Source organism: Rhinatrema bivittatum, chromosome 4 (genome assembly GCF_901001135.1).
Source record: "Rhinatrema bivittatum chromosome 4, aRhiBiv1.1, whole genome shotgun sequence".
Classification (NCBI taxonomy): domain Eukaryota; kingdom Metazoa; phylum Chordata; class Amphibia; order Gymnophiona; family Rhinatrematidae; genus Rhinatrema; species Rhinatrema bivittatum.
Window position 1 is genome coordinate 435826774 of NC_042618.1, and position 144179 is coordinate 435970952.

At 44.1% G+C, this 144179-nt stretch overlaps 1 protein-coding gene across 5 annotated transcripts; it reads left to right on the forward strand.

The window, feature by feature from the left end:
- The first annotated feature begins 13135 nt into the window (after nt 1-13135).
- C4H12orf75 (chromosome 4 C12orf75 homolog) lies at nt 13136-88619 on the forward strand. 5 transcript variants are annotated; one of them, XM_029601538.1, is made up of 6 exons: nt 13250-13405; nt 22692-22716; nt 61563-61598; nt 70390-70469; nt 79736-79776; nt 87243-87374. In XM_029601538.1, the coding sequence occupies exons 1-5, from the start codon at nt 13294-13296 to the stop codon at nt 79738-79740; spliced, it is 258 nt and encodes an 85-aa protein (XP_029457398.1). In that variant the 5' UTR covers nt 13250-13293; the 3' UTR covers nt 79741-79776; nt 87243-87374. The 5 variants fall into 5 exon arrangements, with proteins under 5 accessions (XP_029457397.1, XP_029457398.1, XP_029457395.1 ...); XM_029601537.1 differs by lacking the exons at nt 13250-13405; nt 79736-79776 and adding an exon at nt 13136-13231 and having other exon boundaries at nt 87243-88619; XM_029601534.1 differs by lacking the exon at nt 79736-79776 and having other exon boundaries at nt 13274-13405; nt 87243-88619.
- The last annotated feature ends 55560 nt before the right edge of the window (nt 88620-144179 follow it).

The window sequence follows — 144179 nt, forward strand, 5'->3', positions numbered from 1 at the left end:
TGGCCACAGGGTCTGTCCGTGCATGAGGAAAGCAGGAAGATCAATACCGAATGTTTTAAAATTTTCAGTTATTTCTACTGTGTAGTCAGCTTGAAGTGAGGAGGAGGGGGGAGATTTGGAAAGGGGAAAATGGACCCCTCCCCCCACTACCACTGAAATCCAGCCCTGGACACAGATTGGGGGCAGGCGGATAGATGACAGAATTAAGACATTAAGACCTGAGGTGACAAAAGAGGGCAAACAGGAAGACTGAAGATTTGGGTTGAGCACACAAACATGTGATTCTGTGCGCATAAAGTTCCAAAGACAAATGGAACAAATGCATATTTCATAATAAATGAGGGAAATTCTCATTTGAAACAAACGTGAATCAAACAAAAATATTTTTTATGCATGTCCCTACTGGCTAGTGAGACATGCAGTGCAGGGACTGGGTTTCCAACACCCACCCCTTCCTCCAGCTCCTTCACCGTCCCCTCCCATTCCCCCTCCTCATTCCAACAGCCTTTCTACACCCTTCAGTCCCCCTCTACCCGTTGTCTTACCCCATCTCTCACTCCCTGCTCATGCTCCCCTCAATCAATGAAATCTTTCCCTCTCACCAATCCCCAGGTCCCTGGTAATTCTCATGCCAAGGAAAAAGCAAAGGGGGAGGGGAGGGAAGAAAAAGGAAAAAAATGGCTGAGGTAAGAAGTGAGGGTCAGAAGGGGAAAAGGGAGAGAGGAAGAGGGAAAAGAAAGGAGTAGAGAAAAGAAAATGAAAGGGCAGAGAAGGAAAGGGGTAGGAGAGAAGATGGGAAGAAGGAGAGGGAAGAATAGAAAAGAGGAAGGAGAGAAAGATGGAAAAAGGGGAAGGTGAAAGGAAAAGGGAACAAGAGAAAAGAGGGAGGAAAGCAGAGAGTGACAAGGAGAGGGAAGAAGAAAGGGCATGGAAGGACAGGAAAGGAGGGTGGTGAAGAGGGAGAAATTGAAACTGGAGAAAGGTGAAGAGAGAATAAGGCTTGGACAAAGGAGGGCAGGTATGGAAGGAAGGGAGGTATGAAGGGCAGGGGAGAAAGGGAAAGAGTGAGAGATGGAAAGGAAGAGAAGAGTGAGTTACTGGGAGGAAGGGCAGGAGAGAGGTGGGAGGAGCCTTGTTGCACTGAGTTCTGTACTAGAATCCTCTCACCTTTGTTCTCTTCCTTGTCATTCAGTTCCAGAAGGCTCAGGCCTTTCAGCCTTCTGAGAGCCAGAGCCCCAGGCAGCAGAGACACTCACTGCTTGCTGCTCTCCTCTGAAATGATAGCGATACCTGGGCAACCTTGCCTTTTATAAGTCACCTCCTGTGGTCATGCCATCATAAGAGAGTGGGAGAGACCATCTGAGGCAGAGGGAGAGGGGTGAGCAGAGGAGGAGAAACTGAGCTCAGTTTAGTAGAAATGAATTAAAGCAGTGAAATAAATAATGCCTGAAAATCCATTTCCAGCCCCCTGCTCCTCTCTGTATAGTGATTTTGTCTTTTTTTCTCTCTCTGTTTGAACTCATCCTTACCCTGACTTGTAACTCCAAGTTTGTATAGCCCAGGCTCTCTGCTCATCTCACAATGCGGTGATGGTGTCATTGAAAGCAAACCAGAAATTTGATCTTGTTTACTAGGACCTGAATTCTCTGGTTATTAGAGGCAAATGTCATCTTTTGCTCATTTGAATTCTGTCCTGAAGAAGAGAGTATTAGTTTTTGAAAGCGAGTCAAGAAATGTATTAAGTTAGTCCAATAAAGATATCAACATAGATTTTTTAATTTATAATTCCACCTTTCAGGTGCTTTAAAGCAGATTACATTTAGAAACGTCCCTGTCCCCAGAGGCAATGGAGGATGAAGTGGCCCGCCCAAGATCCCAAGAGGTGAACCCTAGCTTTCTGGTCTATATAGCCTGCTGCACTAACTACTAGGCTACTCCGCCAACTGCAACACCCTTTGTCTTTATTTGTTAACCTCTATTTCTGTGATTAACAGTGGCACAGAAAGACATTAAACTGAGGGGCATCTTAGTTAACTGTTGTTTTTGGATGCTGATCCTACTACTATTAGTACTTATCATTTCTATAGCACTACTAGATGTCCAGTTTAGCCCCTGAACTTTGTCGTTAGATTAAAGAAAACGATCTGTGGAACAGCAGAGGCTCACTGGCCTAGAGGACTGCTTTACTTTCAAATTAAAAATGTATTAAATGAAATACCTATAAATAAAGCTTCTGGAGCTTCTCCAAGTCTCTGCATCATAAAGCTTTATTCTCTTGTGGGTGATTTCCCTGAACATTTCTGTACAGCTTCAGCATGGATGTAATTTTGTTCTGTGATTTGTTTTCCCTTATCTCTTTCGGCCCTCAGGTTCCTCTCATGTAAGAATTGCTAACAGGGTCAGACCCAAGGTCTATCAATTTGTCTCTGACAATAGGAAGGAACAGGTGCTTTTAAAGCAGGCTTGGGCCAACATATAGTCCATGGGCCAAAATGCAGCCCACAAAATGTTTCAAAATTCATGGCTGGCACTTCCTGACTGCTGATCTGCAGTTCAAGGTCAAGCTCTAATTCAGTGGCCAGCCAGCTAGCTAACCAGGGGTGAGTGAGACTGAAAGCGGGTGCATGAGGTTGAGAGTGAAAGAAAGTGTCCTATACATCACATCTCCCATAATTCTTCCTGTTGCAGCAATCACATCTTTGCCATCTGTAACCCCCACTGCATCCCAGCACCTGCACATCCACCGAACAAAAAATGTATTTTGAAATATAATGGCAGAAAAAGACCATACAGTCCGTCTTGTCTGCCCATCCAGTACAATTCCTACCCCTCAATTGTGCTTGAACCATGTATTTTTTAAATTCAGATACTGTCCTTGTCTCCACCACCTCCACTGGGAAGCAGGTCCATGCATCCATCACTCTTTCTATAAAGAAATACGTCCTTGGATTACTTTTCAGTTTATCCCCTTTCACCCTCACCCCATGACTCCTCATTCTAGAGCCTCTTTGCCTTTGAAAGAATCCCTCCTTCTCTGCATAGAAACCTTAGAGGTATTCAAACGTCTCTATCATTTCTCCCCTACCTCACCTGTCCTCTAAGGTATACATTTTTAGATCTTTAAGTCTGTCCACCCCATTGATGTCCAGGAAGAAAATCTACCAGTCCTGACTCCGGCACAAACTGTCATCTGCCGGGTACTTGTGGATCAGACTGGCCACTATTGGAGACAGGAAGCTGGGCATGATTGACCTTCATCCAACCCAGCATGGCATTTCTAATGCTCTAAGATTGTGGAATAAACATTGTGCAGATGGGGAAAAAAGTATATATTTTTTTCTCTTGCACGACTGCATTTCTCTTGCACGACTGCATGTTCTGTAGCTTGCTGTTGACTTGTTTTCTGACTGCCGTGAGCAGGGATTTTTTTTCAGTGCGGGAATGATGGGCTTTTCCTGTGGAGCCACAGCAAATAAGTGATTCAGGGATTATGCATATGAGGAGGCTTCAAGCTAGAAGTGTGGGCAGGCGTTTTGGGCCAATTACTCTTAGGTTGTACCAACTTCATAACCCAAGCATTTGCCTAGTGTGGATGCCCTGCCTTTTTCTGTAGGGACCAGCATCACCAGAGCAAATTTGCATATCTAGTAAGGAAGCTCATGCATAAGGAAATGAGAGCTAATGCATTCCATGGCCTGAAACGCTTCATTAAACAGCCATTTTTGTCCTTTTTGGCCTCTCACGCAGCATCTACTCCAGATTTCAATAGCAAATATTGGTATTTTCAGCTTGCCTGAATTGCTATTTTCTTCAACCTCCTTTTCTTTCACAGAATGCGTGAATTAACCCTTCAATCGTTATACAGATATCTTTAAATGAAAAATATGACATTTAAATAATACCTCATGCCTGTTATCATAGATAGTGCTGGAACCACCTCCAGATCTGCAGGCAGATTATTCAAGCTGTAATTTAGCTCAGAGAATTTCTATTGGAGTTAATATCCAGCTGGGGTTAATGATCCAAAGCAAATCTCTTCCATGTCCAGGACAAAAATGAATCTCCTCTACATTCCGAATCTCAGTTGTATTTCTTAAATAGCCACTATTACACCGGTGCGAAGGAAACAAAATCTGATATTTAACTAGAGCCTATTATTCTTTTCCTGTCATTCCTTGCTGATCATTAAAGATGGGTAAGTACAGCAGCCTTTCTCTCTCCTCCTTGGTTCCTCAAGTGATGACACAGTCCAGTGATTGTAATATCACAGTCATTTCCATGGTAATCAATTGTGGTGTTATTAGAGGCACTAGACTGGGAGAGCAGTGGAAGAATGAGGCACAGAGGGAAGACTTGACTATGAAGGTGATAGCGTATTGTAAATGAAAGTCTTAATTAACCGAAAATGATAAGGAAAAAAAGTCAAAGACTAAGCATATGCATTTTAAGCTTGCCAGGATGTCTTGATTGCTCTTGCTCTGGGAAAGATATGATAATCATGGGGAGGGTTCCTTCTTGCAAATGTTGCAAAGTGTAGTGTCTCATTAATATGAAATTCTTGGGCACTGCTTCATTTTGTTATCTTGGTGAGATCATGCAAGTTCCTGGGAAATGTGGTTACAGGAGAACTCCATTCTTTTCTAGCCATGTACAGCATGGAAAGCAAGAGCAGCATAACTATGCAAGATGTTTTCCAGTTTTTCAAGATTTCGCATTAGGCCTGAATGCACGTTCGACTGCCATGGACAGACCTAAGTGACCGCATACTCTACAAACAGAAGTCAGCAAGAGACAGCAGCCTTTTACTTTTTATTATGCTGCGTGGCTGCTGCTTGTGTGCAACCAAAGTGAAGAACAATGCAGAATGTGAAAATAGCCTCTTGTAGGTTTCCTGCCAGTATTGCTTCTTCTGTCTATACTTGTCCTCTATCCTGATGGAGCAGTGCCATAAGGAAAGAGGAAGCTGGTACTGGACGCTGCAAACTAGGGCCAGCCATGACTCTGATTAATGGTAGGTGGAGGTTTTGGCTGTTGTGTGTTTGTCGTCTATAAATGTTAATTTCCAGCTGGCGTTATGGGTTATTTTATGCAATGTTGGACTTCACAGTAAAATGAAAAAGTCTTTCAACTGATGTATTTGTTGAAAAGGATAGCTCGGTATAAAACGCCCCAAGCATTTTTTCCATGGAAAGGAAGTTACAGAACAAGGGGGTAGACTCAGGAGTAACATAAGGAAATATTTGGTCACACAAAGGGTGGTGGTAGCTTCCCAGTCAAGGTTGTGGGAGCCATAAGTAAATAATATCCAAATATGTATTGTAGTCCTAAAGGCTAGATAGTTACCTGCCTTTATACTACCATTCAGTAACCATTGTGTGTGTACCTCACCTTGAGCTATCTCTGAAAAGGGATGAGCAAAATAAAAATAAATAACAGCATTGAAATTCAAGTGGAGAAGTGGCCTAGTGGTTAAAACAACAGGCTGAACACCTATTTCTCCCAGTGACGCTCTTTGTGTCTTTGGGCAAATCACTTCACCCTCCATTGCCTCAGGTAAAAACTTAGGGCTTAATTTACTAAACCTTTTTCCTCATTCTGTGGGGCGGATTTTAAGAGCCCTGCTCGCCGGTGCGCCTATGTTCAATAGGCCTACCGGCGCGCGCAGACCCCGGGACTCGCGTAAGTCCCGGGTTTTGGCGAGGAGGGGCGTGTCGGGGGGGCGGGCCCGAGCCGCGCTGCGTTTAGGGGGCGTGTCGGCAGCGTTTTGGGGGCGGGCCCAGGGGCGTGGTTACGGCCTGGGGCGGTCCGGGGCATGGCTGCGCCCTCCGGACCCGCCCCCAGGTTGCGTCCCGGCGCGCTAGCGGCCCGCTGGCGCGCGGGGATTTACGTCTCCCTCCGGGAAGCGTAAATCCCCCGACAAAGGTAAGGAGGGGGTTTAGACAGGGCCGGGCGGGTGGGTTAGGTAGAGGAAGGGAGGGGGAAGGTGAGGGGAGGGCGTTAGAGGATTCCCTCGAGGCCGCTCCGATTTCGGAGCGGCCTCGGAGGGAAAGGGGGTAGGCTGCGCGGCTCGGCGCACACCGGCTATACAGAATCGATAGCCTTGCGTGCGCCGATCCAGGATTTTAGCGGCTACGCGCGTATCTACTAAAATCCCGCGTACTTTTGCTAGCGCCTGATGCGCCAGCAAAAGTACGCCTATTCGCGCGGTCTGAAAATCTACCCCTATGTGTATGGGAAAAAAAAAGCTTAGTAAATCAGACCCTTAGATTGTAAGCCCTCTGGGGCAGGGAACTACATACTGAACTTGTTTGTAACTTGCCTATAAAATCATGAGTGGGGCAGACTGGGTAAACAAGGAATGGTTATTTATTCTTTCCAATAGTACTAGGACTAGGGGCTACTCCATGAAGCTAACAGGTAGTACATTTAAAACAAATTGGAGAAAGTGTTTTTTCCATTCAGCACACAATTAAACTGTGGAATTTGTTGCCAGAGGATGTAGTGAAAGCAGTTAGCAAAGCTGAATTTAAAAAGGGATTTGACAAGTTCCTGGAAGAAAAGTCCATAAACCATTATTAGCCATGTAGACTAGGGAAAGCCACTGGTGATGCATAAGGATCGGATCTATTCTTTGGAATCCTGCCAAGTACTTGTGACCTGAGAAGGTCATTATTGGAGACAGGATGCTGGATTTGTTGGACCCATGATCTGTCTGTGGCAGTTTCTCCAAATGGGTTTGTTTTGTGCATACTTTATAACAGGAATGAACCACATTTGTAAAACAGGGTATGTTGGGAATGATCTAGTCTCTCAGATTTATTGCTAATGCCCTTTTTACTACTCGTATTGTGCCAAAAAGAGCCTCCTTCTGGAGTTCATAGGGTGTAATTTTTATAGATAACAGAACCATAGCCAGGAAATCTGGCACATATGGCCAAGTAAAAAGTGCATTCTCACCCTGCACAACACATGATACCACAAGCTAAGAGACCATTTTTTTAAAAGTTAAAAACACTATTAATCATAATCTATAATTAAACAAGAGTGTGACCTTGGTCACAAAAATGTGACTCTTAGGTCTGTATGGATGTGATCCATAACTCCTGCTTAATTAATTACTAATTTCTACTTGTTAAGGGGTAGGAGCTGAACCTGTGCCTAGCTCAGAATGGAGGTAGGGGGAATTAACTGGCTCTTTTGGGAACTGTTATGAAGTTTTGGGATATGGATACCTCTCTGGTTTAATAAGATAAGTCCTGTTATAAAAATTAACATAAGTTATTTTGAATAAGTAATTTTTTAATGTTACAAAAGCATTTAATTTTAAAGAACACTAATAGAAATATATGAACATTGTAAAAGCCATTTTAAAAGTCAGTCAGTGTTTTCTGGTAAGGGATGATTAAAATGGCCATAGACACACAACGGCTCTGACAGGTATCATATCAAGGTATGTGTGGAAATTCTTCTTACAGGCCAGTGGCACTCAATATAATGAAGAAATTACTTACCTGATAATTTTGTTTTCCTTAGTGTAGACAGCTGGACTCAGGACCAGTGGGTTTATGCTCCTCTGCCAGCAGATGGAGACGGCGCAAGTTGATGTCACAGTATATATATTCCTGCAGTGACCCCCAGCCTGCCAGTATTCTCTTCAAAAGCATCTGTGGTCAGACTAGCAAAACTCTTGATTAAAAACATGATTAAAAACAGAACTGTACTCAACCATCCATAAACACTGAATTCACATAAGATTCTTGGTATCCCAAGCTAGGGACTGGATAAACCAGTAATCCTTTGGGACACAGAGCCTCACAGGAGGACTATTAACACACTCATGTGGCAGCCAAGGGCGGGAAGCTGAGTCCATCTGTCTACATTAGGAAAACAAAATTATCAGGTAATAAATAAAAAAAATTAATTTCTCCATTTCCTAGCATGTAGACCAGTGGGATGTACCAAAGCTACTCCCCAGCAGGGTGGGAGGCTGCCCGTGGACCAGTCAGCACAAACACATGCAAAGGCTGCATCCTCCTGGGCCTGCACATCCAGATGATAAAACCTGGAAAAAGTGTGTAAGGAGGAACACATTGCAGCTCGGCAGATATTGACGGGAGACAACAGACACATCTCCGCCCATGACACTGCTGAGCCCTAGTGGAAAGGGCCCCAACCTGAGAAGGCAACAGCTTTCCAGCATCCACATACGCGACTGTGACCACCTCCTTAATCCAATGAGCTGTGGTAGTCTGTGAAGCCAGAGCGCCCTGCTTACTCCCGCCATGAGAACAAACAGGTGATCCATCTTTCGAAAAGACTCAGAGACCTCCAGATATTGCATGACAAGACACTTAACATACAAGGAGCACAAAAGTCGAAACTCCTCCGCATCCTTGACCTTATCCAGGGATGACAAGGAGATGGACTGATTCAAATGAAAGTCTGAGACTACCTTGGGCAAGAAGGATGGAACAGTAAGCAGCTGTAACGACCCCGGAGTCACCCGAAGGAACGACTCCAAGCAAGACAAGGCCTGCAGCTCAGAAATCCGATGTTCAAACATATAGCCACCAGGAACAGAGTATTCAAAGTCAACAACCATAAGGAAGGCTACAATGGAACCAGTAACCTCAAGGGAGGCCTAAGGTGCTTCACTTCCTTCAAAAAATGGGCCACATCAGGATGCGACGACAAGGAAACACCATTATCCCAGGACAAGCAGGATGATAGTCCTCACATATGGGTGACGTCACTGGATAGAGCCCTATTACAGAAAACTTTCTGTCAAAGTTTCTAGAAACTTTTGACTGGCACATGAGCCCACTGAGTATGCCCAGCATGCCATGATCCCTCAAGCCACAGGGGTCTCCCTTCAGTCTTCTTTTTTTCTGCACTGCAGTTAGCCTCGTGGTGAAGGAGCCCTGTGTGATTGTATCACATACTAATTTTCCTCAGGAAAAAAGTTTAAAAATTTTCAAATTTCATTCCCTTCATAGGGGTCTCCCTTTCTCCACCGATTGGTGAGTACTCATTTTTTTCTCCGGTTGACGCCGTTTCACACCTTTTTCTAGTCAGAAGGCCGTCGACGGCTGTCCAGCCTTCAAAATGGCAACGGGTTTTAAAAAATGCCCGAATTGCCCTCACATCATGTCTATCACTGACCCGCATGTCGAGTGTGTTCTCTGGGCGAGAAACATAATGTATTTACGTGTCCACAATGTGCCAAAATGATGGCCAAAGGCAGACGGGCCCGTCTGGAGAAGATGGAACATCTCTTCCAAATTCAATTATTTCCATCGACGTCGACATTAACACAGTCGTCTCCGGCTGGAACGGCCAAAAAGTTAGTTATCAAAACAAAACGTCGTCCTGATGGAAGCGGTGACCAATCATCTCAGATTCCATCTCGGTCATCAATAAAATCAACAGCAGTGCTCGAGAAAAAAAGCACCGAGCATCGTGAAAAACATCGCCACCACCATCGATGGACTTCAACTCCCGATGTCGGATCGATTCCCGGAATGCCCTCGATACCCGTTGAGCTGTCACCGAAAAGGTCTCGATGCCTCTCACTCCAAAGCGATCCCCACCGATACCGACGCCGGGTACCGCGCCACCACAGGGATCTGTGGAAGAGCCGGTTCCGCCTTCTCTGCCACCCCCTATACCTGCTCTGACCTCAACAGCTATACGGGAGGAACTGGACGGGTTCATCCGCCAAGCAGTAAAAGACGCTCTGCGAGACCTGCACCAATACCATCACCTGCACCGATACCATCACAGGCACCGATGCCTACACTGATGCCTACACCAATGCTGACGCCAGACCTCTCACTATTCGCACCGATACTCACTAAGCTCGATGCCTTTATCGGTGCCCTCCCGAAGCAACCATTGCCATCAGGAACGAAGACTCCGATTCCCAATCCCAGGGAAGATGATGCCTCGGGGATCCTCACCGATGCCTGAACCAATACCAGGGCCTTTGGGGATTTCACATCCAAGGTTCCCGATTTCTCCATCGGTTCCATTACTTCCACCATCAATGCCGCTGCTGAAACCATCAATGCCTTCGATGCCACTTTTCATTCCTCACTCCATTCCTCCAAGGTGTCCTTTATCAGATACTTAGGATGAGGGAGACATCGATTCTTCATCTGAGGATATATTATCGGACCAATCCCCACTGGAAGAAAGGAGAAAGTCACCAGAGGACCTCTCATTTTCAAATTTGTAAAAGAGATGGCAGATACAGTTCCTTTCCAGCTGGTGGCAGAAGAGGACACGAGACAGAAAACCCTAGAGGTTTTACAATTTGTAGATCCTCCTAAGGAAGTTCTTGCAATACTTGTGCATGAAGTCCTCGTTGATCTTCAGCATAGACTATGGGAGCACCCTTGTTCAATACCACCAGTGAACAAGTGGACTGATGGCACATACCTGGTTCAGCATATACCAGGTTTTCAAAAACCTCAATTCCCGCACCAGTCTGTAGTGGTGGAGTCTGCCCAAAAGAAGTCAAAGAGAATCCGCCCTCACTCGTCTACGCCTCCTGGCAAGGAACAGAAATTCCTAGATGCTCTTGGCTGGAAAATGTTCCAAGGTTCCATGCTTGTCTCCAGAATTGCGTCCTATCAACTATATATGACTCAATACCAGCGCAATTTATGGAAACAAATACAAGAATTGACTGAGTCACTACCTCAGCAACACCAGGATTCCTTTAATAACATTATCTTTAAGGGTCTAGAGGCAGGCAAACACGAAGTACGTGCAGCTTATGACAGCTTTGAAACATCTACCAGAATGGCTGCAACTGGGATTAGTGCCCGCAGATGGGCCTGGCTAAAGGCTTCTGACCTCAGGCCTGAGATTCAAGAAAAGTTGGCAGATTTGCCTTGTACTGGTGACAAACTTTTTGGGGAGAAAGTACAAGATGCTGTGACGCAGCTAAAGGAGCATTCTGAAACTCTGCGCCAACTATCCGCTGTTCCAACAGAGACACCCTCTTCTGCACATCGTAGAGCCAGGAAAGACACTAGGAAACCCTATTACAGACCACAGAGATACTATCCTCCAGCACCCCGTGGTAGAACATCAAGACCATCCCAGAGAGGTCAAACCAGACAACCAAGGGCATCTAGATCTCAGCCTCCTCTTCAGACAGGCCCAGCATCGGGATTTTGAAAACCTGCCAGAGGACAGCAGCCACTCCACCAACCCAATCCCGGATATACCAGTGGGAGGTTGGATCTCCTTCTTTCTACCCTATTGGTCAAACATCACAACAGATCAATGGGTGCTATCCATTATAACACAAGGTTACCATCTGGATTTTCTTACAGTACCCAATCATTCTCCACCAAGTTCGCTTTGGGTACACAAAGACTATTCCACTTTTCTACAAACAGAATTATCCACCTTCCTGAGAGCCAGGGCCATGGAACCAGTTCCTTGGCCTCAGCAAGGCAGAGGATTCTACTCCCGCTATTTTCTCATTCCAAAGAAAACAGGAGGCCTACGTCCCATTTTACACCTCTGAAAGCTGTAAGTTTCGCTTAGAACACCTAATACTCTTGCATCAGCCCTGGCTGCACTGGCTCCATGTGGGAAAACAGGATTCCATCGGGAGCCCAGTCTCGGCCAGGGCTTAATTTTTTTCTTTTTTTAAATCTCAGGAGAAACAACAGTAGCAGGTAGGCAGGACAGAGTCTGGGGAACTATGAAAGCAGAAGACTCTATATAGCACACAGGTAATGGGAATACCCTGGAGTAGCAGTGCTGGTGGTGATGGGACAAGGAGAAGCAGAGGCAAGCTGCAGTCACAGAAAGTGAGGGATGAGCCAGGAGGAAGTGCCTGTGCAGTGTTGGGGAGGCTTCTGCCTGAGGTGACTGGGCTGAGCTCAGCTGGGCTGAACTCTTAAGACGGGACAGCTGGCTGTGGAATCGTGAACCTCCTGGAAAGTGGGGGTGCCAAGAAGATTGGAATGGGAAAGGGCTGGCAGCAAGTAAAAACTTTACATGACATGGCAGCACTGGAGTTGGTCACTCACTGAGCACATGAGCAGCAGCACAACAATGGAGTGTGCATGTCAGAGAGAGTAGGTCTGTGTCAAAGAGAACCCCCCCCCACACACACACGCATTGTGTGTGTGTATGTATCTGTGTCTTTTTCTCTGACACAAAGTATGGGTGGGGGTGTTTTTCTGACACACACTCACACTCTCATTTTCTGTGACACAAAGTCACACCCACACATTGAGAGTAAGAATGCATGTGTGTTCTTTGGGTCAAATAGACACGCATAGACATGCACTCTCAAATACAAAGTGGGTGTTTCTGTCTGAGAAACTTTGTGTATGTGTCTCTGACACAGGCTAGCAGACTCAGTAGTTAGCAACTAATTCAAGAGCTAATTCATTGGCAAGAGACTTTAACACCAGGGCAGGAACCTAGGAGATATATGAGTATATTTATATGAGAGATGAAACCAAACTTGTGGGGGTAGAACCGTAACTGCAGCTGTTTGCTCATCCCTGGTCTAGGGTGTGCTGTACTACTTAGTTATTTAGGAGAAATGTGAAATTTATGTTGGAGATTTTTTGTCTCAGTTTTGCCAAGCTCTAGGTCACATGATTATATACCTCTGAAAGATGTTTGGCTTGCTTCTGAAAGGTGTGGAAATATGCACTGCAGGGAAAGTGCATGAGAGAATCAGTCACAAACTCTGTGGGCTGATTTTGAAAAAAATCCCCTGGGCTGATATTTTCCTTTAATCTGTCCCTGAGCCTGGTGTTGCATGGCCATACCTGGGAACTCTCTGGATTTAGCCCAGAGACTCCAGAAATGTAGACAAATTTCCGGGTAGGACACTAAAATCTAGAGAGGGAGAAAAAAAACTAATAAAGGTAATCATGATGACTATATATACACCACAGCAAGAGCACACTTGCCAACTCAGGGTGGGCAGGGTTTCATTGATCTGCCTGATGAATTGATGATTAATATTAAATATTGATACTGATTATATTGATTGAATAATGGTGAATTGAATAATAGTGATGAATTGGTGATTAAAACAATGATTATGAATATATGAATGATAATTAATGATGGTGATAAATGGCCCCTTCACCAGGCCTCAAAAATAGTCCCCGCCCCTGCTAATCCTGAGAAATCTCAGTGAGCTGGATTCAAAAGTTCCCAGATATGTGCATGGCAAGACGAGCAGGTGCGTAGCCCTCATCCGTGGGAAGCTGAAGAGACAGGTGGAGGAACAACAGTGTCAGGCCTATGCTGAAAATAAAACAAGGGCAGAGTGGGCTGATGCTACTGGAGGAGGAAGTGGAGTGTATGTTCTGTGGGCTGGGGGAAAGAGGAGGCTCCTGTGCTAATGAGAATAGAGGTGAGAAGAGACAAGGAGAGTGCATGTGTGTATGGAAGAGAGAGAGAGAGAGAAGTACATGTGTGTATGCATCTATGGGTGTGTGTGGAAAAGGGAGCTTGGGGGGGTTGCCATACCATACGTACCGTGCCTTGCCTCAGACAGCAGATTGCCTTGAGCCCTCCGTGCTACTGTTGGAAAAGGATGCTGAGCTTCTTTGACCCAGTACGGCAACTTATGTTCTTATGATCACATTTTTGTATTTATTTTGTCACAAATTATACTGTAAATGAGCATTCAATTTTCTTAAGCTTGGAAATGTTTATAAATTAAACCCGAATGCGCCGAGCCCTCCGTCTCTCTTATGTTTTGTGACAATTCGTAGAAAAATGTTTCTTTCAGATCCTAACTCCGGATAGAGGAAAGTGCTAGACTCAGCTCGCCGGGAGTCCCCGTGTATTGTACGCATGCTCAAGTAGTTTAGCGTTCAAAGGAAAGCCGAGGTGCAGATTTGGGTGATAGCAAAATCAGTGTAATAAGAAGCAGGAAAACACGTTGGCTTATTTTTTTTCTGACACATTTGCTGGAACTACCAACAACAACAAAAACAGAGCACGCGGATTATGCAGCCAAAGCACGTTACTGTAGCAGTGCTCCCTCTACCCTCGGTGCCTCCGCTATTGCCATTTTTAAATTGCCGCCGCTTGGGGGGAGCCAACGGGCAGCCGAGGAGATCCCTGGGGGCGGGCCGCTGGGGCCGGGTTTCCATGGTGACGAGGGGAGCGGGTCGGCGTTCGGGCGGGAGGCTCCCGTCTGGCGCGGGTGGCCGCCACTCGCTGGTAAGCCGCGGTCGCCAAATCTCGTGTCCTTGCCGCGCCCCGCTGGAAGCGCTTCCGCCTCCGGGGGAGATGGGCTGCGGCTGCTCCACGGCCGCCACCGGCGCGTCCAGGGGAGGTAAGCGGCGGGGATCGCCGGCTCGCTCGCGTCCCGACCGGGCAGGGTGGCTCTCTGCGACCCTAGGAGGGAATTCCTAGCGGCTCCGCCTTTTTTTTCCTTTCTTTTCTCTTACCCTTCCACCGTTGCCACTTCTTGCGCCGAGCCGGTCGACGTGGGCTCTTTCTCGGCGATGCCCAGCCCGTTCGTGGGCTCCCTCTTGTTATCCAGCCCAAGCAAATGTGCTAACCCGATCCGATGCAGCCAGCGCGGGAGCGGATTCGCCTGTGCACGGTGCAAGCTGAGGCGTTTAGAGACTGGGGGGCGGGGGGCGGTGGATCAAGGAAAATACTGAAAAGCCGATTCTGGCCATTTATTGGGTGGGGGTACTGCTTTAGCTCTCGTTATTTCAAGCCTTCAAATGAGGAGAATTGGAGGGAGGTTTAGGAACTGTTGTAAGCGGATAGAACTTTACCAGCAGCGATGCTCCCTTCAGTTACCGAGTTTATAATCGGAATAGCATAGCCAGGGTCAATATCAGGAAATATAACCAAATCCCCCCCCCCTCCTTTAAAAAAAATAAATAAAAGAGCACGATCATGGTCACTTTTTTTTTTATTTCCTTCTTTTGCCAGTGAGTTAATTTTCAGAGAGGCTACGATCTCTCTAAAACTTGTAGTTTGCATGTTCCTCCTTGCCCTTATGTAGGTAAATGCGGAAATGTCTTTTTGCATGGCTTTCTAGAGGAACAGCACAAGTTTTCCCGGACTCCTCCTGTGCTCTTCAGCAAGCAGGCTTGCACTCTTCCGAAGTACTGTAAGAGCAAAAATAACTCCAGTCAGGGAGACGATATTTCTTTCCTCCTTCCTTGACCGTGGAAATGTTCTAAGAAACAGATTACAGTTCTTCAGTAACACTGCAGTATGCATACAAATGCGATTGGCAACCAAAATACAGTGGGCTTCATTAAGATGCATGGCGATAGGTTTAAAGGAGAGCAAAAATGCAAGATTTGTGGCGATGCAGTACAATGTTTAGTACTCTCTTTTATAGAGGAGATGTTAAGTTAATGGCACAGCATTGACATTTCAGGAGATCGTCTTGAGTAATTAAGTGGATGAACCCGAAAGGCTGCAGTTCACAGTATTTTACCACCGATTTTTCTCCATTTTGGCCCATAACGAATTATGAAAGATCGCTGATGGACAACATTAACAATAATAACGTTTTCAGTTATTTGTGCCTGCCATTTGGAAGTCCTGTTTCATATGCAGCTCTTATATTCTTAAAATCAAAAGGGGCAATTCTATCCAGTAGACTTTACTAGATCAATTCAAAATTTAGAGATTCATTAATTTTATGTGGTACTGCCTATGTATTTTATTTCAGCATGAGGGAGGGCCAGTGTCAAGTGCCCTGGGGGAGAACCAAAGTGAGGGTCTCAGGTGTACAGCTCCGTATTCTAGGCACTACTAGGCTTTCCAGAAAATCCCATAAAAAGGGATTTTCTATCTGCACAAAGCCTGACTCCTTGTGTCATGAAAAGTCGTGACCCCTATCATAAGGCGCCTTTTGGATAACTGTTGTTCAGTGCTGTGTTCTGAATGGCTAATGGTGCTGCTTTTGTGATGTCAGACCAGATTTATACAGAGGCATGGGGACCCATTTTCGTTAGCCTGTGTAGCTGCAAAGTCCGCAGGGACTTTTTACTGGCAGACCTTGAGAATGGACTTTGAATCCGCGGACATTCCCCCTGTGGGCAGAAAATGGCCACCAAATAATATCTATAGACTTGAAAACCCAGCCTAGGTGTGGTGTTTGCCTTTCCTGCACTCTCCCTGCCCCCCCCCCCCCCCCAAATGTGCTAAAAGTCTGCCCGGTGTGGAAGAATGTGGGTATCTGTATGAAGGCAAGTAACAAAAAAAAGGCAATTTAGCTAGCGAATACCTATTGAGCCAGGTAAATGGCTTTGAATATTGTCATCTAAGGGGGCAATTTTGAATAGCTTGCCTAGTTTCAAGGTATGCAGGCAATCTTGCATGTGTGAATCTTACAGTTAATTTTCAAAATTTGAAAATTAGGTGCTGCAAAGCCCATGTGTCCACAAGGTGCACATACTATGCATCTATTTGTGTGAGGCAGGGCCGGTGCTTCCATTAGGAAAACTAGAGGATTGCCTAGAGCACCAAAATAGGGGTGCAAACTCCTGCCAGCAAGGGGACAGAGCATATTCTGCCAAAGAGCGCACTGTGCTGTAGGCATTGCCATCTGTAGGAGGGGGGCGCACTGTGCTGACCCTGCCGCCAATAGGTAAATTGAGGTGGGGGTGAATGACCAAAGGTTTGCTTGGGGCAAACCATCAACCATGCAAGCATATGCATGCTTCTTAGCCAAGCCAATTGCTGATTTCCCTGGGTAGAAGCCTTTGAAAGTTGGCCTCTAGGGCTATGAAATCACAAGTTATTGAAATCCAAAGAAATTTCCCTAGAAGTTCCTGCATTGTGATATCATGAAGGAAGAAGGGACTCTTGTGGTTCTGGAAAGTCCAGTACTGCATCCTTTGTGGGGTTTTTTTGTCAGTCCATCGAAAGGTATCGCAACATACAAAGACTGCAGAAGGCAGGCTATGCAATTACTTTCCTGACTGACAGAATCAGGTTTCTGAGCGAGATGGTCTTGGGCATGTTTTAATGGCGGGTGAAAGCACTTCTTGTCCAGCTATGCAATGTTGCATTATGCTCTTCTTTTAACTGTGGCTCAGTTTTATAGTTTGGGATGTTGCCAACTATTTACTGTTTTAAACTTCAGATTGTTTCCACTTTAATAGTTCTAAGCTTGTCCTTGTCCTCTTTAGAAACCTTAAATACAATTGCCCTACCCTGGCTTGTGACACGATTGATAACTAAGAGACCTCTGAAATGTATTTAGCGCTCCTATGGAAAAGAATGCTAGGGGAGCTTTACTTCTCTCACTGCAGCTACTAACTTCCCCCCTTTTCTTCCCTTTCTTGTAATATTTCTTTGCTCCATTTAACATCAGTAAGGAGAGCAAATGAACAGTCAGTGGAAGCTGCTAATTAGGCCAGACGTAGCTATTTCTTTTTCCTCAGAGGGGAACCCCATATACTGTAATAAACCCATACTATAATTTTTTTGGTGTAAAAGAAAGCTGAAGTTACTTATATAGCATTTGCAGGATTTTAAAGCCTTTTATACATATTATGATCCGTTGGTTACCTATGAAAATAGACTGCTGTTTTTAGAATATGACTACAGTAAATGATTGATTCCTATTTATAGGGAGTTCCCATGTTGATCTCATTAATTTTCCATAGCAAGGTTCCTACAGAAGTCTCTGGATGCTTTAGTTTGTATTGCTGATTCCAGGAAAGCGGACATGAATCTTTCATAAGAAGTGACTGTCTTTCTCTGTGTGATCAGTGCTGTGCCAAGTATCTCCCCCCGATTTCTAGCTATGCCAACCAGTCTATGGTGCAGGCTTGTTCCAAGTCTCTTTTGTCTGTCTTTCTGATGACTCAAGCGACGGAGCTGACATGCACCAAGATTTACCTGCCTGCAGCACAACTTCTCTTTCCCACAAGAGATTCAGTGTCGCAGTACAGCTTTAAAGCCCATGAGCCAGACTCAGCAAGAACACACTGCCAGAGAGATTTGTCATGAATCAAGCCTGACATTAGATAATTCTGCAGAACAAAACCTTGGCATGGTTTCAAGTAGAAGAGCTTGGATATGTGGACATGGTATTTTTTTTTGTCTTTGTTTTGCATGTATCCAAACAAAACTTTACTAATCCAGTCTTGCACGTTTTATAAAACACAGAAATACGCTGGCCTATTTTCAGGAAAAAGTTGGGTGAGCCAGGAAATCCACTCCACATCAGAAGAGTGTGCGATCTCCATGACCCCTGGTGGGGAGAGGAAGCCTCAGCCTTCGCACAACGGTGGCACCTTATAGCCTGGCTGCGGGTGCATGCACACGTGACTTTGGAAGGGGCCCTGCTCTGTCCCTGGGCCAGTGGCACTTGCTGCAGTGGCAAGGCTGGGTGGGAACTCCAAACAGATGTCAACGAAGGCCATTTTTTGACTGAGATGCAAACTCAAAGGAGGCCAAAAAGAACAAAAAAAAAACAAAAACAAAAAAAAAAGGAATGTTATTTCCACCCCTTTCTCCCAATATGTTTCAGAAGCATGAGAAAAACATAAGTGCAAGCTGTATGAAGGCAAGGGCAAACCTAGAAGTTTGTCTTGTTGCACTATAAGTGGAAACCCCACAGCATTATTTGTTAGAAATAGAAATGAGACGGCAATAGGAGTTGATTAAAAAAAAAAAAGGATTAAGGGAAGCAGGAAGGCAAAGAAACTCCAGTGACAAAACAAGTGCTAATATTGAGTTTCAGAGCTGGATAGCCAAGTCTTTGGCTGTGAGCACGTGTCCGAGCTTTTCACCTCCCATTGGAAGTACAAATCTGCAGTTTGGGAGTGATTGAAAAAACATTACTGTTGGCCTCCGTGACATGAAGTGGTGCGTCTTAAGTCATCCTCTAGTGTTTTGTTTTTTTTTGCTTCGGAAAACCTAGCGGTGCCGCGACTCAGATGTTTCGGGAAAGGTTGGACTAGAAGGGAAATCATCTTTCAGCCAAACTATTGCAACTATTTTTAAGTTGTCACCTAGTTTGCCAGTCTTGGCCGGGGACTCATGAATTCCCCATCCTGTCGTGCTGCTGCCCTGGGGCTTCCTCCATGCAGCAGCCGGACACCACGGATTTGTGGGCAGGAAGCTCTCGCTCACGCGTGCTGCAGGGATTCATTTTACCATAGAATCTTGCAGTTTACATTTTCACCTTTTGAAGTGGTCCCTCCAGAGCACGTTGATGGGGTGGTGTCTGAAACTCACAGTAGTGCTGCCTGCTAGTTTTTAGATACATGGAGGATATTCCTTTTCAGTGGTGGCATTTGGAACTTTTCATGGACAGTAAATTGTATGGTGGGGGAGGGGCGTTCCCCCCCCCCCCCCCTTAATGATTACAATGCAACAGACAGACCTCAGATTCAAAATAAAATGTAATAGGCCTTTATTTAAAAAATAAAAGCCCACAGCTAGTCTAGTTTTCAGGATATCCACAATAAATAGGCATGATAGATAGATTTGAAAATGCTGGGCTCCAGTATATGTGAACTTATTTCATGCATATTCATTGTGGGCATTCTGAAAACCCAACTGGCTACTGGTTGCCAGGACGTATATGGGAAGCCCTGTTGTCTATGGGACACTCGGTCACCAAACAGGGCATACCACTTCTTAGTGTTTGGGTAATTGCCAGGTTCTTGTGGCCTGGTTTGGCCACTGTTGGAAACAGGATGCTGGGCTTGATGGACCCTTGGTCTGACCCAGCATGGCAATTTCTTATGTTCACAATGCACTGCTTGACTGCCCTTGAGGCTGCAAAGAGGTCAGATTTTCAGGCTCTCCCTAATGAATATGCATGAGAGCTTGATTTATTTAAAATTGCTTATTCTCCTTATTATAGTTTCATTATATTAAGCTGATTCTAAATCACATACATAATCATAATTGAGGTAGTGTGCATGTATATCTCTTAAGCATTTATTCATCAGGAATATCCTGAAAACTCAGCCCATTTGTGGTCGAGGACCATAGGTGAATGCCACAGATTACAGGTCGGATTGATGCTACTCTTCAGTTCTGCATTGATATTTCTAGCCTTGGTGCTTCTAGGTGTGGTGTTTGCTATAGCAGAATGGCTCAGTGCTGGCCACAAAGTCTGTCTGTGCCTAACAGTTTCAGCATTAGCGCTAAGAGAAGGTAGAGTGTGATCAAGCATGGTATGGGCATTTAGTTTTTATCACAGAGTTGAGTTGTTTGCATTTTAGCACTTTTCAGCTCTGGGCTAGAAAGCATGAATTCGGTGGTTAAATCCTTTCATCCATTTTCCATCCATCCAGAGAGATGGAAACTCTGCTGCCAGTTAAGAGATCAGTGAAAGTTAGGGTGGGGGGGAAAGGTTGAACAAAGGCCTTGTCTTTTGCCTATTGAAAATGATCTTTAATCTGATAATGGTGAGATCATGTTTAATATGACAGAAGTTGAAAAGTGCTCCAGATCCTTACATGGCATGGCTTTCTCTCCTTGTTATAACTGCTTACTGGTTTAACAGTATATATTGGGGAGGGGTGAGCCATATCTGGCTCTTTCATGTGCAGAATGTGGCTCCTGCCCTTCTAGCCACATGGCAACTGAGTAGCACTGCAGAGGAGAGGAGGAGCTGAATCAAGAAGCACCCCGTTCTGCTCCAGCCTCCTCCTGATCTCACAGAGCTGCCAGTTGCCGTAGAGAAAGAAGGCAGAGTTTGAGCAGGGATGGGAGGGTTTTCTCTGCTTCTCCCAGATCTACTTCTCTTCCCCCCCCCCCCCCCAATCTGCAATAGGTGGCAGAGGAGGGGATGAGCCTGGAACTGATAAGACAAAGAAAGAAGGGTCTGTTAGCTCCTTGCTCCCCACTCCCCACGCCACCTTCTGCCTGGAGTAGAGAGTTCCTGTCTGGTCGGCTGTTTGGGGCAGGGGAAGGGCTACAGTGTACACGGCACCAAGCTCAGTAGCTCACTGTGCTCCCAAGACTTGGGATTCAGCTGATAACAGAGGGGAGGAGGGAGTCAGAATAATTTGTGGCAAGAGAAAAGGCGGTGATTGTTGAAAGGGTGTGAGGGGAGAAGGGGGTTAACGTAGCTGAATACTTGAGGGCACAGTGCATGAAATGGCTGTTGGAGAGGCGAGGAGTATGAATGATTGAAAGAGATGCGGTGTAAGAGGAGGCAAATGCTTCTGGGGGCAGTGTCATGACCAGGGATTAATGCTGTAAGAGTGTGTGTGGACAGCAGGAAGATGGAAGGGGTGGATATTATTTTCCTCCCCATCTCCCTGAAGTTAGCAGTGTCAATTGGATTGTCTGGCACCTCAAGGTCAATGCTGCCACCTCTTCTGCAACAGGTGTGATGGGACCAGTCCTGGTCCTTGGGTGAGGGGGAGAGAGAGAGAGAGTCATCTGGGAGGGTGTGAGTGCAAGCAAGTCAGCCGTGATGATTGGGGGGGAAGGATGAAAAGATAGACATGGTATCGGGATTGAGCAGAGGTGGTGAGGAAGAGGGGTGTTTGAGAGCCAGAAGGGATGAACGGGCAGGGAAGATAAGGCTGGGTGACAGTCATAGGTAGTAAAGGTGGGAGGGTAAGGGGTGGGGGGGGGGGGGGGGGGGAGAGAGGGAAGGTAACAGAGCCAGAAGGGGTGAGAGAGCCAGAGATGTTGATTGGAGGGGGAAGGATTTAAGAGAGAGACACATGGTGGGGATGAGAGGGGAGTGCCTTGAAAAGGGGTTAATGATTGTGTGAGAGCCAGAGAGGGTAATGGAGGGAATATGCAAGAGAACCAGAGAGGGCACTGGAAGGGAGGGGTCAGAGAGATAGCAGGAGGGGTGGGGCAGAGGTGAGAGAGAGAGGGGGTAAGGGTAGAGTAGCACAAATGGTGCAGAGGGAAGTGGAGCCACAGAGGCCCTGTCATTGTTCTTGAGGGCTTTAAGAAATGTTCTGCTAGGGTTGCCAAGAGACGCTGGTAGGGTCAGGGTGGGGGATTGAGAGGTACTGTTGGAGGAGAAGAGAGAGAGAAAGACAGACATTGGGTAGAACATGAGGGGGGGGGAGAGAGAGATGGAGATGCTGGTCAGAGACAGGGTAGCAGGCCTGAGAGAGATGCTGGTGGGGGGAGGCTGAGAGAACTGAAAGTGAGGAAACTGAGAGAGAGGCTGGTGGGAGAATTGAGAGATTAGAGGGAAAGGATAATACTGAGAGAGACTCTGTGGGTACAGAGTGAGTGAAGTGAGGTTGAGAATGGTGGGGGAGGACTGAAAGACTTGAGGAGAGAGGGTGGAGGGATTGAGAGAGTCCAGTGGGAATAGGATGGGATTGAGACTGGTGGGGACAGGTTGGGGGATTGTCAGAGACTGCTGGGAACAGAATCGGGTTGAGAGAGAAACCAGTAGGGACAGAGTGGACGCATTGTGAAAGGGAATACGTCCCTCTGACAACCCCCAATACCTCGTCTGTTGAAAACATGAGCCTCTTTGATACCGTGCAGTCCAATATCTTGGCTCTTGGTGAGTGAAAGTTTGGCCACCCCTGCTATATGTCACTTGTTACCTTGGCAGGAGAGTCCTTGCATAACCATGCTCTTTATCAGCTTAGTTCATTAAAGATGGGATCTTTTAGAAGCTGTGGACCTGTTCCTATGAATGGCATTTTATTTTCATCTCAAAACTTTGTAAAACTGTGCTGTCTTTTTCATTGTAGGTTCTACAGGGACAGCTAAAGGTGGGTAAGTAATTTACATAAAGCATAAATATTCAGTTTCTCATTGTCAAAGTACTGTATTTGAACTTACCTTTCCTAATTACTTTAGCAGCTTAGAAAACATAAAAATATGCCCATTTCAGGTTGAATATCTGCACTCTTCTGAATGTGTTCTTCTTCTGAAACACAAAAACATAACAGCAGCAAAAGACCTTATAGACCATCAAGCCTGCCCATCCAAATCAACTACTCAGCTCTGCGATCCCCTGTCCATGAGCCCTGCTTTCTTGAATTCAGATACTGTCCTTGTCTCCACCACCTCCTTTCTGTACAGAAATTCTTCCATAGATTATACCTCTCTACTCCTTTTCAGCCTCATCCCTTGACCCTTCATTCCAGAGCCTCTTTTCTGTTGAAACAGGTCCACCTTCTGTGCATGGTTGATGCCTTGATGATATTTCAATCTCCCTACCTTATCTCTCCTATCCTGCCTTTCCTCTGGGATATATATGTTGAGCTCTTTAGGTCTCTTTACAAGGAAGACCAATGACTGTTTTAGTAACCATCCTTTGGACCCACTCCAACCCTTTTTATATCCTTTTGATGCTGTGGTCTCCAGAATTGCGCGCAGTTTTCCAAATGAGGTCCAACCAGGGACTTATACAGGGCAATATCACCTCCTCTTTTTCTGCTGACTATTCCTCTCCTTATACAGCCAAACATTTTTCTGACTCTTGCCACTGCTTTATATATTTTTGGCCACTTTGCAATCATCGGATTTGATCACCACCCCAGATCCTGCCATGTTTTGTGCATAGAATTTCACCTCCTTTATTCCATTCCCTTGGATTTTTGCAGCACAGATGCATGAGAACGCTGCTTTTTTTTTTAACCATTAAATCTTAGCTGTCAGACTCTAGACCATTCCTCAAGCTTTGCTAGAGCCTTCATGCTTTCCATTCTTCCTCAGTGTCTATCCTGTTGCAAGTCTTATCTGCAAAAAGGCAAACTTTTCCCCAATAGTCCATCTGCAATGTTGACCAGAACCAGTCTAAGGACAGATCCCTGCAGTACACCACTAATGCCCTCCTCCTCTGAGCAAGCTCCATTTACCACTATCCTTTGTCATTTCCCAGTTAATCAGTTTCTAACGGTCACTTTAGGGCGCTCACTTGTAAGCTACCTCTGTGGAACCGTGTTAAAAGCCTTACTTAAATCCAAGTACGCTACATCTAACACTCTCTCCCCTGATTCAGATCTGATCACCCGAGCAGATTCATCTGACAAGATCTACGTCTGATAAATCTGTTGGATTCCAGAAACTGCACTATGCTCAGTTTTAGCTCACCACAGAGGTCAGACCATTCAGCATGTAGTTCCCTGCCTGCTCCTTACTTCCACATCTGCTGTTTCCAGTCTTCCTCCGGAGCTACTCCTGACTCCAAAGAAGCACTGAAAAGGTCAGGTAGCGGAGCTCCCACAACTTCTCTCTAACAGCTCGATCCAGTAAAGTGTGCTCCGTCGGAGCGCACTGTCACCCTGCTCTGGACGCGTGTTTTCCCTTACCCCTTATTCAGTAAGGGGAGGAAAACACGCGGCCCACCCGCGGCACCTAATAGCGCCCTCAACATGCAAAATTGAGCGTCCGGTTTTCGGCCCGACAGCCTGCGGCTGTCGGGCCGAAAACCGGACGCTCAATTTTGCCGGCGTCCGGTTTCTGAGCCCGTGGCTGTCAGCGGGCTCGAGAACCGACGCCGGCAAAATTGAGCGTCGGCTGTCAAACCCGCTGACAGCCGCCGCTCCAGGCCAAAAGGAGGCGCTAGGGACGCGCTAGTGTCCCTAGCGCCTCTTTTTCCTCGTTTGCACCGCGTCGCCTAATTTAAATACTGGATCGCGCGCACCGGCGAGGGGCCGGTGCGCGCGCCGGGAGAGCGGGCGTTAGTCCGCTCTCCCACGGACTTTACTGGATCGAGCTGTAAGTCCCATTAAAACCCTCGGATGTATCCCATCCAGCCCCATCTTTTTATCTACTTTCAGTTTAACCAGTGCCTCGTGAGCACAATCTTCTGAAAATCGTTTGAGGTTTACCTCGCTTCCTACTTGTCAGTCTTCTGTGGTCCTACTCCTGGTCCTTCCTCATTCAACACCGAACAGAAATATTTGTTAAGCAATTATTTTCTGCACTCTTACGGTTTATGAACACTTAACGTTTTTTGTTTTTTCCTTTATTTTTAGCTAATAAATCTTCTTCTCTAACAAGCAGGCCGATACAGTAAAGTGTGGCTGCGGTTACCCTGCTTCTAACCCACTTTCTACTCACAATTTGGCCACGTTAGTCCAACCCGCGATTCACTATCCCTTTTAACTCATCCTTACCGCTTCTTTAAATCAACGGGAAACCCTTTCCGCCCGCGGCATGTATATGAGATGCAAACGATCGGATTAGCTATTCCCTCCCATACAGTAACGTGCTCCCCGATTATCGCTTTTTTAACCTGCAGTTTTGCCGCGTGTTTAACCTGCTAACTCACCGCCTACCCTTACCCCTTCGTTAGTGTGGAGCGTCAGGTCAGAGAGACGAAATTTCACGGGCAAACGACCCCCTCACCCCTCAGGACAAGAGCCAGGATCGAGCAAACTTTCCCCCAGCCCCCGCTCGCGGCCATGGTGCCGGTCTCCCGTGCGGGCGCGCTGACAGCTCCGGAGCAGGAAGGACGGACCTGTTGTTTCCAAGCATAACCTAAACTCTTGCCTGCCCAACTTAAAATCCAACGCGCCGGGAAAGCCACTCTTCAGATCGCGACTAATCCCAGCCCCCGCTCACCTGCCCTGGCCGCGTCCATGGGTGCCGGTCTCCGGGGCAGCCCCAGTCCTCTCTCCCATCCTCCCGGGGGCAGCCGGCGGCGAGAGCGAGAGCAGCCCGGGGCGGATCGCGAGGCGGCTTCCAGCAGCCCCCGCCGGCGAGGGTGCATGAACGCACGCCATGACCTGAGCGCCCGGCTGGACGTCAGAGGTCACGGCGTGCGCCCATTCACCCTCGCCGGCGAGGGCTGCTGGAAGCCGCCTCGCGATCCGCCCCGGGCTGCTCTCGCTCTCGCCGCCGGCTGCCCCCGGGAGGATGGGAGAGAGGACTAGGGCTGCCCCGGAGACCGGCACCCATGGACGTGGCCAGGGCAGGTGAGCAGGGGCTGGGGGATGGGATTAGTCGCGATCTGAAGAGTGGCTTTCCCGGCCCATTGGTTTTTAGGTTTTCGTTTGCTTAAAGTTGGGATCCACTTCCTGGTACCTGTCATTTGACATGACAGGTACCAGCGCACCCAGGATACTGTATAGGCGCTGTATAGCGCCTATGCAGTAGAATGGATTGCACTTCATGGATGCGCATTGGACGCAGCTTGCATTTGCATGCCATTTAAATACAGTATTGAGCAGTATGTGATCCAGACTGTGCGTGCGGCAAACACGGGTGCGCCCGGCACTAACGCACCTCTTTCTACCGCACCTTACTGTATTGGCCTGAAGATTAGTTGCCTTTTCAGTTTTGCCCTGTGGATTTTTACTATCCAGCTAATGACTCCTCAAGGAGTCATTAGCTGGATAGTAAAGTCTGAAGTCTAGAACCCTCGCCTTGGAATGAACTATTGCTGCCTGCACTCTAATACTGAACCCTGCCATCTAGGTGATCGTCCCCTATAACATCAGAAACACTGCCCCTTTAAGTACCGGGTCCAGTATCTCCTTCTCTTGTGTGGGTTCCGTTACCGGTTGACTGAACAGTTCTCCCTGCAGCTGCAATGTCCCTGTCAACATCTGGTAAACTGAAATTACTTAATAGCAGCCATCTCTCCTTTCATGGCTCTTTTGTGAATAACCAACATTACATCTCTCTCCATTTCTTCTTCCTGCATAGAAGGTCTGAATATCGCAGAAGTATAAATGGATATTCCATTTCCTCTTAACCCGCAATACCTATGCCTTATCTCCTAAACTCTTCAGTTATGTTGCTTTAATATTATTTTTTTATATATAGTATTACTCTTCCTCCCTTTCTTCCTACTCTGTAGCCGGGAATAATGACATCCCAGTCACTGTTTTCCATGCACCACATTTCTGTGACAGCCACTACATCCAAGTCGGTCTCTTCCATGACTTTATTTCCCATAGGCATTGGTATATGTAGCTTTCCAGATGTTGCCCTATTTTCCTTTCTCTTTACTGATGTTTAATGTTTTTACTTACCTAGGAGCTCCATGATGATCCTAGTTTAGCTTATTTCACTTAATATTTCCAAATGTGTTTTTTGGTTGAGGTAGGAAGATAAATTAGATTTTTGGTGTACAAAAAAACAATTTGTAGAGGCTAGCTATGCTGAAAGCCAAGAATGAGTCATTCAAATGAAATAGTAGTCTAGACAAAGATACTTTTTCACTATAATCTTGAATAGACATTTTTGTAGAGCATTTTTTTTTTGTTTTGTTTTGATGCAAGGTTCACCAGGTTTATTTTCACCTGCAGAAAACTGTTTTGCTCTACAACAGCTTTGAGCATATTAGCTGCAGAGTATTGTCCAAAGCTTATTACAGCAGAAACTCATTTAAGCAGCTGTTTTGATAGGAACACCCTGGAATTCGTGTGCTTTTATTAGCCAAAGCATCTTGTAAATTGGATGCTAATGGCAGACGCACTGCAGCTTGCATTTCATGTGAACTCTCTGATATAGTGCACGCACTCCGTTGCTGGGTTCTGGTGAATAGGAATAGCTCGTTTTAATATAACACCTGGGATGAAGTGCCTCAAGAGCCGGGAGAACTTGTAGGGATGTGAGTTCCAATCCACCCCCCCCAATTGTGCACATCACTTTGAACAAGTCGCATTTCTCTTCTTGCACTTCAGTTCACCCCAAATAAATCGTTGACAGCATGATTTATTTTCTCCTCCTCTTCTTTGAAGCCTTCCGCACAGTCTGGATGTCTGAAAAGTATTGCTGGTCTTGCTCCAGAGGTGGCTTCTCCGGGATATAAAAATGTTTAAAACCTATTGCCATCCTGTTTGGATGATGAAAGAGATTGCACTTCCAAATTATTACAGAGGTTTTATTTTATTTTTTTTATTTTGCATTTAAGTGCAAATGTTAGCGTTTAAAAAGATAAAACGATTTAAAGGAAATTGCGTAGAAGTGCATGAAAATAGATAAATGGAGTAATAGCAAGGGGAAATAAAGCTGCTGGTAATTTTCACCAGTGCTGCTTAAGCATTTAACTTTTTCTTGTAAATTTTCTGCCATACAAGTGTGGTTTTTTTTTTTTTTTCCCCCCACAAGGGGCAAGAGAGGGTAAATCAGATTTACCCTTCTGAGGCCTTGGTTTGGACCTTTTGTGTGGTATATCACGGGGACAAGGGAAATGGATGGTAAAATCTCTCAAGCTAGAGCGATGCTACTCCGCTGTTGCCGGTCAGAACCAGGGAACTACCTCATGTGCCTTTTGAGCCCCCAAGTCTCTCTTGGCAGGCAGCAGAAATGTTGAAGTTAAACTGAGATCAAGGTGAATATGGGCACTGTAGCGGCAGCAGGTTCAGCCCGCTTCTGATTCTTTACGAGACTGTGTTTTGGTATTGGGTCGATGGAGGAACGGCCAAGTTCAATGGTTGGCGTTTCTCTGGATTTAGAAGGAAATGCGTGGCCAGTAGGCCACAGAGATGGCATTGACTTAGCTGCTGTTGGAGCCCCTTCTGGTGAATTGAAGATGGGTGAGTGGAGTAATGTTATAAAACGTCAGCCTAATGCTTTGGAAGCTATTTGGGAAGCAATGTTAAAACTGGAAATTGTTAATGAAAGTCGAGAATATTAATACTTCTCCTCAGAATCTGAAATCCAAATTTTCTGCTCAGGTCTAAACTGCTGAAGATCAAGAAAAAAATATTTCAGGTCTAATAGGGAAAGCCTTGATCCTCCAATATATAACTAGCGTTATTAAAGATAATTGATTCTTTACCATAAGGTTGGAAAATTGTTATGAATATGAGAAATCTCCAGCTCTTATATTAACTTTTGCAAAATTTGTCTCCCTCAGAACTGTTTAAATGTTACTTTTTGGGAAGTTTTTCAGTTCCTAAAGAAACAATTCTGCCCCAGGCATAGGCAATATATAAACCCTTTGCAGGTGGAAGTTCCAGCTCCAGACCGGGTTTCTTTGAATAAAGTACTTAAGTTAGAATTGGATCCGACTCCCCAGCTGGAACAGACCAAAGATAAGGTGATGGGGGGAACATTATTTGTCTTTTTCTTCTTTAGCTTGAACTGGATTCAGAAACTTTATTTTTCCATATAAAAGACTTTATTTTTAGGTCAAAAGATGTGCGGCCCATGAAATATTGAGCAACATAAATCAAATGTAAAAGTATTCTTTCTGGGCATCAAAATACTATGCAGTTGGGTGCTGAATTTGTTTTAACCTGGCATTTACATGAATATTTTAACGGGGTAGAGCACTATAGAGGGTCATTTTGAAAGTGCCCACATAAATTTGATGACGTATGCGAATAAAATTTATGTGCTTTTGAAAACTGGTATATGTTCATTGTGAAAACTATGCCACAAAACTACTTGCACACAGTTAAACCTGCAGTTTACATAAGAAATTGCGTCAGACTGAGGGTCCATCAAGCCCAGCATCTTATCTCCAGCAGTGGCCAATGTAGGATACAAGTACCTGTCAAGTACCCAAACATTAAATAGGTCCCATGCTGGTAATAAGTCAACTTGACTAATAGCAGTTTATGGACTTCTCTTCTAGGAACTTGTCCAAACCTTTTTTTAAACCCAGCTAAGCTAACTGCCTTAACCACATCATTTGGCAATGAATTCCAGAGCTTAATTGTGCACTGAGTGAGAGAACTTTCTTCAATGTGTTTTAAATGTGCTACTTGCTAACTTCACAGAGTGCTACTTCCTTACTTTACAGAGTGCTCCCTATTATCTGAAAGAATAAACATTCACATTTGTCCTTTCATGATTTTGAGGCCCTCCATCATATCCTTCCTCAACCTTCTCTTCAAGCTGAAAAGGCCTAACCTCTTAACCTTTCCTCACAGGGCAGCCATTCCATGCCCCTTATTTTGTTTGCCCTTCTTTGTACCTTGTTCAATGCATCTATATCTTTTTTGAGATGCAGGAACCAGAAAAGACCACAATACTCAAGGTGCGGTCTCACCATGGAATGACAGAGGCATTATGTTCTCAGTTTTATTCACCATTCCCTTCTGCTTTGTGTTTTTTTTTTTTACCACCACAGCACACTGAGCTGTTGGTTTCAATGTATTGTTCACTATGATGCCTAGATTTTTTTCCTGGGTGGTAGCTCCTAATATGGAACCTAATATCATGTAACTACAGCAAGGTTATTTTTCCCTATATGCAACCCCTTGCACTTGTCCACATTAATTTCATCTGCCATTTGGACGCCCAATCTTCCACTCTCGCATGGTGGTCCTGCAATTTATCACGGTCTGCTTGTGATTTAACTACTCTGAATAATTTTGTATCATCTGGGAAGAGGAACGAGTGAAGTGATCAGATCATTTATAAATATATTAAAAAGCACCGGTCGAAGTACAGATCCCTGAGGCACTCCACTGTTTACCTCTCTCCACTGAGAAAACAGACCATTTAATCCTACTCTCTGTTTCCTGTCTTTTAATCAGTTTGCAGTCAACAGAACTACTTTGCCTCCTTTCCCAAGACTTTTTTTAACTTTCTGAGAAGCCTCTCATGGTGGACTTTAACACCTTCTGAAAATCCATATACACTACATTACTGGCTCACCTTTATCCATATGTGTTTTAATCCATTCAAAAAAAAAAGTAGCAGATTTGTGAGGCAAGATTTCCCTTGGGTAAGTTCATGCTGGCTGTTTCTCATTAAACCATGTCTATATTGTCCATATATATGTTCTGTGATTTTTATTGTTTAGAATAGTTTCCATGATTTTTCCAGCACTGGAGTCAGGCTCACCAGTCTCTAGTTTCCCGGATCACCCCTGGAGCCCGTTTTGAATATTACTGTTACATTGTCCATGTTCCAGTCTTCAGGTATTTTGTATAAAAAATGTTATTCAGGGAAACTTTTTTATACGCATTTGTTTTGAAAATGTAAAAGTATTCACCTAAGTGCCAAGTCTCCACCTCACGCCACCACCAGGAATGCCTCTGCTCTCTGCAAGTAAACTTACGTGCACGCAGGCCCCACCCTCCCAAGATTCCTCGCATGTCGGGCAGGTGACTTTGGCCATTTCTGCAGGTCACGTGTTTTTTGTTTTTTTTTATCCCCATCAAAATGCCTTTCAAAATTACTTTCTGTATATTTTTCAATCTTAATCAACTTCATATTTTCCTAACGGATGAAAAAAAAAAAGGTAAAAGCTTCTCAGCAAGGCCATTCAACCTTTTTCCTTTACTAAAGTTTTTACAATACGTTTTTTTTTTTTTTGAAAAGTTCTTGTTTGTTTTTTTTCTTTAATTTCATTAGGAATAAGCTGTCTTATCTTTTTTAGAGATTTCTTGAATTTGTTACTTAAGTTTTTCTTCATTTATTCAGAATGATTCCCCCTTTTTTTTGGACTGTAATGCAGATATAGAAATATGGATTTTTTTTTTTAATATTGTGCACTGTGCCATTACCTTTTAAGCTTGTTTTGAATATAAATTTAACATTTTAATTTTGACCTTTTTAAGATTAAGAGGATATTGAAAGTCCATGAAAGTGAAGAAGGTTCCTGGTGAAAATTTCCATTTGTAGTGTGTTCACTTCAGCAGAAAGATATCGATGAAGAGAAAGCCAGGCCATTTACGGGGAAGGAGAGACTGGATTACAGCGAGTCGGGTTAAAAAAAAAAAAAAAGCTGAAATCCTAACTACTGCAAATTTTCTAAGCGTAATCCCTGTAAAGCTGCGGATGTTACTGTTCCATTTGACAAAGAAAGTTGTTCACTTTAACAATGAGACTGAAGCATTTAAAGCCATAATTCTTTATTTCCATCAATATCCTCTTATCGGTTCCTTACCTTTTCCTTTCTTTCATTGTATTGCACATCTTCCCCGGGACTAGCTGGAGGATCCTTTGCTTGGGAAAGAGGGAGAGGTAAAATAGGTGGAAGTGATAAATGGAGAAGTTAGTAAAACAGAATGTTTATTTTTTTGTTGGGAGACTCCTATAAAACAAAAGCTAAAGTCCCAGAGCCAAGGAGCCCAGGTCAGGTATTGGGAGCACTAGTGTGCCAAGAGCACTAAGAACTGATTATGCAGCCTATCAAAACTTGTGCATGAGAAATATGCAGAGGACGAAATTAAATGCCTTTTTAAAAGAGAGAAAGTACTATAATAAAGTTGGTTCTAAGAGAACAGGCAAATCAGTTTCATATGTTTCCAGAAAGTCTTTGAAGTCTATTCATTTTTTTTTTTAATGCATTCTGCTCTTATCTGATGGATTCAGTTACGCCAGTGAACAGATTCTTGGTAGTCAGCCACTTGGTAGCAGCATACAAAGTTTGAAGGGTTGGTAGAGAATTTTCAAGAGGAAGCTGTCACATTTCTGTTTAGAGAGCGTTTCAAGCACTCCAGTATTTTGAATATATGCATGTCCTGTAAAATGCGGCTTGTTTGTGGCACTATCTGGTAAAATCGGGGGAAATCAAGTTTTTTTTTGTTTTGTTTTTTTAAGTGGATAAATAAGTGATTGCCCGAGCTGAAATGAGATTTGAGCATTGCCTTCATGAATTTGATTAAAAGTACACATGCTAGATGAGTCTGCATACTTTTACCTGCGCCGAGAGTGGGCGGTGCTGGGTGACAGGGTTGGAGCGGAGGACAAAGCACATAGGGGGGTTTAGTTTTGAAATCTGTGTGTACTTTTTGGCACGTGCTTTGCACCTGAATTTCCTATCATGTAGACAGATGTACTCAGGACCAGTGGGTTTATGCTCCCCTGCCAGCAGATGGAGACTGAGCAAGCTGCCATCACAGTTTATATAACCCTGCAGAACCCAGTATTCTCAGTCTCCAGCAGACGGTGGGCATGCATCTCTCTATGGGGATTGCTTTGAGCTTTTGAAAGGAGAAATTTGAAATTCTAAATTCAGGAAAAGAGAGCCCTGCTCTCCTGCGGTGATACCTAAAGGTCCCTCCCCCAGCTGAGAATTCCTGAGGTGATTTCCATGGTCCCTCAGAAGGGTGCCTGGTCCGGTAGCTGGGTTTCCCAGCGTGGACTTGGCTGCTAATTCAGCTGAAAGGCAGTGGTGCGGGAGGCTGAGCATGGCGATGGTGGCAGATGCCCTCTCCCCTCTAACTCAGAGACCATTGCTGAGCTCAAGTAAGGTTTAAAAAAAAAAAAAAAAAGAGGGATTTCAGGACTCTTGGTGCACAGGTTGTGCATGCTCCTTGTTGCACTTTTTTCTAGGTGTTTATTTTTATGGGTGCATTTCATTTTTGAGCATGAGCTGTTCTGATGCATGTTTACTGTGGCGATGGCGCAGGAAAGCAAGAAGCCTCAGCATCTTGTTTGTGTTGCCTGTCATATTAGGGCTTTACAGCCTATCCTGCCTTCTTTTTTTTGTAATTAGTTTTTTTTTATTATTCCAAACAGTTCAAGTGGTAAATCATACATGGTACGACTATTGATATATAACAGAAGAAACACAGTACAATATCAGCCGTCATAATTGGATAGCCTATCCTGGCTTCTAACCTCTGTCAGCGCTGCTCAGACAGAGTTGTCTTCCTCAGATTTTGCTAAGCCTGGCTCTTTCCCATTCTGGTGATGGGTTGGTCATGGCCTTGACTGGGGAGACGCCAGATCTTGGTTCTCACTTGACTGGCTCCTCTGCTGGCGAGGGCAGTTCTGTGGGACCAGCTGCGGCTCCTTCTGCACTTAATCTGGACCCAGCTGCTTTTTCTTGAGAGGAATTTTTTCAAGGCTTACACGCCTTTTCTTCAGGCACAGTCCTCCGCTTCCCCCATTTCTGTTCAGTTGGACCCTCTTCCAGTCCTATGCTTTAAGTGCCGGGGCTCGCCTCGCTCCCTGTGGGTGTTCCTACCAGGGATCTGGATGGCACTGATGATGATTGGGATTCTCTGGAATATGAGGAAATTCCTCTGGGGCTGAAACCATGTTGTGGTTCCTGCAAAGAGATGAACGGCCAGCCCTGATTTCCCAGACCTTGAAACAGCTGGGTGTTACTGGTTCAGATGCTATGTCAGAGCCGAGGAAGAATCCCATTTTGCTTTCCTTACATAGCCTTTTGGATTTTTTTTCTGGTGATGGATGCCATCCAGGAATTTATTGATCTGGAATGGGATGCCCCAGAGGCAAATTTTAAAGTGGGTCTGACATTGGAAGGCCTGCACCCCCTAGATCCGGCTGTGAGAGAGTTTGTGTTTTCCCAAAATGGATGCTCTGGTATGTGCCAAGTCTAAGCGGACGACTATCCCCGTAGAGGGAGGAGCGGTTTTGATTGATTTACATGATAGGATTGAGGCTATTCTTAAGCAAGCCTTTGAGGCAGTGGCGTTGAATTTACAGATTGCCTCCTGTTGCGCCCTAGTGGCAAGATTTTTTTTCTGCTTCTCTCTCAGGAAGTTGATGAATCTGGAGGTAATTCCAGAACAGTTATGGAGTCCGCTGCCCCATTTTAAGCAGATGCAGGCTGTGATTTGGTCTGGACCTTGGCCAGAGGAGGGACTTTGGTGATAGTGGCTAGCCATCATCTCTGATTGCAAAATTGGCCATCTGACATCTTCCAAAACCAATCTTACCAAGATGCCCTTTAAAGGCTTGCTGTTTGGGAGAGAGTTGGAGAAACTGGCCAGTAAGTGGGGTGAGTCTCTGGGGTCTCAGTTGCTGGAGGATAAGAAACAGTTCTAGTGCTCTTTTGGTATGAGAGGTTGTTTCCAGGGTTCCAGACATTTTCGTTCCTGCAGAGGGACAACTTTTCAGTGCACTTAAGCTTTTGGTAGGTCTCAGTCCTTTCGTCCCTGGACTCGGGTGGTGGACCTTCCTGAGCTTCCCCATAAAGGTTTGGAACCCACCTTGCGGAACAGGAAATAGGGGGATGTCTCTCTTATCGGACCAGTGGGTCCTGGAGGTCATACGCAAAGGGTATGCACTGGAAGTTTACAGTATTCCTCAGGACGTGTTCATGGTGTCCCCTTGCCTCTCCCCACAGAAGCAGGCAGTAGAGTTCACGCTTCAGAGTCTCCTCAAGACTGAGGGCTGTGGTTCAGGGGCCCATGTCTGAAGAAAGTATGCGGTGATATTCCATTTATTTTGTTGTGCCCAAGAAGGAGGGTTCCTTTTGTCCCATCTTGGATCTCAAGAGGGTCAACCATCATTTGCATGTGACTCATTTTCGTATGGCAACCTTGCACTTGGTGATGGTGGTGCAGTTGGGACCTCCTTGGATCTGTCACAGGCTTACCTTCATATTCCCATCTGATTGGAAAACCAACATTTTTTATGCTTTGTGGTGTTGGGGCACCATTATCGGTTTTGAGCACTGCCTTTTGGTCTAGCTACTGCTCCCAGAACATTTTCCAAGATCATGGTGGTGATAGCAGCAGCCTTGCGAAAAGAAGAAATCCTGGTGCACCTGTATTTGGATGGATGACTGACTGATTCGAACCAAGTCTCAGGAAGAGAGCCACCTGGTGACACATAAGGTAATCTCCTTATTACAGGAGCTTTGTTGGGCAGTGAACCTGACAAAGAGCAATCTTCAACCATCCTAGTTGTTGGCATATCTTTGGGTCCATTTCAACATAGGACAGGACAGAGTGTTCCTACCAGAAGTTCGGATCCAGGGATTGATATCAAGTGCGTCAGTTTATGAACACCATAGGCCCAACGGGGTGGTCCTAACTACAGGTATTGCTTGATGGCAACTACCCTGGAAGTGGTGCCATGGGCAAGGGCGCATATGCGTCCTCTTCAGCGCTCTCATCTATCTCTCTCTCTAAAAAAAAAAATCTCATTGGAACTCAGTCTCAAGATTATGCTGTTCAGCTCCACTTGCCGATGGAAATCTGCTGCCGCCTCCAGTGCTGGTTGCAGGAGGATCATCTGAGAAAGTGAGTCCCCTTGTCCTCCCCGGCCTGGTTGGTACTCATGATAGATGCGAGTCTGCATGGTTGGGGGGCTTGCTGACTGGAGTTAATGGCCCAGGGGGTGCTGGAATGCCAAAGAATCTCACTGGAACATCAATCACCTGGAGGCCCAGGCGGTATGGCTGGCATGCTTGTAGTTCAGCCACAGGCTGTGGAATCAAGCAGTTCGCATGATGTTGGACAATGTGACGACAGTGGCCTATATCAATCGCCAGGGAGGAACCAAGAGCCAGCAAGTGTCTCAGGAAATAGACCAGCTGATGGAATGGGCAGAAGTCATCTGCAGATGATCTCGGCCTCTCACATTACAGGAAAAGACAATGTAAGAGTGGACTTTCTTAGCAGGGAGAGTCTGGACCCAGTAAAGTGGGTGTTGTCAGCTGAGGCGTTTTAGCTGATTGTGAATCACTGGGGCCTTCCGTTCCTAGACCTGCTGGTGACTTCTCGAAATACAAAGGTTCCTCATCTCTACAGTCTCAGGAGAGATCCATGGTCCCTGGGAATAGATGCTCTCAAACAGTTCTGGCCGGAAGACAGATTGCTTTATGCTTTTCCTCTGAGGCCCTTGCTGGGCAGGATAATTTAGCAAGATTGAAGGCCACAGGGAGTTAGTACTCCTGGTGGCACTGGACTGGCCCAGGCGTCCGTGGTATGCGGATTTGCGATGAATCGTGGTGGAGGCCCCCCTTTGTCTTCCGTGGCACATGGATCTGCTTCAGCAGGGACTGGTTCTTCACAAGGATCAGACTCTCTATTCTATCTTACGGTTTGGCCCTTGAGAAGGCTTGCCTGTTAAAGCGTGGTTATTCCTCTGCATTGATTGCCGCTTTACTCCGTGCTTGCAAGTTCTCCACTTCCTTGGCTTATGTGCAGATTTGGAGAGTTTTTGAAGCCTGGTGTGAGGATCAGGGTGTTCTTCCTCGTTCAGTTAAGATCCCTCTTGTTCTGGATTTTTTGCAGGATGGATTGAATAAAGGCTTGGGCCCTTAATTCCTTGAAGGTGCAGGTTGCAGCTCTTGCCTGTTTCACAGGCCTGGTGAATGGTGTTTCCTTGTCTGTCTCATCCTGATGTGACTTTTTTTTTTTTTGAAGTGAGTGAAGCACCTTAGGGGCCTCCCTTGAGGTTACCGGTTCCATTGTGGAGTCTTAATTTGCTGCTGGACCTTTTGGCAGGCCCTATGTTCCGAACACTGCATAGCCTTTCCTTATGGTTGTTGACTTTAGAGACTGTTCTTGGTGGCTATATGTTCTGCGTGTTGGATTTTTGAGTTACAGGCCTTGTCTTGCTGGGATCCATTCCTTCGAGTGACTCCGGGGGCAATTCAGCTGCATACTGTTCAATCCTTCTTGCCCAAGGTAGTCTCGGACTTTCATTTCAATCAGTCCATCTCCTTGCCATCCTTAGATTAGGTCAGGGATGTGGAGGAGTTTCGCCTTCTGCGCTCCTTGGATGTTAAGCATCTTGTGTGGTATCTGAAGTTCTCTGAGTCTTTTCGAAAGATTGATCACCTGTTCTCATGGCGGGAGTAAGAGGGTGCTCCGGCTTCGCTGGCTACCATAGCTCGTTGGATTAAGGTGGTGGATACGGCTGCGTATGTGGATACTGAAAAGCCGTTGCCTACTCAGGTTAGGACTCAGACAATGTCATGTACAGAAGTTAGTCTGTTTCCCATCTAACTGCCGAGCTGTGATGTCTTCCTCCTTGCACACTATTTTCCAGGGTTTTATTGTCTGGATGTGCCTGCCAAAGAGGATGTAGCTTTGCACATCCATTGTTGGTTTGACTGCGGGCAGCCTCCCACCCTGTTCAGGAGTAACTTAGGTTAATTCATGACCAGTGGGATGTACCAGTCTGAATACTGAGAAATGAGAAATTCTATTTACCTGAATTTCCTTTTCTCTAGTGAAGAATGATTAATCCACCTTTTCACCTTTGGCTGCCAGTTTGTGGTTCTATGGTCCTCCTGAGTGGCTGCGTGTTACCCTCTTTGTCTGAGCTCAGTGTTTCCTGTTGACCATGTAGTTGCTATTAAAAGTTATAATCAAGTGTTATTAGTTTGTCCACAGATGGCTTTTGCAAAGAATACTGGCGGGCTGATGTCTGTGCAAGGGTATATATACCGTGACATCAGCTTTGCTCCGTCTCCATCTGCTGGTAGAGGTATATAACTACTGGTCATAGATTAACCTGGATTCACTAGAGAAAAGGAAACTATCAAGTAAATAGTAATTTCTCATTTGCATGCATTGCAATTTCTGCAAAATGTTTGCAGGACATTTGATTACAAGAGCTCCAATCGGAGAGCATATGACCTCACTTTTAAAGCAGTTACATTAGTTGCCAAAATCAAAATCTTAATTTTAATATTCAAAGCAGTTTAAAAGGATTCCCCAAAATATCTTTCTGAACTCTTCAGAACATATGTCCCCTTCCGAGGACTATGTTCTGTGGATTCAAAATTACTTGACTTACCTAACTTCAGAGGGGTTTTGTTTGCAGGTGACTCGGATGTGAGTTCTATCAATTGTTAGAGCTTCGCTGTGAAATACCATTCCGGAGGAAATAAGGCATCTGCAAGATTTTAAAGCATTTAGGAAGAACATGAAAAGTTTTCTGTTTGGCTTTTCCCACCTAATCTCTGCAATGCCTATCTTTTTTTTTTTTTTTTTTTTTTTTTTTTTTTTAAATTTACTTTTGATGAAGTGTATGGTTTATATTTTATGGTTTTAATAGATGTTTGGGTTATTGTAATTCACCTAGCATGTCATCATTACTATAGGTGAAATGTGAATATTTTAAATACATAAATACTTCATGTACTCGGTGGCAATTTATACTTATTTAGATCCATTCCAGAAAGAGGATATACAAAAAGCCTACTACCAAATCCCAAGATGACCACTGGGAAAAATATTTGTGCGGGTTCTAATCTCCGCTAGACGTCTTGGGAGCTTTCCTTATTCCATTTAGAGGGAAGCGAGATCTATAAACCCAGGGAAAATAGTGCAGTTTCTGCCCATCTAAGTAACTTTCTTGAGTTCTGGCTCAGAATTCTCTAGGCCAGAATAGAAAGACTCATTAAAGCTTTAAGGAGCTGATTACTTCACCCCCTTTTGAGGGGATTGTGAGTTGGGGCCCCCAAGGGACCAGTCCCTGAATCCCAGGTCCTCCTTTAATTGGGATGAAGAAACAATGGAGTCACATAAGCTTTATATACAAGCTTACCTTTTTCAGTATTTGCCCTGTGTGGTGGTTCCATAACACTAAACAGAAATATCTCAGCTCGTTCTAGGACTTGTGAGCTGCTTTAGGAGTTGTTAGCTATTTAGTTCTTAGTAGGAGGTGTCTTGGTATTGTCCGGACTCACTTTGTGATGGCTTCTGCTCCCAGCACTTCCTGTTGCATGTTGTGATCTTCTTGGTTTGAGCTCATGTGGTTATAGTGGGTGGAGTTTAGCCTTCCATGGGTATCTGGCTCATGATTGGTTAGTACCTGGTACTGAACATTTCTCATTGGTTAACAAGTTTATATGCACCAGTCTTTCAGATACTGTATTTGTATATATGATTGGGTTCCAATGATCAGGAGGATGCCCTACTATGTCAATTTATTGTTGTCTGACTGTAATTGGCTTGAATTAATTTCAAGTCTGGTTGGATGGCAGAGAGATCCTGCCCATGGAGTAAGTTCAATATCAGGCCTTATGTTATATGGCTAGAGTTCGGACTCATTTAGAAAAGGTCAACAATACTTGACTTTTTAGTTTTTCAGACTTCATCCTGTGCTGTGCTAAGTTTTGTCCAGGTCGGGCTTGCAATCACCTCATGATGGTGACTGGTGTCTCTCTTGTGACAGTCTCTCTTGAGAAAGTTATGGCCAATTCAAGCAGTTGAATTCAGATCTGTCCCCCTCCTATCATGTATTTCTGGCCTCAACTGCTAAGCTTATATGTGTGTGTCCCTGTAAACTTATCTGCAGCATCTGGGCAAAAATTGCTAACTAAGAATTTCTAGCCCTTCAGCTTCAATATACAAAGCAAAAATATAGTTATGTAATACAATAAAGTAAATTAATATAAAATTACTCCAACATGTACCTTCAGGTGCACCTAGACCACCAGATGTCTCTTGTAGGATCCGTAACAATAGTAGCAGATAGGTATAACTTTTTTTTTTCAATTTAAACTTTATTAGTGACTGGTAATACAAAGAACAGAGGCTAATTTCTACAATAACTCATAACTATCAAATTTCTTTTGTTCATATTCACTTCCCTCCCTCCCTTCATATACATATCAGTATCTGGAATAAGTTTGGCTGCTGAGAGATATCTAAACTAGAAAACACTCAGGTTATAATCACCAATATACATATTAATGTTACAAATCTTTAGTCTATAGTAATAGATATTCAATGACAGTGTGTGATCACCCTCTCCATCATTCCCCTTTACCCTTGATTGATCTGCTAAACCCATATAGCAGATCACCCCACCTATGGGGGGGGGGGGGGGGAGGGGTACAGCAAACATCCAATAGATCACTAATGGAAAAACAAGTCCGTCACCCCTAATGCAGCTTTGACAACTTAAACAACCTCCCCAAAAACCTGTCAAAACCAGTAGATAAGATAACACTCGCAGCTTAGATTAGTCTGTAACTCAGAGTTCTAATATCAAAAACATGACTGCAATTTGTCTGACAACTAAAATGATCCTCCGTCAAAGGGTTTGAGAAAGATAGGCTAGTCTCTTGATCTGCAGCTTCTCAGCTTTGGTCAGACAGGTTAGAGCTGTGATCTCCAGACTGTCAGCATAACCTGCACCTCCCGTTTGTTACTCAATGCCATCTTGGATTCTTATCCCTTTTAGAGAGAGGGTCTGCCGTTTTTGGCACGTTGAAAGAAATGGACAATCCTGCATTTTTTTAAATGCTTTTGATGCTTCCATTAATGTATTCACTCTGTAAGAGACCCCTTGGAATGAGAAAAGAAGTCCAAACAGGAATATCCAGCGATTATTTTATTTGCTCCTAGTACAATGCACAGGTTGCCGCCTATAGTTCATATCACTTATGTAGTGTTATAGGTGCCAAATCTTGGAAAATGGCTATTGTGTGGCCTTCCCATTGCCACTCCACTTGCCTTCGGGATGCCTCATAAATACGAGATTTTTTTGGTAGTTATGTAAACACAGCATGATACCTCTGGGTTTGTTCTCAAGCCTTGAGCCTATCGCCCTGTGTGCTCGTTCAATTTCCATGGCGGGAGATCCTTCCTTGGAGTTTACATTAGTTGCTGTTGATTTACTTAAGAAAAAGGAGCAGATCTTTGCAGCGACTTTGCTTGCATTTTTATAAGCATCTACTTCTGGAACTATTCTCGAGGTCCTCGAGTTTTTCAGCAAGACTTTGGGTCTTATTTTGCAGGAGTTGCTGTTGGCTTGATAGAATACCCAGGGAATTCGCGTGATCTTCCACCAGGTTATCTAATTCATCTACCCGGGTCCCCATGGCTGTTAGGTCCCCTCGCACTTCTGCGATAGATGCCAGCAGGTCAGACTTATATTGCTTTAAGTCCACTCTGAGTTCTTATCTCATTTCTGCTGGGAAAATCAGCCAACTGGGGCTCCGGGGACGAGGCCCGTGCTGCGTCACTGCTCACTGACTCACCAGCAGCTTCTTTGGCTTGTGCACCGTCTGGCAAAGGTACTTTGGACTGTTTCCCGAAGTCATAATGCTTTAAATCGATTCTTTATCACTGGGAAGTCAAGTTAGTGACTCTAAATTGCAGTGCGGAAGCTTTTAAAAGCTGGAGGTGAAATCTGTGCGGCTCGGGGTGAGGAGCTCGGTTCTCATGCGTCCATCTTGGTGGCTCGCGGTGTAGCGCTCCTCCCCCCCCCCCTTTAACTCTATTTTTAAAGAGTTTTTTTGATTGTGTGAGATGGTGAATGCTAGTCCTTGATGAGTCATGTTGCATTCTTTAGTGTTGGGCACAAATATCTGATTTCTCAAAATGGGATGGGTTTATATGGTTGCTTTTTGTCATTTATATGCTGTTTTGTTGTAATTTATGTCAAATTATATATTGATATTTGACACTCATGTAAGAGCCCTTATTTCCTGCTGTTAGGTGACTTTGTAATATTTTGTAAAAGTAGGATATGAGAATGAATGCATAAATTAAAACGTAAGCATAGAACTTTGCCCTAGTTAAAGCATTTCCTCAGTATTTCTCAAGTCATTTAGATGGTCGCTGGAGGAGAGTGTCATCAGTATCCCCTTCATAAGACCAAGGACATCACCTTGGTAATAAAGATCTGCTTTCATTAGAAAAGAAAAGGAAAATGCAACAACTTCCCTATTTGATTTGAAAATGAAATGGAAAAACAAGTTTTGTTCTGTTTTAAAAAAAAAAAAAATAAATAAATAAATAACCTGGGCCACTATTTTCTCACCCCTGTCTTTCAATTATGGCACGAGAGATCCCCTGTTCCTCTCTGCTGCTATTTTTCAAAATGGCTCTGGCTGCCTGAGGCCAGCACCATCTTATTTGGTTAGCATGTCCTCTGCTTGCTGGTGCCATTTTTTAAAAAATAGTTGTGGGGCAGGATCGGCGGAGGATCACTCCTGCCCCATTTAGGAGCCTGGGGAGAGGGGAACGGAGGAGTTGGGGGGCGAGAGGGGCCTGGGATTAAAAAAAAAAAAAAATTTACTCTGCACTCAGGCAGGCTAATCCCCACAAGTGGGTTATGCACCTCTACCAGCAGATGGAGTCTGAGTAACGAATATATAGTTCTGCCCCAACATCAGCCCGCCTGTATTCTCATTCTCCAGCAGAATGTGGACATGCATTTCCCTATTGGGGATTGCCTGTAGATTAAAAAAAAAAAAAAAGAGAGAAAATGGAAGAGTAGCCTAGTGGTTAGAGCAGCAGGCTACAAACCAGGGTTCACATCCCACAGTTGCTTTTTGTGACTTTGGGCAAGTCACTTTACCTTCCATTACCTCAGGTACAAAATCAGACTGTAAGCTCTCTGGAGATAGGGAAATACCAAAACAGCAAAAAAACCCCTCCACTATAGTAATTATGAAGAATTAATTGTCTACCTACCTAGATGTTTATAAAAATGGAGGGAAAAGACCTCAGGACCTCATGTTAGTTTTATTAGAAAATACAACATTTGTGAGGTAATTTGCAATCACTGGTCTTTCAAAAAAACCCTCCAACCTTCCTATCATCCGACTTTCAATATATTATCTGTTTTATGTAAGGGCCTTGCCCAATGGTTTTGTGTTCACTGTAAACCGATGCGATGTGCGAACGGTCATCGGTATAAAAGAAACGTTAAATAAATAAATAAATTATTAAAGATGAATTTTTTATATATTTTTTTTCTTGTTTTCTTTAAAACTACTGTTCAAACTCTTATGTTTTAACAAAAAACCGCTGTTCAAAGACTATGAAGAAAGGACTTATTAAGCCCCATTTTTCTCTTTCAAACTATTAATGTGTACACTGTTCTTCTTTCACATGTTTCTCTCTTTATTCAACAGTAGGAAAACAGTCCAATTGTTCTTCTCTACACAACAAAAAAGAAATCAGGGGGAAAAAGCACAACATTCAAAACTTATCTGTGCTGGTATTCAGAATTTGTCCGTTTGTTCTTCTTCACCAATAGTCTTTGTTCCTTAAAGCCTATTTTTTTTTCTTGTTTCCTTTAAAACTATTGTTTAAACTTTCATGTTTTAAATCATCATTAGCGGTTGAGTCCGCAGTGAAGGCGATGATCAGATGTTGGACGCTGTATTGCATAAGTAACGCCTCAAGACAGCTTTACGCGAAACATTGGCTAATGTCGGCTTTAAGGAACTGATAGATGAGGGAGGCTTGGCAGTGAAGGCTTTCGCCCCTCCCCCCCATAGCTGGATACCCAATCTTACACTCGGCCAGGACCAGCTGAGCTCAGGTAAAAAGAAAGTGAAAATAAATGAAGGCGAACAGAAAGCAGAGAGGGTTTATTCCGCTATTCCTTTCTTATTGGGTCTTCCCACCTCTGCGTGAGTGGTTGGCATCCTTTCCTTCCTCCCTTTCACTATCTGGGGTATGTGGTGATGGATTAAGCAGCCTCTGCTCCCAGGCTTGATTTTTCGAGCTGCATGGTAGGCTGCAGCAGTGCTTTTGCGCGCTTGTTCATTCACATGATTGCTGCGCGGCGGTGTGATGTAGACGAGCACATGTGCATCTACTGGTGCACACAAGGTCGCGGTATATAGGTTGCGAATATATATTTCGGTGCGCCGACTTGAGCATGCGCTGAGCGCGTACTGTGCATGTACTAAGCGCCTACCTAGGTGTGCGCCGAATGCCTACCTGAGCACGCTGAGCTCCTGCTTGAGTGCTTACTGGGTGCCTGCTTGAGCGTGAGCATGCTGCGGGTATCCTTGTACGCGTTTTTTTTTATTGGGGTGCGCAAGTGAAGCGAGGCACTAAGGCGCCAGTGACAAGTGTAAGTGCCTAGTGAGCTGTGCTGTTTGCCATATAAGGGCAATACAGCCAAGGATCTCTGAGTTTATATTAGCACTGCCTGGCTGCTGGGCCATCCCCTCGGTCAGGGGGGACTGGAGCTGATGGTGATTAATTGTGGATGGTCCCCTTTTTCAGTAGACCCTAGGACAGAAATGTGTTCAGGAGATGTTTGATCCGAGATGTCAGCTGAGATCCCTAGGGCCTGGTATAAGCCCATCCTCCCTTTTCCTGAGTGGAATTTTCCAGGGACTATGGTCATTCCTGCAGAGATGGCGATTATTTTCATAAAGTGGAGCCACGTACCCAGTGGCTGTTACCACAGGCAAGCGCCATGATACAGGAGACCCTGATGATATACAGGAGGATGTGGATACAGATTATCCTGGAGAAGATTTGGGTTTCTCCCCTCTGGCTGAAGGGGAACTCCCTCCGGATTTGGAACCACACAGAGCTCTGCTCCATTTCTTTTGTGCGGATGAGTTACCAAGTCTGTTATCTCAGACTCTGAAACTGCTGGGGGTGACTCTATGGGTGCACCCAGATGGATCTCCTTTTGGTTACCCTTCACAAGCATCTTGTTTCTTTTCTCTCCTGGATGCAATTCAAGAGCTGATTGCGCTTGTATGGGACGCTCCGGAAGCAAACCTTAAAGGGGGATGAGCTTTGGCAGACTGTACCCCTTGGAACCAGTACTGAGGTGAACAGTTGCGTTTTCCGAAAGTGGAAGTGCTGGTGTGTTCTGTGTCTAAGCAGATCACCCTAAAAGATGCTCAGGATAGGACAATTGAAGCTATCCTTAAGCAGGCCTTGAGACCATGGCAATTAATTTGCAAACCGCCTCTGCCCTGATGTTTTTTTTGCCTTGGTTTGCTCTTTAGGTGCGGACATTGCAGGGTGGTTCTACTATTTGTTGGAGGACTGGTAAGTGTTTTACCCGGTCCCTCAGTTTAGTGAACATTTAATTCTTTGATCTACACTTGGTGTTCTCTGTGGATTGGAAGCATGAGTGATTGTTAATAATCGTTTACAAGTATAATCAGATTCTCTTTTCAGAGAATACTGGTGGGCTGATATTGGGGCAGAGCTATATATCCGTGATGTCAGCTTTTACTCCATCTGCTGGTAGAGGTGCATAACCCACTTGTGGGGATTGGTCTGCCTTCCTTTAGAGGAAAGGAAATTATCGGGTAAGTAGTAATTTCTCCATATATTTGTTGGCAGAGGAAAGAAGTGGAATTCCAGACCTGACTCCCATTTTTTTTCTCTTGCATCTTATTTATGCTACACTTATGGATCGCTGTTTACAAATAGGGTCATAATTGGTTCAATTAAAACAATAGAAAGTACATTAAATGAAATTTAAAAAAAAATGTACAGTGCACGCCCCATGTAATGAATGAATGGCTGCTGCACTTGGAGGTAGCTTCTGACATTGCCTCGTCCTTGGCAGGATGGATTTCCTGTCAGGCTGGTATTTTTATACTCTTAAAACTGCTGTTTTTTCCAAAACAACAGATGGGTGCTCTAGCTTGGAGCAATGAAGAGTAAACAACATGGTTATACTTTGACAGAGTGAAAATGTGTTTGCTTCTCATTCTGCTCTTCTGAACACATTTGTTATGCCTCACCTAGTGCTGAGCAGAAAAAGATTCTTGTGCGCCTGTGTGAACAGAGTAGAGAGGTCTGAGGGCTAGCTGTGTATCACGTGCAGTACCGATAGATAGTATTTTTGGTGGTGTGGTGTGGGCAGGGATTTTATTTAAAAAAAAATATATATATATATATTTTTGTAGCAAAAGAATACTTTTTGTAAAATTGCCATGTTCTGGCCATCTAGAGTGAAAACACGGGTGAATTTTCAAAATGTTACATGTGTAACAATGAGAATTTATGTATGTAAGTAGCATGAACAGGCATAATCCATATTTTATAAACATCAAAAGTGTATGTGTGGTCTGTGGCAAGGCAGACCGCTGCATGCCTAGGTTGGTATTTTAAAGGAGACTCGCGTGTGTCAGTTTAGCAACTTGTATAATGTTACCCCTCATCTTGCATGTTAAAAGTGTTTTATTATGGAGTATTGACTGGGTGGGAGGTGTGGGTGAATGGGGGGGGATTTCAGGCTGAAGACTGGACAAGCTAGGAATTTCATTTACACGTGCATGTTTTAAAATATGGTGACTTATGCACGTAAATCAGGTTTTATGCGAGCAAGTCCTACTTTAGTTTTGCTTGTGTAATATATGCTCTTTTTTTTTTTTTAAAGTAGGAAAAGGTTGTGTATTCAGTGCATTGCATGCATTTGCAGGGTGGAGATGTGTATATGAAATGTTATAAAATACTATTATAGAACAGCCATACATGCCGCTGTATGCAGTTGTTTTGAAAGTTATGCTCAGAGTGTCTTGTGCATGGAACTGCACTTAAAATTAATAAAATCTGCGGTAAGGGGGGGGGGGCATGATGAGATCCAACATTTTTAGGAGAAATTTTCAGACTCTGCATTATAATGAAGTCCACAGGTACTTTGTGTCCACAGACTTTCTGCTGATATTTTTTTTTTTTTCCCCAGAGAGAAAGTATGCTTGTATTTTTTGCTTTGGAATGTACCATGAGTAGAAATACATTTGCACCTGCTTTTTCCTGTGGGTATTTTTCTTCATGGAAAATAACATGTGTGAATTTGAAAAGGCAAGCGATACATTTTATTCCTCTCCCATCCTAAACACGCTTCCGGGTCTGCTGTCTCCAAAGGTGGCTAAAAGTACACGTGTCCTGCAAGACCACTTTCAGATGCTCATTGTTTACCTATATAAATGGCTTTGAAAATTAATATTTATGGTTTTGATACAGATTCTTCACATATGGGGGGAGGGGGAGAGAAGTGGCTTAAGCATAGGTTCCCATGTCTGATCTGTTTGCCCAGTACAGTGGAAGAACAAAGGCTGGTGATGATGATGTTAAGTACTCAAGCTTCTCTGACTGCCAGCTGGGAAATCAAACAATCCTTTACTCAGGGGTCACTTCCTCTTTTGAAGTTCAAAGCCTAGCAGTGAGAACTGAAATAGCTGGGCAGACTTGAGGGCCTGCTGGGCGTATCTGGCGGCATGGTCTGTTACCTTGCTTCACTTACTGGAAACAGTACATAGATCATATATTGATGACACCTTCAAGCCTGCAGGAGAGGGTCTAGCCATGGGTGCCGGGTCGGAGGGTGTCTGGCCCAGAAGTCCCAAGTCTGTACTTCTGGACCAAAAACGCTTCAGATTTTTAACTTCAATGGTTCGAGGTTTTGAGTTACATTTTAATATCAGCTCTATGTTTACTGTTAACATGTAACGCTGAATTTTTAGCACGCTTAAACTTTACTACCATTTTGGAACCCACTTTTAGGCACATTTCTAACTCCCTGTGCAATGCAAGGTTCCACATAAGGCATCACCACTCAGGAAAAGGATCTAGGTATCAACGTTGATAATAACTTGAAATCTTCTGCTCGGTGTGCAGCAGCAGCCAAGAAAGCAAATAGAATGGTAGGGATTATTAGGAAAGGAGTGGAGAATAAAGCAGAGAATATCATAATGCCTCTGTATCGCTTCATGGTATGACCTCATCTTGAGTACTGTGTGCAGCTCTGGTCACTACATCTCAAGAAAGATATATGCAGAATTAGAAAAGGTACAGAGAGAGGCAACTAAAATGATAAAAGGGGATGGAAAAATTCCCCTATGAAGAAAGGCTAAAGAGGTTAGGACCCTTCAGCTTGGAGAAGAGATGGCTGAGGGGGGATATGATAGAGGTCTTTAAGATCATGAGAGGTCTTGAACAAGTAGATGTGAATCAATTGTTTACTCTTTTGAAAAGTACAAAGACCAAGGGACACACAATGAAGTTACTGGGTAATACATTTAAAACTAATAAGAGAAAATATTTCTTTACTCAATGCATAATTAAGGTCTGAAATTTGTTGCCAGAGGATGTGGTGAAAGCTATTAGTGTAGCTGCATTTAAAAAAAATGGTTTGGACAAGTTCCTGGAGGAAAAATTCATAAACCATTATTAAGGTGGAGTTGCAAAAATCCACTGCTTATCCCTGGTTATCTGCTAAGCAGCTTGGAATCTATCTACCCCTTAGGATCCTGCCAGGAACTTGTGATTGGCCACTGTTGGAAACAGGATACTGGGCTTGATGGACACTTGGTCTGACCCAGTAGGCAAGCCTTGTATTCTTAAGCATATCATTAGCTTCCTGCATTGGTAGTAAAGCTAATTTTTAACATAGTAATTTAAAAACAAACGAACTAATTTTTAGCACAGATTTTATTATAGTGGCCCAGCAGCATAGCAAGAAATCCTTTTTGATTAAAGTTCTGAGTCCTCAGACCAGTGATTTTCAATCTCACCCTTAAGTGCATCCTAGCAAGCCTGTGTTTTGTTTTCCATAATGAATATGCATGACTCGTACATTACGTGAGCTACAAATGCCAGCTCCATGGGTGCCTCTGAGTGCCTTATCACCCCAATATCAGATCTGCCTCCTGTGCCCTCTCTTCACTCTTTCTTCTCCTCCCAGCTGCTGTGGGCCCAGGGGATTTAAGAGCAAATGTAGGAGGTAGATCTGTTGTTTTCCTGGTTCATAGTCCCATTGTATGCAAATATTTCATACATATTAATTACAGACAGCCTGAAATAAGACCCACTGGATTGTGAGCCATTGAGCTAGGCAATGTTGCCTGTTTTTCATGCTTCATTACCAGCTTTAAAGAGATAGGGAAAGAAAATTGTTTGAAGAACATTTTCAGTGGAACAGTTTTGGTATTTGGGGATGGGAAGAATGAATGGACCAGTTTGTGATCTTGAGCAAATGACTTGATCCTACCTGGTTCAAACATGTAACCTTGTTGGGAGAGAGACCTTGTGACCGTGTGATTCTCTCTTAAAGGAAACTTCTCAGAAGCCAGGTTCCCAAGGAAAAGGCCTATTTGAAAATTGTGTGTATGGGGATGGACCTGCTTCCACAGTGCACCTAATTTTGCACAAATTTTCCTGAGGCAGGGTGGGTTAGGGAAGGCAGCAATGTGCATGTGGCTTTTTTTTTTTTTTTTTTGCATTTTCAAAACTACGCACATTGTTCTGGTTTGAAAACATCTGCAGAAAAAGCAGGTGCAATTCTTTTAAAGGGAAAGTATGCGTGTACTTGTTTGAAAATTTGGTGCAAAATCCGCAGGTAAAAAGTACCTATGGACATTTTTCACCTGCCCACGCAGTCTTGAACATTTAAGGATCAAAATGATCTTAACTTGCCTATTCTTTTGCAGTCTTCTCCCAACCTCAAATTTTAAGATGATGCTAAAAATTGTCCACCAATTCCACCCTTTTTCTGAAATCTTTGCTATATTAATAAAGTTACTTAGCAGTGTAGTTCCGTTTTGCTTGTTGTAGTGTTCTTGTGCCTGGCTTTGCCTACCAGAGCTCCCTCTCGCACATATCTGAAGCCTTTATTGTACATGATTTATGAAAAATTGATGAAGTGGAAATTTGTAGTGTTTTCTCCTGTTTACTTTACATAGTGAAATGGTAATTAATTTCATTGTCCACCCCGGCCCCTAAAACATTCCACTGCATCTTATTGTGCGTGTTTCACTTTACCGAAGATTATATGGCTTGTGGGTTCATGCTGTGGGGGTTTGTTGTGTTTGTAAGATTCGGGAGACTCTAGGAATTGTATTGATGATTTGCATTTTTATGAAATAGGTTAACTTTTAATCTAAATACAATCTTGGATACTATTGGAGAAGATGGGCTAAAAATCACTTGAAAAAAAATCTTTTATCAAAGACAAAAAATTCCCATGAGCTCAATTTATAACAAAATAGGATCTTGATTGTTGTTTATCTTTCCCTCCCTGGGTATGTGGCCTTCATTAAAATCAATGTAATTAATCTTAGCATGGAATTAATTGAAATATACATAATTAAATAGTCCTAGAGCCACCTGGGCACGCATGAGATTGTTTAGGGAGGGGCAGAGGGTAGGGATGGGGAGCTGGCGTTGGGTTAAGTATGAATTTATTGTGGCAGTTTTTAAAAGTACCTGCATATGTTCAAAGTCCACAGGTATTTCTACCCGCCAGCTTTGCACCATTTTTCAAGGGGAAAGCATGAGCACCGTTCCCTTTTGAATATTGTCCTGGGGAAAAAAAAAAACTGCCCACGGATACTTTTGCAAATGCTTTTTGTTTCGAGTGGGTTTTTTCCCCGAGGAATACATTTTGTGTAACTTTGGAAATGCAAAACTATACAGGGTTTGACCCTAGGGAAGGTGGAGGGACAGGACGGGTTGGGGGCCGAATTTTTATAGAATATTGAAATTTCCCCTTCTCCCAACCCTGACCTTTTACAACAATCTTTCTACTACGAAATTGCTAGCCCCTAGTATGAATCAATCGACTATTGTGGTGCTGCCGAAAAAGGGTAAGGACCCACTGGACGTGACAGCATACCGCCTCATATCCCTTATAAATGTGGACATAAAATTTTTTCCCGCGGTCCTGGTGGCTAGACTGAACTCCATCCTCCCTGGCATGGTACACTCGGACCAAACGGGTTTTGTCAAAGGCCGGCAGGGGGTGCACAATGTTCGCCGCCTTATAGCAGCGTTAAGTTACAGATCCTCAGCGGAAGCGATGATTCTCAGCCTAGACGCTGAAAAATCTTTTGACTCCCTGTCCCGGGAATATCTGTTCTGGGTCCTACAGCAGTATGGGTTCAATGGTTCGTTCATGGCATGGATGGAGGCGTGTTATAGTACCCCCAGAACATGTATACTCCTTAATGGAGTGCTTACCGACCCGTTTTCTCTCCACTGGGAGGTGCGCCAGGGGTTCCTCTTTCCCCATTATTGTTTGTCTTGGCTACTGAACCCGTGGCGACCTGCCTGCCTAGGGACCCCAATTTCTGGGGCCTTAGCATTGGGGGGGGGGGGCACCCGTTGAAGTTATGTTTGCAGATGATATTTTATTGTTCGTGGGCCGCCCTTGTACTAGCATCCCCGCCAATATACAGCTGTTCAATCAATTTCGAGACCTTGCGGGACTTAAGCTGATTTTGAAAAATTAATAAGTGCTAGCTATAGACTTGCAGCTACAGTGCACTTGGGGGGGGGGGGGGGGGGGGATACCTTTCCTTTTTCTTGGGCTTCTGAGAAACTTAAATATCTCGGGGTATGGATCCCCAGGGACTTGAGGTTTATATGCTTTAAATATTAAGGAGATCCTTGTCACTCTACAATCACAGTTGGCAGCCTGGCGATCCCTCCCACTGTCTCTTTTTGGCCGCAGCACTTTAGTGAAAATGGCGATTGTCCCTAAATTACTCTATAAATTACATATGTTACCCTGCTGGCTTACGCCAAAATGTTTCCATCAGCCATTAACCAGTTTATCTGGGCCGGTAAAAGAGCACGGGTAAAATACACCACTTTGACAAGCTCTAAGGAGCAGGGAGGTTTGGGCCTACCAGATTTTTGCCAGTATAATAGCGCCTGCCAACTGAGATTTGTGGGGGGATGGCTTATTGACTCTTTTATGCTTATTGTGACCCGAGCTTGCTAACCAACATGTTGGTTACCCCTGGTCGCCACTGTTTCTCCTACAGGCCAGCCCAACTCTGCTGCGAACTTTGGAGTTTCCCCGGATATTACTTTACCCCTGCATATGGGCTAGGTGGTGGCTCCACGCTGCGCGAGGACTGACGGGCACAACATCCCTCTTGCTCCCCTTTATGGGCAACGCCACTTTTCCTCTCGGACAAAACTGACCTTATTTTCCAACAATTGACTCGGAAAGGCATTGCCTCTATTTTTCACTTGTATGAGGGAGAGACGTCTACGGTACAGTCATTTCAATCATTGCTAAACACTTTTCAGATATCCCCTCGACACTTCTTCGCCTATCTGCAGGCCCAGCACTATCTACAGACGTTTCATTGGTCGGCTGACGTTTTCAACACAGAATACTCCTTTGTAAACTCCATCTTCGATACCGCTTGTGTTTAAAAAAAAAGCCATCACTGGCTGGAATCTACCCGGCAAGAGTTTTTGTCGACACCCTCACCTGGAACTATTGGCTAAGTATTGGACTGATTTGTTGGGTGACCCTTGGACTTCAACATCCATACTCGGCTGTTTTAAGACGCTGTACACTCATATCCCATATCATGGACTGAGAGAACTACAGTTTTGAATATTGCATCATGCCACCTGTGACTATGTTCGGTTTTGTATGCAACGTTTTCCCTCCCCAAAATGTATAAAGTGTGGGAGTGAGGATGGTACTCTTATCCATCGCCTACCTCTTTGTGAGACCCTGACCAGGTTCTGGTCTACAGTTCTTGAGGCTGTCGGCAAATACACGGGAGTACCGGTAGTGAAAGCTGGGGGGGATCCTTTTGAGCGGCTCTCACCTGCAACGGGCTTCCCTTGACCGTTTTGGGTGCTGTGCAGTGTTATTGGCTTGTCGCACTATTGTCTCAGTGTGGGTGGAACCTGTAGCCCAACCATCTATTACCGCTTGGTACCAGAGGATGGCATTGAATATGCAGATGGAGAGGCTGGACTTTACTGTGGGACATCGCAAACCTGGCAAAGTTTATTGCAACTGTTGGGTCGCTTTCTTTGATCTCCTGCCGATGGATATGCAAAATAGCTTATGTGCTGTTGGCTATAAAGCGATATGGTTCTAACCTCAGCTTTCGCTGTATACCCTGATATTGTTCCCTGGTCCTGTAAGACTTGAGCTTGGTCTCTGTGGGTGGGTTGGCTCTGGTGTGTGAGGTGTGTGGTTGAGTGTATGGTGGTTGGCTGTATGGAGTTCTGTTTGAAATCAGGGGTGTGCAACCTATGGCGATTCACCATAATGGTTACCTTGATTGTTACATGCTTTGTTATGAAACAGTATGTTAAGATGTATTGATGATGTTGTAATGGTGGAGGACCTCTGGAATATGTCCAAATTATTTTGGAAAAAAAAGAAAATGCAAAACTACATACATTGCTGCCTACCCTGCGCGGCCCTCTCCCCACCCCCCAGAACGCCTCTACATTGGAGGGTGGGCGATTTTCAAAACTGGTAAATGGCTTTTGAAAATTGCCCTCTCTGTGTTCCTCTAGCTAAAGGGAAGAATTACAGCTGGGCAGACCGGAAGGGACCAGTTTGATCCTTTTATTTATCCCTTGCTCTCATTTACAGTGTTAATAATCATGGCTGACACTTGTCTCCCCTTCTGTAGGCAGAGAAGTTTCTGGTCTGTGGGTACCTAACAGTCCTGGTGCATTATTCTTTCAACTTTATTTAAATCTGTTTTGATTTAGGCTGCTAGGCTTTCAGGATTGGCGCAAGGAAGTCATGCTGGGATGGGTATTGGGATTGCCTGTACGGAGGATCTTCTTGCACTCAACACTCATAAGGTTTTATACCGTAAAATCTCTCTGGCATGGTTTTCTGCAGATGAAGCTGAGGTTATTCCTTGCATCTTATTAGCTTTGTCCTATGTTAGCTGTATGTTTTTTTTATCGAATGTTACAGTGCTGGGCTGCATCCAGGTCTGTCTCAGAGCCTCATGTGACGGCAGCGGTCTGCGGCTGCCTGTAATAATGAAATCTGGCCAGCTGCACTTAATACAAATATTTTTGCTTGATATAACCATTACTAATTGGATACATAATAGCTGCATTTCTCAGTTCATACTGAAAAAACCAGCACACTCTTATCTTCCCCCCCCCCCACCCCCCAAAAAATGAAAAAAATAGAATCTGTTGATCATTTTGCAAGTGAAATATTCTAAAACTTCAAATTCCATGAGGGAGCTTGGCAAGGAAAGATTCTATCAGTGTGACTGCTGCCTTTTTTGCGTGAGGAGACCCAACCGGTGTTGCTGGCTCTCGGTTAACATTTAGTTTTAGAATCAAAATGTTAGCATTATAGAAATGCGTAGAAAAAAGAAGTGCATGTAGTTGGAAGGTGCAGGGATCTCACAGTGCCACTATAACAAATATATATTTTTCTCTGAGCACTTAAAAAGAAAGTTAAGTAAATGAATGTTATTCACCAGTTGTCCAATGATTGGTCCCTTAATAGAACTGTTTGGAATATAGTATAAAGGAAAAAATAAAACTGTTTGAATGTTTTTTGGGTGAGCTTGATTTTAACACTTTATGGACCTATTTTGGTTGGAGATTTCAAGACTATGGACCAGATTCATTAAAGCTTGTCTCCCCTTCTGTATCTATGTGAAAAGACCTTGATGAATCAGGCCTTAGGCTTTTATTATATTAGATTCTATCTGTGATACTCTAGGAGGCTTCCTATTGGTCAAACCAGTTCTGGCTCTGTAATATGGAGAATGTGCAATATTCTTAAGTGGCTTCAGCTGAAGACGATAGAGCTAGTGGCCCAATCAGCAGGACTGTTGAGGGTCCCCAGACCCTGCCAGAGACAGAGAGCAAAGGAGCTGGTAGGATTCAGAGGAATGAGGAGGAGCTGAGGAGCCCTTCTGTGGGATTAGCAGGGTTCCTAAGCCATGCCAGTTGGAGAGAGTGGAGGAGCTGGCAGCCTGTTCAGTGGGGCAGGCCTCACCAGCCAAAAGAGATAGCAGAGAAACCAATAGCCTGATCATTGCAACTAATGGGGGTCCTCAGGTTCTGCCAGCAAAAGAAATGGGGGTAGAGCTGGCAGCCCAGTCAGCATCTTTGGCACCCATCGAGACTCTGGAATATCAGAGCCCTGGTGGAGGGAAAAATGTATCTTTGGCTCAGTCAGGGTGTGAGAGGCTGTAGAAGGTGGTGGGGGGGGGGGGGGGGGTGAGGAAGAAGAAAGGGAAGAAGAGTGGGGGTGAGAGAGAGGAGAAAATACCACATCTTGGGTTAGGAGGGGGAAAGAGGAGTGCACATGACTCAAAAGTGGAGGAGAGTGAGAGGACTGAGGGAATGGGGATGGAGGCAGAGAATTAGGGAAAGGTTAAGCAAACCTGCAGGATAGTGAAGGTAGGGAGAAGGCTGAGCGCCATCCCTTTCAGCAGCGATGCCAGGGCATGCATTGGTCCTCTGGTGGGCTGGAGTGGCATCGAGTGCAGGTAGGAGGAATGCATTTGGCTGCAGCCAGAATCCTCTTGCCAGTACAGCAACTCAGTTCAGCCATAGCAGCAACTGCAGCATGCCCGGTGCTGGCTCTCAGCAGTGACTCTGGCGACAGCAGTAGACAAGTTGGCCAGTGATGTAGAAAAAGAGAGCCTCTGGCTGCTGGAGCCGGGGAAACTAGCGTTGTATTGGGCCACTTCGGAGGAGTTTACCCTTGGTCAGCCCCCTTCTGCCAGGACACCAAATTGAAGGGGTTGCTGGAGCCGGGTAAGATGGCAGAAGGCCCAAGCGTCAGGCCATGGTTTCCGCCACATTGAGAGGGGTAGGCTTGAGTGACATGATAGGCGTGCTCAGCTGGGGAGCCCCGACAAATCCTTTACATTTTTGACAGGCAGTTCATTTGGTTTAAGAATGAGTTTCCTGAGGGAATGTGGATATGGCAGTTCTCATCTTTTTGCCAAGCTGGTGCTTTTCTGAAGGTGATCCAGCCTTGTGAAGGACAGTCTGTCCAGTCAGACATGACTAATATCCGAGTCAGTCTCTTCCAGGCTGGAGGGCAACATCACAAAAGCATAGTAATGGTTATTTACACTAAAACAGCTAGAAACAGCAGTATGTGAAGTTTAAACAAAATGCCATTTGTATTTTTGTCTCAGGTAGACTGCATAGGAGCAGATTTATCAGTTTTGCCCTAGATTTTTACTTTTGGAAATGGGATTTTTTTTCATCAAAAAATCTACAATAGTTGAAGACCTGGCTAAATCTGTCTCATGATGATCAGCTATTAACAGGCAAGGTTTTAGCCTGCCTGCTCCCTTGTAAAGGGAGGGTTTCGCATAATCGACTCATGAGATGGAAACCTTATCTGCACAGTAAGCCAGAATAAAATGCCGCCTGTGGAACTGATTCTGTATTTGGATAACTGTATGACTTCTAATCAAAAACCACTGCTGGTGCTCATTTTGACTTTCTTCTCCAGTCCATCCAAAGGTGTAGGCAGGACCTGCACAAGTCTTTTAACTCATCCCAGAAGAACCTTCAGGTGTGTGCAGAACTTGCTAGCCCCCATGCTGCTAGGGAAACAAATTGCCGACACTCCTGGCTTACGAACAGCATCCAGTCTGCTAAATCAGGACAGGACGACTGTGGTACACTCTTCAGCCTGTAGTGTACAACACAGTGAAGTGCATTTTAAGCCAGAAGCTGAGAAAATCAGTGTAAACATGCATTAAATTTCGTTAGTCATCTGGTACTTCTACTGAGTCATAATTTGACATCAAAATAATTTAGCATGACCTGCCATCAAGTACTTCTAGTGCTGGAACCAAATGGGATTTAACTAATTTTCTCTAGGACAATCAGGATGGTAGTCCTCACATGTGGGTGACATAGATGGAGCCTGGCATGCTGCTATCTGCGTGTCCATGCAGGGTCCCTCTTCAGTCTTTTTCTCCCCCCCCCCCCCAAGAAGTGTTTGCTTCATGGTAGTGGAGCTCTGTTCTTCATCCTTTTCAAAGTATTTTCTCCGGTAGACATTTGGTCTTTTTTTTTTTTTGCATCTGTTCCTTCCTGAGGTGTGGTTGGTAAATTTCTCCCTTGTTGTAGTCTATTCCTGAGGTGTTGCTCTTCAGTGGCAGCTGGTCATCAAACAATTTCTGGCTGGTTTTTTTGTTTGTTTTTTAATGGCGGCGTCCAGTTTTTGACGATGCCCCCAGTACCCGCAGACCATGTTCAACACCAAGCCACATGAGGCTTGTATCCGCTGCCTGGGGACGTCGCACGACATCCGGAGGTGGGCTTTTTGCGATCAGTTGACACTCCCCCCCCCCCCAAAAAAAAAGGCTGTCATGCCCAGCTGGATAAGATGGAGAAGCTTTTTGGATCCAAAATGTCTGACCCATCCACTCCGGCATCAGGGGTGTCAACACCGAGAAGCTGCGGGGAGCAGTTAGATATGCCGTCCTCTTCCACTCCTCTGTCGGGACCCTCTCCAGAGAGGGGCAGGGGTTAGGCCATTTCCTGTGTCATTGCATTCCAAAACATCAGGATCTTCACCTTCCTCGGTGCGGGAAAGGACTGGGCTGAGCACAGATGGAAGTCCTGCAAGCATCGTCCCCAGCTGTCATCTCTACACAGTTCTGGGACAGGTGCGGCACTGGTAGGCGCCGTGCCAGCACCGAAGTGACCCTGTGGAGAGGAGGCCTTGACCTCAATCAGTCCCAGGAGTCTCGGATGTTCCCCCACCAATGTTGGTCCCAGGCACTGAGCCGCCTCTGGGCCCCGAGAAGGCTCTGGTAATGCCGCATCCTCCTCCATGGATTTTCAGGAGGAGTTGGATCATAGGGTTCAGCTAGCGGTGCTACGAGCCCTGAGGGGTATCGAGCCACCATCGGCACCGGTCCCTATGCCGCTGCCAGGACCTGCGCCAGCTCTCTTGGTGCCCCTGCTTGAGCATCTCAACGTCCTTTTAGGCATACTATCAATGCAACTGGTGCCTGGGGTTCCAGCCATGCCCCAGCAGCCACCAATGCCCTCCTCTGGAGCGATTCCCATTCTTGGGCCTTCCAAGGGGAAGAGTTGATGCGGCCAGTGTCCTCGGGGCCAATAGTTCCGCAGCCGTGATTCCCTAATCCAGAATCTGGGCCACTGTGGATCATGTTGCCATCGGTGCCTAAACAGAGAGGCATGGGCAGGGACCTTCCATGTCTGTCCCCAGGGAACCTTAGCAAGGAAGATGCCCCCTATGATCCCTGGGAAGATGATACCTCAAAGTCGTTCTCTGACTCAGGTGACCTTCTCTCGGAGCCATCGTTGCTGGATGAGAGGCGTAGGTCCCCTCTGGAAGACCTGTCCTTTATGGGCTTTGTCCAGGTGATGGCAGAGGCGATCCCGTTTCAGCTCCTCACTGAGGAGGATGCCCGGCACAAAATGCTGGAGGTCCTCCAGTTCGTAGATGCCCCTAAGGAAGTATTAGCGGTCCCAGTCCATTACATTTGCAAGGAGCTACTGCTCAGGATCTGGAAACATCCCGTAACCATATCTCCAGTCAACCGGAAGGCGGATGCGATTTATTTAGTGCAACAAGCATTGGGGTTTGAGGCGCCATCTCCTGCATTGATTTGTTATGGTGGTGTCTGCCCTCAAGAAAGCCAAGCACTCCTACAACCACACCTCTGCTCCTTTGGGTCGAGAATATAGAGCATTGGATGCCTTGGGTAGGAAGGTCTACCGGGGCACTATGCTTATCGCCCATATTGTCTCCTATCAGTTGTATATGATCCAGTACAACTGGAACTTATGGAAACAAGTCCAGGAACTGTCAAGAGTGCCTGCCTCAACAGCAGCAGGATGCCTTCTCGGCGATGGTACAGCTGGGTCTGGAGGCGGGTAAATACGAGGTGAGATCCACCTACAATGTGTTTGAGATTGGTGCCCACAGGATGGCCTGGCTCCATGCCTCAGACCTTCGCCCAGCGGTCCAAGAGAAACTGGCAGACTTGCCCTGCACGAGGGAGAATCTCTTTGGAGATAAGGTCAGGGATGCGGTGGCCCAGTTGAAGGATCGCCATGAGACCCTTCAGCACCTTTCGGCCAATACTTCTGACACGCGCAACCACCAGAGGTTGCCCCAAGCAGCAGCATGCCCCAAGGACTCAACCAGCCCCCCCCCCCCCCCAGCAGATCCCCACTACGGGGTTTTGACTGGAGGCAAGGAAGCATAAGCCAGGCTGCCTCACCCTTGGTGCCCTGCCCTCCACATGGGGGCAGGCTGCATCTTTTTGCAAACCACTGGACCCAAATTACCTCGGACCAGTGGGTTATCTCCATCATTCGCCAAGGGTACAGGCTGAACTTCAGGGAATGTCCCAGTGGACTGTCCCCATGTCCATCGTGGGCTTTTGTCCACCTATCAGGAAATAGTGTGGACAGAGCTCTCCGCCTTTTTAATGGCTGGAGTGGTCGAGCCTGTCCCTCTGTGCCAGAGGGGACAGGAGTTCTAATCTCAGTATTTCCTGATACCAAAGAGAACAGGGGGTGCCTCCGCCCTATTCTTGACTTAAGAGCCTTGAACAAGTTTCTTTAAAGAGGAAAGTTCAAGATGGTCTCTTTGGGCACCCTGATCCCACGCCTGCAAAGAGGAGACTGGCTCTGCTCCCTTGTCTTAAAAAGACGCCCTTGCCCACATCAAGTTCTTCCCTGGTCACAGGAAATATCTGATTCGTTGTGGGCAGGGAACATTTTCAATACAGAGTATTGCTGTTCAGCCTTGCATCAGCCCCTTGGGTTTTCACCAAGAGCTTGGCAGCTGTGCCCGTTGGCATCCAGTCAGGTGCTGTTGTGGGTGAGTACCAGCCTGTAGCTTGGTACTCACCCACATGTTTGAGGACTACCATCCTGCTTGTCCTAGGATAAAGCAGAGTTGCTTACCTGTAACAGGGGTTCTCCTAGGACAGCAGGATGTTAGTCCTCAGGAAACCCGCCCGCCACCCCGTGGAGTTGGGTTCTCCTGCATTTTGTTTTATTTTTTCGCTTGTGAATTCTATGTTACGAGAGTGAAGAGGGATCCCGCGTGGATAGTGGCATGCTGGGCATGCTCAGTATGCTAGTCAGAGTTTCTAGAAAAGTTTTCCGTGTCACCCACATGTGAGGACTAACATCCTGCTGTCCTAGGAGAACCCCTGTTACAGGTAAGCAACTCTGCTTTCCATTTTAGTTTTTTTTTTTTTTTTAAATAAAGCTTATGCAGCCTGGGTTTTTAATCTCTTTGGGGCCGATGTACTAACTTGCAAGTGGGGCTTTGTGCAGGGAACATGCAAATAAACCCCCTGAATATCCAAAAATCTGACATTTTTCAGGGGCCTCGCAGTTAGCCATCTTGCAGTTAATAAACAATTGGGCATAGTCTGATGTGCAAAAGTTTCTTTAAATTTTATTAATGAGCTGCTGTGATACAAAATCATTAATGACTCTGTGTGTGAAAATGTCTTTGCATGCTGGCTTTTGCTGAAAAGACGTTGAGTCCAGTCTTGGGGCTGAGGTGCACATGGAAGTTTTCCGCACAGTTCCTTCGCATGCATAGAACTCTTATATGCAAACAAGACCGCTAACTTGCGGGTTAGTACATCAGTCTCTTTCAGGCCGATACAGTACAGTGCGCTCTACTGTATTCAGTATTCAGCTCTACCCCTTATTCAGTAAGGGGTAATAGCGCGTCAAACGCGCATCCAACCCCCCCCCCCCCCCCCCCCGAAACTAGTAGCACCCGCAACATGCAAATGCATGTTGATGGCCCTATTAGTTATTCCCGCGCGATTCAGTAAGTAAAATGTGCAGCCAAGCTGCATATTTTAATTTCTGCCGGCACCAGGGAAGTGTACAGAAAAGCAGTAAAAACTGCTTTTCTGTGCACCCTCCAACTTAATATCATGGCGATATTAAGTCTGAGGTCCTAAAAGTTTAAAAAAAAAAAAAAAAAAAAATTTAAAACCGGAAGCTCAGTTTTGCCGGTGTATGGTTTTCGAACCTGTGGCTGTCTGCTGGTTTGAGAACAGACGCTGCAAAATTGAGCGTTGGCTGTCAAACCCGCTGACAGCTGCCGCTCCTGTCAAAAAAAGAGGCGCTTTTTACCACGGGCTCTAATTTGCATGTTTGTCCCCCCTGAATCGCGCGCACGAGAGAGCGGGTGCTCGCCCGCTCTCCCACGACCTTTACTGTATTGGCCCGTTTGTCAGTTAAGTTGTAAAATAACATAAAAATGAGGAGATAGAAATAAATAAATAAACAGGGTTGGGCAGGTGGATCAGTGTCCTTGATGTGAGCTGCTAAATGGAAAGTCCTTTGTTCAGTCTCTCGTTAAGTCTTCCATTCCCCGGGCCAGCTGGGGCCCAGCATGCAACGGAGGGGGTGGGGGTGGGGGGTGGAGAAGGAGAATCATGGTCATTGCTTGATGGCTGGATTTGGGGCTCATGATCGCAGGATTCCCCGCCCCCCCCCCACCGGTCTATAAAGAAAGAAGAGAAGCCAATTGTAATATATTATCCTGTGTTTTCTGTGTGGCAGGACAGAAGAATCCACAGCTGAAGATGACAAAAGAAGGTATTTTTATTTTCTGTATCACATTCTTGTTTTTAAAATTTGAAATGGTGTAAAATTGTGTAGGTTAATGATGGCCTTCTGCAATGTGAAACTGAGGATGCATAGTAAAATCTCTTCAGGCAGCGCCAAGCTACAGAAACTAGCCAGCTAGCCCATATAGCAGCTACGGTGAAAGTCCAAAACCAAGCAGCTCCCTATTCCAGGCTTTATGACTATTTCATGTGAAAGTTTGATGTTTATGAAAAAGGTGCAACAACCGGAAATGCGCTCTAGAATTCTTTAGGCCTTATGCAGGACTTTAATTTTTTTCCCGATGTGCCAATGTGAACATTTTGGGGAGGGGTTGGACTCGCCACGTTCTTCCTGCTCCTTTGCATTGCCAGGAGTGGAATCGGACTCCATGACCCTTGATATTATACGTTCTGGGGATCCCTCCCCATTTTTATATCCCCAGCCCCCCGTAACTGTACCCATACTGGTTATTGAGGCAATTTGGATTTTAGATGTAATTACTCTCCTTTCCAAAGCCAAGTTCAAGGTGAGTAAAAAAAAAACCCCAAAAAACAAATCAGATACAGTAGGTGGTGTGTGTGTGTGTGTGGTTTTTTTAGAGTTTTTTTTTTTGTTTGTTTTTGTCCTGGGCTCCTTCCAGAGCCCTGCAGTTATGGCTCCTGAATCTGGCCATCACGTGTGGAAACTCCCCACACATACCCCCAAGAGACTGAGGTTTGAGGGAGCTACAGGAGAGAAGAGAACAGAACAATACAACTATGTAACCTGAGCCACAAGCTCAGGAGAGTGAAAAGGTTGCCAGAGGTCCTGCTGTGAGGATACTTAGCTGACCATTGAATGGATTAGGTAGGCAATTTGCATGTCACAGTCCCCTGGACCTCTGGGTAATTTTGTAGGAAATATCAGTAACAAAAAATTCAGAGGACTTAAACTTCCAAATTACAGAACTATGACTGGGGGAGGGATTTGTGAGAGAAATGTGCTGGGAGACAAATTTTCACCCCGAATCACAGGAGTATTCAGACACACTAGGTTTGAAGTTCCCAGACAGGAAAAAAGAAAAAGAGGCAGGATAGAGAAGTGTGTATGTGGTACTGCTCTGTTGTCCTGCCTGATTCTCAGCTGCTTTGGTTGAGAGGTGACCCATACAGGTCAGACAACAGCTAAATCAAAAACCTGGCTGGGGAAAAAAGTTCTGTTGAGAAAGGAGAACCCACCAGCTGTCAGTGTACCTTTGACTGCTTTTATTGTGTGGGCATTCCTGGGGACTGAGTTTCTATGGTGCCATGGGATTTCTCTCCCTTCACCCCGGAAAATAAATAGGACTGTGAACAAGGTGGCAGTATGTACAAATAAATATAGGTTTATTAGACTACAGCATGTACAAGTCCACGGTAAAGGATTTGAGCATCAGAGAAGCACAAATATTGAAAAATACCTTCCAAGGACCTCTGTTTTTTTCAGAAACACTTTTTTTCCTCCAGTCTTTGCCTATGGCAAGGGGGACAGTTTCTAGGAATTGACAGAAAATGCTACTCCTGTTAGTGCAACCTGAACAATACCTGTGTAATATGCTGTACTGAGTAGTGATTACCTTTTAGTGTTTGTTTTATTTGCCTAAGCATTTCAATCTGCGAGTCAGAGCATGGTGACATCCAAAGCCCAGTTATAATTAGGCAATTGGACATAGCAGGTCATACGTTTGTGAGGTGATGGTGCATGCGTTGGGGAAACGTCTGGAGGCCTAAAATTCTTCCACATTCCCGTAGTGCTTTGTGCTATTATGATACTGTTCAAATGGAAGCAAGCACATTAAAATTAAACTGTGTTTACAGTGTCTTCTGGACATACTGATTACTGTGAACCAGTGCTCAACTTGTGCTCGGCCTAAATTTTATGCAAATACGTTGTTTTGTGCGGTGATGCTGATTGAGATGGTCTTGCAGGGACTGGTTTAGAAGGCAATATTGTGAATATAAACTCGCCACTTACTGCCCCCTCCTCCTTCCTCGTTCCTGCTCCGTTACTACTTCAACACCACTGTACCTTGTTGGTAACTGTTTGATTCAAATTCCCTGCCCTCCCCTGTCATTGATGCAGAGAGTAATGTTGGAGTTGAATCAAAGGTGAGCATAAGGCTTAATGGTTAAGGGTAGTAACCGCTGCATCAAGCAAGTTACCCCAATGCTTATTTACCCTGACTACACTGATCAATGCCTTGTTGGATGTAGTCTGAATGTAAATCCTGTTTTCCACATTGTCCCCTGCCGTTGAAGTAGAGCAATGCCATATATGCATTCAAAATGATGTATCAGGCTTAATTGGTTTAGGGTAATAACCGACGTAATAAGCAAGCTACCCCCACACTTCTTTGTTTAACCAGATTGTGAAGTTCAGTCCTTGTTGGTAGTTATCTGAATGCAAATCCTCTTTTCCCATTTCCCCTTGCTGTTGAAGCAGAGAGCAATGTTGGAGTTGCATTAACCGTGTGAAGGCTTATTGAGTAAGGGTAGTAATCACTAGGTACTAGCCTCCACTCCAGAATCCAACCCCATGGCGCTTCTCTTCGTTCCCATCCTCTAGCCTTTATGGATCCACAGTGTTTATCCCATGCTCCCTTGAAATCCTTCACAGTTTGTCTTCACTACTTCCTCCGGAAGGGCACTCCAGGCATCCACCACCCTCTCCATGAAGAAATTCTTCCTGACATTGGTTCTGAGTCTTCCTCCCTGGAGCTTCAAATCGTGGCCCCTAGTTCTGCTGATTTTTTTTTTTTCACAAATTTTAAAAGGTTTGTCGTTGTCTTTGGATCATTAAAACCTTTCAAGTATCTGAAAGTCTGTATCATATCACCCCTGCTCCTCCTCTCCTCCAGGGTGCACATATTTAGGTTCTTCAATCTCTTCTCATAAGTCATTTTATGTAGACCCATCCACCTTTTTGGTTGCCCTTCTCTGGACCGCCTCCATCCTATCTCTGTCCCTTTGGAGATGCGGCCTCCAGAACTGAACACAGTACTCCAGGTGCACAAGGGGATCATCTCTTCCTTTCTCTTACTAGATATTCCTCTCTCTGTGCAGCCCACATTCTTCTGGCTTTAGCTATCGCCTTGTCACATTGTTTCGCCGACTTTAGATCGTTAGACACTATCACCCCAAGGTCTCTCTTGCTCCGTGTATATCAGCCCTTCACCCCCCATCGAATACAGTTCTTTCGGATTTCCACACCCCATATGCATGACTCTGCACTTCTTGGTATTGAATTTCAGCTGCCATATCTTCGACCACTCTTCCAGCTTTCTTAAATCCCGTCTCATTCTCTCCACTCCTTCCAGCATATCCTCTCTGTTGCAGATCTTAGTGTCATCTGCAAAAAGACAAACCTTACCTTCTATCCCATCCACAATGTCTCTCACATATTGAACAGGACCGGTCCCAACACCGATCCTTGCGGCACTCCGCTTAACACCGCTCTCTCTTCAGAGTAAGTTCCATTTACCATCACACATTGTCTTCTGTCCGTCAACCAGTTTGCAATCCAGGCCACCATCTCGGCACTCACTCCTAAGCTTCTCATTTTATTCACAAGCCTCCTGTGCAGGACCATATCAAAAGCTTTGCTGAAATCCAAGTAGATGACATTGAGTGCTCTTCCTCAATCTAATTCCCTAGTCACTCTGTTTTGACTATCAGATTTGTCTGACAGGACCTTCCCCTGGTGAATCCATGTTGCCTCTGGTCCAGCAATTCTTCTGACTGTAGATAGTTCACTATTCTTTCTTTCAGCAGCGACTCCAATACTTTTCCCACCACAGAGGTGAGGCTAACCGGCCTGTAGTTTCCAGCCTCCTCTCTGCTCCCACTCTTGTGAAGCAGGACCACCACTGCTCTTCTCCAATCATTCGGCACCACTCCCGTTTCTAGGGATATATTGAACAGGTCATGCAGCGGACCCGCCAGCACATCTCTGAGCTCCCTCAGTATCCTGGGATGAACCTCATCAGGCCCTATGGCTTTGTCCACTTTCAGTTTCCCCAGCTCATCCCATACATTCTCTACTGTAAACGGAGTTACATCTACTCCAGTTTCTTGTTAACTAGCGATGGTCCTTCTCCAGGGTCCTCTTTAGTGAACATCGAACTGAAGTATTCATTTAATATTTCTGCCATTTCTTCGTCTCTTTCCACACATTGATCCTTTTCACCTTTCAATTTCACTATACCACTTTGAACTTTTCTCTTTTCTCTTATGGCAATGATCAACATTTTGGTATTTGTGTGGAGGTTGTCTATTTGTGTAGCCCCTGTCCCGATCCGGTCATGAGCTCAGGGGCTTATGGGGAGACTCATGGCCTAGAGCAGTGTTTCCCAGCTCTCTCCTGGAGGCACACTTAGCCAGTCAGGTTTTCAGGATTGCCACTATTTATTTCTTTATTTAAAATATAGGCAGTTTACAAACGAATATGTTTGAGAGAAATTTGCATACCTTGGGTCTTCGGTGTATGCAAAATCAGTCTAATGCATAGACATTGTGGCTATCCTGGAAACCTGACTGGTTAGGTGTGCCTCCAGGAAAAGCTTGGGAAGCATTGGCCTAGAGAAGGCCCCGTGGTTTCCCGGGGGTAGCTGCATGGGAGAGTTCTTCTTTTCATAGCCAATAAGTTCAAAACAATACAAAGAAACTCCATCTTCAGGTAGGTCTCTCTTCATTTTAGGGCAGGGACCTTCCTCCCCTGGGTCTTCCCCAGTACTTGTTTGATAAAGTCTGGTTATCCACCTTTCTTTCAACAGCTATTTGTGCTCTGATGAGCTTCTGAACAATCTCCTGTTTTAGACATTTTCTTGTTAGGTAGCTTTATTTTTCCAAGAATTCCCACTTGGGACCAGTTCTTCAAGAATCTCCTCGCATGGATGAGGTATCTACACCTCTCCATCTAAGATGACTACTTGACTGTACACACCAGTCTCCCTGGCGATCACACCTTTGAACTTGGAGCCTCCTTCTTCCCAGTAAGACCTAACCTGTCTCGTCCTTGGGCTCCAGCAGGCCAGCTCGGTTACCCCTCTGTGGAGAGATGGGAATCCTAGATTGCAGGTTGCAGACTGGCTGTTCCTTACTCAGATTTCCCCAGACTTCTCCTGTATCTTTTGGGTGCAGGAGGTTTATCCAGCTCTGACCCTTCCCATTTGGGGCATGTCAAACCACCTAACACCCACTCACCTACACTAGTGGCATGCCAGAACTATTGAGACCACTGTGGCCATTACCGTTAAGGGCAACACTACTAGTAAGTGGCAAATTTAGGGGTCTCCTTAGATTTGATTTGTATTTTATGGGATGAGAAATACTAGAAGATATATTCCATCATAAGATATCAGTTTCAGCACGTGCTTATTTCACATTATTTTTAATGCCTGAAAATTGGGCTGCCTCGGCAGCTCATTTAATAAGTGCAGTGCACTGCCATGTGGCAGGTCCATGATTTGATCCCTCGAGTCTGGTTTTCTTTTCTCCAGGATGCCTGGGGATGTTGCAGAAGGAGCGTGAATGTTTTCTTGGGGAAGGGAGGAATCATGGCATTGCTTTAAGGGTGGAATTTGGTGACCAGATCCAGAGCTTTGGATTGTAGACGTCTGGCAGGAGCCCTGGCCTATTGACCCTTTCGCAGGTCAGTCACTGCAATGACCAGATTTGGTCCATTGCGGGGCAGAGGGCTGGGGATACAGGAGAAAAAAGTCCCTAAGTAGTTGGAGATGAAGATTCATGTTGCTGGATCCTAACCTTGGTTCTGATTGAGCTGGAAAAAGAAAGGAGCAGGAGGTAACTGCTGGATCAAAAAAGCCTCAAAACTGTCAATTTAAGTGCTCTAATTTTAGAATAGTGCGGAGGAATAAATCCCCTTGCTTCAGTATCTGCAGAAAATGCCATGGTACAGAATGCACAACAAACTTGGACAAGATCAGGGGTGTTCTCAGCAAAAGAAAAGTTAATCTGTTTTTTTTTCTTTTTTCCAACAAACCCATTTCCTCCTGCTCTGTTGGGCTTCCATTTCAGTTGGAACCAGGGCTGGGATCTGGCTTTGTGAGGTTTCTGGAAATTTCCCTCCTATTTTATATCGCCTGTGCCCCAGTGTAGCTAGTTGGGTTGTTGGCAGTGATAGAGCTGGGCTGGTGCTCACCTGCAATCGTGGGCTCTGGATCTGACCACTAGGGGTCTCCCTTAAGCAATGATCCTGACTCCCTCTCACTTGCGGGGCTGGGAATGCCGTTGCCTCCTGCATATCCCCAGCTGACCCAGCATGAGGAAGGTTAATGCACAGCATTTTCTACCCGAGCCACTGTACCCACTCTAAGTTTTCTAATATCTTATAAGCCATGTGGGAAAACTTTCTCTGTGAGACAGAGATCCTTTCATACTGGATGGAGAAAGCCAATAGGAGAATGTCGCTTAGATTAGGAGATGCATGACTTACAGCACTTGTTAGCTTCTACAACGTTTATTTTATTTCTGCAGCTTCAGTGAGGCTTATTGAAAAATCTGTTACTTGCCGGGATCAAGGCGTAGTGAGGGTCTCTGGTGCCCGGGGGCCAATGCATCTGTGCCCCTCCCCCATTCCTCACCTCTGGCTTTCATATGCATACACGCACACAGGCTCTCATCCACATGCATACATGGCGCACTCACTCTCTGGCTTTCATCCCCAGCAATCTTATTCCTATCCCCCTACGTCCCTCCCATAACTCCCACTCCAGCAGTCTTGTTCTCCCTCCGTACCTTCTCACTAAGTCACTATTCATGTTCCCCTCGCCCACCGCAGGTGGCTATCACATTCCGACGCCGCCGTGACCCCCGCCTCTCGCACGTTCTCCATGCTTCACTCACCCCTGCGGCAGTATTGTGATTCCCTTATGGGTGAAGAGGAGTGAGAAGAGGGCGAATGCCTACTGGGGGTTTGTAAGGGAAGGCCCAGAATGCTTGCTAGGGTCTTGAGAGGAAGGCAACAGTGCTTGACGGAGTCTTGAAGGGAAGAGGTGTGGTTTGTTTTTGTTTTGTTTTTTATATAAATTAAAATTAGTTCATATAATTTAAAATGATGGTTTTAGGGGATGCCCGCACTCTGGGCTGCTGGAGAGCAGCAGCGGGCCGGGGTCAGGCAGGGTATCTGGTCCCCCCTCCTTCCTGCTCCTGCTTTGGCTAATTCACTCTGGGTATCACTCCTCCCCCCACTTTTGTCAGCCTTGGGTATTTATTTGGCATGGTTAAGCTGAGGAATGATTTTATTTTGTGCCAGGGGCAGAGGAAAGCTCAGCTATGTGTAACATGAGGTTTTGGGGGACATTTTGCATAGCCTGCATTGCTGAAAGTAACCCCCCCCCCTGTGAGCTGCAGTCGGGTGTGGTGAACATATGCAGGAGAGGCCCATGTGCTTTGCATCCACTTCTTGGGAAGGTGTAAACAAGGGTGTGTGTATATCCAAAAAATCAAATACCTCAGCATGATATTTTACTCCTGACCTACACGCGCCAAGTGGAATTCCCACTCCCCGGGCCTAAAAGTGTGCATACTCCTTCCAGCTAGGCCAGTGCACCTGAGCAAACTGCTGGGTGCCCACATAAGTGGCTTTGAAGATTTGCCATCCCCAGGGTTCAAATCCCTCGGAGTTTTAAGTCAAGCCAGCTTCCATGTTTCATGGTATTAGGAGGGATTCCAAATGCAGGGCTCTTTGACTAGCGTACACTTGGCAGGTAGCCATGGCAACAATCTTAAACACTTTTTGCTGAAGGAAAATGGGTTTTGAATTCAAGTATAAGCAATGTAAGTAGTGCAAGAAAGGTTAACTTGCTAAAGAATAGAAGGTGATACCTTTTTTTTATTGGACTAACTTAATGCCTATTTAGGTAGTCAAATATATTAGTCTAATAAAAAGGTATCACCTTGTATTATTTTAAACTTTTATTTATGTGCAGTCCAGCAGACTAATGTGCTATTTTATCCAAATATGAGAGAACGTCTGCACCATTTTGGTTGCCTTTCTCTGGATTGCCTCCGTTCTTACTTCCTCCACATCCGCTTTTCCAAGAAATGTTCTCACCGGTCCATGGCAGAGATTTCTGGGTGGAATGAATTCAGGTTGCGCATCATGAAATTTTCAAGTGGAATTTATTTCACTTAAACGGCAGGGAAGGTAAAATGCAGAATAAACACAGAAATTACTTTAAACATTTTCCCTAGCAGATTTTTTTTTTTTTTTTTTAATATTTGTAGAGATGAACGGACAGGGATTCTTTTCAATCTGCAGGAATGGTAAGGCGTAGACTGCCAATACCAGAAACACAAAAGCGATCCCAGCGTGCCTCAAAAGCCTGCTTCAGCTGACACCCCCATGCAGGGACGTGCCACCTTTTTACCTTGCCTTCTCTCTTGGGATAATTACTGACATTTTGAAGAAAAGCAATGGAGCTCTGGTGCATTTCATGTTTAAAGCATAATTGTAGATGCTTCTCTGTTTGCTGGTGTCTGTGTGTTTTTTGGGTTGAAGTGTATTTTAACAATTGATTCTTGACTGTACCTGCCAGTTTGCAGAATTCCAGTCAAATATATGCAAAAGATTTCCTAATCAGAGTTTTTTAAACTTTTTTTTTTTCCCATTATATTTCTCAGTATTTTTTTTTTTTGAATTTACCAGCAGAATGCTGAACATTTTATAATGCAAGGAAAGTAACCATCTCTGTAGCTAATATAGATATAAACAAACACTAAACCTTGCCATTTTCTTGAAGGAACTACGGAGGAGTGTATGTTGGCATACCCGTGGATGCTGCCGCCATGATCTCCAACCAGACCAAGACCAGACAGAAAGGTACTTGTGACATACTGTGTCTGCTGGCTTCCTGTATTTATTTCAGTCTCTCTCAGCAGAGTTTCCATAAACCATCACAAAGTTAATTCGCTTGGGATCATCTCTTTGAATTGCCACACTCTTGGAAGAGACTGCTTGAGGCTGAAGCTGAGTTAAATTGAGCCAATATTTACTACTATTTGTCGCTTTTGCTGGTAAAATAATTGCTGAGTGAAGATATATCGGATCAATGTATATAATTTAATTTCACAGTTCCTCTCTTTGAATATTCCGCATTAAATATTTTCCAACTGAGAATATTCTTTTTTTCCAGCTTAATGCCACTATGATGCAAAGAAGACAGGGTGGACATTTTTTTTCCCTGTATCCCTGTTTAATTATTTTTATCATGAAGCACTAAATTAAAGTCGCACTCGCTCGCTCGCTCGCTCGCTCTCTCTCTCTCCCAGTTGCTCAAAACTCACACTTGACAGTTAAGTCTACGATATAAATCTCCTTTTTCAAATATTTTTTTACGGTGCTTAAAACTGAACAAGTATATTCATTCTTTAGTTCATCAAATGTAAATTTTATTAAAAAGGCTAAAATAGCATGAGCTACCATGATTTTTGCATTGATGTTTCTGCTGACAATGAAGTGGTATTGTCTTGCAGAACAGCTGATGTTACTTTATATAATATTTGCATTTAAGCTATGTTACTGTTTTCATGTTGAACACTTATGGCAAGGGCCGATCTGAGCTTCCAGATGACCTGAAGAATTGAGAAAAAAGTATTTATGCAAAATTCAACATTTGAGTATTATTCACCTAGATCAGACTGTTTTCCTAAGAATATAATGGTTAGTTTATAGGTTTTTTTGGTTGTTTTTTTTTTTACTCTCCCTAAAACGTAAGGGGGGGGGGGAAATAGGCTCGTGCATCTTTAAGAGCAGCTGATTATCCTATTTGATTTAAGCACTTGTGCTAAGCCGTACATGTGCAATGCATGCGCCATGATGACCCTTTGCTTTCTGCCCACCTTGCCTTTGATCAGTAAGGGGGCCAGTATGCAAAGGGATTTAGCTGCCTAGCCAAGGAGATGGGCACTAACTCTCTCGGAGTGAAAATTCCTCCCAGCAGCTAAGTACAGTCCCGTAGTTTCACTCTGTATAGCGGCTCTAAATCTGGGCATTGCTAGGGGCGGGGTAAAGTCAGGGGAGCTAACTTGCCCATCTAGTACTGATTTTCAGTGCTAGCTGGCTAAGGCCCCTGTGTATTGAGGCACACCAGGCTGTGTGCACAATGTTGGTGCGTGGTTTTGTGCACAACATTTGTGCGTGGAACTCTGTTTACATGGAGTTTATGGCACAAAAAAATGTGTGCGCGGCCTCGGGTAACACTGCGTTAGATTAGCACGCCTCCATGTAAATCCCATGTTAATCAATACAGAGAGGTGCATAGGCTTTACTCCTGTTTTCTTAACTCTGGAAATCTAATTCCTGGTCAGAGGTAAAGTTTCTGGGGCTAATGTTAGTCTATGGGGCTGAATCTGGAGTTTATAGTGTAGGGGGTCCTGTACTCCTGCATTTTTACACTCAAAATATGATGTGTGTTGTGTGCTCACTTTTGTGAGCCAGTTTACGCTTCCAACTAGTGTTCTGTTCGTAACTCTTAGGAGCACACTGTTTTTATGTACAGATGACGCGTTTTCAGCACACAACCCACATTAACCAGGCTTTGTAAGCGTAAACAATGATTTGTGCACATTAAAGATGATTTGTAGGCTTTTAATTTTTTGCACATATTTTTTTGGTCCATGCCCTTTTTATTTAACTCCAGATGCATTTACATAAACTGCATCGGGAGTTAACATTTTAGCATGTGAATAAAGAAAAGGTGCACTGAAGTTCAGGGGCAGTCAAAAATAAAATAAAATGCATGCTGAATCTGAAGGATAGCCGACTAGGCTTGAGCGAATGTGCTCATTTAGGCCTAGATGGTAGTCCTTACAAGTGGGTGACATCATCAGATGGAGCCTGGCATGGAAAACTTCTCTCATAGTTTTTAGACACTTTGACTGGCACACTGAGCATGCCTCTATCCACGCATCCACACGGGGTCTCTCTTCACTTTCTTCTTTTCCGTGGAGCTGTCATCTCGTGGCAGTGGAACTCTTGCCCTTTTTTGCAGGAAACTTCCATAAAGTGTGTTTTTTCGCTTCCTTTTTTCCTGCGCTGGGTCTCTCGTCGTCCGGTGAGGTTTTTCCTCTCATTTAGTGTCCACTGGTCATCACTTATTTGCGGTCTTCTGCACACCTCATGATGGCATCGGGTTTTCATCTGTGCCCCAATGCCTCCGGACTATGTCTTTAACGGATCTGCATGAAGTGTGCATCTTGTGCCTGGGGGCATCACACAATGTTCGAGGCTGTGAACTGTGTGCTCAGGTGACTCAAAAGGGCCATCGGGCCAGGCTAGACAAGATGAAGGTTTTCGGTTCCGGTAAGTCTGGCCCTTCCACGCTGTCATTGATGCCATTGATGCCCAAACATTATGGAGAACCATTCGTCCTCGATATTTTGGTGGCCACTCCTCCCCCGAGGCCTTTGGGGGACAAAGGCTCCAGTATTGGTCTCCTCAAAGTTGCAGACATCTAGATCATCCTTGGCGCTGGGGAAAGACCAGGCTGAGCACTGTGGGAAGTCTCAGGAATACTGTCACTGGTCTCCGTCCTTGCTCAGTGCCAGGCTCTGGCTGGCCATGGCACTTGCCGCCTTGCCCCCAAAGCCATCCGCACAGACCCTCCTCGGCATCCTGAGGAAGAATTGGCCTCTCCTGTCCCCTCTCAGCCTACCCTTTCATCGGAGGCTTTCGAGGGGGAGCTTGAACGTCTGCTGTGCCTGGTTGTGGAACGCTCTTTGTGCGACAGGGAACCAGTGCCTTCCCCGACTTCAACGCTGATGCTGGTGTCTGTGGTGCCCAGGTTGGAGTAAAGTTGGACCGACTCAGTGTCTTCCTCAGTGTCCTCCCGACGAAGTTGTTGCTGGCGTCCCGTGATTCCTTGGTGACCCGTCAGGCACTGAAGCGTAAGGCATCCGAGCCAGTCCTCATTGGGGACTTCTCTGGGGATGAGGGCCAGTCGGTGCCTTCCGCACCACTGGGACCCCCTATGCCCCATCTCATGCTTCCTGGGCTGGTGCCTGTTCCCTCTGGTCCCTCTTTGCCCTCAGGTCCCTTGGTACCTCTTCTCCGGGATGCATCCAACGCTCCCCGGCCTCCCTCTCTGGGCAGCCTCGAGGAGCCTGAGGACCCTTGTGATATCTCCGATGCCTCATCGGTGGATTCTGATGGTCTTCCATTGGACCCTTCTCCCTTGGAAGAGCGGCATCAATCTCTGCCGGTGGACTTGACCTTCATGAGTTTTGTCCGGGCTATGGCTGAAGCCATAGCCTTCCAGCTTGTGACGGAAGAGGATGCCTGCCATAAAATGCTGGAGATTCTCTAGTTCTTGGATACCACGAAAGAAGAGATGATGGTCCCTGTTCTCAAGATTCTCCAGGAGCTGCTTCTTAGGCTTTGGGACTACCCCCTCTCCATGGCCCCAGTGAAGGCTGATGTGGGTGTATCTTGTGCAGCAGGCTGTGGGCTTTTTATAAGCGCCAGCTTCCCCACCAGTCGGTGGTAGTTGTTGCGACCGTCGCTGCTCGATGGCCTCACTCCGCCCTCTTTACCTCTGTGGCGACTCCCTCTGAGTCTGATGGACAGCTGGCTGCCGCGGTGTCTCCATGCTGCCTCCCTCCAGCGTCCCCGGACCGGCTCGACGCTGCAACTCCGCCATCTTGCCCTGATGCCTAGGGCGTGTGTGCGTCCTGACTTGTGTCAGCAAGGGCACGAACCTCAGGGGCGTCCCCCTGGGATGACGTCATCTGCTTCCAATATTTAAAGGTCTTTGAAAACGCTAACAAACTGAGTTAGCAAGGATTTGGATATGGATACGGATTTGTACTCGCTTCGGCTCTCCCAAGCTACTCTGCCTCCTCGGACTTAACAGAGGTACCCGCTTCTCGGGGGCCTCGCTCTTTTCTTTATTTTCAGATTCCAGCTCCTGAGCTTACTTGAGACCTTACGTGAATTTTGTCATCTAGTTCTGTTCATGAACTCTGCGTACTCACTTTCTACAGTTTCTCAACAGCTCAGCCATCCTGGGATCGTTGTTCCAGTACCTGAGGGACTACAGCCCTGCCAGGCATATCAGCTCACTACTGCCACCTCTGGTGGTTTCTAATAACCTGTTTAATAAAATAACTAATGTGTGTCTGTCTCCATACTCTAGCCTAGCCGGTGGTCCCTCTCGGGGTATCCTCCTGGGGGCGTAGTCATCTGCCATCGGCCCAGGGATCCGCCTACAACTATATCAGATTCATTACTCCTTAGCAAGATGATATCTGAGACACTACAAGATTGCTGACTCCTCCCTCTCCAGGAGCCCGCTATACAGAGCTTTCTTACAGAATGCTCCTCCTATCTGACTGCTCCTCCCATTAAGCATCAGATTTCCAACAGATTGCTAACTCCGCAGTCTAACCCACAACAGATTGCTAACTCCCTAGCAAAACTTCAACAGTAGTAGTCTGCTCTGAAGAAGGTGAGGTTAAAGACTCATGCCTCGGCTTGCCTGGCAAGGAGAATAGGGCGTGGGATGCTATGGGTAGGAGAGTGTTTCAAGGCTCCATGTTGGTAGCCCGTATTGCTTCCGACATAACCCAATACACCCGTAACTTCTGGAAGCAAGTCCAGGATTTTGTGGATGGCCTTGCCCTGCAGCCACAGGAAGTCCTTACGGCTATTGTCCAACAGGGCCTTGAATGTGGGAAACATGAAGTGCATGCTGCCTATGATGTCTTCAAGATGGTGGACCGGGTGGCTGCAGCTGGCATCTCTGCAAGGCATCTCACTTAGCTAATGCTTCAGACCTTTGCACTGAGGTTCAGGACCGGCTGGCTGATTTACCTTGCACTGGGGATAACCTTTACAGTGACGAGCTGATGGATTACCATGAGACCCTCCAGCATTTATCGGCCAGAGTCTTGGCCTCTCAGTCAACTTCTAAGAGGTCTTCCCGGCCTGGGCCAAGGAGGCCCTTCTATAGGCAAAGGAAGTACTACTCTCCTGCCCCTCTCTCCCAACCACAGCAGGCAAGCGTTTGGGGCAGGGCCCCAGGTCTCAGCCGGTGCCCCAGGCTAGCCCTGCTATGGGGTTTTGATTGGCTACAGGGAGCATAAGCCAGTGGTTTCTGCTAGTGCTGAAGGACCCACCCCGGCTACGTTTCTTTGCGGACTGGTGGCTGTCCAAGACTTCGGATCAGTGGGTCCTGTCCATCCGGCATGGCTACAGGCTGAATCTTGTAGCTGTTTCACTGGATTCTCCCCTGTGCCCACTTTGGGGTGCCATCTCACATCCAGAATTGCTCGTAGCGGAGCTCTCTGCCCTTCTAATGGCCAGGGAAGTGGAGCTCGTTCCTTGAAAGCAGTGGGAACGGGGGCATTACTCCTGTTTTTTTATTCCAAAGAAAACAGGAGGCCTCATCCCATTCTTGATCTGCAAGCCTTGAACAAGTTTCTCAAAAGAGAAAAGTTCAAGATGGTATCCTTGGGCATCCTGATTCTCCTCTTGCAAAGAGGAGACTGGCTTTGCTCCCTCAACCTGAAAAATGCTTACACCCACATCGAGATCTTCCTAAGTCACAGGAGATGTATCCACTTTGTAGTGGACCACTAGCATTTTCAGTACCGCATACTCCTCCTGTTTTGGCGTGGCCTCCGCGCAAAGGGTCTTCACAAAGTATCGGCTGTGGTGGGTGCCTATCTATGCCAGCTGGGGATCCAGGTCTTTCCATACCTGGACGACTGGCTGGTCAAGAGTGGCACTCGGGAAGGAGCATTGCGGTAGCTATGCTGAACCATTCGGGTATTGGAATACCTGGTGTTTTAATCAATTACTCTAAGTCCCTTCTCCATCTATCGCCAAGGCTAGATTTCATAGGAACCATGTTGGATGTGATGAAGGCGAAGGCCTTCTTGCTGTGCGACAGGGTGTGTGCATTGCTGTTCCTCTGGACGAGGTCCAGCAATGCCGGCTGGGGTCTGCATGGCGTATGCTGCAGCTTCTGGGGCTATAGCCACGACCATCCATGTCATCCTTTTCACCTCTCTGCATATGCGCCGAGCCCAGTGGTCCCTGTGCTCCCAAGGGTGGCAGGCCATCCAAGATCTTCAGGTCCACGTCCAGGTTTCCCCCTCTCTCAGGTCTTCCCTGTCTTGGAGGAGATCACCATCTAATCTGGAGTGGGTTGTGCCATTTCAGGCTCCCCCAACCCAAATTGTACTTACTACAAATGTGTTCAACCTGGGGTGGGGAGCCAACGTAGAAGGCCTCTCCTCCCAGGGTCACTGGACCTCCCAAGAAGCTCTATGTCAGATAAGTTCTTGGAACTGTAGGCAATCCGGTACACACTGTGGACCTTCCAGGACCTGCTATCCAATAAAGTGGCCCTCATTCAGACAGGCAACCAGGTAGCCATGTATATATCAACAAGCAGGGGGACACCAGGTCCTTCCTCCTTTATCAGGAGGCGGTGCAGATCTGGATCTGGGCACTGTCTCAGGGAATGTTGCTCCAGATCTTGTACTTAGCCGGTGCGGAGAACACCCTGGCAGACAAGCTGAGTCGCACCTTCAGGCCCCACGAGTAGTCCCTGAAGCAGGAGGTGGCAGATTGGATCTTCCTTCTCTGGGGAACCCCAGACATGGATCTGTTTGTCTCCCCTACAACAGGAAGTTCCCTCAGTACTGTTCCCTGTCCTGGTCGGACGGCAAGCCAGCCATGGACACCTTTGCCCTTCACTGGGGAACAAGCTTCCTATACGATTATCCTCCACTTCTGTTGGTATTGAAGACTCTCTTGAAGCTTTGCCAAGATAGGGGGACTATTATCCTCGTAGCCCCCCATCGGCCAATACAGGATTGGTTCCTGCTCCTGCGGGATCTTTCCTGTCTGGACCCAATCCGTCTTGGGACTGCCCCAGACCACCTCGCACAGGATCAGGGCAGGTTGTGCCACCCCAACCTTCAGGCCCTGTCCCTCACGGCCTGGATGTTGAAAAGTTGATCCTGCAGCCTCTTGACCTCTGAGGAGATGTCTCTGGTCCTCGGGGATTCAAGAAAGCCTTCAACAAGGAAATCTTGTGTATTGAAATGGAGGAGGTTTCTGGTCTGGTGTGAGCAGAAGGGCCTCAACCTCTTCTCCTGCCCAACCTGAGACCTCCTGGCTTATCTGCTGCAACTCTCGGAAGCTGGCCTTAAAACAAACTCAGTTTGGGTGCATCTGAGTGCCATAGGCGCTCCCAGGAGGTGGATGGTTCGCCCATCTCTGTGCAGCTGATAGTAGGGCAGTTCATATGTGGGTTGATTCAGCTGAGGCCTCCCCTATGGGCCCCAGCAGTGTCCTGGGACCTTAACGTGGTATTGGCTCAGCTGATAAAACCACCATTTGAACTGCTGTGCTCCTCTACTCTCAAGTATTTGACCTGGTAGGTCATATTCTTGGTAGCAGTCACGTTTGCACACAGGGTAGTGAGCTGCACACCTTGGGGACTTATCCGCCCTACAGAAGGTTTTTCCATGACAGGGTGGTTCTGTGCACTTATCTCAAGTTCCTGCCGAATGTGGTAACAGATTTCCATCTTAACCAATCCATCGTCCTGCCCACTTTCTTCCCTAGGCATCATTCCAACCAAGGGGAAAGGGCGCTGCATACACTCTATTGTAAAAGGACCTTAGCCTTCTACTTGGACTGGATGACTATTTGTCTCTTTTGACTAACAGGCTGGGGCTGGCTGTTGCTACGCAGACTATTTCCATCTGGCTAGCGGACTGCATCTCCTATGACCAGTCGGGACTGCAACTGGGGGGCCACGTCATGGCTCATTCTGTTAGAGCCACGGCGACTTCTGTGGCCCACCTGCATGCAGTTCCAGTGGGGGAGATCTGCAAGACTTCAATTATGGATGTCTCTCCACACCGTCGCAGCTCATGGTCTGTCTGGACAGGGCCAGCCGTTGTGATAGCAGATTTGGCCAGTATGTCCTCAAACATCTTTCAGCTGTGAACTCAACTCTTCCTGTCTGAGGCCCCTGGTTTAAGTTCAGACACTCCCTGCTGTTACCAGTAGCACCTCTATTGTTGTGCCCGTTGGTCCCATGTTTTTTTCGAGTCCAGTCTGTAGCTAGGGATTCACCCACTTGTGAGGACTACCATCCTGCTTGTTCTAGGAGAAAGTGAAGTTGCTTACCTGTAACAGGTGTTCTCCTAGGACAGTAGGATGTTAGTCCTCAGGAAACCTGCCTGCCACCCCACAGAGTTGGGTGGTGGTTCTTTTATTTTTTCGTAATCTACTTACGAGACTGAAGAGAGATCCCACATGGATAGTGGCAGGCTGGGCATGCTCAGTGTGCTAGTCAAAGTTTCATGTGCTGGGCTCCATCTGATGTCACCCACTTGTGAGGACGAACATCCTGTTGTCATAGGAAAACACCTGTTTACAGGTAAGCAACTTTGCTTTCCGCTATAAATATAGTGGAATGATGAGCTGCGAATTAAAAAGGAGCGAGGGGGTGAAAGTGTGCACCCAGCTGCATCGTGACAGTGCTTTTTTATCCCCATGATGCCACCATAAGAGGTGGTGGTATTTCCAGTGCTGCTGCCAGCAATAAAGTCTAAAACATTATCGTCCACAGCGGTACCAGAAAAACATTTTCCTAACCCCTTCCCTTTTCCTCATTTAAATATTAACGTTGCGATGCGGTTGCTATCGCGTGCGTTAGGGCGTTATCACACGCAATAAGGCCACGTCACATTTTAAAGAATGACCCCCTTAACTGGCTATGGGTGCTCTGTGCCATTGTTAAATTAGCGCCTAGTTAATTGTTTGTTTTTTGAAATTGCCATGCCCTACAAAAGTACAAAATAATGAGATTACAGAATGATGTGGAGGACAGAGTCGTGACGATAAAAAATACTGCATATTAAAGTGAAGTATGAGAAAATAGTTATCTTGTTAGCTGGAACACAGCCAAAAGGCAATGCATTAGTCTGGCAGACTTGCTGTTCTGTACCTGGTATGCAGGGATATATTTAATCTGTACAATATTCAGATTCATGTTGGTTTCTGCTGCCTTAATTTATTTGTTAATATATAGCTATATGTTCATTTACTTTTTATCTTGCAAGATTAATATGGAGTAGCTACATCTGGATTCCATAGGCAACAGGTACTGCATGGTTACTATTTTCAAACTAATTATGGGTGTAATAAATTTGCAGATTAAAAATATAGCAGTTAATACACTTTTAAGGTACATTTTAAAAGCCCGGTACGTGCCAAAATTGGGCGATAGGCGCACAAGTCAGGCTCGCCCACCAAATTTTAAAAGCCACCCAGATGCACGCACATCTCAAAAGTTTTCAAAAAGGGGTGGGGTGAGGGTGGTCTGTGCGGGGCCAAGAGATGTGCGCACAGATACGTCTGCGCCTGGACACACGCCCAGATCCCCTGCCACATAACTTGACTTCTGCTATGGAGGGAGGTATAAGTCAAAATAAATAAATAAAAATAAAGAGAACCATTTCTCTTAGGTTTAAAGGGTCTGGGGGGAATACCGGCTGTCAAACTGGTGGATTTTGGAGGACCTAGCTATTAACTGGGTGAACTGGTGGATAAACTGGCAAATGCCCTTTTAAGTTGCCTGACTTGCGTAGTAGAATCGGGATTTACATGTCTAGGCATGCACCTATTTAAAACTAGGAGCGCGTGCCCAGTGTATTTTAGAACATGCACGCAAGTTTTAAAATCACTGCCTCCCTGGGTGCGTGCCGACGCACACAAGTCCAAATGCATCCATGCGCCAGTTTGAAAGTTACTGTCCCTGAGGGTAATTGTCAAAGGGATTGCTGTATGTGAAGTGGTGTGTTACATGCAGAGACGCCATTCAGAAAATTTGTCTTCTGATATGTAACTTACATGTGTGTGTCATGTTTGTGCAGGAGTGTTCTGGCAGAAGAGTTTGGACTTGTGTACATACTTTTTGCATTTTAAAAGTCTGCACATAAGTTTTCATGGGAAATTTGTGCATATATTTTAGCGGGTGTGACTTGTGCAAGCGGATTTGCTGGGATAATTTTCAAAGCAGGTTTGTGTGTGCAAGTCCGCATCGAAAATTTGGTGCAAGTTGTGCATATTTTTGCTGACTTCTTTCTGAGACAGGCTGTTTTAAATCGGACAATTAAAGGGGGTAATTTTCAAACCTTTGCCCCTGTGAGGATTGATACAAGCCAAAAAGAAGGGCTAGGCTTAGTCGAGCCATCTAGGCTGACTTTTTTTTTTTTCTTTCTGGCATACAATTGGTTTGCTTGGTGGAACTTAGTTACCCCCACCTCTCTGCAGCAAAAGCTCGACTGCCCTCCCTCCACCCACCCCCGGTTCCTTTTGGGAATTTTCTGCGGTCCTTCCCAATGGCACTCTTGCCATCACTTCTCGTTTCTTCTTCTCTTGCAGACAGGAGAGTCTTTGCAGGTTGTGATACCGGTTAGTGGATGAGCATGAAAAGCTATTCAGAGGGGTTGACTTACGTGCCTTTTTTTCTTTGGACCTCTGAAGAAGGGATCCCGATGGCCTCGTGAACTCATACACAGCAACATTTTTACATAATTTTCATGGTGGTCCAGTAAAGTATCAGAACTTGAAAAGACTCCAGTTTTCTCTGGGACTAATATGGCAACTAGAACCACGCATTTTTTCTTGACTCTTTCAAATGTGAATTTGTTGAGATAGATAACTAATCTGTATTGTATAAGGATAACAGACTGCAATAGGGCGCTTCTTTTTTATTTTACTAATCCAGTATCTTAATTCTATAAAAGCTAGGAGGCTGGGCTGACATGTCACTGACCTCGTCATAGGAAGTGGCCTCTGTAACCACACTTCTTCATAAGCTTTGGGAAATTTTAACTTAGCGATTTTGATTGTAGAATAGTTTAAAGTGAAGTATGAGAAAATAGTTAATATTAATATTAGAAAAATATTAAAAAAAAAAACCCCAAAACCTGTTAATCTCACACTATCATATTTAAAAAAAAAAAAATCACAATTTTGCCAAACACTGCAGCAAAAAATGTGGATATTTGAAATGATAGGACCACTGACTGAAATAAGCAAAGGTTCAAATCTACTTTATTTTTTTGGGGTTTTTTTTTTTTAATTTAAATTGGCAGTCTGATACTCAATGAACAAAAATCCATCAAAGAAACAGATCTCTCTGCCAATGAAAGGTCCCTTTTGTTTTGTTCTTGCTTTGAAAATAAAATAGGCCCTAGATAATCATTCATCCACAAAAAAGGAAATTCAGAAACATAATTGTTAAAAAGGATAATATTGGGAGGATTATAGCAATTAGAGAGGCACCTACATGAGGATTAATTTTGCTGCATGTGGCGTGGTGGTTTGAGAAGGGAGTTCAGAATAGGATTCCTAGCCTCTCGTATGCCATTTGGCACTTCTGTGACTTATCCCCACAGTGAGACCTGCCCATGCCAAAAACGATTTCCTAGTATGCTTCATCTCCCATTATCAAGCCTTTGCTGTACCACAAACTCTCTGTCCTGGTATCGTACGAGTTTCATAATCTGTGCTCTTAGGGCAGTCCTCGGTCCGTGATTTGGCTCTGATTTTTCTCCATGACCTCCTATTTCATATGTTGGGGTTTCCATGTTTTAGGAAGCATTTGGTTAGCGGATCTCATCTTGAGTTTGATTGTATCCAGTATATTTGCATTTCTAAATGTTGAAGATGTGCAGTTTAGATCTTCTGTCCTGTCTGCTTTTTCATGGGGAATTTCAGTTTCTTTCTGGAAATGTTTCACCATCCTGTGTTGGATGGTGGTGTATCCTCCAAGACTCAAATTTTGGAATTTAGTTCCTTATCTCTGGAGCCCTTTTCATCTTTCAGTCTAAACCTTCTACCACGGAGGGCTTTTGATTTTTTTTTTTTTTTTTAGTCCTGAATTATTCTAAGCCTTTGAGAATGTCAGCTTTTGAGTTTTTATAAAAACAAGCCAGTGCCACACGTTTGTAGCGTTCAGGCCTGACTTTATTTGGCATGGCAACATAACAATGACTTCTTGGTTTACAGATTTCAGGTTTATACATAAGGACAGTCCCGTAATTCTGAGGAAGTTTACACACTGAGATGGAAACTTTCAAACCGGCACGCAGGCGCACATTGGTGTGTCTGTGTGCGTTGGCACGTTCTCAGGGGAGGTGGTCATTTTATAACTTGCGCACATATATGCATGCATGTTATAAAATAGCCTGGCTGCATGCACACACGTGCGCCAAATTTTAGATGGGTGCGCACAAGGGGGACGCAAATCCCAATTCTGCCGTGTAAATCGGGGGATTTTAAAAGTGGTGTGCACCCATACCATTGCCAGTTTACCAGTTCACCCGGTTAACAGCTAGGTCCTTCAATCCCCCCCATGGTTTGATAGCCTACGCTCCCCCCGTTATCCCAGAGTCTTTAATCTCCTCAGAAATGACTCGATCCTTTTTATTTTATAACTTACGGCCTCCATAGCAGAAGTAAAGTTACTCGGCAGGGGGCCACTCATCGCTTGTTCATCCCTCGCCCCTTTTTGGAAACTTTTCAGATATATACGCATATCTGGGCGCTTTTTTAATATACGCTCAGTGAGCGTGAGCCCGACTTCTTCACACATAGCCTAATTGATGTCCGTGGCGGGCTTTCAGAATTCACCTTTTAAAGGATAACGTTCAAAGCTGTTTGTGTTACTGCATGTGTGGGCGTATCCTAGTATTTCTTTTTCTCCTGCTAGACCAGTCCATTACACTTGGCATTTCCCATTCCCTCGGCAGCTGGGGCTAGAGGACACACCTCTTTTCATGACTTCACTCTTGGCTGTAAAAGGGTGGGGGTGGGGGGGGTGCTCATAGGCCCTTGCCCATAGTATGTGTCTCTTGCAGCTGCGGACAAGGTATTTCTTTTGGTTTTTAGCTGTTCTTGCATTGTTGTCTTTAGGTGCTTTTGTGATCATTGGGTCTAGAGACACTTGCTGAGGTTGTATATTTCTCCATTCAGATCTTCTCCATCGGGTTTGGTTAGTTTCTCTAGCTTGCTCCTGGCCTCTCCATATTCCATATCCCACTTTTTGGGGGTGAGGGTATTTGCAGATTGTTTTCTGGTGAGGGGAGGCAGAGGAGCTCCTACTGCAGTATGTCTTGCTCCATTAAATGCTCAACAGCACTTCATTATGAAGCCTTTGAATATCAATTATGATGCTCTTAGATTTTCCTGTGACTTAATCCCATAGCATGATCTCCTCACTTATGAGGGGTAAAAGAGGCTCTAGAGACGACAAAGTGAATCCTTACTTTGTGGAATTTCTTTTCTTGCATTCGTGTGGACATGTTCCCTCTGTTTACTTTTTTTTTTTTTTTACATTTCTTATCTATATTTATATGCCTCAATACTGTTAAACATTACAGTGTTTTTGCCCTGCAAGATGTATGCAGAGCTGTATAGACACATAAGAGACAGTCGCTGCTTTGTGGAGCTTAAAATCTAGTTGTGACAGGAAGCAGCTAGTTTACCTGATCCTCATCCTGGGAGAAATACTGCAGGCAACGTTATGGTCACCTGGGGGTCCTTGCAATTTGGACTGCCAGTGGCCTTTAAAGTGCGGTGTGCAGTGGCACGCAACCACTGGTGCGCCAAAGGGGCAGGACCCTATGCCTGTTTTTTCCCACGTTAGAATGGGGAAGAAAAAGAAGAGAAGTGCCAGTTAGTCCAAGTTTTACTCCTACGAAGGGCCTGATGGACCAGCATATTATAAAGCTCAACTCCACACTGCAGGATTCCCTGAGTACAGAGTTGCACATTGCTTCTTTAAGCCCGGAGGTAAGATCTCCTCTACTTTAGCTCCCTTGGGCATGCTGTCTGGTGAGATTTCTCCTAGAAATTTGATTCCTTCAGGAAATGAGGGGAAGTTGCCCCGTCAGTGGGACTCTGAGAATATTTCTGGTTTGGACTTTTCAGGAATAACAGGGGAAGCTGTACCTTTTTATGTGGTATTCCAAAGCCTGTTCAGTCTCCAAAAGTCTATGAAGTGGCTACATTGGCTGGTTTGTTATGAATGAATGAACCAGCTGAGATCTCATTAAAAGACATTTGGAAAGTTGTTACACGAATTGAGACTTCTATTTCAAACTCTGTTGTACAGCTTTGTCAATACTCTTCAGCTGTTTCTACAAAATTTAATCGAGGAAGATAAACAATTAGGATTAATAGAAGCTAATCTAGGTGCTCAGCCTGGAGCTACGTCTAATGTACAATCTTTATTAGCTTCAGGAATTAAAGATAATCTGGGTTTGCATTATAAGTGTGAATGACTAGAAAATAGATTGAGACTGAAGAATTTACGTTTACATTTATTTTCCAAAAATGCATTTACTATCTGGGATTGAATTATTTAAATAATATGCTGTTGAGATCTTAGTTTTCTTCTGATAAATCTTTTCCCTCTATCAAATTCTTATTACGTGCCTGATAAGAAAAGAGGTGCGAACGGAGGATGGAGCCATGGATGGTTCTGGTTTCTATAAATAGTTCTGATATATCTTTGTTTTTGCAGCCCTTTAATAATGATATAGCAACAAGGTCTACTTTCGTTGTATCCTTTGTGTCAGCTAGTGATAAGGATTTATTTCTTCAACAACATTTTAAATATAAAGGCTCATCTTTTTATGGTTGGTCACACCGTTCAAGTTTTCCCTGATGTCTCTAGGGGGAGACAAGCTAAAAGAAAGCTGTTTTTGAGCTTGAAACCCAGAGTCTTAGCTCTACGCTCAACTTTTTTCATAGAATTTCAAGGGGAATAAGTATATATTTTTGAAACCTGTTCATTTAGAAACTTTTGTTTCTGATAAAAATTCTTGAACTTTGATACTTTGACAGTACCAGGAAAGTTTGCTGCTGTTCCTTTTATGTGGACGTTTATGAAGTTGAATTATATATTATACTTTTTTCCCCCTGTATTATTGAAGATTTACTTTTTTTTATGTCATGTGATACTGATTAAAACTGAATAAATATTACATTTATAAAATCTAGTCAAGACAGACAGAGAATATTTGGATTAAAATCAGTAAGGCAAGGATGCAAGAGAACAGGAGCTTAAGGTCCAAAAGCAGCCCCTCAAGTGTGCCCCATCGATGCAATGTAATCTACATTTTATGTAATTGAGAGAAGCTGCAAGAAATCAGATCGCCACTTGCCTGACATCTCTTTTAAAAAAAGCAGTAAATGGGATTGATAGGTGTGAGGTAGGAAGGGTGAGAATCTATTATAAATGTGTACTTCTAAAGCCAAAACTTGACTAGCATGCACATTTTAAATTAGCCGCTTTCTACACAGAAATTACCTCACAGAAAGTTAGGGACCATTTGACGTCACCATTTAAAGCAGTACATTAGAGAAAAGGCGTAATGGTTAGAACAATGATCTGAGAGCCAGAGAAACCAGGATTCCTGTTGCCTCAGGTACCCACTTAGAGTGAATTCTCAAAGAGCTCCGTGCAGAAAAATGAGCACATATGCATGTAAGTAAGTTGTACTTGCACAATTGCTTTCTATACACATCAGAAGTACATGCATACTTTGGGCTTTGCATGCACATACATGTAGGAAAGAAAGGGGGCAGGACCAATAGTTATGCATATAAGTTGCTATTTGGTGTTCGTTCATTTGGCAACTTGCATAATTTTACACTTGCTAATTATCTTGTGTAATTGTGTACTGTTGACTGGGTGAGGAGTTTGGGTGAACTAGGGTGAGTTCAGGCTGAAGAACCAAGGTGGGTATCTAACTGGAGAAGGATTGGTCCTACTGATGGAGGAATTGAGAAAACTGATAATTTCAGTTGTTTGCATGTTTTAAAATACACCAACTTCCACACGTAAATCGGCTTGTACACAAGCAAGTTGTGTTTTTTTTTGCACGTAAATACACATGCATATATTTTTAAAATCTGTAGGAAAAGTCTGCACATTTAATACATTGAAATAGTATTTTATAATCATTGCATATGCATTGAAAGTGACTATCATAAATCTCTGCATGTATATGCAGCTGCACAGAGTTTGAAACTTACCCTCTTGGACTGTAACTTCTTTGGGAAAGGGACTTATTGTACCTTACTGTATTAATAATGCTGTAAACTGCCTTAGAATCCTTTTGGAAAGGTGGAGTAAAATTCAGTTTATTTTAAATTGTGTTCTGAGGGGGGGGGGGGGGGGGAATGCAGAGAAGGCCAGGGCTAACCTTGTCTTTTAACTGCTAATATAAAAAAAACATATGCCAGAATAACTGCATTCATTCAGTCATGAAAATTAGCAGAAGAATTTCTAACTTATTTTTTTGTGATTAATTGTATCTAGATTAGTACTTCAGTATTGTAAAATTAGTATAACATTCTGGGGAAAAAGAGAGAATCTTAAACAATCCTACTTCTTTCCATTATGTAAACCATTTTTCTTTTTTTTTTTTTTTGCTCAATAAAAATGATTTTGTGATGTGCATTTAACCAACGCTTCCTCCCAGAACAAGCTGTGTTTCTAGACAGTATTAAATGTCACCCTTTTTTTTTCCCCTCCCCCTCTCCCCCCAGTGCTTGGCACAGTTTGCTTGCCGAACGTGAGGAAGAGCTGTACAATAGTTCTACTGAAGATCTGTTTAGAAGTGGAGAGAAGAACTAGAAAACTGTTTGTTATACGGTGCAGCTATGGACTGGATCTTGCTCTGTTTATGCTATGATGTTCCCTACTATGAGCCAACAGTGCTGATGGAACGGCAGTAATGGACGGTTCCACATGAAAGTATCTGAGGACCTGCAACATCGCCATCCATGGCTATGCTTTGGATAATAATGAACTTGCTGTGAATCATTTTTTTTTTTTTTTTCCTTATTTTGATGGGTCCTCTTTGAGATCTCAGCTCCTTAGTAGTGAAATAATTCCGTAGTCTGATCCCGTACACTAATTTATTACTTGTCTGCTTAAAAGCGATAGTGTGAGACTAGTCCAGGTGCTCGGGGGACCTTGGTCAAGTCCCTTCACCCTCTGTTTCCTCAGATACAAACTTAGGGGCCTATTTACTAAAGGTTTTCTCCCATTCTGTGTCTATGGCAAAAATGCTTAGTAAATGACCACCTTAGACTGTGAGCCCTCTGTGGACAGGGAAATAACTACAGTACCTGTATGTAACTCTCGCTTTAAACTATCAATAAGGCATGTGCCTAAAAAAAAAAAATCCAAAATAAAAGCAAATAAACAAAATAGAGGTTAGCGCTGTGAGCGTCCACATCTGAAATAGGTTTGAGAGCTAAAACACTATCTGTCTCCCATGCTTCAGTCCATCATGGACTCTGAATTTTGCCAAGCTGATGCATTCGGTGCTAGAGGTGACTGATTAATAGAGGCATAGACTTGAAGGGGGAAGATCAGCCTTCGTGGTCAATAGTTATAATCTGATGCTCCTGGAAAGAAGTTGGTAAGAAGGAATCATTGAGAAATGGAGCTTAAGGATGACTAAATCCTTAGATCCTGGACTTTTTGGGGTTTTTTTTAATCAAGGGTCTCCGTGCAGATATTCCCTGCTTTAGGGGTTTCTGGCCTCTCTGTGTGATGGGTTAGTACACTGTAGAAAGGTCTGATATGCAGGATTGGTGGCGGGCAGTGGTGCAATGTTTGAAGGGGATCAGAAAATTTAGCAGAGGAGGCATTCAAATGTGCCTGCATCCTAGTATTTTTACTGCAAATTTTAATGACTTTTGTTTGCTAGCTAAACAGTCTGCATGAGCTCTGATGGCAGAAGCTATTTGATTCTCTGAATGAATGTGTTTATCTGTATCCAGTCATATACCGCTGTATGACAGAGAACCTTATTTAAAAGCATTGTAACTTTTTTTTTTCAAGGAAATTTCCTGAAACAGGACCAAACTGTATTTCATTGCAATATTCTGCAATAAAGAGCTACATTTTTAATATACCATGTTAACAACTTTAGATTCTTTTTAGACAAAGCTTCAGCAAATACTGTAACCTACTGTTAGGTATGTTGAAACAAAATGATCTTTTCTTGTATAATAGCTAATAGTACTCCATTCTGCACTGTTAGTAATTTGTGAATACTGGCACTTCTATAGGAGCAGCACTATAAGAGAAAATGCTCTATTCCTTAATTTTTATTGACACTGAAAGTTTCTTGCAAAACACCATTTGTAAACGTATTAAATATAATGTGCTTAGGGAGGCAGACTGGAAGGTATCTGTCGGGGACTGGTGGGGTGCACATGCAATGTAATGGCACTGGTCTTGGGCTGACTGGTAGCCATTTTACAAAACCAGAGGAGCAGGGCAGGAGCAACACAGGATGGTTAGTGTGTGGAGGGGGTTGTTGGGAATGTGCTGGGGCCAGGTGGGGAGGGGAGGGGTAAGAGGGTATGCGACATTGGGTTAGGGAGGGGGATTAGTTTTGTGTTGGGGGCTAGGCTGGGCAGGGGAGAAGGAAGTTTTGGGATTGGGCTAGGGCAGGGGGTCATTCTGTACTGGGTTTGGATTGGGAGTGCAGGGTCAGAGTACTGGCTTTAGGCTGGGGAGTGGAAAGTTATGATTGTGCTGGGACTGGGTTTTAGGGGTGGTCAGGAGTGTGCTGTAGTGTTTACGGAAGCCGCAACACGGCTTCCGTAAACACTACAGCACTGAGACATTACTTCTCTCATTAACTGACAACATCTTAAGAGGTTTTGATAACAGTAAACACTACATCCTTGTAATGCTAGACTTATCCGCAGCTTTTGATACAGTTAACCACCAAACATTACTTAAAAGACTAGAAGAAATTGGATTATGTGACAAAACGATTAACTGGTTCAAATCTTACCTCAGCAATAGGTTCTTCCAAGTCATGATAAAAAACACTCTTTCAAAAAACTTAAACTCGAAACCGGAGTACCTCAGGGTTCAGCTCTATCTGCCACACTCTTCAACATATATATGCTGCCCCTCTGTCACCTATTGGCAGGACTGGGGATAACTCATTACATTTACGCTGACGACATTCAACTAATTCTACCAATAGAAGACTCCATTGATAAAACACTAGGGTTAGCAAACATGTACCTTGGCATCATAAAACAACTTCTAACCCAAATGGAACTGGTTATTAACATTGATAAAACAGAGTTCCTACACCTTGAACGAAAACAAACTGAAATCGTCAAAACACCAATAGCTCTAGGAAATAGCCAGAAAATTGAACTGGCCGAAAAAGTAAGAAATCTGGGAGTAATAATGGATCCAGAAATCAATTTAAAACACATATCCTTAAAAGTAAGGGAAGGTTACGCAAAACTCATGATCCTTAAAAGACTGAAACCATTACTTACACCTACCCACTTCAGAACAATCCTACAAACGCTTGTTTTCACCAGTACAGATTACTGCAATGCACTCCTACTAGGACTCCCCAGTTCATCAATCAGACCACTCCAAATACTTCAAAATACGGCAGCCAGAATACAAAACGGAAAAAAAAGAAGGGACCATATAACAGAAACTTTAGCAGAATTACATTGGCTACCAATCGAATACAGAATCAAGTACAAAGCCTTATGCACAATACACAAACTAATATATGATAAAGAAGCAGACTGGCTAAATACAGCTCTAAGAGTCCATGTCCCGCAAAGGAACCTTCGTTCAGCTAACAAGGCACTGCTAACAATCTCTACAGTAAAATCAGCAAAACTAACCCAAGTAAGAGAAAGGGCCTTATCACTGGCTGGACCCTTTCTATGGAACATAATGCCCACTGAACTAAGATTACAGAGTGATATCAAATCATTTAAGAAAACCTTAAAGACATGGCTCTACAAACAAGCCTTTCCAAAAGAAATAGTGGGGTAGAAAGGGAGAGAGAGAATGAAAAAAAAAAAGAAATAATACAGAAAAGCGCAGCTAAGAATAAATGACATCACAATAATATAAATACATAAATGCGATTAAGAAGTAGACCAACTCATAGTATATCAATAACTTTACTGGATTAATCCATCACTACCCAAAATTTAATTTTATTAATGATATTGTTAGAATGTATGATAACTACCTATATATATACCTTATTTTGTGTCTATTTGTAAACCGTTGCGATGGTACATAACTTAGCGACGGTATAGAAAAGTTTTAAATAAATAAAATAAATAAATAGTTATGGAGAAGTATCGGAATGGGTTGGGGTCAGCTTGAGGGTGGAATCAGAGTGTGCTGGAGTTAGGGTAGAGAGAGGGAAAGGGAGAGGGAAAGGGAGAGTTGGGGTGGCTAGGGTAGGGGATCAGGATGGGCTGAGAAGGGAAGTAAGTGTTGGGGCAGAGTTGAGAAGGGTGGAGGGTAGTACTGGGGTCAGACTGGAGAGGAGGACACTGGATAGGGCCTCTAGAGAATTTCAGCTATTTCTGTTTATAATATATTTAACACAACTGAAAGCATTTTGCATATTTTAGGTTGATCTTGATGATTTTCCAGAAGGTCAAAGATAAGTATATTTGTTTTTATTTATAAATGTATATATATATATATATATATATATATATTATAGATTAAAATTGTCATTTTCAAAGCTTTTTTTATGCAGGTAAACAGGTAAAAAAGACATTTGAACATTACCCCATTGTGGTTAAAAATGGGTGAGGTTAGGTCCAAGAAGGGAACATACATGTGGGGATTTCAGTTTTTAAATCCTTCACTTAGACTTTCACATGAGTACTTTGTACCTGCTTTGAAGGTTTGAAGCAGTGCTACATACCCACTTCCCCCACTGACCCATATTTTCCAAAGGAGTTTGTCTTTAAGAATTAGTTTGTAGGTCCATAGGCAGTTTGAAAATTGCTCCATAAAGATAGAAGGTGTGGGCTATGTATAATATATTCACAAGGAAATCTGTAGTACCTTATTTCAATTTGGTGTTCCCTAAAGAAGACCCTGGAGAAGGACCATTGCTGGTTAACAAGAGCATGGATGGAAGAGGCGTAGACACTATTCTGTTTACAGAAGAGAATGTATGGGAAGAGCTGGGAAAACTGACAGTTGTCAAGGCCATGGGGCTGGATAAGGGTACAAGTGAGGGTACTAAGGAAGGTCAGAGATGTATTGACTGGTCTGTTCAAAGACCTATTTCAATAGATCCCTAGAAATGGAAGTGATGCCGCCAGAGTGTTGGTGGTCCCATATCAGAAGAGTGGCAGCAGAGAGGAGGCTGGAAGCTATAGGTTGATTAGCCTCATTTCAAGTGTTTGGAAAATTGAATGGAGACTGCTGAAGGAAAGGATGGTGAGCTATCTACAATCTGGTGGGTTGCTGGACCTGAGGCAGTATAGATTCACCAGGGAAAGGTCCTATCATACAAATCTGATTTTTTTTTTTTCATTTGGTAACTAAAGAATTGTATTAAGGAAGAGCACTTGTGATTTGCTTGGAATTCAGCAAAGCTTTTGATACAATCACGCATAGCAGGCTTATGAATAAAAGAAGTTTGGGTGTGGGCACCAATGGGGTGGAGTGGATTGCATATTATTTGACTGACAGGAGATTGTGTAATTGTAAATGGAATCTGCTTTAAAGAGAGAATGGTGTAAATCAGGGGTCGGGAACCCATGGCTCGCGAGCCAGATATGGCTCTTTTGAGGGCTGCATCTGGCTCGCAGACAAGTGTCGCCACACTTTCCAGTCCCCCGCTGACCCAGCTGCTCCCCGGTCCTCCTCCGCCTGGGCTTAAAATGCTGTCAGCCCGGGCGGAATGTGGCAAGACAGCTGGAGTCAGCGGCACCGGCGTGCTCTCTTCTTCCCGCCCCCCCCCCCCCCCCCCCCCGCGGCCCGGAAGAGGAAGTGGTGAGCATCGGGTGCGTGCGCGGGAAGCAGAGACCACGCTAGTGTGGTCTCTTCTTCCCGCCCCCGTGGCCCGGAAGAGGAAGTGGAGAGCATCGGGTGCGTGCACGACGAAAAGAAGACTGCAGCGCGGCTAGGAGGAAAATGAAGAGCTTCAACCGCGGCCGATGGGACTCCGCCTCCGCGAGGGCTGAAAATGAAGGAGGTTAGCGTTGGGAGGAGGCTGTTGCTGCTGCTGCGAGTTCCCGGGGTGGGGGGAGACAGAGTGAATGAGCGAGCAAGCATGTGTGTTTGAGATCCTGTGTGTGTGAGTGAGAGATTACATGTATGTGAATGATTGAGAGCCTGTATATGTGAAAGAGAGTATGTTTGTGATTGAGAGCCTGCCTGTGAGAGAGAGAGAGCATGAATGTAAGTGTATGATTGAGAACCTGTAGGTGTAAGTTTGTGTGAAAGAGTATGTGTGTATGATTGAGATCCTTTGTGTGTGAGAGAAATCATGTGTATGTATGATTAAGAGCCTGTGTGTATAAGTAAGAGAGAGACCATGTGTGTCTGTGTGTGATTGAGAGCTGATTTAGGTGAGGGAGCATGTGAGTATGTGATTGAGAGCCAGTGTGTAAATGAGAGAAAGAGAGGACATGTTTGTAAGCATGTGAATGAGAGTCTGTGTGTGAGAGAAAAAGACAGCATGTATTTATGTGATTGAAAGCCTGTGTGTGTGTGTAAGCGTGAAAAGATAGACATCATGTGTGTAAATGTGTAATTAAGAGCCTATATAAGTGAGAGAGAAAAAACGTGTATATGTGAGTACTGAGAGCATGTGTGTATAGGTGTGTCATTGAGAGCCAGTGTGAGAGAGAGTGCTGGTATGTGACTGAGAGAGGAGAAAGTTTCAAGCAAACCACCCCGCCTCCTGCTAATTCAGAACAATCTCAAGACACCTGGATATCAAACGTTCCCAGGTATGCAGAGCAAAAAAATTTTTGTATCATTATTTTTCATTACTGGGTCTTTGTGTCTGCTATTTTGAAATATTTTGTTGGTATCTGGAAATGTTTTATATGAGTTTTTAATTATTGGATATTCCACTCATCAGCTGTTTCGAAATATGTTCTTTTTGTTAGTACAGTTTTACTGCTGATGATTTTATATTTCTTGATTTGTTTTATAAGGATGGGTGATGTTTCTTTTTCCTTTGTTACACTGCATACAGAGACTCTGGCTTGTTGCAGTTTCCAATTCAGTTTTTTCTGCATGCTTCTTGTTATGCGTTTTGGTCTCTTTATGTTAGGTGAGGGACAGCACGTGATTCAGGTGAGGTTTTCTACTGGCGTGTAGTTTCTGTGTATTGGTGTCTTAAGGCCTGGTGTAATATTTTCAGAGACTTATTGTACTTTAAAAGTGTGATCTTACATAAAATGCACACATTTACTTGTATTTAGTTTTAAACATATTGTATGGCTCTCATGGAATTACATTTTAAAATATGTGGCGTTTATGGCTCTCAGCCAAAAAGGTTCCTGACCCCTGGTGTAAATGGAGTGCCTCAAGGATTGATTTTGGGATTGGTTCTGTTCAGTATCTTCATGAACGACTTTGTGGAGGGGTTAGAAGGAAAAGTTTGCCTGAAGGAATAGAGAGAATGAAAAGTAATTTTAAGAGTGGTTGAAGTTTTGGTAGCTTAGATTCAATGCCAAGAAGTGCAAAGTTGTGCAACTGGGTTGTGTTAATCTAAAAGAACTGCGCTTGATTGGAGGTGAAAAATTAATGTGCACGGATTGGGAGCGGAATCTCAGGGTGATTGTGTTTGGTGCTCTGGAGGCAGTGAAGCAATGTGATAAAATAGTAGTTAAAGCCAGAAGGATGCTGAGCTGCATAGAGAGGAATAACCAGAAAGAAAAAAGAAGTGATAATGCTCTTGTACAGGACCTTGGCGAGGCCTTACCTGAAGTATGTCTTCAGTTCTGGAGACTATCTCAAAAGAATAAAGACTGGATGGAAACTGTCCAGAGGCAGGTGACCGAAATGGTGTGGGGTCTGTTCTGGAAGATCTATGAGGATATGCTGAAGGATCGAAATATGTATAACCTGGCAGAGAGAAGGTGCAGGGGAGCTATGATACAGACTTTCAGATACCTGACAGCTATTAATGATGTACAAAAATCAAACCCTATCCATTGGAATTGAAAATGTACAAATAGGGAGTCACAATATGAAACTCCAGGGGGGAAGCCTCAGAACCATCATCAGGAAATATTTCTTCATGGAATGTCCTCATGAAAGAGGTGGTGAGGATAAGAACAGTAAATGACTTTAAAAGGGCTTGGATTAAACTTTGCAAATCCTTTTAAAGACTTGGGGTTTGTAATGAAGAAAAGGAGTAACCTATGTTAACTTTAGGTGTAATATTCTTACATGGGTGTAGCCTGCACAGCATTTGTAAGCCTTATCTGAACACATGGGGGTAACCAGCACGGAGCGGCAGCTACTACCCATAATGGAATGCATGGGGGTAACTTGCACGGAGCGGCAGCTACTCCCCTTAAGAGAACGCATGGGGTTGACCTGTACGGTGCAGCAGTTACTTTATAAGCCATTTGCTGGGCAGACTGAATGAACCATTCGATTTTTTTTTTATCTGCCGTCATTATTATGTTATGTTACAGTCTGTCAAGTTTTAAGAAGCGGGTTATACGTTTTTAAAAATAATTCACATTTGTTAATTTATGAGATTAAAAAGTTGCTTTGGTTTTAGAAGCACTGATTCATCTTAATTTTTAGTAAAGTGTTGTTTGTTTGGTGAATACCATATTTTTTTTGAAACTGTTATGAAACCTTCTCTTCCTTATGTGTGGCCAAGGTTGCCACATCTGTAAAAATGTACCAGTGAAACAGTCTCTTGGACTGAATGGTGAATGAAGCTATATTGGTGATCATCAAGCTCAAAAAAGACCCTCAGGATGTAGCATGTATTGAACATATAGATAGTTTAATGGGACAAAGCCAACATGGATTTAGCCAAAGGAAGTCTTGCCTCACCACTCTACTACATTGTTTTTTGTTGAGGGCATAAATAAACGTGGATAAAGGTGAACCTGTTTGATTTAACGTATCAGGTTTTCCAGAAAGCATGTGCCAGACTCTCATGACAGACTTCTTAGGAAATTAAAAAGTCATGAGATAGGGGCAGGGTCCTATTGTGGATTGCCAACTGGTTAAAAGACAGGAAACAGAGAGTAGGGCTAAATGGTACATTTTTCCAGTGGAGAAAACTGAATAGTGGAGTACCTCAAGGGTCTGTTCTGGGACTGCTTTTTAATATATTTATAAACAACCTGGAAATGGGAACAATGAATAAGGTGATTAAATTTGCCAATAACACAAAATTATGCAAAGTTGTAAAATCACAAGAGGATTGTGAGAAATTGCAAGAGGACCTTGCAAAACTGGGAGACTGGACTTGCAAATGGCAAATGAAATTTAACATGGACAAGTGCAAAGTGATGCACTTAGAGTACCCAAATTATAGCTACAAAATCCAAGACTCCATATTCGGGGTCACCATTCAGGAAAAGGATCTAGGCATCGTTGATAATATGTTGAAATCTTCTGTTCGGTGTGCAGCAGCAGCTAAGCAAGCTAATAGAATGGTAGGGATTATCAGGAAAGGAACTGAGACGAAAACAGAATATCATAATGCCTTTGTATTGCTCCATTGTGCCACCTCATCTTGAGTATTGGGTGTAGTTCTGGTCACCATGTCTCAAAAAAAGATATAGCAGGATTAGAAAAGGTACAAAGAGAGGCAGCCAAAATGATAAAGGGGATGGAATGATTCTCCTATGAGGAAAGGCTAAAGAGGTTAGGACCCTTCAGTTTGGAGAAGAGTTGGCTGAGGGGAGATATGATAGAGGTCTATAAAATAAGTGGAGTTTGAATGAGAAAACATTAAACTCTTTCAAAAAGTAAGAAGATTAGGAGACAGAAAATGAAATTAATAGGTGATACATTTAAAATTAATAAGAAAAAATATTTTTGTACTCAAAATATAATTGAGCTCTGGAATTTGTTGATAGAGGATGTGGTGAAAGCTATTAGTGTAGCTCCATTTAAGAAAGGTTAGGACAGGTTCCTAGAGGAAAAGGCCATTAACAAATTATTAAGGGAGAATTGTAGAAATCCACTGCTTATTCTTGGGATAAGCAGCTTGGAATCTATCTTCCCTTTCGGATCCTGCCAGGTACTTGTGACCTGCATTGGCCACTGTTGGAAACAGGATCCTGGGCTTGATGGACCTTTGGTCTGACCCAGTATGATAACGCTTATGCTATTATTGATAAAGGAGGAAATAAGATCTTTACAAAGTTTTCACTAGAAGGCTTCTATCCTTAATATAGATTTAAAAGGGGTTTATTAAAAATTCACAAGGCTCTGACAGTTTCAGCAGAACCCTAAATATTACCTATAGAATACATAAGACCTACAAAGAAGCTATAATCCAGTCCTCTTGTTAGATGAGAAAAAGGCATAGGATTGAGTGGAAATATCTGAAAGTTATTGTGGAACAGTTGTGACTTGGGTCCAACTTTTGGAGCTGAATTGAACTGTCTGCGCAAATTTCAGAACCAGAATGGCATTTTGGCCCAGGCCTTTCAAATGAGCAGAGGCAGGAGACCGCGTAGCTGTCTCTCCCCTCTACTTTTTGCTATTGAGGTGGAGCCAGGTAGGATCAGGGAAAGGTTGGAATGGATGGGTCAGAGCACAGACTTGTCCTGGCTGCAGACAATATCCTACTTTTTCTTCAAGGCCCATTAACTCAGTCTCTAAAGCTTTGCCAGAGGTAATCAGAATTTGGAATGATATTGGGTTACAAAGTAAATTTTCACAAATCAATAATGTTGCTGTTTAAATTGCTTTTCTCAACGAGGACAAACTTTGTAGAGCATTGTCCTTTTAAATGGTGCTTGGGGGCCCTTCATTATCTGTGAATCAGTAACTTCCAAAAGCTAGCAAATGTGTGCACTGAATTACATTCCTGTTTTAGCAAGACTAACTGGGACAAATGAGCGTAGCTACCCTTGCAATTGTCATGGCTAAGGAGCAAAGTGACAAGTTAAGATGATGTCCTTCCTAAAATGTATTTATTTTATATATTTAAAATTTCTTGCATTCCACCTATCATAATCATTTTAAGCAGATTTCTTCTTCAGGATGATTGCTATAAATATCCTTCATCTTTTTTGAAAGAGTTACATAAAGTGTTAACAGAATCAGCGTGAGGTGGGGTGAAACCTATGGTGATGGCATGCATACTGCATGGGAACAGTGTCCCATTACCATTGGGCAATTCAGCTTGCAAGGTTTTCGGCTCCATACCACAATCTCAGAAAAAAAAGATTGGATGGTTATGGAATGGGACACAGTATCCACGGGTGGGGATTGGATAATCTAACCAGATTGGGGCAAACTTGTGTGACTAAAATGTGCTTAAGACTGCTGGCTACATTTTAGTAGGACAGCTAAGGTGCTGCTGGACTATTTGAAAATTTACCTCTATGTAATTGTTCATATTTAAAGGTGAATTTTAAAAGCATCAATTAGGAAATTTATGAATACGTTGGGCTGGCACACGCCAAGTGGATTTTAAAAGATGCCAGGGTACACATATGCATATGTGCACAAATGACAAGTTTTTTTTGTTTTTTTGTTTTTTTTTTTAAAGGGACATGGGCATGGTTTGGGCTGGGCATGGGCATTTCCTGGATTTTAACCTAAAATTTGCACATAAATACTTAGGTGCATTGGCACATGCTGGGATCCCCTGCCATGTAAGTTTACTTCTGCTATGGATGACATGTAACTTATAAAAAAAATAAACCAGGAGAATGGCAGAATAAATTCAATGTCCACGCAAAGTTCAATAATAAACTGTATTCACTCAAAACGGCAACTCCACAGTATTATCATAACCAAATTTGTTTACAAAGTGGGTCTCCCAACACAGACCCTTGTTTTGCTGCGAGAGACAGCAAAACCTTTTGTTTTTCTAAAAAGTAAAGGATAAATACATTAAGAATCGACAAATAAACAGTGTGGACATAGAAATAAATGGCAATGGCATGTTTTAAACAATAAAAAAAGCTTCAAAACATACCTGTGATGTATTCAACATTAAGCGTCACTGGGAGTGCAATAGTAACATGTAACAAGCAGGAAATTCGGCAACCATTCAGAAGAAGACACTGCATACAACCACTGGGGGGACCATAGAAACATAGAAATGACGGCAGAAGAAGACCAAATGGCCCATCCAGTCTGCCCAGCAAGCTTCACACATTTTTTTCTCTCATACTTATCTGTTTCTCTTAGCTCTTGGTTCTATTTCCCTTGCACCACCACCATTAATGCAGAGAGTGGTGATGGAGCTGCATCCAAGTGAAATATCTAGCTTGATTAGTTAGAGGTAGTAGGGGCAGTAACCGCCGCAATAAGCAAGCTACACCCATGCCCATTTGTTTTTACCCAGATTATTTATACAGCCCTTATTGGTGTTTATCTTCTCCCCTGCCGTTGAAGCAGGGAGCTATGCTGGATATGCATCGAAAGTGAAGTATCAGGCACATTTGGTTTGGGGTAGTAACCGCCGTAACAAGCCAGCTATTCCCCGCTTTGTGAGTGTGAATCCTTTTTCCTTCTCCTATGCCGTTGAAGTTATGCTGGATATGCGTGAAGTATCAATTTTTCTTTTCCCCTGCCGTTGAAGCAGAGAGCTATGCTGGAAATTCGTGATGTATCAGTCTTTCTCCCATGCCGTTGAAGCAGAGAGCCATGCTGGATATGCGTCGAGAGTGAAGTATCAGGTACATTTGGTTTGGGGTAGTAACCGCCGTAACAAGCAAGCTTTGTGAGTGCGAACCCTTTTTTCTTCTCCCCTGCCATTGAAGCAGAGAGCTCTGCTGGATGTGTGAAGTAACAGTTTTTCTTCTCCCCTGCTGTTGAAGCAGAGAACTATGCTGGATATGCATTGAAAGTGAAGTATAAGAATGGAGTGATCAAGCTAGTTGAAATGCATCAGGAATAGAGGAAGGTGGAGGTAGTAATTTGGTTATTTGGTTTGGGGTAGTAACCGCCGTAACAAGCCAGCTACTCCCGTCTTTGTGAGTGCAAATCCTTTTTTCCACATTTCCTCTTGCTGTTGAAGCTTAGAGCGATGTTGGAGTCACAGTAACCATGTGTATGTTTATTGAATAAGGGTATTGTCTCCAGGCAGTAGCCATCATTCTGGCGAGTCACCTACTCTTCATTGGCGGCCTCTTGACTTTATGGATCCACAGTGTTTATCCCACGCCCCTTTGAAGTCCTTCACAGTTCTGGTCTTCACCACTTTCTCCGGAAGGGCATTCCAGGCATCCACCACCCTCTCCGTGAAGAAATACTTCCTGACATTGGTTCTGAATCTTCCTCCCTGGAGCTTCAAATCGTGACCCCTGGTTCTGCTGATTTTTTTCCTATGGAAAAGGTTAGTCGTTGCCTTTGGATCATTAAAACCTTTCAAGTATCTGAAAGTCTGTATCATATCACCTCTGCTCCTCCTTACCTCCAGGGTGTACATATTTAGATTCTTCAATCTCTCCTCGTACGTCATCCGATGGAGATCCTCCACCTTCCTGGTCGCCCTTCTCTGTACCGCTTCCATCTTGTCTTTGTCTTTTTGTAGATACGGTCTCCAGAACTGAACACAGTACTCCAGGTGAGGCCTCACCAAGGACCTGTACAAGGGAATAATCACTTCCCTTTTCTTACTCGATATTCCTCTCTCTATGCAGCCCAGCATTCTTCTGGCTTTTGCTATCACCTTGTCGCATTGTTTCGCAGACTTCATATCATTTGACACTATCACCCCAAGGTCCCTCTCCTGCTCCGTGCACATCAGCCTTTCCCCCCCCCCCCCCCCCCCCCAACGAATACAGTTCATTCGGATTTCCACTCCCCATATGCATGACTTTGCACTTCTTGGCATTGAATCTCAGCTGCCATATCTTCGACCACTCTTCCAGTTTCCTTAGATCATGTTTACTATGAGAGAGCGAAAGCACCTAGCCATAATGCCCTACCACTAGATAGGTATTTATATCTCTATGAGAGGCCCACCTACTAACTCGAGTTGAGGTTTAGGTATTAATGTAGGTGTTAGGGGCCACCTTGACATTCAAAGTGAGATGTACGAACAGAATAGTGCTCTCTTGTGAAGATTTGATGACATTCGGAGTGAGGAAACTCACTCAAAGATGAGATTTGTGCAATATTTTCTCATCCTAGCTTGATGGACTCATGACATTACAAGATCTTGCTATTTCACAAACTTCATTTTTCTTTGTTACCTTAGACATAGTATCCTTATATTCTAATATACCCCAGGAAGAAGCCCTTGTTCTCATTGAAAATACCCTTGACTCTCACCCCAGACCACACTGTATACCCATGAATTTTTGTAGAGGCATTAACAAAATTGGCTTTGACACGTAATTTTTTCCTCTTTTGACTCAGTCCACTACCAACAAATCAAAGGCACTGCGTTGGGTGCCACTATGGCTCCTAGCATCGCCTGCCTATACGTTGCTAATTTTGAAGATACATTTTTATATACTCTTCCTCTTGGTGGTCAAATATTTATCTTTGGGTCCGTTGCATTGACAACATTTTTATGATTTGGTTGGGCACAGACATTCAGTTCTTTATATTCTTAGACTGGTTGAATAGTTGTAACCCTCATCTACAGTTTAACTTCAACATACACTCCTCTAAGATTTCCTTCCTTGACATCTGCATTTCCTGTGACTCTCATAGTTTCATGTCTATTTTCAGAAAAACTATCGACCGCAACACGCTTCTGTCTTTTGACAGCCACCATCCTCAAAAACAACATCCCATCTGGTCAATTTTTAAGGCTGAGATGCCTCTGCACCTCTAAATCTGATTACATCTTAAAAGCTCAGGAAATGATGATCTGATTTAAGGAAAGGGGGTATCCTCACACGATTTTGAAAAAAAGCATTCAAAAGAGATTTGCTAATTGAGATCTACTTTTTATACCCCAACCTAGATCCTCCAATGGCATTATATATTGCAGTTTACCCTATTCAGTTCATAGTAAAACTGTGGTATCAATCATCCATCGTTACTGGCCTCTGTTGTCTATACATAATAGTTTCAGATACCCTCTCCGTTTTACCTTTCATAGAGGTAGAAACTTATGAGATTTGTTAGTCCACTCAGAGCTGCCCCCATTAAGTAGTCCACTCTCTGTCTACAATGGTCATAATCTTGTGAAGGATGTTAAGTATGCCCTTTATCGTTATCCTTGACCTCATTCACCCACCCTCAATCCAATAAAACTTATGCATTAAAATGTAATTCAAACTGTTCTACATCTGGTGTAATCTATATTATCCTATACCCATGTCAGAAGATTTACGTTGGAAAAACAACAAAGGCTATCAAAACTAGGATAATTGAGCATAGATCCAGTCTTCATAATCTCTGTGAAAATGTTCCATTAGTTCCACATTGGATTGACCAATCACATGACATCTCTGACCTTCGATTTTTTTGTAATTGATGTGATTTCTCCCCCACATCGTGGGGGTGAATTCTCAGAAATCCTGATTCGCAGAGAATAAAGGTGGATATTTAACTTGAACAGCCTGACACCCTATGGTCTAAATAAAGAAATCGAATGGCTATATATCACTTAGTTTGTTTTCAGGTCCTCTCTGTTTTTACTGTGCTGTATTAGTTCTCTTTCACGTCCGATTTGCAGTGTCTTGTTCTGATTGGTTATTGAATTTTGCGCCAAAAGTTTTCATGTTAAATGGCCGCTTGTTACATGTTACTATTGCACTCTCGGTGACGCTTAATGTTGAATACATCACAGGTACGTTTTGAAGCTTTTTTATTGTTTAAAACATGCCGTTGCCATCTATCTCTATGTCCACACTGTTTATTTGTCGATTCTTAATGTATTTATCCTTTACTTTTTAGAATAACTAAAGTTTCGTCTATCCCTCGTGACGCAGCCTCATGGCGAAACACGGGTCCATGTCGGGGACCCACTTTGTAAACAAATTTGGTTAAGACAACACTGTGGAATTGCAGTTTTGAGTGAATACACTTTATTATTGAACTTTGCATGGACATTGAATTTATTCTGCACATTCTCCTGGTTTATTTGATTATTGCGTACAGTGATGCTCCTTTTGTGTTTCTTGGAATATCTCCACTTATAAAACAAAAACATCTAGGCAGATCAGCAGGGTTTTAAAAGTTGGGACTAATGAGGGAAGGAAGGCTGTAAAATTAGGGGGTTTGGAAGTCCTATTCCTTAATTGGGCGATCTGGGAACAAACTGGTAAAATGGGCAATAGTGAGAGCATGCATGCCTTCTAAAATCCCCCTAGTGATGCGATAGAAGCAGTATTTGCACACGCAGGCACATTCCCACTTCAAATTGAATGCATGTGTGTGCGCTCAGGCTACTTTATAATGTGCACATATACGCACATATGTTTATTATGTTATCAAATGGCTGCGTCCTTGAGCATGGGCTAATGAACATGCACATGTGCACCTGTGTGCTGCTTTGAAAGTTACCGTCTTAATGTTTCAATGTGTCATTGAAGAAGGTGATATGAGTTCTGGAAAGGAATTTATTGAGCATTCAGAAGTTCAAACTTTTTTCTTTGCTTCTTTATAATTCACATTTTAAATTCCCTAAGTCACACTGGTTATAGCCTATTGAGCTCTCCAGGCTGGTACTAAATTACAGCAGGCAAGGGAAGACTAGATTGTCTTTCTAATGTTGTAAATTATTCTTTCATTTTCCAGTTTTATCACCATGGACCTTTCCTCTCTGGCACACGCAGTTTTAAAGTAATCTTTTCTAAGGCATGAGTCATTTCAGAAGTAGATCTCATTAGGTTTCCATGGATACAAATAATTCCAAATTATTTTAGATTGCAATACCGGTTCCCCTACAGTGTGTGCCCGGTTAATTGAGCACCCATACATAGAGTGTAACAGTGACCAGCTACATGTGCTTATTTTCTCACTGAAAATTACTTTCAATGAGAAAATAAAATGTAGCTGCTAAAAGATCCAACTGAAACCATGTGCTGGCCATGTTGTGGATGTGGACTTTACATAACTTTTTTTTTGTTGTTGTTGTCTTCTTTGTAAATTTATGGGTAACATAATTCTGTAATCAACATCTTCCCATTATCTGAACTTGAATGTGTAAGTTGGTGCATATCTTGAGTGATGCTAACTTTGCACAAAACTAGAATTACTTGTGTTCTGAAAGGCTGGAGTGAAGGTTGGTTGGCAGTGGTTGAAATGGAATTATGACAGATGATGAAAGATATGACATGAAAAAGTAGGTGTGGCTAAAGCAGTACTCCAGTGGGAGCACTAAGAGGAGAGGATGACCTTGCTGGTGGCCAAAAAGAATCGGTTAAGTACTGCCTTGGGAAATTTTAGAACTTTAAAGTTTTTGGGAGAAGTAAACTATTGGGGTATATTGTTTAGTGTGCTTGTGTGTCTGTATTAAAAAGCTAGTCAAAAGGCAGGAAAAATAACTAGGAGTTTTGTGTGTTTTGTATTAAATAGCTAGTCAGAGGGCAGGCAAAAACCAGGAGTTTGTGTGTTTGTTTTCCCATCCCTCTCCCATCAACCCCTAGCTCATCCTTTAATTTATAGGCAGGTGACACTTTCACACTAAAAATAAAAAAAAAATAGAGGCTGATCATTTTTTTTAAACTTCATAAATTTTCCACACCTTATGAAGAATTTAATCATTCCCTTGTTGGTCATTACCACATAAATAGTGAACACACTAGTTAATTTAAAGGACGTTAATTGTAGACATTACTGCTCCCATAGCAACCTAAACTAAGTAGGAACTGAACAAATTTAAGATGAAAGCAGCAGTACACAGTCTAGATTGTCTACAGATTGACGGTATATAAAATAAATAAAAATAAGAGGGGCCTCCTGGTCTTTTGCATAGAGTGTCACATGTATGATTTTTTTTAACCACTGGGAGCATGGACACGACTGTGTTATAAAAACGGCGCATCCACGTACGTGCGGTTTTAGAAAATTGACCCCTATGCTTTTAACATGGGATAAGCAACAGAGGATCCCTGGTGGTGAGGAAGTGAAGGGGGGGGGGGAGAGAAAATACCATAGACCCCTGCAATTCTTTGGGAAGTGAGGTGGGGTGGACTGGATGAGCGTAATGATTCTTGTTTGTTATCATATTCTATGCAAGTAGAATGAAGAGGATTGGGAAGCTGAAATACTATCAACAGCCCTCCCTTCTTTTTAGTGTAGAGGAAGGGGAAAAAGTGATAGGTTGTGCTTCCTTTTATCTATTCTAAACCTTAACAATACTGCAGGCTATGGGGTTGCCAGGTTTACATCACCAGGCTACAAGTCCCCAGCGATCAAACAGGTCACTACCAGTGGGTTGATGGTAGCCTGGTACTGTCCAGCAAAGCCATGGAGATCTAGGAAGCTAGTTCAGGCAACAGCTTTTCTAGTTTTCAGTAACTTTAGATTATTGTGCTAAGCACTTAAGGCTGTAATTTTATTTTTTACTTATTTTATGTTTGTATGCTGTTATGATTTTATGCTCTTAGGGCTGGATTTTAAAACACCTATGCACGCCGGGCCTATTTTCAAAGGTCCGGCCATGCGTGTAAACTCCCAGGACATGTGTAAGTCCTGGGGTTGCTGAAAGGGGCGGGGTGGTTTGGCAGTGGGGTAGAGCTAGAGGCACCCGGCACAGCAGCCATTTGTCACTGTGCAGGGGGATCGTGTGTCACCGGGTGTGCAATTTGTGCCTGCTCGAAGCAGGCGCAAAAGGTAAGACAAGGCATTGGGGGGGTTAGGATAGGGCTAGGGGGCAGGAAGGTTAGTATAGAGGGTAGGGAAGTTCCCTCCCAGGCCACTTCTAAATTGGATCGGACTGGGAGGGAACTGCGGAAGGCAGTGGGCGTCGGCACGCACAGGTTGCACAAATGTGCATCCCCTTGTGCATGCCGACCCCAGGTAAAGCGGGCAAGTTTTTAAAATCTACCCCTTAGTTTTCATTTTTTTGCTTTTGACTATTATAGTGATTTTGTGCTCTTAATTTCTTTTATTCATTTTAATTGTATTTTACTTTAAAATTATTTAATCATTTTCTTGGTTATTTCTACTTTTTAATATTATAAACCATTGTGATGGAACTCCAAATGACTGTATATAAAACATGTAAATAAATAAATATTGCAGTCTGGAGGTCAGATTTTGGGGTGGGCTGGGTTTTGAATTAAGTGTGGGATCTTAATGCTCATTTGTTTTTATGATAATATTATATTGTATTATGTATGTTTCCATTCTTTCTTTTTTAGATATTTGTTTTATGTTTGTTTTTGATTATTTGTATTTTATCAGGTTTGTAAATTACCTTGAGAAGCTTTAATTTGAAAGATGGTAAAGAAATATTAAATTTACCCAGAATGGTAGAGAATCAATGAAGAAAAAAAGTGACTTGGAAAAGAAGTTATATCCTGTAAGTGATCGAACTTCTACGGCTGGCAGCTGGGATATATCCTGTCCACTGGGCAGTCTGGATTTGTCATCTACTAGGTTACTATGTAAACTTAGATTTGGTGAAGCAGTTACTAATATGGGAAACCAGTGGTCCCCTTTTTTTAATATTAATTTTTAGTCATAACTCTCTAAAATCCTGTTCCCCACAGTCATATTTGTATGTATTTCATACAAAAGTTCAGTTCTATTCTGATAAGTTCTCTTTGTAACAAATCTCATAGTTTGTAGCCAGCATTTTGTAAAGAGAAACTACTGAATTTTATTTTTTCTTATTCCTAATTAGTTTATGAATTGTTGTTTACCTTGCAAGATATTGTAATTAATAAATCTAATTGTAATCTTAAGCTCAGAAGGCTACTGTATATTGCCTAAAATTGAATAAATGTTCTTTAATGACCTATAGCCTAGTTGCATAGCAACATGATGTGTCCTATCTCCTTACTCTGACAGCATGCTTCCTTTAATTAAACTTTGACAGCCATTATTGCTCACTTTTAAACTGATTTGGCATTCATAGAATATAGTAATTTTCTTCAGTGGGTTATAATGACCTATGTTTCCATTGTCCCAGTTACGTTGTTAATATTGCTGTTACTTGTTCTTTGTTCTGTTTTATCTTCTTTTTCTTTTTTCACTCATTCTTTATATAGGTTTTGTTTATATTATTTTTATTCTTGTTTTACCATATTTTTTAACTGTCTTATAGTTTAATTACTATAATTATAGTTACTTTTAATTTCATCCTTCATATTTTATATTATTTTCTTTGACTAAGTCATTGTTACTTATTTTAGCTGTTATCATTTTGTGTACATTTAGGGGTAGATTTTTAAAACTGCATGCACGCATGGATCCTGGTGTACGCACATAGACGCGCCAATTTTATAACATGCGCATGTTGCTGCGCGCATGTTATAAAATCCAATACCTGCTCACACATGCATGCCTGACTTTGTATCGGCACATGCATGTGCGGGTGGGGAGGGGATTTTCTAACACGTACGTGGCGACGTGATCAGGCTGCCCAGTTCCCTCCCAGTCCGCTCCAATAAAGGAAGGGACTGGGAGGGAACTTCCCTATTCCCCTAAATAACCTTCCTCCCTTTTCCCCTCTCCACCCTGACCCCTAAACCTACCCTAACTATCCTATTTTTTTTTGTTTCAGAACTTACCCGATCGGAGCTGGAGTAAGTTCCGCACGCCGGATGGCTGCCAGCTTGCACTTCACTGGGCCAGTGCCTAATGATGCTGTCCTTGCCGGCCCCCAGCCTGCTCCTTTTCACGAACCTGGTACTTCCACACATACTGGCAGATTCGCTTGTGGCTAGGCCGTTATGAAAATGCGCTCGGCATGCACAGGACCCAGCCACATGCATATCTACCTGTATTTGTGCGGGCGGGTGTTTAAAAATGTCCCCATAAATTAGCTGTTTTTGCTATTATTTCTGTGCCTATTTTACTATTGTGCTGTTAGCTTTTTTTTGTTGATTATTCACTTGCCCTTACCTCCGCACTCTCGGACCTGCTTCCGCTTCCAGAGGCCTGGTTTGCGGCCTGTTTGGCGGCGTCCCCGCTGGTGCTGCGCCACCGCGAAGTCTCCTCTGGATGCCCTGCTTCTAGGCGCGCGCGCCACTTGGGCGCTTTTCTAGGCCGTTTCCCGCCAGTGGTGACTCCGCCCAACTCCTGACGTCAGACGCCGCGGCCTTAATAAGCCTGCCGCGGCCATCCAGTCTTTGCCTTGCAACGGGTTGCCTCCCAGTTCCCTGTTGCGCTGTGCCCCGGAGTGAGCTGCCTTGCTTCGTCGCTCCATTCCTGCTACAGTACCTGCTACAGTTCCTGCCTGCCTGCTACAGTTCCTGCCTGGTTCCAGTACCCGAGTCTGGGGGCTTCAGCTTCAAAGGGTGAAGCCACCTAAGTCCAAGCAGTTGGGCTCCTACGGGCTCCTCCCGGGGGAGTACCAGCTTCCAGGGTGAAGAGCATCTACGTCCTCCCTGAACATCTGCCTCCCGGCCTGCTATCCATTAGAGACATTGACCATCTTTCCCAGTCTCCAGCAGGTCGGCCCAAGGGTCCACTAAACCGAGACTCCCACAACAGTTTTATCTCCACGATTTGATTTTATTAGCTTAAGTTTGATTTAAATGTTTCTGTTTGTTACTTTATTCTATACTGCTTATATCTTATTTTGGTTCTATATATTTTGTTTTATCTGTTTTATTTTTGCAGCAGCTTATTGCTGATCATTTTTATTTTTCATTTACAGATTGATATTTTATTGCCTAGTTCGTTTTTTCATTTTTATTTTTTCTACTTATTCTGTTTCTCTTATTTTTAGTTGCATATTAGCAAATATGCAAATATTAGGGGTTAGAGCATTGGGCTGCGAACCAGGGAAACCAGGGTTCAAGTCCCACTGCTGCTGCTTATGACCTTGGGTAAGTCACTTCATCCTCCATTACCTCAGGTACAGACTTAAAGGTCGATTTTCAAAGCCCTACATGTGCCAGAGCCAAGAGATACTTGTGACTTGGGCCGGCGCACACCACGCAGCTTTAGAAAAAAATTGTGCGAGTACGCGTGTATCTCCCAGTACATGCACAAATCAAACAGTTTAAAAAAGAGACATGGGTGTGGTCTGGGCGGAGCATGGGCCAGGACTGGGCATTCTGGGAAGTTACCTTGAAACGTGCACATAAGTATTTATGTGCACAAATGCGGGCCGAGGTCCCAAGTAACTTTATTTCTGCTACGGACAGCATGTAAGTATTAAACTATATAAAACTAGGCAAATCAGCGGGGTTTTAGGGGTCGGGGTTAACAAGGTAAAAGGGAGGCTAAATAACAGGGGAGAGGTTAGGAAATCCCATCTGTGAACTGGGAGCAAACTGGGAAAAAGCTATTGCATCGGCGCGCGGTTTTAAAATCCCCCCCCCCCCCCCCATTTGCGCGGTAGAGCTAGCCTTTGTGCACACATGCACGCATCCATATTAAATTGTGTGTAAATGTGTGCACATACAACCGATTTTATAACATGCATGCATGTACGCACATATGTTATAAAATGGCCACGTCCACTGGCGTGAGCCGGCATATGTAGGTACATATATGCCCACGTGGCTGTTTGAAGGTTATTCTCCCTGATTGTGAGCCCACTGGGGATGGAAATATGCGGAGTACCTGAATGTAATCTGCTTTGAAGTGCCTGAAAAGTGGAATATCAATAAAAAATGATTGGTTTGATTGGTCTTTTTATCTCTTTCATTTTTGTATTTTATTGTCTAGTTTTCCTTCCCTGTTTCTTTTAGTCCACTTTTACATATCTCTTATTTTTCTTTTAGTAGATTGACATTTTTAATCATTTTTGCCTTTGTTTCTGTTCTCTTCTTGTATAGGTTTCCTTTTATTTGTTTTATTTTCATCTGTTTGCCTATTTTATTCTCCTGTTTCATCCCAGTATTTTATAATTTTGTCTGTTTCACCATTTCCGCTATTATTCATTTCCTCTTTTCACCTATTTGCAATACTGTTTTACTATTCTGTCTATTTTGGTATCTTTAATCTATTAATCTCTTATGTCTGCTATTCCTGTTATCTGGAGCAATGGCAAATATGGCAATTCTTTTAACTATGAACCTCAGATCCCAATTAATCCTGTGCCCGACAATGTCCAAATAACCCAAACAGGATTCAAATACAATATCTATATAGCGCGCACAATACTAAACTATACATAATATATAATAAAGGGTGTCAGCAAGCCGGGAAGCCAGTTTAAGACCGCCTTTAGGCTGGTTGCCCGGTCTTCTCAATAATTCACCCAAAGAAAATCACAGAAGTGTGTAAAAGGAAAGTCTTTCTTTTTTTGGAAATGCATATGAAATCACACAGTATTCTCTAATCTAAAAATCAGACAGCTCTTAACAAAAAACCATGCCCTGTGGTGATATAAAGGACACTGTGTAGCAGGCAAAGCTAAACCCCACCGTCAGCTGGTGTTTCGGTTTCCCTGTATCAGGGGGACTTATCTGGTAATGGAGTCTTCAATCTTCATTTGGCGCACTTCAGTATGATCTCCCGATCTTCCTCGTCTTTATAAAGAGCGGCATGAACCCAATCAAATTGGGTGCAGTGTTCCTGCACCACCACCGCCATCTTGGACTATGGAAATTCTGTTTACCTGGAGGTCCCAAAATCAAAGTTATGAGCTCTACAGCTCCTACAAAATTCAGCATCCAGGATGGTATTAAAGAGCGCACCTCGGGAGCACCCCTTTATTCCACCAACTCCACTGGTTGCCTATGGAGCAGAGGGTTGAATTTAAGATTTTAACATTAGTGTTTAAATCTGTGCAAGGAAATGTCCTGCCTTTTTATTGGATTTTTCTTTTTAAGACCTATGTCCCTAAGAGAATGTTACATTCAGCTGATGGAAAGTATCTTGGGGTGCCGCCAGTAAAAGCTGTATGCTTTTAAGACACAAGGCAATAAACACTGCCTATTTGGGGGAGCTATGCTTTGGAACAGCCTAACAGATGAGATCCGAGGTCTATCCGCTTACAAACTGTTTCAGAAGGCAGTAAAAACTGTTTTACTCAATGAAGCATTCCAGCAGCTCAAGTCCATTCTGTAATTTTTAAAACTTATTTGTGATCTATTTTATATATCCTGTTGTTTTTTTTTATTCTTTATTTATCAATTTTTAAATTTACAAAGCGAAAAAGTTTGCATCAATAAAAGAAAACAGAAAAAAGAACTATGACATTTATATTCTAAGTTAAATCAGTAAACTTATCTTTCCATGTATACAATTATAAGGAAACAGAAGGATCACAGGGTACAAAGAAATGGAACAAAATCTATTAATTTCAATATTTACTTAATAACAATAATAGGAGAAATATTACTATATCGCTATTTCACCTGATTGGTTAGGTACTGCTGACTTCTTCATTACATTTATCCAAATAACTTTTCTTTTGATCGGGATCAAAATAGATATACCTTTTTCCTTTATGTTGCATTAAGCATTTACACGGGTACCTAATATTTAACTGGGCCCCCATCTTTCTGGCTTCCTGACTTAACCCTACAAATGCCTTCCTGCAAATCTGAGTATCCTTCACAATATCTGGATATATTTGGAGCTTTTGACCAAGAAACAATTTATTACGATTTTTCAGAAATATCCTTAAAACCAAATCCCTATCTGTCGGGTAATTAAATGATACTTATAAGGTACCTCGTTGTTCTATCTGTTCTTCTGAGGTGGTTTCTAAATAGGCCATACGATCTATATCCACATTTACATTAGGAGCACCTATTTTTACCTCACTTCCATTTTTTAACATTGGGGCAAAATATATTTTTGAGATCTTTGGTAAATTATCAAGGGCAGTAATAATATATCCTTAAGATATTTTTTAAATTGTTCCTTAGGGGATATCAATTTAACATTAGGAAAGTTGAGAACTCTCAAATTCAGGTATCGCATTTTGTTCTCCATATTTTCTAATCTCCTTCTTAAAGCAAATTCTGACTGAATCAGTGTAGTCTGCACCTCTTGAACAGATGTTATCTTATCTGTAATATCCTTAATTTGTTCCTCATGTTTATTTACCTTTGGCTCGATGGATTGTAACATATCTTGTGAATTATTCATTGATCTGGCTAATAAAGAGATTGATTTCTCCAGTGTTGTTATTGCTTGCCATATTGACTCCAAAGTAATTATATTAGGTTTATCTAGTTTAGGTAAATTTATGCCAGCATTTACCACCCCTACTCGGCAGGCTTCGGAAATCATTTGTATTTCCCCTGGTGAGTCATTCCTCCCCCCTGCTGTTCTCTTATCTTATTTCCTTTCCCAATTGTTGAATATTCATTTAATACAACCTTCTCATTAACAACTTTATTAATCACATCAACAACATCAACCGTTAATAAGTCCCTTGTAATTTCCACAAGACCTCCCTCTGCTTCCAGGATCCCCTGGGCATGTAGCCGTGGGTCCTGGATGAGCTCTTGTGAATTTCCTAGGTTTGGAGGTGGGGGGATAACCGGTGCACTTGGGGACAGAGATGTTTGATTGTCCATAAGGGACAGGCTTTGTTCCCTGCCTATTCCCTCTGCAGACTTCTCTGCAACCGGGGTGAAAAAGCCCTCAATTCTCATTTATCCTGTAGTTTTATGTTTGCTGTGTAATCCACCTAGCATGACATAAGTCAATATAGGCAGAATATAAATATTTTAAGTAAATAAACAATAGAGACAAGTCCAGCATTATAGGTGGCTCTGGCGTAAGCAAAAATCTGCTGAAGTTAAGCTCAAATGGATGGATGCTACTAAACCCTATCAACAAGGAATTTTGGGTCTCATTTCCTAAAGTATCGCAGGCCTGCGATACTTTAGGAAATGAGGGGCGGGGAGCCGAAACGGGGGGACGGGCCTGCGCTAGCCAGCAGCGATCGCACCGTCGTGGTGCGATCGCTGCCAGTTTCGCACCCAATGGTGCCACCATAGGAGGCGTAGCTATTGGGAGCGAAATAAGATGCGAAAAGGGCCTTACCTTTTCGCTGTCCACGGCGTCGGCGCAGAGTCGGCTCCAGTGACGCCCCGACTCCTCCTCTTCCGGGGCCGACTTCGCCCCCATCCTGGTATCGCGTGCGAGCCACTTAGAAAATGAGGCTCTTTATCAGAAAAAATTTTTTTTCTGATGGGATTACATCAGATGACCATCACTCTCGGCAATTGTTTCAAATTCTCACATCTGATCAACCTGCCCTGTCACTCCCTGATGACCTTTCTTGCTCTGCAGGCGCATTTGCGGATCTTTTTCTTTTTTTTAACATGATCAGTGACATCCGTAAGGGCTTTGAATCCGTCATGCCATATCCACCTACATCAAAAGTATCTTTTTTTCTTCTTCATTAGCAAGAAGTAATTTTAATCCTAACTCAGCTACCAATCTGGAAGTGTGTATATCTTCTCTAACTAGAAGTAATTTTACGTATTTTAACATAAGCACTGCAGTTGGTATTAATATTTTACTTAGCTCCTTGCACCTTACGAAGTCTCAACTCAATTTTATGCCACCCAAATTTTGAAAAACTCATCTTTGGGACTAGCTAAACCCATTTCTGCGATTGTCAATTTCTCCTTATCATGAAAGTTCCTAGAGTTTATCCTATGCTAAAATAGCAGTCTTTAGATCTTTGTTTTAGCTAATTATTGGCCATTCTTCACCTTTGCAATGCTTTCTAAAATTATTGAAAAAGTCTTTTTTTTTTTTGTTAACTCTATGTTTTTGTATTAAAAACAAATTCACTACATCCATCGCACTTCGGTTTCCATAGGGAACACAGTACAGAATCTGCTTTGCTGGCCTTAGTTAATGATGTTAGGATCCAGACTGATGATGGCAAGGGTGTGCTCATTATCCTTTTGGAGGTCTTTGGTGACCTTTGACACCATTAAACATGAACTTCTTCTACCTTAAGGAAATTGATCTCAGTGATTTTACCTGACTTGGTTCCACTCTTATTTACAAGATTGTTCCTTTCAGGTTGAATGGAACCACCATTTCTCCAGCCGAGGATCACTATTTTGTGGTGGTCCCCAGGGATCAGTTTCTGTTTCCCCTACTTTTTAACATTTTTCTTTCACCTCTGGCAATTTTAATTCAAGATTGTTTTTAGATCTTCATGTTGTGTGGATGATATCAAGATTACCGCTTTTATTAAAACTAAATCCTCATTTTCGTGCTCTGATTTTAATAATTGTCTTGATCGTGTTGCATGCTAGATTTGCAATCATAAACTAAAAGTAAATCCCACTAAATCAGAAGCTATCTGGATGTCCTCCCATGATGATATTCATTCTATATCTCCAGCAATGCTTGGTATTCCTTTCTCTTTGAAGAATACGGTTACTTCAAATAGCAGTTTATAGACTTCTCCTCCAGGAACTCAGCTAAGCTAACTGCTTTAACTATATCCTCTGGCATATTGTGCTACTTGCTAATTTCATGTAGCACATTTAAAACAAATCAAAGATAATTCTTTTTCACTCAATGCACAATTAAGCTCTAGAATTCATTGCCAGAGGATATAGTTAAGGCAGTTAGCTTAGCCGGGTTTAAAAAAGGTTTGGACAAGTTCCTGGAGGAGAAGTTTATAAACTATTAGTAGTCAAGTTGATTTAGAGGAAGATTTTATAAAGTTGCGCGCAGGCGTCCATGGGGCAGATTTTCAAAGGGGTACGCATCTAAGATACGCGCGTACCCCCTGAAAACCTGCCCCAAGCTCCCCCTGCGCACGCCGAGCCTATGTTGCATAGGCTGCCGGCTGCGCAAAGCCCCAGGACATGTGTAAGTCCCGGAGCTTTCCTGGGGGGGCGTGTCGTGGCCGGTGCGTTGTCAGGGGCGTTCCGGAGGCAGGGCCGTGGGCGTGGTTCCAGCCCAGGGGCGTGGCCATAGCTTCCGGACCAGCCCCCGGACCGGAACATGGCGCACCAGCAGCTGGCCCGGCGCGCGCAAGTTTTGGGCAGGCGTAACTTTTGGAATAAAGGTGGGCGGGGGGGGGGGGAATTAGTTAGGGCCGAGGGGTGGGTTAGGTAGGGGAAGGGAGGGGAAGGTGGAAGGAAAGTTTCCTCTGAGGCTGCTCCGATTTCAGAGCGGCCTCAGAGGGAACAGAGGCAGGCTGCGCGGCTAATGGCCGCTGTGCTGGAATCCTCTGGCCCCACCTCTCCCGCCCCTTTCCTGAAGCCCCGGGACTTAGACGCATCCTGGGGCTTTCCGCATGTCAGTGGGCCTTTGTAAAATAGGCCCAGTGTGCATTACCCCATCTACGTGCGTAGGGAATAGCCACTGCTTATTACTGGCATTATTAGCATGGAATCTATCTAATGTTTGGGTCCTTGCCAGGTACTTGTATCCTGGATTAGCTACTGTTGGAAATATGAAGCTGGTCTTGATGGACCCTTGGTCTGACCCAATATGGCAACTTCTTATGTTCTTTTGTTCTTGGTTCAATTAGATTCCTATGATCTCGAGCATTTTTCAAATCCTTTTATTTTCTATGTTACATTTGTTGATTATGACCATTTCCTAATTCTCACAATGTGAAATTTCTTACTCATTGATTTAGTTTTTCTGCAAATTCTTTATTTTTAGATATTTCACTTTCACAGCTTAAAAGTTTGCAAATCCTGCAGAATACAGCTGCTAAATTGATCTATGGTTTGAGGAAATCTAATCGCATCTCTCCTCTTCTCCATTGGCTTACGGTTACTTGTTGAATTAAGTTCAAAATCTACTCTTACCTTTCACGCCCACCATACTGGTCTCCCTGAATCTCTCTCAAAACTATTGCCCTCTATATTCCTTTGTACACTGTTTGTTCCTCCCAGCAGGGTTCTCTCCATCCTCCTCCTCCTTTGGATATCACCAGAAACTGTTTATTTACTTTCTAAGCTCCCCCTCCTCTGGAACATTGCCTTATGACATCCGGGCAGAAGCTGACTATATAAACCTTAGCAAAGCTGTAAAAACCTGTTTTCTCAGCCTTATGAATGTAACATCTTACAGCAAGGTTTCGTTCTTGGGACTGTGCAATGGACTACATAATACTTCTGCTGAATAATAGTATTTGTATGATTATTATGCCTGTTTGATGTATTTTAATTTTTATTGTGAACTACTTGGGTAAATTGTTATTAAGTCTAATAATAATAATGCTATGTATTGTTAGACATTTGCCGGTACATTTGTTAAAGGGAAATGTCCACCAAATGAGACTAGAATAGAAAAGACTATAGAGCAGAATTATAGAAACTAAAATGTTTCCAGATGCAAGATGTTAGATAACATTTTCGTATGTGAATCAGTTAACACAAAGCCATTGTGTTTACTAGTTTATATCACTGGTAACAGGCATTTGGGTCCAATTTCAGGAGTGCACCTAACTGCAACGTTCAACACATAATTTCTTTTTCTAAGTCTTTAACATAGACCCACAGTCAAGACACAACAATGTTCAAAGATATTCTCAGAGAGCAAGCTGTGGGTGACATCAAATGAAGCTTGGCATGAAACGTTTTATGTCAAAATTTCTAGAATGTTGACTGTGCCTCACTGAGCATGCCCATGCATATTAATATACCACTTGGGGGCCCCTTCAGTCTCTTTTTCTGCAGAGCCTTCTGCCTGAGTTTGCCTCACTTCTCCTGCTTTAGGACTCCGTTTGCCGTTTTTGAAAGCAGGATCATTTGCCACAGGGCCCCACGCTATTGTTCCTGTTTCTAACCTGATAGTTTCCTTAGGATGTTTTTAGAATGTTCTTGTTTCAGTGCTGGGTTGGTGTACCATCTGTGGCCAGTGGGCATTGATTGCCACCACCATCAAGTTTAATTTTGCTTCCTTAATTTTTCAGTCAAGCACGTCTAATTGGTTTCAGCAATGCCCCCAGTACACCAGGCTCATTTTTATCTCTAAGCCTCATGATAGATGTATCCAGTGCCTGGGGGCATTGCATACTATTCAGGGGTGTCATGAATGCATGACCCCAAAAGGATGATAGTCCTGAATGGAAGTGATGGAGAAGTACTTTGGGTCTTGGAAGTCCAATCTGAAGGCATCAACATCGAGGGTCCTCCAGAGCTGCATCAGTGGAAGAAGCAACATTGGCACAGGGGAAGCTGTCTGTTCTCTTAGTGCCAAAGGCTAATAGGGAACCCAGGGATGGACCATTGTCTGACTCTAACCAATTTAAGCAGGTATGGGTTCCATCTCTTTGACACAGCACCATGGACTTCCAATGCAGGACATTGAGGGAAAACAAAGAAATGTCCATATCAGTCTCCACTGATGCACAATGCTGGGAGCAGAAACTATCTAGCAGCTCCAAGAACCCTCTTAAGCAATCCTGTGATGAGAAGAATTAATCTCTCAAAAGACCCAGGATTTGCATTCTGCCACTGAAACACCCCTTGGTTCCAAAGAGATAATGGCTGCCTCTCCTTCCTCCTAGGCAGTGTTGGCAATTATTACTATTTTTAAGGAGGAGTTGGACAAGAAGATCTAGCAAGCCTCAGAGAAGGCTCTCTGTGCCTCTGAATCAGTGGCACCAGGTCTGGCACCAACCATCTTAGAGCCACTGTTAGTTTTAATTATTGTGGTTTGTTTGATGTTTCTGCTGTTTGAAATATTTAATTGCTTGGAAAATTTCTAAAAATGTATGGCTTTTTAATTATTGTATGTTAATCTTATTTGTCAGCTGTTTTGGAATATTCTTTTTATTAGTATGGTTTTACTACTATTGATGGTTTGTTTCTTGACTTAGTTGATGTTTTATGAGGAATGGTGATGTTTCTGTTTTTCTATTGTTGCACAGCATATGGGGTCTAGCTTGCAGTTTCCAGTTCAGTTTTTAACTGCACATTTTTATTTATAATTTATGGTCTCGTCTGTATTTGGTGAGAGTCTATATGTTCTGCCTGTGTGACCAATGTGAGGTGGCATTATAGTTTCTGTGTAGCAATCTATAGCATCTTGTTTTTTTCTATTTCCTAACAGGAAGAGAGCTGGTGTGTTAGAGCCTGGTGTAATATTTACAGTATTGCCTTTTTATAGGCAGGGTTGTTACTGTTTTAGTGTGGGCAGTTTACTATATTGTAATTGTAATTCAGTTTAATTATTGCTTCCTGAGGGCCAAGCCCATACTCAACATCAGCATGTGTTACATTAGGCCTAATACCATATAGATTCCAAGTTTCTTTTTCGCTTTAGAGGCAGGGTTTTCTAGTTGGCATCACAACAGTGTATGTAAAATATAATATACTTGTGATATTTTTACCTCCGAGACTGTACTATGTCCTTTTTTCATGTAAAATCTGTTATAAACGAATAATTTTTAAATGGGGTTGGGGGGGGGGGGGGGGGGGGGATGCCAGGCTGCAAGATTCACCTAAGGCATCTAATATTGTATATTTGTTTAATTGTTCAATCTGTTTGATGTAATTTTCTGTTCCTTGTTCTGTGTAAACCGAAGTGGTATGCACAAGTGCATGAACTCCGGTATATAAAAGCCTTTAAATAAATAAATAAATAAATAAATAAATAAATAATACCCTTGCACTGGCCCCAGAACTTGGTGACATGAGAGTGAGATTGTGGGGGAGGGGAATTTGATATGCTGGGGAGGGAGATGGGTGTGTGTGGGTGTGTGACAGGTGTGTGAGTTTTCAATAAAAAAAAATTCTTAAAAAAAAAAGCATAAGTAATATCAATATAATAAAATTATAGGTTTAAGAAAAGACAATAACAGTTTCCATAGTGCACCTAGTCAGATTGTTTTTGCTGAAATGGCGGGTTACAGCATATTTTGTTAAAACTGTTTATCCTGTTTTGTTTTGTTTTTTGCAGTAGAGAATGGATGCACATAATTCTAAAAGATGGATTTGGTAAAGATTATTTTCTGCTGATGTATTTTTAAATGTTTTATCATACTTATATTTTTGAAGGGAATGTTATGGTCTCCTAGAACATTTTCCTGCTCATTCATTTGTGGAATACATTTCATTTTTTTCGGTCAGTTCTGGGAAATGTGCATCTTGATATCTTTGTATTTTGCACAGTATAGGAGGAAATGTATTTCTTTTTTTTGACAGTGTTTGCACTGCAGACAGAGACTAGTTTTTTGGGGGGGTTTCCACTTTAGTTTTGGGCTGTGTATTTCTGTTTCTAATGTGTGGTCACTTATTCTGTGATTTGCATGTGACCACGATTAGGTAATCTGCTAGCATGTTGTTTCTGTGAAGATATCTGTAGCAGTCCAGTTTATTCTGTTTTCCAACCTATACTTCCCAGTAGAGTTCTAGATATAATGAATGAATAGTGGAACCAGCTATCATTTTCATATGGAAGACTATTATTTAGATTAATTTATATTCTTGGGTGTGTGTGTCTGAGGAGAATGTGCCAGTAGTTTCTTCAATCTGTCTTTACTGAGCTTGTGTGTGTGTCTGCCACACAGTGTATATCTGTCTGAGTGTGTGTGTGTGTGTGTCTGCCACACAGTGTATATCTGTGTGTGTGTGTGTGTCTGCCACACAGTGTATATCTGTCTGAGTGTGTGTGTCTGCCACACAGTGTATATCTGTCTGAGAGTGTGTGTGTGTGTGTGTGAGCCATTGGCTGGCAGAGCTGCTGCCTCATTGCTTGGCAACTGGTTCAAGAGCTGATTAGTTGGCATTGGTAAGAGACTTTAATAGCAGTTCAGGAAACCAGGAGAGAGAGAGAGAAAGAGATCTAAGATTAACCAAACTAGTGTGTGTGGTGGGACCTCAACTGATTGCATGGATGGAAGGAGGATTACATTTCAGTTTGCCCACCCTTGTCTTGGGTGTGTTCTAATTCTTAGCTATTTAGGAAAAATGGCAATAGTTTGCAGATTTTTTGGCTCAATTTTGCCAGAAGCTTATGCGCTGCAGGTCACATGATGTACCTCTCATGTGTCTTCTTGATGGGCTTTAGGGAGCTGTTGAAGCTCATGCCTCAAAGAAAGCACAGCAGGGAGTCAGATACATTGTCAGTCATTTTTTAAAAAAATCCCCCGACTATTTTCCTGCAATCCTCCCTGGTCAACAAAGGTTCCAGATCAATCACTCTTCCATTTTTCTTATTGATTTACGTGTGTGCACCCCCTTGCGCGTGCTGACCCCGGATTTTATAACATGCGCATGGCTGCACACGCATGTTATAAAATCGGGCGTAGATTTGTGCTCGCCGGTTTGCATGCACAAATCTACGCCCGCATGTAGGTTGGAAAATCTGGCCCACAATTCTTAACATTTGCAAGCAAACACTAGCCTTAAAAACTGAAACACAATAAACATATCCAGTAATAGTTTAACCCTTATAAGAATTTTTATTCTTAATTTTTTTTTATGTGTGTAAGATATAAGTCTTTGAAAATTGACCCTATTTCTCATAGAATCGCAGAAAAATAAGCTTGTAAAAAGCCCCGGTCGGACCCCCCTGACCAGGGCAACTTATCGTTTCATGTAAACCGGATTGATTTGTATTGTATACAGGAATTCCGGTATATAAAAATTAAAAATAAATAAATAAAAAATCTCAAGAATTCAGGCATGGAGAAGAAGCCTAGTGGTTATAGCACTGGGCTGAGAACCAGAGTTCAACTTCCTCATCTCCCAATGATTCTCCTTGCCGTCTTGGGCAAATCATGTCACCCTCCAATGTCTGATTCAAATCGTGAGGCTGATGTATGAAACCATAAATGGCTTTGTGGGAATGGCCTGGGAATGTGTGAGAACTTTTGCATGTTGCCTGCACATTTTAATATGATGCAAATTGCTTCATGGTACAATATTTTGTGAAAGTTTGCATGAAATCATGGACTTTTTAGCAAAAAAGCTTAACTACATCTTTTTAAGGTGTAGTTAAGTTTAGTAATACTATTGTGACATTTTGTGCTTGAAATTTTGCTCATTCAAAGTACCTTTTTGAATTATATACAAGCCTGCTGTAATATGCTAGAACCAGAGGTATGCCAGGACAATGCATAGGGATATCAAAATGGGGCAGGGTCTGAGGTGCGGACCTGAATACTGTTCTATGTATACCCTGGAAAGGAGGCGAGAGAAGGGTATGATAGAAACATTCATATATCTCTACAAGCATAAACAGGGCATGAGAGAGAAACCTTTCCCAATGGAAAGGAAGCTCTAACAAGAGGTCATGATACAGTACTCCAAGGGAGTAGACTCAGGAGTAATATTAGAAAATAAGGTGGTGGATACATGGAACGACCTTCCAGGATAAGCAAAAACAGTAAGAGAATTGAAGAAAATCTGAGATGAGCACAGAGATCCCCTAACTGTAAAGAAGTGAAGGAAAATCCTATGGCATGCACCAGGGTGTAGGAAGTAAATTTGGCAAATTAGATAGGCCCTTATAGTCTTTATTTGCTCTCAGCAGTGATTGTCTGCCTGGTCACTGACATGGAGCCTTTTTTAAACATTTCCTTTTTCCCTTTGTTGCTGGAGTGGAAGGTGAAGGTTACTGCTGGTCCTAACCTGGTACCTTTTTTTTTTTTTTTTTTTAAAGAAAATTACCATTGGTCATAAATTTGTTTCTATAATCTAATAAATTCAAATAGCCCATTCTGGAAATCTGAGATTGCTAAATTTAATGACAACAAGAAGCAATATAATTTGGTCATAACTTGATCCTTCGTTGAATATTCCAGTTATACTGATGGTTTGTTTGAACATTTTCATAGAGCATCTTTTATCTGTGGTTAGAAACAGGCTTGTTTTGGATAATGCATTTTTCCAGATAATAAAAGTTCCAGATACTGGGTGTTTCTGATGAAAGAATTTGAAATAATGAGAATATTTCTCTTACATCAGGTCATTTTTATCTGCTTTGGTTTATCTGAGTTGTCATGACCATGATTTATAGTAGGCCATGTCTTGCAGGATTTATGACCTGTTGGACCCAAGGTATACAGGACCTATGACCATATTGGGCATATTTTCTTTTGCTGGACCTCTATCCTGCTTCACTCTTTCATGTAGCATAAATGAAGTTTTTTTTTTTTTAATTAGTGGCACTCTACCATCTTCAAAGGTGATCAAGTGATTGAGGATCTATTAAGAGTTTTTCAAGGATCAATGTTGCAACTACATTAAAACTTAAAATGGTATCTGCGTGTATCTCTTTTTGATGGTATGTATTGAGTAGCCTGGTGGACTAACTGGGTGGATTGTTGCACAGTGTGGTTATGCAGGAACATAAGATATGCCATACTGGGTCAGACCAAGGGTCCATCAAGCCCAGCATCCTGTTTCCAACAGTGGTCAATCCAAGTCTACCTGGCAAACAAATAGCTCCCAAGCTACTGTTCTTTATTGATTAATAGCAGTTTATGGACTTCTCCTCTAGAAACTTATCCAAACCTTTTTTAAACCCAGTTACACTAACTGCCATAACCACATCCTCTGGCAATGAATTCCAGAGCTTAACTATGCATTGAGTGAAAAATAATTGTCTCTGATTTGTTTTAAATGAGTTTCTTGCTAACTTCATGGAGTGTCCCTAGTCCTTCTATTATCTGAGAGAGTAAATAAGTGATTTACATTAACCTGCTCAAGTCCTTTCCTGATTTTGTAGACCTCTATCTTATCCCCACTCAGCCATCTCTTCCCCAAGCTGGAAGAGCCCTAACCTCTTTAGCCTTTCCTCATAGGGGAGCAGTTCCATGCCCTTTATCAATTTGGTTGCCCTTCTCTGCACTTTCTCCATTATCCAAAACAAGCCTGGTTCTCCAATTTCTGATGTCATTCACTGTAATTAGAGACAGTGGTGGGGTATCATTTAATCCACTGACATGCACCCCTGGCACCTCAATTATCTTTCATGGGCATTATTTGCCAGCAAATAGGCCACGAGGATTCATTTTGGCTTAAATAGGAACAAAAAGTAATGTGAAAGAATGCAGTTTCTGTGTGATAATCGTTCAGGATATTTCTCCCCTTTTTTGTATAATTTAATTTGTTTTTGTGATGGCTTACATCTGAGGTGATACAGATTTTAGGAGAGTTGTTACCTTTCGAGATTTTTCTCAGTTATTGAGGCTGCTTTGGGGTTTCTTTCCGGGCAGATTAGTATTATGTTGGAATGTGCAATTCTTTTTCTGCACTGGAGTTCTTCCCGTGCATTCTTGGAAAACGTCTTTCCCCTTGTATTGACATTTCTCTCTCCTGTCTCTTGGTGGTTTTGCTACAGTATGCATCTGTTTATTCTGTGACCAAAGTTGATTGGTCCTTGCTGATACCTTCCATCTGTCGGCATCATTTTTATTTATGAGCAGCACCCGAGATGCTTTAACATTCACTTCATCTCCCAAATAACGTCACCAGGGCGGTTTTCTGGATGTGGGTGAAAGCTTCTTTATTTTTTTGCAGTTCTCCACTTTCTGGGTTGACTTCAGAACATCAAGGTTTGTGCAATGTCTGCAATGCTATGCATTCTATGAAAAGAAAGCAAAGCCAAGAGTAAAGATCATTTGGATTGCATTAACTTTTTTTTTTCTCTTCATGAAAATCACATTAAAAAGCTCAAGAAAGAAAGTGCTGCCTTTTCTAGTTTGGAAGTAAGGCTGCAATTTAGTTTTGGAACACTCTCCAGAATGAGAGGTATAGGGAAAGAAAACTGAAGCAAAACAGTAAAAAGGGGAATTAGGGTAAATTGCTGAAGATTAGATTATACACTTATAGTAATCAAATGTAGGTTTCACTTTTCATTGGTCTGACTGCTGGGCTACATTGCACTTGCCAACTTTCTTGCCATACTTCCAAATGTCTTTTGAAACCCACCACCCGTCTTTTTTCATTTATTCCTCATATCATTTCCATGATTAATTACCAAATTTCATGCTATTCTCCCTTCTCTAATCACTGCACATGGCACCACTATCTGTTCTCTCCCCCAGTCATTAAAGCAGTCATATTCGACTCTGTCTCCTTCATCTCTCGCATCCCCTTCCTTGCCAAATCTTATTTCTTTTTATAGCATAGCCAAGTCTTCCCTTAATCTGTAACCTTATATATCTTGATTACAATACTGTAATGTTTTCCAGAATGTAGACATTTTTTTGGCCTGGCAGTTTCTTCTTCCTCCATTTTGCTCTTTCAGCTCAATTGGAACCATCCTCTATTAGTCAATGGAACCATGAACCTTTATGCTCAATTACCTGGGTATTTTCCCCTTCCTGTCCATCATGCTATATCCCATCCTGACCCAGTTTCATCATAGTGATGGTCCCTGGCTGTTGCGTCCGTCGCTGCTCGACACCCTCACTCCGTCCTTTTTACCTCTGTGGCGACTCCCTCCGGGTCTGATGGATGGTTAGCTGCTGTGGCGTCTTCATGCCATATCCCTCCGGCGTCCCCGGACCGGCAGACGCTGCAGATCCGCCATGTTCCTGATGACGTAGGGTGCGCGCGCTCCGATTGATGTACCAGCAAGGGCGCGAACCTCGGGGGCATCCACTGAGTTGATGTCATCTGCTTCCAATATAAAAGGTCTCAGTATTTGCTAACGAATCGAGTTAGCAAGGACAAGGACAAGGATTCAGAATCGCATTCGGTATTCGTCCAAGCTACTCTGCCTCCTCAGACTTGCCAGGGGTACCCGCTCCTCAGGGACCTCACTCTCTTTTCTCTATTTCAGATTGCAGATAGGAACCGGTACTCGCTCCTCCAGGGGCCATGTTCCTGAGCACACTGAAGATTCTCTACTGCCTGGAAGCTATCGCAGATACAGACATTTGCGAGTTACCATCGCTCTCTCAGAGCTTTCCCTGGAACCAGGTACTCGCTCCTCGAGGGCCTAACCCTTTCCAGCTACTGAGCTTCTTGAAGACCTTATGTGAGTTTTGTCATCTAGTTCTGTCTATGAACACAGAATACCCTGTCTACTCACTATCTATAGTTTCTCTACAGCTCAGCCTCCCTGGGATCGCTATTCCAGTTCCTGAGGGACTTCAGCCCTGCCGGGCATATCAGCTCACTACTGCCACCTCTAGTGGTTCTACTAACCTGTCTAATAAAAGAACTATCTGTGTCTGTCTCGATACCCAAGCCTAGCCGGTGGTACCTCTCAGGATATCCTCCTGGGGGCGCTGTCATCTGCCATCGGCCCAAGGATCCACCTATCTACTTTCTTTTACAGCCGAGTGCCCTCTCCAAGCACTCCGCTGGTAACAGATTGCCAACTCCTCACGGAGTCTCTAACAGATTGCTAACTCCTCCCTTCTACAGGAGTCAATGCATAACAGATTATTAACTCCTTCCTCTTTAGGGATTGAGTCATATCAAGATTGCTAACTCCTCCTACCATGGGAGCAGATCCATAACAGATGGCTAACTCCTAGCTCTATCATAGAGCTTTCCTAACAGATTGCTAGCTCCTCCCCCATCAGGAGTCTTCAGCAACAGATCCATAACAGATTGCTAACTCCTCCCTCTATAGGAGCCAATTTTTAACACTGGCAAGGGGAGAAAAACTACATCTGTCTATGAAAACTGGCTAACATGGAGCCTGTCTAGTCATGAGGTGCTACCATGGCACAATGACTGAGACTCTTTCCCCCCCTAGGGGCTGATTGCTGCCTCTGCAGCATTTCCAATCCTGGCCTGAAAATCAGACTCTACATGGCAGTGGGCAGAACTGCCACTGAGTCACCAACTCACAGAATGGAGGTCTGAAAATAATCTTCCTTACCCACAGGGAAGTTTGTATCTTATCTGAGCCTCTCCAGTGGCTTCACATCCCTGTCCACATTATATTCAGGCTTCTCCTGGTTTTTCTTCAAGACTGCTCTGCCCCAGCCTACACCTTGGTCCTCATTTCTCTTCACCCCTTAAGATATGTGCTGCCTTTTTTTGTCTCCTTTTGTCTTTCATCTGTGGATATTAACACTTTCTATTTTCCACAGCTGGAAAGGTTTTCCATGCCTTAATTGGTTTGTGCTCATTACTTATTGAAATCTAAGGAAGATACACTCCTTCAGGGAGGTGTTTCTGTACCACCCACAGATCTTGTCACATTCAGCACATTGTGTCACTATTGTCATCTCTTCTCCTCTGATCCTTGTCAATACTCATAATAGAACATCTAATCAGAGATGTGTAAGCTATAAGTTTGCTGAACACTTTGACAAAGCTGGAAACATTTTGAAGGTTTGTTGAATCAGTTAAATTTTGTTAGGTAATGAAAAATCCAGAAAACTTGAAATAGATTTGAAAAACTTTTTGTTTTTTCAAAATCATTTTTATTGTGTTAATGGCATATAACAGAAACAATGTATCAATACCATCAAGAATAATCTTGCACAGTAAAAATGAAAGCAATTACAATATAACAAGTAATACGAAGTAACATGCTACAACTTTTATGCATTGCTTAATATCCCCATCCTAATAGAGCAGTTAATCCCACACCCCCACATACACCTACATTCAAAACCTCTCTACCCCTCAGTTTCTCCTTCTTGAAAGTAGAGTCTGATGTTTAATATCCTTATGCACTTCCCATTTAAGGAAGTAAGCAATATCTTGGAACATAGTTTTATCAGTATTTGGTAAAATCAAAAAATCACTGCCATGTTAGCATAACATTTTTTATGCTAAAAACATACATCATATCTTTCCATTTGCATTTTAGAAATCATTTGTTCACGACATATTGTACAAGAGAGAGAATTCTCAGTAATCCATTCCTTTAAAACACAAAGTTGTACTACTAAAAGAGCCACTGTAACAAAGTGGTATTGACCTCTAGTCAGTTGAGCATGTAACATTGTCAAAGTCTCTTCATCTTCCAACAGCAAAATATCTCCTTGGAAAAGCAACATCACTGAGATCAAATTGGTCAATTGAAAAGCTCTCTCTCTCTCTCTCTCTTTCTCGCCCCTCTTAACTTCACCTGCAAGAGGCCTTGTGGGAGACATCGCGAAAGGCGATAAAACCTTTCGCACAGCTTAACGCCATCCAAAAAGGTGTAGTTAAAATCGGCAATTGTTGCACTGCTTAAATGGTCTGGTTTGTTGCAGTCTCCCATTCAGTTTCTGTCTATCCATTTCTATTTATTCTTTATGGTCTCTTTATTCTGTATTTGGTGAGGGGTCTGTCTGTGTTTGGCATCTGTGACTGAGGTGGCATATTCTGCTAGCATATAGTTTCTGTGTAGGGATTTATAAAGCCTGGTTTGTTCTGCATTCCTAAAGGAGGTGTTTTAGGGCCTGGTGTAATATCTGCAGTGTTCCTTTTTCATAGATAGGGTTGTTCCTGGTTCAGTGCTAACAGTTAGTACCTTTTTGGTACAGGACGTTTACTATATCCTTGTCATTCAGTTTACTCTAGGCTTTCTGAGGGCCAAACCCACATCTACACACATTACAATAGATATCATACCATATGGGTTCCAAATGTATTTTTTGCAGGGTTTCCTGGGTGGCACCACAACAATGCATGCTACAGGACCCAGCTGGTGCCATTTTTATGTACTGGTAGGTGGGGCAAGAGTACCTGGGGATCACTTCTGCACAATTTAAGCGTTTTGGATCTGTGGATGGGGTAAGATAGGTTCAGGGGGAACACCATTAGTGTTCACACAGGGCAGCAAATATGCTAGGACTGGCCCAAGTGTATGTCAGCATGGTTAAATGGTGGAGAGGATGATCTGGCTACTTCCAATTGACCTGGTTTGGCCACTGTCTGAGTCAGAATGCTGGGCTCGATGGGCCATTGGTCTGGCCCAGCATGGCACTTCTCATGTTAATGGAGCGGTGCTAAAATTCTTTTCCAAGAAGTAAACAAACGGATTTTTATCAGTGGAAGGTGATTATATCTGCTGTGAAGCTGCTTAAGTAACTTAAGGTATACATAAAAATGGTGTCTGTAATGGCAGGAGGCCCTAGTTTTGAGAGAGCCTGTTACTTCTGCCTCTTCTTTTCTGCATACGGACTGATGTATTTGCATTGCTCCATTAAATGGTGTATTTTGAGATAAATGGTGTGGTCTGTATGTTGGAGACTGAAATTAATGAAGGAGAATCTAGGAGTCAATGCCTTGCAGAAGATTTCTGAAAATCAAAGGTCTATATTTTAAGTGAAAGCACGAGGAGATTTGTTTTTCTTAACTGAAATTTTTTTTTTCATACCTTTGATAACCGATATTGGAATTTATAACAAGCGTTTTCCATTATTAGTGAGTTATGCTATAGAAATTACGATAAGGTCACTCAGTATATATTTAGAATATATTGTTCTACAGCAAACTGATTCTATTATATGTCAGGGCCTTAACCATGATGGGTTCTGGCAGAGGTTACGAAAAAGACTGGTTTAGTGAAGGTAGTCTGAGGCTTGCAACTGAAGGCAGTTCCTCGTATCTCTTTTGTCTTTCACCCTTTTCCTGTCTCTCTCATTTGCTTCAGTCTATCTTCTAACCTTCCCTTCTGGTGACATCTCTCCCTGCCCCAGTTACCAGTTCTCCCATATATTTATTTTCAAAATTAAACAAATCTTCATTTTTCTAAAGGCCTATGTACTAAGCCTTTTTCTCATGCATAAAAATATGAAACCCCTTTAGCACATCAAGACCTAAATGAGCTCATTCTATGAACTGTTTCTGAAATACAAGTGGCTCTGGGTTGTCTTATTTCATACTGTTACTGGAGTTTTTGAGAAATATATCATTATCTACTCTACAGTATATTTGGGGTTTCTGATTTTTAGGTTTTAACTGATGAATACCAATAAAACACCTGCGATACACTGGAAAAACACTACTTGGCCTGGTACTTTGCCATCCTTCCCCTTGCCTTTTCTGGATCTTTCACTAGTTTTTGTGCCTTTCCTGTGTTAACTCTTCAGCCGCACAATTGTGTGCAGGTGATTCAACCGGAAGAGGTGCCCAGTCCTAGCACCTGGACTGCCAAACACTGATTAAATACTGATATGTATATTTTTTTGCATCTTCGAAGAACCCCTAAGTAGATGGAAAATAAACACTTACATTTACAATTTCTAAACATCTAAAAATCAGAAGCCCAATGTATATTGTAGTGATTTATGGACATTTTATTGCACAAAAGAAAAAAAATGTGAAAATCAGGACCTAAGATTATGATGACCTGGTCCTCTGGAGATCATTTCAAAATGACATTTAAGTGTTTATTTTCCAGGTTCCAGTTGTATCGCGGTCTCTCTGGTTATTTTTAGGTAAAATGTGTACTTTAACCTGTACCTTCATTTTCTGCCGGTGAGTGGTTCTGCAGTTTTAAATGGTCTGCATTTAGAACGCAAGGGGACAGGGCCTGTCATGAAGCTGTGTTAAATTTCCCTTCAGACCTTCTGTCTTTTTAGTCCAGAAGGGCCTAAATTGTCTTACCAATGATGAGGGAGCGCCCAGGTACAACTCCTAGGCGCTAATGCCTAGTTTCCTCTCAAGGAGCCTTAGGAGGCAACATGGACATAACTATTTACAAAATCCAAATTTTTTGTCTGGACCCAGTGCATAGGAGTGAATAATCTTCGGGTTATCCGAGAAGACAGACTGGATGCCTTTCTCTTGTTTTCCTGGAGCTAACTGAATTCTAATGCTGTGCTGCTAAGGGATAAAGGGTGAATTTGATTGCCCTTGCTGTTCTGTTATCTTTGCTGTTGGAGCCTGTGCCTCATTATTTTGTGTGATCTACTGTTGAATCCTCAAATGATATAAGCAAGTTGGATTCACCAAACCTTTGTGTGGCCTGGAGTCAGTTGCCACTGTTTGGGCTCAAGATCTTCAGTCTGATAAGAAAGGATTGATGAGTGCGGCCAGGTTTTACTTAGGGAGGCAGTAAGGCATCACAGAGGGAAGCCCAGATGTGTATTGCTGGCTCTCTGTCCAGCATGAGACTCTCATCCCTTCATTCCCTCTGAGCCCGTTCCATTTCACCAGCTACTCGATCACCTTTTGACCCCACAGACCAACTGCCAAGAGAAGAAACCTTGGTGCTAGGACTCTTTTATTTTATGTGCCCCTGCTGGGGGTTACAACTATATTCAATAAACCCAGGATCAAGAGTCATGTTACTTGTAAACCGGTGTGATGCTCTGCGTACGTCGGTATAGAAAAACCTTAAAATAAATACATAAATAAATAGGATTGTATGGCATAACCAAACATATTTAGATTTAAATTACTTCTCGATTTTGTCTCTTAGATTTTCTTTTTTTTTTTTTGCTCTTTAGATCTCAATTCACTTTTCTCCCAGAGAAATTAAAGAAGAATGCAGCCAGGTTGGGGAAACTTGGGGTGAGGGAGGGGGGGGGGGGGGGAGGGAGCAGGATTCAGGTGCCATTAACTCAAATTGCTGTTGGCCCACCCTTGCCCCTGCAAGAGAGTGTGGGCAGTGCAGCTGCTCAGGCTGAGTGGTGCATTCAGGACAGGAGGTTCACCTATTTGGAGGAAGACCTCCTCCCTGCTACTGGGTGCTTAAAAGGTAAATCCCTGCCCTGGGAACAGAAGGGCAAAAGATGTAACATTTTGTGCACAGTAAACAAACAGGATGATACAGGAAATTACATGTACCTTGCACATTATCCTTTATAAGGACAATGGCCCCATTTAAAAATGATATGCGATTTTACTAGCAATGGCACAAGCAAAACTCTATTGTAATGCCTCATTCAAAAGCTGATACCTCGCAACGTACAGCAGCTCCATTGTTACTGAAATGCTTCCAGGGTTTTCTGCTTTTATTTTCCTGTTGTATCTACTCCAGGTCTGCTGTTCTTCCTTCCTGAGGATGAGAGTGTTTGACAGGCTCCTCAAAGCCCCTTCCAGTGTTGCCTTGTTGGAGCCACGGCTTTTAGACTCCGAGGTGTTCATTCTGCGCACTTATGCCACGCTGACCGTGGCACAAAGGACAACTGGCACTGTCACAGTTATTGCAACACAGGGCCTAGAACCTTGGGTCAGTCAGTAGGCGGCCGATCGTCCCTAACAATAGCAGAAATAAAATCTAGACAAACATTATGAAAGGTGTGAGATAAACAGATCGGTATGAAAGAGAAAACCTTCTGCTGGAAGGAACCGACCTTGTAGCTTTCTCAGAGTCTCCATCATACCATAGCTACAAGCACCCAGTCCTAACCTCTTCAAAGAGCCGTCTCCCTCTCACTTGTATCATATGGCAAAACAAATAATTCAAAACATCTTCGATGGCTGTTACTTCTGCTTGATCTCAGTGCAGTAACAACAAAGGCCCAAGGCAGCTTCAGACACAATACTGGCAAACTGTGTAAGAAGGAAAAAAAATGAAGTGAAAAAGAAGTGAAAACACAGGGCCCATGCCAAAGCCTGCTCGTTATTTTTGGAATGAGTTTTGACAGTTAACATTTTTTTTTTTTGTTTCGACTCACTTAGAAATGTGAATGCTGAACCCACCAAGGGCTTGTACTTTTTTGCAGGTTTCTAGCAAAGTCTAACAGAAAACAAAAAAAATAGTTTGTATTTTGGCTTTATCTAAACCTCAGTTCTCCAAAATTCCTGAGCTGTGGAAATATTTCAGCCTCAGTAGTTTTCTTCCTGCTGAAAAAAGATGTTTGGGCCAGCTCGGGTGACATTCAGTTCTATTCTTCAGGGATTTGATTCATGTGCATAATATTTGGCTCTCATTTGATTTTCATAGACCAGGCTGTATAAAGTGTACTCTCTTGTATCAAATATCTGATTCTGTAACTCGGCAATGTGCATAGAACTGCAGGATTAGAATAGGTCTTCTCAAATCTGTATTGGTGACTTCATGGCCCAATCAGGTTTTTAGGATATTCATGATGAATATGCTTGACATAAAGTTGCATACACTGGAGACCTGGGATATGCAAATTTTATCTCAAGCAGATCTGAGACCCCCATCTGAGTTCACTAGTAGTGGACTGTTCAATAAAATCAGGCCCAGTGGTAGCCACTATGCAAGCTGTACACTGGCACAGGGTGGCAGCCTTGAGAGGGCAGCAGCCTGGGGCCTACTGCCTGACCCCATCACACCAGAGGCACCTCCCCCCTCATCTGGAGTCTTCACCCCCTGGGGAGAGAGAGATTTGGACTCTCTGTACAGAGACAGGGAATTTTTACATAAGTACCAGTTTGGAAGGGGTCTCCCGTCTGACTAAGGGATACGCCCATCTGGGAACTTTAGTTATCCAAGCCCTGGAGACTAGAAGTTTCTTTGACACTGATATAAGATATTCCTGCACAGAAAGAGGATAAGAACTATAAAGACTACTCTCCTGTGCACGCGATTCAGTATTTTAATTTATTAAAATTAGGCCCGGCGGTAAAAAGAGGCGCTAGGGACACTACCGCGTCCCTAGCGCCTCTTTTTTGACGGACGCGGCGGCTGTCAGCGGGTTTGACAGCCGACGCTCAATTTTTCCGGCATCGGTTCTCGAGCCCGCTGACAGCCACAGGTTTGGAAACCGGACGCCGGCAAAATTGAGCGTCTGGTTTTCGACCCACCAGCCGTGGGCCCATTTTACTTTTTTTTTTTTTTTTTTACTTTTTTAAACTTTCGGGACCTCTGACTTAATATCACCATGATATTAAGTCGGAGGGTGCACAGAAAAGCAGTTTTTACTGCTTTTCTGTGCACTTTCCTGGTGCCCGGAGAAATTAGTGCCTACCTTTGGGTAGGCGCTATTTTCTGACAGCAAAATGTGCGGCTTGGCTGCACATTTTGCTTTCTGAATCGCGCGGGAATACCTAATAGGGCCATCAACATGCATTTGCATGTTGCGGGCGCTATTAGGTTCGGGGTGGGGGGGGTTGGACGCGCATTTTGGACGTGCTATTACCCCTTACTGAATGAGGGGTAAAGCTAGCGCGTCCAAAGCGCGCGTCCAAATGCCGGCTAACAGTGCGCTCCATCGGAGCGCACTGTACTGTATCGGCTTGATAGCCGGGGCCCTCTTTGTCTCATTTCTTCCTTTCTCTGGCTGTCAGCATGATGAATGCTTCCAGTAGGTCATTGGAGCTTCTCTCTCTCTCTGGAGCTAGAATTATAATAGATTGCCAACTCCTCCCCTCTGGAGGAGCAGATCAATAGCACCCATTCTGCCCTTCCTCCCCATGTGCCGACCCTGTATCATGTTCAAAACTTGCGGGCTTTCATTTCCTTAGGGGCGGATTTTAAGAGCCCTGCTCGCGTAAATCCGCCCGGATTTACGCGAGCAGGGCCTTGCGCGCCGGTGCGCCTATTTTACATAGGCCTGCCGGCGCGTGCAGAGCCCCGGGACTCCCATAAGTCCCGGGGTTTCTCGAGGGGGGCGTGTTGGGGGCGTGTCAGGGGCGGGGCCAATTGGTGTGGCGTTTTCGGGGCGGGATGCGGCGTTTTGGGGGCGGGCCCGGGGGCGTGGTTTCGGCCCGGGGCGGTCCGGGGGCGTGGCCGCGCCCTCCAGAACCGCCCCCGGGTTGCGTCTAGGCGCGCCAGCGGCCCGCTGGCGCGCGGGGATTTACTTCTCCCTCTGGGAGGCGTAAATCCCCGACAAAGGTAGGGGGGGGGTTAGACAGGGCCGGGGGGATGGGTTAGGTAGAGGAAGGGAGGGGAAGGTGAGGGGAGGGCGAAAGCGAATTCCCTCCGAGGCCGCTCCGATTTTGGAGCGGCCTCGGAGGGAACGGAGGTAGGCTGCGCGGCTTGGCGCGCGCCGGCTACACGAAATCGGCAGCCTTGCGCGCGCCGATCTGGGATTTTAGCAGATACGCGCGGCTACGCGCGTATCTACTAAAATCCAGCATACTTTTGTTTGCTCCTGATGCGCCTACAAAAGTACGCGAGGGCGCCCTTTTTAAAAATCTACCCCTTAATGTTGATCTTGTGCATCATGAGATCGGCACAGAGAAAGTGAAAGCCTAGCCAGTTTGGAATATTGCAGGAAGAAAGAGCAGCAGAATGGCCTAGGCTCTCTCTTCTCCTCCAAGGTTGGGTCTCATGGGCTTTGAGGTGTGCTATGCGAGGCGGTAGATGTGCCATCTTGAAAGAAACACTACCACTGGATATAGGGAAAGCCTATCCTTGATCTGGTGGACCACAGGGATTTTTCTTGTGCTGCCGCTGCCTCTCCTGAGTGTGCCACCCAGTACAATTGCACGGTCTGCACATCCGGTTGTTCTGGACCTGCATGTGTGCCTGAGAGGGCATGTGTATGTGTATCTGGGTAAGTGTGTGCAAGTTTCAAAGTGGGAGTGTAAGCATATGTGAAGGGGCTCAACGGTGAGAGACGCGCCCTTTTCTCTTCCTGCTCGCTGCAACCCAGGTTGGCCCTTCCCGCACTCTCGGCGCTGACCCGTCGGGGTCAGGGGAGGTGGACTTGAGGCAGGGAGAGCGGCCACACTGCGCCGGAATCCCCGAGCCGGCAGGAACATTAAACAAAAAAAAAGAAAACGCCGCAGTAAGCCCGCCCCCCCTAAGCCGACGTCAGTCAGGCGCCCGGAGCCCTTTAAGGGGCTCGACGGTGAGAGACGCGCCCTTTTCTCTTCCTGCTCTCCCTGCTCACTGCAACCCAGGTCGGCCCTCCACGCGCTCTCGGCGCTGACCCGTCGGGGTCAGGGGAGGTGGACCTGAGGCAGGGAGAGCGGCCACAGCGCGCCGGAAGCCCCGAGCCGGCAGGAACATTAAACAAAAAAAAAGAAAACGGCGCAGTAAGCCCGCCCTCCTAAGCCGACGTCAGCCAGGTGCCTAAGGAGCACGACAAAGGAGCCTGCCCCTTTGTGCGCCCCTTCATGCGCACCAGAACTCCACCTAGCAAGGCACCTATCTCTTCAAACCGACAGTACAGTCTTGCACCCAGACTTAGCCACTCCATACCTCACCATCAAACAACCATTCTGCAGTCATTCATCCTTGCTCCTTCACTCAGCAGATCAACACCTAGCAGACTCACTCAACGAACGAACACTCTACAGACTAGCACTCAACGGACTCACGCCACAGACCAGCACTCAGCAGACTCACTCCACAGACCAGCACCCAACGGACTCACTCCACAGACCAGCACTCAATGGACTCACTCTACAGACCAGCACCCAACGGACTCACTCCACAGACCAGCACTCAACGGATTCACTCTACAGACCAGCACCCAACAGACTCACTCCACTCTACAGACCAGCACCCAACGGACTCACTCCACAGACCAGCACTCAGCGGACACATTCCTCAGACCAGCACCCAACGGACTCACTCCACAGACCAGCACTCAGCGGACTCACTCTACAGACCAGCACCCAACGGACTCACTCCACAGACCAGCACTCAACGGATTCACTCTACAGACCAGCACCCAACAGACTCACTCCACTCTACAGACCAGCACCCAACGGACTCACTCCACAGACCAGCACTCAGCGGACACATTCCTCAGACCAGCACCCAACGGACTCACTCCACAGACCAGCACTCAGCGGACTCACTCCACAGACCAGCACTCAACGGACTCACTTTACAGACCAACACTCAATGGACTCATTCTACAGACTGACAGATAACATAGACTGATGGACACTCACCCATCACTCACCTCCCTCAATCAGCAGACAGGCGCTCACCCTTCAGCATTCGAAAACTCCACCATTATTCATCCATCCCCCCTCTCAGCAGAAGGACGCCCCGCAGTTATCCAGTCTACTTCAGACCAAGGACGCTCTATCATCTCGTAGCCCAGTCCACCAGGACACCCAGTTCCTCACACCTCCAATTTCAACCCCACAGGATTCTCACCCTTACCCCTCCGTTCCAACAAACAGACACTCATCCAAAGCCCAGACTAGTCTGAACACAAGCAGAACATGACTCAAGGATACCCGATTCCCATCCTCCACCACAGCACCATTACCAGGGAAAAACTTCTCACACTACTCCGGACACGCACCACCAGATCCCTTAGCCCGATCATGGTCTCACTTTTAACCCAACTACTGGGTCTTGCACTATTCTCAGTATCTCTTTTTAATGCTCAATCAATCACAAAAAAATCACACATTCTAAATGATTATTTCCTCGATGCAAACCCAGACATCTGCGCCATAACAGAAACCTGGCTTAAACCGACAGATGCAGCCCTGACTTACCAACTACCCACTCATCAATATGACATCTTCTCTCTTCCCAGACAGAAAAAAAGAGGCGGCGGATTGCTCCTAGCGGCCAAAAAGGAACTTAAACTTACCCTCCAACCAATTAAGTCAGCCTCTAAATTAGAACTAGGCCTGTTTAAATCTGACCATTTGCAAATCCTCCTTATATACGCCCCACCTGGTCTTCAAAACTTAGATGCCTCTCCCAGAGTTGAAATCATAGCCAAACATATCAACCTAGATGCCCCCGCTTTGATATTAGGGGACTTCAACCTCCATGTCTATTCGCTCCCGTTCTCTACTAACTGTGAAGCATTCCTCACCTCTCTCAAGGCCATGGGCTTCACACAAATCAACAAACCCACCCACAAAGCAGGGCATATTCTTGATCTGATCTTCATCAACTCCAGTTTTTCACCTTCTATTCCCCCGGAATGCACTCCAGTTCCCTGGTCCGACCACTCTCTGATTACCATCTCCCTCACAAGCAAGCAAAACCCCAAAACACAACCCACTCAATCAACAGTTCACTACAGGAGATCCTGCTCCTCAGAAGTCCTCAGCGAGCATCTAACAAAGGAACTCCACAATCTAGAAGTCTCCGACCCCAACTCGGCACTCCGCTCATGGTTTAGTATCACAGAATCAATAGCGAACAAAGTATGCCCTCAGGCAACCAGAAGAATCAAACAGACGCCTAACAGGAAACAACCATGGTTCTCTGACGAACTCAGAGAACTTAAGCGAAACCTCAGACAAAGAGAAAACAAAGACCCCGTGCCCGAGCACACTAAATGCTTACAAATCTACCTTACACATTTACAGAAACGCCACTCACCGAGCAAAAAAAGAGTTCTACGGTCACAGAATACATGACCTCGTCTTTGATCCTAAGGCTCTATTCTCCTATGTATCAGAGCTCACTAAAACCACTACCCCATGCATCCCAGACGAACAGGCACAAGCAAAGGCAAATGAATTGGCAATTTTTTTCCACAACAAAATTTCTAACTTACTAACAGGCCTGCCTGTCAATTCTACCTCCACTCACATCTCCAGCCCCCCCCCCCCCCCTCAAATTCCGGACCCTCACTGGAGTCATTTGAACCCACCTCCTCCCTGGAAATCGAATCCCTTATAAAGAAAATGAAACCCCTGAGGAGCGGATACCCCGTTAGCGTTAGAGAGTCCAATAGAGATTGGAAAGGCAGAGTAGCTGGGTACAAAGAGCGAATCCCATCTGTAGGATTCCCGTAGGATAACCCCCTTGCTAATTCAAAGGCTAGCAATCATTGTAGGGTTTAAATATCTGGGCATCATGAAGTCATCACGGGGGGACGCCCTGGAGGTTCGCATCAAGTAGGAAATAAGAAGAAGGGCTGCGCGGCGCGTGCGCCCTATGGTACAAGCGGAGCATGGTGGGAGGCAGCACCCAAGCCGGTCCGGGGACGCCGGAGAGGACAGCAGGCAGATGCCGCTGTAGCCAGGCGTCCATCCACAGCATGAGGAGGAGCAAACAAAGAGAGGTAGGTGGAGTGAAGCCGTCAGAAAGAGACGGTTGCAACAGTACCCCTCTTCAAAGGGCGGTCTCCTCTGTGGGTACCAGGTTTTGGTTTCCAAGGATGCGAGAGATGAAACTGATGGCGCATCTCTTTGTCAAGGATATTAGCCAGCGGCTCCCAAGAATTATCTTCGGGGCCGAAACCTTCCCAAGAGAGAAGGTATTGCCAGGTTTTGCCTCGTCTGCAGGGCCGGTGGAAGCACTAGGTGAACTAGGCCTGGGCCTAGGGCGCCGAGTATTAGGGGGCGCCGCAAGCAGTGGTATCCCGAGGGGAGCCAATGCCCCAGGGTGCAGGGAGGTTCATGCGGCCACCGGTGGACCTCATCCCACTGGCGGCTGAGCAGCGACACATAGCAGGCAGATCGGCAGGGCCGTGGTGGAGCTCACTTCACCACGGCCCGAAGGAAAAAGTCGCGTTTAAACGTGCAGGTGCTCCTTCTTCCTGCCTGCGTGGCCCCGGAAGAAAACGTTGCTGGAGCCACGCGGGCAGGAAGGAGGAGGAGCATCAGCCGCGTGCTGTGCTGTGTGCCGGATACACACAGCAAGAAGATCTGCAGGGCTGTGGGGGAGCACGGCCCGAAGGAAAAAGTCGCGTCTAAACATGCAGGTGCTCCTCCTCCTTCCTGCCTGCACGGCCCTGGAAGAAAACATTGCCAGAGCTGCGCGGGCAGGAAGGAGGAAGAGCATCAGCATGTGCAGAAGAGGAGCAGCACTTACGGGCTACCGCGAATCCCAAGTCGCAGCGGCCCGAGAAGAGGAAGAGGTCCAGTAGCAGGGCCGCCGCGGATCCCACATTGCAGCGGGTGGCCCGAGAAGATCATGGCCCACTGCAGAGCCCTTCCTGCGGTGACCCCAGGAGGATAACCTGAGAGGGACCACCGGCTAGGCTGGAGTATGGAGACAGACACAGATAGTTCTTTATTTAGACAGGTAGTAGAACCACTAGAGGTGGCAGTAGTGAGCTGATGTACCCGGCAGGGCTGAAGTCCCTCAGATACTGGAATTGCAATCTCTGGGTTTGCTGAGCTGAGAGAGAGAGACTATAGGTAGTGAGTAGACAGGGTATGCTGGATACATAACCAGCAGATGATACACTCACAATTGTAGATATATCTGTAATGGCTCCTATGCAACAGAGAGTCTTCAGTATATTCAGGATCAGGAGCCTTTAGGCGAGTACTGGTTCCTAAATGCAATCTGGAATAAGAACTCACGATCTCCGGACCTGCGATAACGTCTTAGACAGAAGAGAGTCTTCAGTACTAGGAACATGGGCTCTCGTGGAGCGAGTACCGGTTCCTATCTGCAATAGCACTCACAGTGTTCACGTCTGCGATTGCTTCCAGGCAATAGGGAGTCTTCTGAGCATTCAGGGACGTAGGCCCTCGAGAAGCGAGTACCGGATCCCGTCTTAGAATCTGAAATCAAGAAGAGAGAGCGGGGCCCCCGAGGAGCGGGTACCCCTTGGGAAGTTTGTGGAGGCAGAGCAGCAGAGAAAGAATTCTCCTTGCTAACTCGATTCGTAGTTGCAAACAAAAACCTTTTAAAGTGGAAGTGGATGACGTCACTACGGGGGGATGCCCCCGAGGTTCATGCCCTTGCCGGTACAAACTCTGGAGCACGCGCATGCACCCTTGTGTCATCAGGAACATGGTGGATCCACAGCGTCAGGCCAGCCCGGGGCTCCGGGAAGAAGCGGCGAGGAGAAGCCACGGCAGCATCTGTCCGTCAGACCCGAAGGGAGTCGCCACAGAGGTAGAGAGGGTGGAGCGAGGGCAAAAACAGGCACGAACGCAACAATAATTGACTTTTCCTTTTTGTCTCCACATAGAAAGGAGGGGCATATTATAATTATTGAGCTTTTTTTTTCCTTTTTCTTTGTTTTTTGTATATTTCAATCGCCATTATTGTGGTCTCACCGGATATTTTTAATATTGGTTCCTTTGGGAATGGTATATTATTCCTAAATTATATTGCCAATTTTTCTTTAATGTCAATGATATGACTGTAATCTGTTAAAATCTTGAAAATAAAGAATACCCCCCCCCCCAAAATGACCAAAGTATAAATGTGCCATACTAGAAGCTAAACTTGCTCCCATAGCAATCCCTTTCATTTGTAAATAAAATTGACCTTCAAAGAAATATCATCATCAGAGGGACAGCTATATTAGTCTGGTGTAGCGAAAATGACAAGAGGCGAGTGACAGCTTATAGATTTAACCAATTTATTGAGGCATGAGCTTTTGAGGTCAGAGTCCACTTCGACATCTGCAGATGAAAGAGAAAACAGTTGTTGTATGATGTCGAATTTTTTCATTCATTGTGCCAGACTTAGGTGGTAACTTTCGAACCGGTACCAAGGTGCACTTCGGTGCGTGTGCATTGGTGCACTCCCAGATACACGGCCATTTTATAACTTGCGCGCACATATGTTCAATGTTCACCACTAACTGAATATATTATGAATAATATTTCGCTTAACAAACCCATCATCATCCTGGGAAATTTCAACTTACACTTTGATTTAAGCAACCATTCAAAAACTTGCCAAACCATCACTGATGCACTTACTTCACTACAACTAAAACAAATCATTGATACTCCAACCCACAAAGCAGGTCATACCATTGACCTCATATTCATCAATACTAATGACTGGTATACTATCTCAACCAACATTACTGAAATACCTTGGTCAGATCATCACCTAATCCAAGCATCCCTGACTTCTAACTCCATCCTTAATCCTCAAATCCAACAAAATAAAATTACCTATCGCCCCCAATTCAACACTGAACTCCTTCAAGAAACTCTTCAAATGGAACTAACTAATATTAATTTATCAAATTCTGATGAAGCCATAACATCATGGTTAATGATCACTAAAAAAGTAGCTGATAACATCAATCCAATCATATCCAAATCAATAAAGCCATCAAAACACAACAATCCATGGTATAATGATAGTATTAGAGCATCTAAATGATTACTCAGGAAAAAATAGAGAATGGAGACGAAACAAAACCTCAGTCACTCTAAACAGATACCAAACACATCTAGCACAATATAAATATTCCATCAACAAACGCAAAAAAAGAATATTTCTAAAAAAAAATCAACAAATTCCATCATAATCCCAGAATGCTCTTCTCAATTCCTCACAAAGACTATCCATAAACCTACTTGCACATCTTACAGTAATGATGATTTTGCTGAATTCTTTAGTAATAAAATATTAAACCTAATTCAATCCAACTTCATCAATAACACTCAATCCATATGTCTGAATACAAAAATAAAATAAAAATGGACCAGTTTTGACACCTCCTCCACCATCCAGATCCAACCAATCATCAAGAAAATGAATCCTGCCAACCACCCTCTGGATAGCATCCACATGACAAGCCTCAAGATAATTGAACATATTATAACAAAATTAATCACCAAGATTGCCAACTTATCAGTTACTGAAGGAAACTATCCCAATTGTCTCAAATTAGCAATAATCAAACCCATACTAAAAAAGAATAACCTCGACCCAAATAACCTATCAAATTACCGCCCTATTTCTAATCTACCCTTTGTTGCCAAAATCATAGAAAAAGTAGTTCACTCTCTACTTGATGAATACCTGGAAACAAACAACATCCTATCCCCAAACCAATTTGGTTTCAGAAAAACCTCAATACTGAGACTCTCCTTCTCTCTTTAAATGACACTATTCTAAGAGGATTTGATAATGGAAAGCAATATATTCTAGTACTCCTTGACCTTTCTGCAGCTTTTGATACAGTAAATCATCAAATTCTTCTAGAACGTCTATCTGAAATTGGTTTAGCAGAGACTACACTACAATGGTTTTCATCTTATCTCACCAACAGAAGCTACCAAGTTTTATACAATAACAACATCTCTAAGAAAATTAACCTCAATACTGGAGTTCCACAAGGTTCAGCGTTATCTGCCACTCTATTCAACATCTACCTTTTACCAATTTGCCAGCTACTAAATGTTCTTCAAATTACCCACTATCTCTATGCAGATGACATACAACTTTTAATTCCCATAAAAAACTCCATTGATGAAACATATAAAGACACTTCTATACTACTTGAATCAATCAAACAACTCCTTTCAAAATTAAAACTCATAGGGGCGGATTTTCAGAGCCCTGCTCGCGTAAATCCGCCCAAAACTGGGCGGATTTACGCGAGCAGGGCCCTGCGCGCCGGGAAGCCTATTTTACATAGGCCTCCCGGCGCGCGCAGAGCCCCGGGACTCGCGTAAGTCCCGGGGTTCTCAGAGGGGGGCGTGTCGGGGGCGTGTCAGGGGCGTGTCGGGGGCGGGCCCGGTCGTCGCGGCGTTTCGGGGGCGTGTCGGCAGCGTTTTGGGGGCAGGTACGGGGGCGTGGCTACAGCCCGGGGCGGTCCGGGGGCGTGGCCGCGCCCTCCGTACCCGCCCCCAGGTCGCGGCCCGGCGCGCAGGAGGTCCGCTCGCGCGCGGGGATTTACGCCTCCCTCTGGGAGGCGTAAATCCCCCGACAAAGGTAAGGGGGGGGTTTAGACAGGGCCGGGCGGGTGGGTTAGGTAGGGGAAGGGAGGGGAAGGTGAGGGGAGGGCAAAGAAAAGTTCCCTCCGAGGCCGCTCCGATTTCGGAGCGGCCTTGGAGGGAACGGGGTAGGCTGCGCGGCTTGGCGCGCGCCGGCTATACAAAATTCATAGCCTTGCGCGCGCCGATCCAGGATTTTAGTGGATACGCGCGGCTCCTCGCGTATCTACTAAAATCCAGCGTACTTTTGTTTGCGCCTGGAGCGCAAACAAAAGTAGGCTATTCGCGCGCCTTTGAAAATCCGCCCCATAATCAATATTGATAAAACCGAAATACTTATCATGAACAAAAAACCCAATATAACACCACCACATCTATTTGCAACAATCAAATTAACCCAATATCCCCTGTCACTCACACCAGAAACCTTGGAGTAATCATTGATAATAACCTATCTTACAATAAGCATATAACTACCAAACTCAAAGAAGGATATCACAAACTCCTAATTCTAATGCGGATAAAACCTTTTCTAAATTCAGTAGATTTCAGAACAGTTTTACAACTAATAATTTTCTCAACCATTGACTACTGTAATTCCCTCATGATTGGCCTTCCGTATATCAACATCAAGCCTCTGCAGATTCTTCAGAACTCAGCAGCCAGAATTTTAACTGGAAAAAAAAAGAATGATCACATCATCCCAATATTAATTTCACTACACTGGCTTCCTATTAAATCCAGAATTGAATATAAGATTTTGACCATTATATACAAATTAATACACTCCGATCATCACAAACAAGCTTAAAAATCACTCCACAGAATAACAATAGGAATCTTTGATCAAATAACACTTCTCGTCTAATAATTCCTCCCATCAGAGATGCTCATCTATTAACAACAAGAAATAGAGCTTTCTCCATTGCCTGTCCTAAAAAATGGAACTCCCTACCACCTTATTTGAGAACTCAAACTAATATCAAAATGTTCAAGAAGGATCTAAAGACTTTGCTTTTTCATAAACGGGCGGATTTTCAAAGCCCTGCTCGCGTAAATCTGCCCGGATTTACGCGAGCAGGGCCTTGCGCGCCGGCGCGCTTATTTTCCATAGGCCGCCGGCGTGCGCAGAACCCTGGGATGCGCGTAGGTCCCGGGGTTTTCGGAAGGAGGCGTGTCGGGGGCGCGGGACCCGATGACGCGGCGTTTCGGGGGCGGGGCGCGGCATTTCGGGGGCGGGACCGGGGGCGTGGTGCCGGCCTGGGGGCGTGGTCCAGGCCTTCGGACCAGCCCCCGGGTCGGGGCACGGCGCGCCAGCACTCCGCTGGCGCGTGTAGATTTACGTCTGCTTCTCGCAGGGGTAAATCTACGGACAAAGGTAAGGGGGGGGGTTTAGATAGGGCCGGGGGGTGGGTTAGGTAGAGGAAGGGAGGGGAAGGTGAGGGGAGGGCGAAAGAGAGTTCCCTCCGAGGCCGCTCTGATTTCAGAGCGGCCTCGGAGGGAACGGAGACAGGCTGCGCGGCTCGGCGTGCGCCGGCTGCCCAAAATCGGCAGCCTTGCGCGCGCCGATCCAGGATTTTAGAAGATACGCTCGGCTACGCGCGTATCTTATAAAATCCAGCGTACTTTTGTTTGCGCCTGCTGCGCAAACAAAAGTACGCGAACGCGCTTTTTAAAAAAATCTACCCCAAAGTCTACATTAATGATTGTTTAATTCAACAATCTAACTTTAATCAATACTACCAACCAGACCCATGCAAAAGAGATTCTGAAATAACATCTGGCATCAACCATTGTAGAAGCAATATGAACTAGAGATGTGAATCGTGTCCTCGATCGTCTTAACGATCGATTTCGGCTGGGAGGGGGAGGGAATCGTATTGTTGCCGTTTGGGGGGGGTAAAATATCGTGATATATCGTTAAATCGTTAAAACCCGCTAAAACCCACCCCCGACCCTTTAAATTAAATCCCCCACCCTCCCGAACCCCCCCCCAAATGACTTAAATTACCTGGTGGTCCAGCGGCGGTCCGGAACGGCAGCGGTCCGGAACGGGCTCCTGCTACTGAATCTTGTTGTCTTCGGCCGGCGCCATTTTCCAAAATGGCGCCGAAAATGGCGGCGGCCATAGACCAACAGGATTCGACGGCAGGAGGTCCTTCCGGACCCCCGCTGGACTTTTGGCAA

Excerpts from the sequence above, each read along its gene's own strand:
- C4H12orf75 (XM_029601534.1), top strand. The coding sequence starts at position 13,294 with ATGCTGAAAATAAAACAAGGGCAGAGTGGGCTGATGCTACTGGAGGAG. Across the intron at positions 61,599-70,389 it reads GCTGAAGATGACAAAAGAAG|GAACTACGGAGGAGTGTATG; the intron begins GTATTTTTATTT and ends ATTTTCTTGAAG. Across the intron at positions 70,470-87,242 it reads GACCAAGACCAGACAGAAAG|TGCTTGGCACAGTTTGCTTG; the intron begins GTACTTGTGACA and ends CTCTCCCCCCAG.